The sequence below is a fragment of the Sander vitreus genome, chromosome 15, assembly GCF_031162955.1.
Source record: "Sander vitreus isolate 19-12246 chromosome 15, sanVit1, whole genome shotgun sequence".
Classification (NCBI taxonomy): Eukaryota; Metazoa; Chordata; class Actinopteri; order Perciformes; family Percidae; genus Sander; species Sander vitreus.
The window spans coordinates 13,842,498-13,986,262 of NC_135869.1; the positions used below are offsets into that span (position 1 = coordinate 13,842,498).

Genomic DNA, 143,765 nt, shown 5'->3' on the forward strand with positions numbered 1-143,765 from the left:
CCGGATGTCCCTCTTTTCAGCCGGATGTCCGTTCCGCTTTCTTTGTGTTGGCATTTTAAATTTGATTTATGAGGACTATGGTTAACTGCTCCTCAGATCTCTGCAGGGTAAATCCAGACAGCTAGCTAGACTATCTGTCCAATCTGAGTTTTCTGTTGCACGACTAAAACAACCTTTGAACGTACACATTCCACCAAAACAAGTTCCTTCCCGAGGCGATTTTGCAGCAGCACCGTCGCTCCGTCCAGCGCTTAGCGCCCTCCAAGACGATTGTGATTAGTTTAAAGAAATGCCAATAAACCAGAGCATGTTTTTCTCCCATCCCGGAATGCTGTGTGGACTAGCCAGACCCTCCTCCGTAGCGCTGTGGAGGATGGTCTGGCAATGCGAGACTAGATCTTTTGTAATGGATTGCATTCAATTATATAGAAGTATCTAATAAAGTGGCCAGGGATAGTATTTTATTTGTATGCATGTCTTTATACTGGGGTGTGTGTGGGTGAGGAAAAAGTAATAGAGAAGGCAACTGATTTGGCAGAGAAGATGGATCTTAACTTTACGGCAATAAACAAACACAGATGAATCCTGTAACACAGCTGAGGTATAAATACCTATTAGCAAAAACTATTAAAGCAAGAGTTCAACATTTTGGGAAATTAGTTTATTCACTTTTTTGCTGAGAGTTAAATGAGAAGATTGATACCACCCCAACATCTGTGCAGTAAAAATGTAGCAGCCAGTTACTGTAGCTTAGCATAAAGACTGGACCCCCATAAAACAGTTTGACATAATTGAGTTCTAGAGGTGATTCATTTGCCTTTGGACATTGTTTCTAGTCTTAAGGCTAAGCTAAGCTAATCGGCTGCTGGCTGTAGTTTCACCGTACAGAGCATTTTCCAAAATCGTCAAACTATTCCTTTAACCTGGATTAAAGCCCATCTTGCAGGTTAACCACCATATGTATATCAGTGTTAAAAATGTCTCTAAATAGTGTTAAAGGCCAGTTTGTTGTTTTCGGTATTAGTGGGTTTTTTAACGCAATTCGGTGATGACGTCACGTTGGGGAGACGTGCCTCAGCCTAGTACTAGAACTATGGTGACTGACTGGGATGAGGAAGAGGTGGAAGAGGTGTTTTTACTGTCAGTAAATATCACCGAGTGAAAGTCAAGGTTTTCTTTATATCTAATGACAGTGATCATGTCGTTAGTTCAGATAAGTACTGGTAAACTTATCTACATCTAGAAATAGAAGGCATCATGCTAGCTATGGGCTAACTTGCCAGTCCCACCTGTGAAATCCCCCAACGTTGTAAACACATTTTCGATTAGATATGTCACGTTTTGATGGTCGCCTACTAGCTCCAGTAACAACATATTTGCCTAGTGTTTATTTATTACTTTGACGGGGATGCTGTTGGGCATTTCAGAAGTTTAGACTGCTAACACTACGCCAACGTTTTGCTAACGTTAGCGCAACAGCGTTAGCCTCTGCTAGAAAAAGCCGAACAGCATCCCTGTCCAAGCTGTGTTTCACTTTCCCTCCAATATTAATATACACATAATAAAGACACATGGACTCGGTCGAGACCAAAAGCCATATTTTGCAACACCAGTGGCACAGACGGAGACCATAGACAGTGAACCGAGACGGGGCATTCGTCTGTCGTCTCCCCAACGTGACGTAATGCAATGCATTGTGGGGGAAAAGAGAATCATTTCTAACCGCTGTAAAATAGTACTACTTTTTAGTATTTTATTTCGTTTTGTGATATCCATTGTATTTGATGTTGTTGGGTAACAGTTTAAATGTTTATTACCAACAAGCAAATTGCACAAATTCGTTTGAAAATAAACCCTGCAAGATGGGCTTTAAGCTACATTAATACATTTATGACTAAAACATTACTTATTACTTATACTTACATATAGATTGGAATGGCTAAAAGTCAGACAGTGTGATTGAGGGCCTCCAGTTTTGAGCCTGATCCTGTACAGCAGGACTGACTCAAGTTTATTTAATTAGACCAAAATAAACTGTAAACAAAATGTACATGGACGCACATAATCTTCAATCAGCTGCAAGTCAGTCTTAAAGTCGCCACAGGCACATTTTGTAAGTTGATGTCTATATACAGCAAAACCACACTTTGGGAACACAAATGAGTAAGATGTCACAATCCTGAAAATACTGACTGGGTAGTGGAAGGAGAGGAAAGCCTTATCTATCATTTACCAAAATGAAAATGTTGGTCAAGTCTGTTTTTCATATTTGCTATTTAAATAACTTTCTGCAGACAAACTGAAGGTTTTTAAAGATCAAAAAGGGCAACAAGTCAACATTAAATCACTACAAGAAAAGTTGAGTTCTGAAGCCAAACAACTACCTTTGCCTAACAAATTTGAATATTTACCTCATTATCTCCTAGATTTTCACAAATTGATCTGCGCTACCAACTCATTAAAGTAGAAAACAGATGATGCTTTAAAATACTGCCTGGAAGTGTTGCAATTACTGCTCGGGTACATTTAAACAACAGACTAATAACGTCATTAAATTAAAAGTCATTAAACAAATAGAAAAGTCTAATTTTGCATCGTTAACATGCCAAGATGTGTTATTGTCATTATATGATTATACTTGTTGTCACTACATTACACTAAGAAATATAGATCTTTTCCCCTTCTTTCTCCTGCTGCAGCACAAAGTAAGTAGTCAGCAAAAAACTACTTTTGATTTAGGGTCCATTTTGTTATGTCTCACTACAAGTGCTCATATTATGCTCATTTTCAGGTTCATAATTTTATTTAGAGGTTGTACCAGAATAGGTTTACATGGTTTAATTTTCAAAAAAACACCATATTTTTGTTGTACTGCACATTGCTGCAGCTCCTCTTTTCACCCTGTGTGTTGAGCTCTCTGTTTTAGCTACAGAGTGAGACATCTCACTTCTGTTCCATCTTTGTTGGGAGTCGCACATGCGCAGTAACTAGGTAAGGACTACTAGCTAGTCAGTTGCGGAGTATGAGGGCGTGCCACGCTAGCAGCTAGGCAAGCATTATAACGCGTGTTACAAAGTGACGCACGTTTGTCACGGAAGTAAAGGCTGGACTACAATAGAGCTGTTTGGAGCAGTTTGTGAACAGTGTTTTCTGTTGGAGATGGTAAGTCCCTTTGGGGTGGACTTTGGGCTTTTTCACTTTGTAAACCTATAACATGCACAAAAAAGATATATAACACAATAAAAGAAAGGGAAAAGACCAAAAAGCATAATATGAGCACTTTAATACACAGCAAGTTGTTTTTATGACTCACAGGCTGGAGCACATTAGAACAGCAATACCTGATCTACCAGATCACTGTGGACCAACTACAGCTTTGCAAGCAGGGAAAATCTAGAGTGTAATGAAGTAAATATTGGCCTCCTAGACCCACACTGCAATCGCTTTGCTGTTCATTTCTAGCCGACTTTATTTTGTTTTGTTTTTTAAACATGACCATGATCGTTCCCTGACCTTAACCACTTGCGTATTATAGTAAATAATAAAAACGCAAAGTATTCAGTTTAACCCAAACCATGATGTTTCCCTCAGTCCATCAATATGCACAGATATCAAACTCTGCCCTGCACATAATTGTGGCACGTAAACAAGGACCTTTGACGGATGGAAGTAATATTAAAACTCCTGTATCATAAATGACCTTGTTATATGACCTAGCTAACTAGTGCGATTGATTACCACTGCAGCTGTGAGACGCTCATCATATAGACCACAAACCCCTGGAGTAAAAGAACAAACCATTCACGTAGATTTTTGACTTGCAACCTCAGTTCACATTAAGGATTCCCTTACCAAAGTACCAAACTGAAAAAAGGCCCAAACTCTTAAATAAGATGTGAAGACCAGCTCAATAGTGATCATTTTATCACAGAACTATCATCTATCTATCTATTTATATTGAAGCATGCCTCAATCAATTTAATCCTAAAATGTTGCATGTGTATCATCGCTCCTTTGTACACTAACACAAGGCACATTTGTGAGCTCAAGCCCTGGTGCATTTGCAACTTGCTGTGACAAGGACACTGCATGAAGCAAACCTAACATAAGGACCAGCTTGCTGGTTTGGAAAGAGAAACCTAGCATTTCCCCATCAATATGTGCTCAGCCCCCCTTTCATGCACGCAAGGTTGTGCCTCAGAATGTGTGGGGTGTGTATATCATGTTAATATTTTGTTTAGCAGATTTACTTTAACATCAGTACAACTCTGGCACTACTGTTTTCCCAGCAGGGTCAATTATTTCAGAAATTCCCTGAAAACATGCAGCTCCTCTGCCAAAAAACATTGCATCACCATCAGCCAATCACAGGGCGGCATTCATATGGCTTTGTGTGGCACAGACCTAGGGAAAAAGCAGGTGCGTAAGTACAAAACAATGCCTGAGATCCACACGACTGCATGCTGTCAATAACATAATCCTTAAAAGCTGGGGATCAGCTGTGGATTTAGTAATAGACAAACATTTCTTTCAAAAAAATTCATATTACTTGTGATCTGATCCTTGCTTAAATAGACTTCAACAAAGGAAGGATATATTGTGGTTCAATTGAGGTTGTGTCCTTGCATGTTAGATAAATATCAGACAGGCACACGATGACATGACCCAGTACAGTCCACCTGTCTATTGCTTTCAGTACTGTCCTCTAAAATGAAAAGATGGTAAACAGACCAACGGTTTATCAGCTGATTTAAAAACAAAATCTATTATCCCATCAGAAAAGCATTTATCTGCTTAGTTTCCTTAAAGCTGTCTTTGTGCAGCTTATACCGGTTTGGTACTAAGTATTATAATGTAAATATATCTATCCCTGTCAGAAATATGGCTGAACTCAAAGGTGTATCCTCCTTCATCCATACTCCTACATTATATCCATCCTACATTATATCCGCAGTATTGACTGTATCATCCGGTTGCCAACAAGTCTGTGCCAATGTCAAGACTAAATCCTCTACATTTTCTGTGATCAAGTTCAAACATATCACAAAAAAATATAACACGCTACCTTGGTCAAGAGGTCATCACATCACCTCATACTTTTCAGTCTTGGTCCAAATGTTACTGGATTGAGTTTATTTGCTGTAAATCACAGCATGTTACTGGAAAAATACATCCTATTCTTCATCACATATCATCTACACCCACAACATGTTTATGTATTCTACTTCCATAAAGTATGCATGCAGTATAACAGCATCTCAGTTCCTGCAGGCCCCTCCCAGACACGGTTCTGCATTCGCCTCACTAGAGAGGATCAGCAGATAGACAGACATGTGTGTTGACATAAACCTCAGCTGAACATACTAGGTATAGCATGGAGGCATAAAGCTACCAGGATCTGCCGTCTCTGCACAATGGTGACATCACGATAAGCATTAACTCTGCAGCAGGTTAATACTGGGCTTAATGCTTGACTCTGCTTAATCTGTTCTTTATGGTTTGGCCTAGCAGTGTGAACTGGTACAACTCTAATGGGATTATAGAGATGCTTCTTTGTGCCGTGATAGGCAGCGGTTTAACGGTGACTACCAAATGTAAAAGTTATACTTCTTTAATGGCCAACTTGGCAAAGCTAAGCGTGATCTGGCTAGCTCACTGGTAACATGAATGCACAGCCCAAACCTTAGCGTTGTTTGTGACAGTGGTCTTTAGCTGCAATAAGTTAAACAGTACCTTGAACTGCCACTAACAGCAGTGTCAATTCTTACTACTGAATAATAATAAAAATAATAATGCATTTAATTTATATAGCGCTTTTTTTAAACACTCAAAGACACTTTACAAAGTTTTTAAACTGCAGGTCTAGAAATCTTTTGTTCCAGCACACTATTAAAAACTGTTGTGCTTCTTTTGAAAATAAACTCATTGCTTTAACATTCAGCCAACTCAATTTCTGTTTTTAGGAGAAAAAAAAGACAGCCATGGCTCAGTATTCAGCCTAATCCATGTCAATCCCTCTAAGATAGACACTGACTACAGACAAAGCGCCAAGGACAAGCTTTACGGTGATAAAGTAAAACAATAAATCCAGTAGACACAGACCTCTGGCTAGTGCAAAAGGTCTCACTGCAGCTTGTGTCTGCCTTCACCTGAGCCTCAAAACGATTTCCTTTTGCGTTTAAAAGACACTGATATGAGTGTCTGACAAGAGAATTTAAATATCAACTTGGGAGAAATGAGAAATGAAACCTTCCAAAGGTTATCCAGGGGGAAAAAAGCAAACACACTTAAACTGACCAAACAAGTTGAGTGCATCAATATTCTACACCAAACGCATCTGAGAAGAAGCTGACAAACAAACAGGTTTAAAGAGCTGTTTACTATTCGACTGTTGAGCCCTTGCAATCATCCAAGTAATGGCCTCATTTCGACACTCAACACTGTTAAAAACAATGATGATAATGCCAGACTTCAGCGTTGCAACTTACCTGTCCATCTATGTGCCAACCCTTTTTTTGTCTTTTGTTCTTTCAAACTTCCTTTCATTCTTTCCCTGTCTTTGATATCCTCTATTTCTTGCCTCTGTCCCCTTCTCCCCACTAGCTACCAGACTGTCCCTGGGTGAGAGGCAAGCAAGGAATGAAGAGGAGTGGAGGAAGAAAGGAGGGAGAAATAGATGAGGGAGAATGAAGAGATAGAGAGGGAAATAAATGTTGATGAATGTATTCCCAAAGCTGTGCGGCACTGCCCTTTTCTCAGAAAAGTAAGCGTTCGCCCCTTTTCCCCTCTCTTTATTTCTTTGCATCTTGATAGTGAATACTTTCCCTCTGTTTCCTGTCAGAAACTCCGTTCAATCCCAGTAGTGTTCACTTTATTTTCCACAATTCGTTCTTACTTTCACACCCATGCCCCTTTTCTTTGTCTCTTCATTTACACTCCCTCTTCCTGAAACACAGGTGTCACACATGGACACAAATGCAAATATACAGCATACTGCATGCAGAAATATAATATGTGCACATACACATCTAGAAGCAAATATGCCTGCCTCTCACCAGGGATCAGATACCTTCAGTTCATTTTCAAGCAAAGCATTTTCAGGTATTTCACCAAAGGGATTGTAAAAGAGTGAAATATAAAGATTAAAAGACAGATTGTGTGTGTGAGAGAGAGAGAGAGAGAGAGAGAGAGAGAGAGAGAGAGAGCGAGAGAGAGAGAGCGAGACGAAGGGAATAGAGAGAGCATCACATGGAGTTGACCCAGCCGATCATCCATTTACAATACCATCCCCCATTCACTCAAGGCAAAGCTGCCTAGTCCACTCATTAAGCTATCATTACATACGCCAATTATTTTATTTTTTGTACTTGTCTTTGTTACTTCACTATCTTATTGTCATTTACACACATACACACACACACACCTTGAAGCACTTTACTTCTAAGAGGTCATCCATGTGGTTGACAGGGGCAGTTGCAACCGCCACTCCAACACACAAACACACACACACCCATACACACAGGCAAGCACAATCACACTTTGCGCTTAACTACACATCAAAAACCTCTCTCCCTAGTCACCACCCTCTCACTCACACACACACACACACACACACACACACACACACACACACACACACACACACACCACCTGCTTCACTGATGGTACTTCTGCTCTACACCAGCCCCCTCCCATTTCTTGATAATCCCACAAATGGTGCCTCCACCCTGTGTTCCCAGCACCTCATGCTTATATTCAACATCCCTGCAAGCCTCTCTCCATGAACCTCACTCCTAACCTACTACCCATTAACCGATGCTTCCCTACAACATCACTCTATTCAAGTGATGCTGCGCTCCCCGAGCCCTCAGCCCAACCCCCACCCCCTGTTTTCATAGTGTAACAGGAGGACAGCCAGCTGGTTGGGTAGCACAACACGCAGAATCAAAAAGATACCTGCTACACAAGTATGCAAGGAGATAGGGTTGACATGCCTTGGGATGGTGCATTGCCCATGCTGCGACACGGACTGCTGCAGCTGAAAGTGATCGCGTTTCCTGTTCCCCCTCCTCTTTTTTCCTCTCTCCTCCTCCCTCCTCCTGTCCCTCGCTTTCTGGTCTTCACAAAGCGCTGGGTCTCTCCTTCCTTGTGCCGGTCCCCGCGCTCCTATTCGCTCCTCTCCTTCTGCCGTCCTCCTTCCCTTTGTCTTGCTCTCGCTTTCTCTTCCCTCCGCTAGAACCTCCTTTGCGAGATGGCTGTGGTCCAGCAGCGGCGCTCCTGACAGCACTGCGCGTGTGTGACTGTGAGCATGTGTGTGTGTATGTATGTGTGTGAGGGAGAGGTTGAGTGGGAGAGCCTGAGTGTGTGTGAGTGAGTGAGTGAGTGAGTGAGTGAGTGAGAGAGACAGAGAGAGAGAGGGGCGTACTCTTCAGCAGTATGAGTCTTGGTGGGAGACTGTGCATGCCGGTGCAGGGATGCTCAGCATACAGCCAGCTAAGAATGAAGCACAAATTTTGCCCATGACAAATTCACACTCCCACACCCACTCTCTCTCACTTGCACGCTCCATGCCTTATTTCCTCTCCATTACACATTATACTCTCTCTCTTAAAGACGCAGGCGGCACACTGCTTTGCTACACGCCTAGGGCACATCTCATGATATGGTAATAAAGGGGAGTCCAGGGACATGGTCCTGTGTGGGGCTCAGCAGCTGAGCTAGCAGGGGGGGTGGGTGGAAAAATGCTTGAAGCATTTACTGTACCAGGAATGGGGGAGGATGGGAGAGGGTGGTGCTGGTGATGCGAGGAAGAGAGAGGTAGGGAGAGACAAGAGTGAACACTTGAAATATTCCCTAGTGACAACAGCAGCTAATGATGAAGCAGTGTTAGGCCCCAGGCGAGGTTGTAATAGATTGGCATGGCAATCGGAGCACAGTAGCAGGTGAGAATGACGAAAAGGACGTCACAGGAGGGCAACCTCAGCATCGCTGTGGCCTGTGGCTCTGCCCTGCTGAATGTTTGTTTGCAAGCATAAATTATTGCTATTGTGAATCCTGGCTTCTATAACCTCCACTCACCAACAATCACACTCCAGAAGTAGGGCAGAGCCCAGCGTTATGTCAGCTACTCAAGAATGCCCTTGAAACACAATGGGGAAAAATCCATACTGAAATCAATCATGTACAATACTGTATCTGATAGAGGACAAAAAAAAGACTAAAAATGAGGTACAAGTGGCTTAGTGAAGCATGGATGGAGTGAAATCAAGAGCAAAAAGTGAGGATCATGGAAACTGTCAGGTGTTGTGGATGAGAGAGATTCAGAGTATTGCTGTCAAACAGAGAGAGGCTTTTCTTTGCTGTAGTAGCTAATGGGTGCTGATGAATTAAGAAAGTAAGAGTAGGAGGGAGAGAGACTGAGAGAAAGTAAAATGCCAGGAGATGGAGAGATAAAAGAGGATGGAGGGCCTCTTCATGATCAGAGTGATGAATAATGTATGGTCAGACTGCACATGACTTATACAGCACACTGGCCTGTCCGTCATGTCCAGCTGGCTCACAGGCTCAAGGAGAGGATACATCAGCTTGTCAGCTGGCGCCTGTCCACTTGAGCTAAAAGCAAGCCGACAAAACCCTACAACAGCACAAATTTACACAATAAGTTAAAGTTAAGGTAAGGGAAGTTTAAATACTCTTTTCCAGATGTCAGTATCTACCAAAGGCAATACAAATAGAAACACCCTTTACTTACATGTCAAAAATGCCTCCTAGGTAATGTCATGTTTGGTAAAAACACATACATTCCTGCACAAAAACATGAACTCATACACCGCAACAACAATGGATGGCCAATCTTTAATAAAACAAATGCCCAGGGAAATAAAAAGGTAATTCTGATTTGTTTACTGTCAATTATTTTATTTTAATGCGTATTTGTATAGGGACAAGTATGCATGTTGTGTAATTAAGTACACACATGCCATGTACAAATAGCAATGTGTGTTTAGAGACATATTAGATGTAAATGTAATCCAGCAAAATCATGAGGACAAAAGGTAAATGAGTATTGTAAATGTGATATATTGGACATGTTCATGTGCTGAATTACATCATGAAAGACCGAAATTAAAGCCATGCTGTTCTGGGTGCTGAAAACGATTTTACCCAGCAGGGGTTGGTTACTATTTATAGCAAACGATCCCATATTGAGCTTGGAACATTTCTGAAATCAAATTAGTTTTAAAGTGGCAATAGGTAAGATTTCACTTCCCCTAAAAGCACAAAATGATGTGTCAGCAGGGGGCTTATAGGTTTGCCGATAAGTACCTAATTACATCACAGGTGTTATTATTTTAGCAGCTTATACCCTCAATGGCACCAAATCTCTGATCACTGAAACAACTGGTGCAGAATTGATTACTTACTGCAATTATATCTGCACCCCACTGAATATCTGTTCAGTAGGAGCGGTTGTCGGCAGCCCTCTTAGCTGCCATGCAAGCAAGATGCTGCTTGCTTTTATCATGGTACTCCAGCATTTGTTTTTCTGAATGACCTGAAGTGAAAATTATACCTTTTATCTGCCTTGAACTTGCGTCAAACTTCCGAAAACATTGTAGTTGTTTCATCGACATCCTCTATTGCCACACAAGAAAACTCCTTCTTCCTGGATGCTTGTAGTCTCGCATTGCAAGATCTCCACAGCGCTCCTGGATAAGAGCGTAAACATTCCTGGATAAGAGAATAAACGGTCAGGTTTTTTTTTTGCATTTCTTTAAACCGGTCAGAATCATCTTGGGTGGCACTAAGCTCTGGACGCAGCAAGAGTGGCTCTGCAAAATGGTCTCGGGAAGGAACTTGTTTAGGTGGAACATTTGCACCCCGCAAACTTTTAACACAATCAGTAACATGAGCTGATAAATTAGCTGGATACATGGTTAAACGTAATTTGCTCTTACCAGTGTATCACCGTCAATACACAATTCAATTCTTGATTGGCCAACGTCACATTCAAATCAAATTGTTCAACAAAAGATGTGGGCAAGGGGAGCGGGGCAAGAGAACGATAACATCATTTATGAGACCATGATATTATTATTGTTGAACCTTGCCTTATATACCATGCTGTGTGGCTATATTTCATGTTGTACACCTGTGTACAACTAGTGAACAAATAAACATAAAACTGCTGCAGTAGATCTAATATATTATCAACCCAAGGACATTGTTGTCATATTGAGATAATTGCTATGATGATCATTTGTGAAACAACATATTACTGTCTGATGGCAGTGGCATGGAGATTGTGTAGTGCTGATGGCCTGTTTAACCTGAAGGCTTCTATATTTTACTGAGCACAAAGCTGTATATTGCAGGTGTGCAACTTGCTGAGTAAGTAGCTTTGTGGAGGTGATGAGCATGCTCTGCCACTGTTTTCTAATATAAATACATCTGCTGTTTTATTGTTAGCTCTGGAACTAACCATATTGCAGTGTGAATTGTCAGGCTGCTAAATCTAAAAATGATGTGGCCATTTTTCAGATGTCATTTTACAAGTTTTAAATTCATGGTCTTGAAAGACATGGTCTGGTTTTCCCTAAGGAGGTAAAGGAACATAGTTTGTCCTGGTTGTCCTCCTTTTTTCTCTCCATCTCAGCTGTGAGAGCTCATCGACCCAGAAACACTTCGGCACATTCTGTAGCACAATAGATCTGCCCTCGCTTCAGTGGAAACTAGCCATCTAAGGTTATTAGAGGGGGGCTGGGAATGACTGTCAATAGTCATGTTTCCATCAACGTACATGTATTTTGATGCGCATTTTGAAGTATCGCATTAGAAATTGTTGATAGAAACGGCAAAATTCTGAAAAAATAAAATAAAAAATAAAATAGCTTTGCCGAATAAGTTGTGACGTAGCGAACACGTAACTCACATGACTATAGTCCTGGTATCCATTGGATGGGAGAAGGATCGGGAAATGTGTCCCATCCAGTGCGCCGTACACTTGTGGCACAAGGTGCGTAGTGGAGTCGCGGTGCGCTATTGCCTGTGCCTGTGTAAACTGATGAATTGGTTCAACAGCTTGAATCGTATGGCCCTGCACACCATGTATACACAGCGGCGTACAGTTGCCTTACTGACACCAAATGTCTCTGCCACAACCCTGTATTCTGCACAGGTGGCCAATTTGTACAATGCTACCTCTCTTCATTTAGCCAAAGAACTTAGCTTCTTATCTCTTTGATTTAGCAAGCTGGTTTGCAATCGACAACCACGCGTATCATCAACGTGTGACGAAACTACGCTTAGTCTGGTTTAGTCATAGTCTAGTTTATTCGCTCTAAACCAGTTGATGGAAACCCTTCTAATTCGCATTTTCTTTTTTATTTGCGACATTTTAAAAGTTTGCTTAAAATTCGCTTGACAGGTAGATGGAAACATGACTAATGACCTGGATGCAGTAAGACAAGACAACCTGGCAGGTGTTCTTTCTGTATATGAGAGAGAGCAAAGGTAACTATCACAACACATCAATCATATTTCAACCTTCCCTTCACAACAAGCAGCATCCCCAACAATCCATATGCACGCATATGCACTAATGCACACACATGCACTAATGCACACCGTATGCACGCACATCATGCACTAATGCACAAAGTTGCTTATGTCGCATTGTAACCTTCAGAGCACTACACAATGACACTGTACGTTCAGAGCTAGTAGTGCGGCATGTAGGATCCTCTAGGTACAGAGAGAACAGGTAAGAGCTAATGTATAAGTCGAAATGTCCACAAAGATGGATACCACTACTCTCCGTGTCCGCTAAACCTCCAATACACAATGAACCAAGACTGTTCCAATTATACTGTATGGCAAACATTTATCATCTAACCATTTTAAACTTTGCAGAAATCCTGCAGTTACTGCTGCTAAAGCACTTATGCCCCTTTGTCCAGTGGAGACAATAGAGAAAAATGTTTATTGGAGCCAATGAGCCATATTCAATCAGCCAGCTCACAAAGAGCGATAATAAACGTCTGCTATAAAACTGCATTAGATACAGAGCCTGACTTATTATGTGGAATCTACTACGATTGGGCAGCGCACCGACTCCTGTGTGGCCATTCCTCTGCTAGGCATGTTTTACCAAAAAGGTGGGGGGGATACACTGTGAGCACCTTTTACTTAAAGTGAGAAGTGGGCATCAGCTGCCCATTGAAATAGATGTGAATTCAGCACACCACCTGAGGCACAGCAGGACGCTAAGACACATCGGCTATGCAGAATCAGAATCAGCTTTATTGGCCAAGTATGTTTACACATACAAGGAATTGGACTCCGTTTTGTAGGACGGTTGAGAATCACAGGGTACCTCACGATACACAATACATGATACCTGGCTCACAATACCAATAATATCACAATACAGCAATTCTGTGTTAATCAATATATTGCTAGACAATACTATAAGAATACATGATGATATCGGTCTAATGAATACAAAATGCCTGTGAAAAGGTTAAGTGCAGCTTCTCTCTCTTTATTCACTGCAAGTCCAAACTGTTAGAAAACAGCACAATTCTGCAGCACAGGTTTTTCAGTCTTTAAATTAAAATTACAGAACTATAGAGCAACTATGGGTCCAGACTTTGGACTTTAAAGTGGCTAGGGCATCTGTTATTTTCCTCAAACGGCTGTCCACCATCCTATTGTAAACCTCTTCCTATTCGGCTAGTTAACTTATGTTGAAGTTTCCCTCATTCGTGTGTTGAGTCCCACCTTTTAGGAGCCATGAAGTAGCGACGCTGGGAGAGGGGAAATCTATTTTAGCACCAATGTATTGATTCTTGTATCGCATGAAGAAGGACGATATTAATTTCGATATTTTTATGTAAAACTACTAAACTTATGGGAAAACGCATCAAAATAGAGTCATAACAAATAAAACAAGTTTTCTTACAACACGGGTTATTTCCACTGACTGTCATATTGGACTGGTAAAACATGAATAAATAAATAATGACCATGCACAGAACAAGACATGTTTTACTGGTTGTACAGTATAAAAACAATAAATGAAGAGCATGTCTACAGAACAGGACATATTAGAAACAATAAAAATAAATATAAAAAAATATTGCATACTTGTCGCGACACTTTCAATATAATATTGCGTGATATCGCGATAACGATATTGAGTCGATATATCATGCACCCCTAATGGGTAGTGTGATATGTTACTTATACAGTGGGTGGTTTATGTACAGTACACATGTATACACACAGAGTACATATACAGCCTTTAACAATGATAGATAATATGTACATGTTATGGCACAATCTGTATGGTAAACTGGAATATGCAGTACATGGTTTGTCGACTTGTGTCTATCGTCTATCTAAGTGTTTATCGTATATGCACAGTTAAAAACAAGTTTCCCTGTACAATGAAATTCTTCCTTTGCTCTTCACTCTGAACAGCGTCCACAAGTCAACACAAGGTACAAAGAAACAAATAATTGAAAGAAAAAAACTATGTACAATATCAGATGTTTTAGTGTTACAGCGTTATTGCACAGGGATTGTTTTGTGACATATGAATGATTTAACTGTTCACGAGTGTGACGACATGTGGGAAGAAACTGTTTTGGCGTACAGTGAACTGTAGCACGAGAGAACATTTAACTACAGAAACCATAGATTGACTGTGTGTAAATCAATAAACATGTTTACATCCCTAAAGCCAATACACATTATTACCTTCTACTAGAGACCAAAGTTTGCAAATACGCAAGCCCACGAAAAAGGCAACAACCAAGAGGGAAATATACTGCAAAAGCACTAAAGCCCATAACCAGTGGTGAAATATAACTATACTATAAATGTAAATGTGTTCAAGTGTTGTACTTAAGCACAAACTTAAGGCACTTGAAAACTAGTCATAGCTGGTACAACCTGCATAAAATTGAGTTACTTGTAGTTTAACTACACTTAAGTATTTCCATTTTCTGCCTGTTATACTTTTACTCCCCTACATATTGTATTTGTTACAACAGTAAATTGCGGTTTTCAAGTTTATGAGGGTAAAAAATAGCTAATTTAATATATACAATAATATATCTTGTCAAGTGCCATTCTGCTACATAATAAGCACTTTTGTGCTTATTATTTCAGTTTGCTGATAATACTTGTGTAAGTTAGTAAACATTTTAATGCAGAGCTTTTACTTACTGGTGTTAAAATACTGCAGTGTTAGTTACTCTGACCGTTGATGTGCCAAACAACTAACAGTAGGCTCAGGCCTACTGAAAAATGAGCACATCAACTTCATGAAATTAATTCATAATTGATTCAAATGCAAATAAAAGGGGCCAGCATTATATTATTGTATTAGAGCAGAAATAAGATAATAGTTAGCGTCTTAACATTAGTCTCATAGCTAGCTAATGTAGCCAAGCGCCAAGACATACCTGACCATCCACGTTAGCAGAAATACTTACCATTGGACATGAGTACTCTGCCATTTGGCTTGAAGTGTATTTGATGTTGATAGCTAACATTAGGAAGAACTGAGTTGGGGAGTGAACAAATGTTGGCAGGTGAGCTGAACAGGGACGGCGGCGCAGCAGCATCTTAACTAGACCGCCTCATCTCACAGGGTGCGTTGGATATACGTTACAGCGTGTACCGATTGACAGGCGGTACTATTTCTTCTTTCCTCTATCAAATAAACAATCCACACTGCACTTAGAAGTAGGCTATATGTTAAGTAGTGTTACTGTACTGTACTTGTCTTATGAAGTAAAAGTAGCATTACCACAGTGTAGAAGTCCTGCATTCAAAATTTTAATAAAAGTAGCCTGTTTAGCATCAAAATATAGGTCCTACCAAAAGAGTAGCCTATATAGGCTATATATATATATATATATATATATATATATATATATATATATAGACAAGTTAATACTTTGAATCTGCAAAGTAGATACATGTAGTGAAGTAAAAAATACAATATTTACCTCCAAAATGTAATGGAGTGAAAGTAAAGGAGCTTAAAATGGAATTAGTCCACTAAAGTACAAGGAACTCAATATTGTATAAGTAGCCTACAATACTTAGTAAATAGTTGTTAAATAGTTACATTAGAGTAAATAGTTACATTCTACCACTGCTGATGGCGGTGGCTCTTTTAGGGTTCAGTGTCTTGCTCAAGGACAGATCGACATGTGAACAGAAGGAGGCGGAGATCGAATCATTCTTCAACTACGTTTGTACAAGACTACAGATTCAGCTGCATTGTGAAATCAAAGATTTATTGGCCTCAGCATTAGTCCACTACCAATCAACTGGACATATCCTGTGTTTCCATGGCGATGTGAAAGGCTAAAGATGTCTGCCTTTACAGAAAAGTGCAGTCATTGGTGAACTCTGTTTCCTTTGCTGTGTGTGGGTGGCTGGACAGGATTTAAAATACCAGCCTAGCCACAGGCGCACTGCTGAGCACCTTCTGTGACTCCTGTACGCCAAGAAATGCAAGTGACCATCAATGTTACACATGCATGCATGCGTTGAGCTTGTAGCTAGATAGTTGATGTAGTCGTGGATAGAAAAGATTTACCTGCACTGTCAGAAGACTCAATCACAGCAGGAAACAGCACCACATATTTATATTTATATCAACACTAAAACAACCTTTTACACCTTGTTTTTGTTGTTTCATGTTGCTCAATATTTACACCAGGCAAAGGGTAAAACTGATAAGAGATATCTTTTATGTGACTACTTCTTCTTCGTCTATTCCCTTCTACCCTTTACAGTTCATTACCAATATCCTTTGATTGATCTTCAAGGGTTGATCATTGATACATCTGGTCGATGACAAACCCCTGGGATGGAGGTCATCAGTGGTGGAAGAAGTTAAAGGAGCATTACAACAATGTAAAAGTATTCCACTACAAGTACAGCTATATAGATGACAATATTAGATTCTTAATACTATTGCATTGTTGCTTAAGCAGCATTTTACTGTTGTAACAGATCGAGGTGCAACATTAATTGATCAGTGCAACATTAATTGATAATATTTTTTCAAATGACATAGATAACAATACAGTGAGTGGACTATTAATAAATGACATCAGTGACCACTTACCAGTTTTTACAGTTTACAACAGTAACTATACATCTAAAAAGGACAATAAACCTCTATTCAGACGGGTATTTATTGATTTGAAAAAAGCATTTGATACAATTAATCATGAAATATGAATTAATAAATTGGAACGGCTTGGGATTAGGGGGATAGTGTTGAATTGGTTAAGCAGTTATTTTTATTTATTTATAGAGCACATTTAAAAACCACAACCGTTGACCAAAGTGTTGAACAATAAGAAAAACAAAAACACAGAAAGAACTTAAAATAAAAATATGTTTTAAGACGGGATTTGAAAACAGACAGTGTAGGAGCCAACCTAATATGTAGAGGAAACTGATTCCAGAATTTAGGGGCTACTACTGTAAAGGCACAGATTAATCTTCTTCCATTCTGCTAAACAATATCTATTATTTATTTGGATTTATCTCTAATCTCTCTTGCTTTTTTGTAAAATATTAGATAATTGGATCAGTTTGAATTAAACTATCTGAGAAGTTTAGAGGGGAAATCTCTCTTTGGTGGAACTGCTAACAACTCATCTGAAACATGGCAAGCTAGGGCCCCCGACCAGACACTGCTTATTTGTCAGTGGTAGCCTACCTTTAGTCAAAAAGAATTGGTAAGTTTTTACAAGCGTATCTACTGTTTATCTACGTTTTTTAATGTAAAATCTTAAACTGAAAAATAACTAATAACTAAAGCTACCAAATAAATGTATTCAATTAAAAAGTAATATTTCCCTCTTAAATGTAGAGTAGAAGTATAAAGTAGCATAACATAGAAATACTCAACCTCAAAACTGCACTTCAGTACAATACTTGAGTAATGTAGCCACTTGGAGGTCATGGAGAAGTAACAATGTTAGTGCAAAGAGAGGATGCTGAGAAGTCAACATCATGGTGGGGTGAGCGAAGAGTTAATGTGCTGTGAAGTCACACATTAAGGTGAGATTTAGTGGATCTGCAGAGAGTGCCTGCCAAAGGTGTAGTGTAGCACAGTGTGTGGGGGGGGGGGGGGGGAATTATTTCAGGTAATTTCAGGTAATTTCAGCATTGTCTGATAGTCAGAGCGTATGAGAGACTGAGGTGGATTTTGGAGGGAAAGATGTCATGTTGATGGCAAATGTGTTGAACCAGTGAAAGTGATTCAGATCCACAGTGCTGGAAAGATGATAATCACCTCAGCTTAACCTCAATTACAAAGCGGGATCTTTCACATAAAAATATTACCAGATCAGGCCATTGAGCATCTTGTAATTCCTATATAAAGTGGAACTGGCATCTGCTGCAAGGTGAGGGATGATGTGTCTACAAGGATGGGATTATAAACCCTCTGTTCAATGAAAGAGCCTTAGCAAAATAAAAGTATAACTACGTCCCCATCCATCTGCACCCCAGTGTGTGCGCTTCAAGCTAAAACGTCTTGTCTCCTGCTCTACTGTCTCCATTTCTACTCAGTTGCTCCCTATAAATACATAAGGTGCTGTTTCCAAGGTAACACCTCTATGGAGAATTGGATACCTGAAATCTAGATGGAGTGGAAAAGGAGGGTGAACAGTGATCTGCAGGCTTATTGATTGTCAGAAAAAAAACCTCATCTTTACTGCGTCACCGTCTGTCCAGCTGCGTGCTGCAGCGTGGCCCTTGGGACTATCAATCTTCATTAACCCAATATGTTATCCCACAAGTTATGCCTTAGACCTATGAGAGAGAGGCATGTCTAAAAATGACTCCCATTAGTGTCAGGAACCATGTTTGGTGTTTGAGCTGTTGCTGATTGGATCATTTGTAGTCTATATCAATCTTGTCATCTAACTCCTGGCCCAAAATGCTGGAATATTCCTAGTCTAGATTGTTTGTGTAAAGTGGCTGCAGTCCAGAGCAGAATATCTCTTTTATAGCGCACTTTGAAGTCATGGAGACTTACCAATACTGTAAGCAGATTTGAATGTGGAAATTCATGTATTAGTGGGGAAAATGATAAATAAATAAGCAGCACTAACATCCATATTGGTAATGATTCTATCAATAAAGAGTTGTTTTCTGGTGTGGAAATCAGCCTACCTGTTAAAGATGGTCATACAAGGCCAAGTCAAGGCAGATATGATAGTATACACATCCGGTGAATACCTTTTCCTCTTTTGATTGCTTTATTTTGAAAGTATATACCGATAATGTAGCGTCTCCTCCATGGTCTCCTCTCCTCTCTCAATTTACCATAGACTCGAACTACCTGTGTATTTAGAATCATGAGTGTTCACTGCCCTCAAGTGGTTACAGTCAGGAAATGCAACATTAGATTACATATGTCCATTTAAAAAGATGTATATTTCTGTAACTAATTGCTTGTGACCTTTTTATTCTTTGATTTTTTTTTAGAAATTGTGGCTTGAATGAAGAAGTGATTTGTTAAATGATCACACAGCTGTTGGGAACGTCAGTTTGATCCTAGATACAGATAAAGGTTATATATATATATATATATATATATATATATATATATATATATATATATATATGGTGTATTTGTTAGAGTGTGCGCCTAGGTGAAAGGTATGGTGTGAAAAAGATTCACTGATACTGCCCACTTGTATTCATCAGACTCTTTTAGAAATTGGAATTCACCTAATCAGATGTGTTGGCAGTGTAACACCCACGTTAACACCTACAAGTCTACTGGAAATAAGATGGTTGGAAACAGAACAGCTTTGTTCTTTTTCAAGCCACATATCCATTGTTTATTCACCGTGAAAGCAGAATAACTATGTTGGATCTTATACTGTAAGAAACTAACTCACAACTAGTTCATCAAAGGTCATCATTTTTGCTGATGGCACACTGAAAGGAAAATTATATTAAGAGTGAGAGGATGCGGTGGTAGATAATTACTTTTAAAGCTTTAGATGCTGCCAGATTATTTTCTTGTAACTTCTTCATGTAACTGTGGATATATTGAATTATTAATGTATCTCGACTGTCAGGGAAAAGAAATCAGACAAACAAAAACAGAGCTCTTGTTGGAAAAATGAGGATGGTGTGGCGGATTTATGTCTGTACATTTTACAGAGCAGGAAAACACGATCTGAAAGGCAACTCACATTGTTGACATTTGTCACATCTTTAATGATGTTGAAAACATAAAAAAAAGTGGATTTCGGACAAAATGGCTGATTTAATCTACACTCAACAATAAAACATGCTGACAGGTTTACAAAATAAAAAGGATTCATATTCTGAATTCTCACTCTTTTAGAGCTGTTATGTCTTGCACAGTGACTTAAATCTTCTCATAAATTTATAATGCATTTGTCCCTAATTAAATATTAAACTATCACTACCATGTTATTTATGTGAACTTTACTTTGGCTACTATAGAGGAATTTGAAAGGATTATCTGTGAGGTATTTAATTCTCATATGAATACCATGAAATGATCAAACTTATTCCAATGAAAATGCCAGTAAAGCAGATATACAATAGAGATATCTTTATTATAGTGCATTTATCAAATGTTACAAGCTTAAAAAAACATAAGGTTATCCAGACAAACATATGCACATACCTTGTCATTTTGTGAAACTTCCTTGAAAAGTGAATATTCACATCTGAACAAGGGTATGTGGATGATACAGTTAAAATAAATTTCCTGACAAAATATTATATACATTTGTATTTCTTGTTGCATACTAGATCACATCACTTATAGGGCTGGGTACCAAATTCAATACTTTTTAGGCACCGACCGAATTGCCTCTATAGTATCGAGTATCGAAAAATGCCTTGTCATTCAATACCCAATTTCAATACCTAAGGAGCAAATCTCATCAGCGTCAGTGAGCCAATAAGCATGCTTCTACCAAGATCTAAAAATGCTGCTGATTGGCTGTCTAACATTACATATGGTAGAGACGTGCAGAAGAAATACTGCATGTTCGCAAACTGACGTAGCTCACGTAGCTGAAAAATAAATAAAAAGATTTATGCCATAATGTGTAACGTTGTAAATTCCTTTTGTTTTATAAAAATAACGTTAAGGAACCAGTATCAAAGTCACGGTATTGGTATCAAATTTTTTTTAATGATACCCAGCCCTAATCACTTATCCTATGAACTCTACTGATGTTTAAGAAATACCCCAACGTAAGGACAAAAAAAACCCCCCAAAAGATTAGTCGATTAGCTATTAAAACCTCCAAAGAAAACTTAACTAAATGCCTAGTCCTAGAAAAACAGAAGGGAAAATTAATTTTCCTTTGGAAGTCAGTGTGATATTATGACCTTGGTGTGCACAGTTCAAGATTGGTTTCTAATTAATTGCAGTAGCCTTTGGCATCAGTGGTGTGTGGGAATTATTCTGTTACTTTCGTATTTGCACATTTGCATGTGTGCTGTTGGAGAACAATGGGAAGGGTTAGTCTATGGGTTCATTGCAAAGGCTGATGGATAAACTGCTGTCTTCACATAGGCCTGTGTTGCGCAAGTTGCTGAGGTTGTGCAAATGGCATTACAGGGAGACAATGTAATAACTCCAGGGGAAGTGCCCTGGCTACATGCGGGGAAAACACCATAAAGCCTGAAGCATCAAGGAAGCATTTACAGTGCTGATTCATAAGGGGACCAGAGCAAACACTTCCAATTCAACTGTACCGTTAATCAATGACAGGCTGACAATTCTGTGTCCTCTAGAAAACCACAGGTAGGAAAACTCATGCCCTGCAGGCGAACCAAAAACTGAACCAAACACAATGGGCACTTTCTGAATGAAAACAATTGGTCCCTAGAGCATTTGCACACCTGGCACGTCAGCTCATGCCAAAGTAAACCAGGTTGTCTGTGCATCAACAGAAACATTAAAAAAAGAAAACAGACACAAAGAACTATATACAATAGAAAATAAGACCACCAGTAAATAAAAAGAGAGAGTGGGAGAAAGTCCAAAATAAAAAGGCCTCACCGTTCCAGTAACTGGACGAGGCTGAAACCCAAACAGCACCGGAAGGATACACACATCCACCAACAATGTAGTAGCTACACACAACACACCTCCATATATGTAAACATACACTGTAACATTTATTGCCTTTTCTAGACCCAGTCCTGATGGATCTTTTAATGCTCTGTGTGTAAAAAAACAAGACCACATGTAAATATATATCAGATTATTGCCATAAGAGGGATAACATTTAGAGGTGGCACTGAATTCAATATAAAAACTGAAGAAATGATTCAACAACTTTTCTTCGGAAACAGCTGAATACATTCTGACCGTAACAGGACGTACAGCATACACACTTGGGGATTCAAACATTTCTGAAAGAGAGAAAATAAATAAGTATCCAGTGTTCACTGCAGCAGTCAAAATCAACTTAAATCCACCAAAACTCAAAATTTTCCAAAGAATGTGAACTGATCTGGGATGTGGGATATTTTACCGTATCAAACATGACACTGTGGTATACTGTGCGTCTTTGCAAGGTGATTAAACAGTTCAAAAAGGCCTTAATGTCACTAGCAGATTTAAAAACAAATGTACGCAGGACTCAACATCCTGTGTCCTTCTTTGCTTTGTGGAGACCAGTGGCTTTGGATGTGCTGACACTGGAGGAATGAGATGCTTGAGAGTTAACGGTGTTCAAGGCCCAACATGGCTGCTCCCACTCACATATCCAAAAAACACACACCTACAGTACACAGATGCAGGGTAGCACTGGCCAAAGGTCCAACGCTTCAGAGGAAAAAGAGAAAAGGAGAGAATGAGACCAGAAACCAGTACACTGCAGACAGAGAGGACAGACAGGAGGTGGAGTGATGGATCATTTTGCTTTCTTTAGCTGGTTAGAAAGCCAGTCGAGACCCTCGTAAAGACCATCTCCAGCAGTGGCGCATGTGGCCTGGATATACCAGTTACGATGGCGCAGGGAGTGAAGGCCCAGCTTGTCTGTGATCTCAGCTGCATTCATTGCATTGGGAAGGTCCTGAAAACACAACACTTTATTAACGACAAGAGAAAAAAGCAACCAACATTCCCTGCTAAGGTTTGCACAGATCACTTTCTTACCCCCTTGCTTTTTATCATGTATACAGACAGCTGCAGGTCCTCAGGAAGGCAGTTCCCTCAATTCAATTTCAATTCAGTTTTATTTATAGTATCAAATCATAACAAGAGTTATCTCGAGACACTTTACAGATAGAGTAGGACTAGACCACACTCTATAATTCGTCAAATTCTCTGACGACACCGCCCTGCTGTCTCTCCTTCATGGCCACAAATCTGATCATGGTGCTGCCCTACCTGCATTCGTCAAATGGTGCGACGAAAATTGTCTAGACCTATATGTGATGGAAACTAAATAACTGATAATTGACTTCAGAAAAGCCAGTGTCGAACCTGAAGCAGGCATCATACGTGATGGAGATGTACATATCGTTCTTGAATACAAATACCTGGTAACTGTGTTTGATTCACAGCTGAAATTGAATGAGAAGACAGACTTTAAGGCCCTGACACACCAACCCGACAGCCAACCGTCAGCAGAAAAGGCAGTTGGACTGATCAGTTGGCTCCCCGAGGTCCAAAAAGTGCCTCGGAACACACCGCAGCGACGCTGACTTGAGTGTACGTTCTGCGCGTGCGCGAGACGTAATACGTCTCTTAACAGCAGGCGCGCTAATCTGTATTGTCGCCCAAAAAAAGGAAAACCGGAAATGACGAACGCGTCACGTGGGTCTGGCTTCTCCAGCCGAACATAATAGCGGCTTGTTCAAAATACGATCTCGTATTTTACAAAAATAGTTCACTGAAACGTGTTTCTGAAAACATTTTAAGCGAGAAATAGGCCGTGCAGTTGCTGAATCTGTCTTCATTTCAGATCGACAAAGGTCAGTTTAAAAGATTTTTGTCAGATTTTGAGAGGTGTCCGTCACTCATCCCGTTCGTCATTTCCGGGTTAGCACTCCACCAATCAGATTGGTCATTGAGTCCGACTGCCCGCCCTCCGACACAGCAAGTCAAGTCGGCCAAAATGAAGGCCGACGGCCCCTACGACAGACGACGGCACGGAACACACCAAACAGACTCGAGTCACTGACCTTGCCAGACTGTGCGACGGCTGATTATCGAGTTGGTGTGTCAGGGCCTATTGTCATGAGGGGGCAGCAGATAATTCATCTGCTAGGGAAGCTAAACTCTTTCGGTGTCTGCAAGGAAATTTGATGTAACTTTTACAATACTTTTATCGAGAGTCTTTTAACTTTTTCATTTGTGTGCTGGTTTAATGGTTTGTCCGTTAAGGACAAGGTCTGTCTAACATTGTTATGGTCTGCTCCAAGATCACTGGAGTCCAGCAGAAAGACCTCAGCTCTCTGTGGAAGGTACAAGTGGGCCAGAAAGCTGACAAAATATTAACTCAACCTGACCATGTCCTTTTTAGTGAATTTTTTGTTATGCCATAAGGTTGGCGCTATTATGTTCCTGCAGGGAAAACTAATCGGTATGCAAATTCTTTCATTCCTTCAGCCATTAGGCTACTGAACACAAATCGTTGATCTATGCTGTTGTTGTCACTGGCATGTTGACGTTGATGTGGATGCTGATTGTTGTCGTTACTCTTGTACTTATTTATGACATGGATGGGATAGACATTGCATTAATATCCTTAGCAGAATACTGATCCAACATTCTGCATCTGTATCAGTGCTCTTATTCATCGTTTTAAAATTGTTAACAATGCAACAATACATTTTTTTAACAATAGTATTAAAATGTGCAAAAGCCTATAAAGACTGTGGACATATGAACATCTCCAGACTAATGTTATACACATTTATTTGGTCCTTTAATATTGTGTGTCTGCCGATACAGAGGCCAAACGGATACATATAATACTAAATGTTAATTAAATATGTATCTTACACCCTGTAGCCTACCGAATCTAAAACACTTTATTTTTCAGGAGCTACTAAAATATGTACAGTCCTTAATCAAAAATATTAAGTTTATAAGCTCAAATTATTGATATAATATGAAAGTGGGAGAGGACAACTGAAACTGACGAAGTGATAGAGAAACAATTGCTCTGTTGGAGTTGTTGTAACAACAAAAACACTCATGGTTATACAGTGGTGTTACAGTAGGCTGTTTTAAAGGAGAGCAGGGATGCAAGGTAACAGTACAGCCAGGTAAGGTGGACAAAACACGGTAGAGTAGCCAATACCAATTCATTAAAATATGCCCGAAATGGCCCCAATACAGATCCCTAGGATCAGTACGAGAAATCTTTAATATCTAAACAAATCTAATAAATTGGGGTTGCTCTTTCACTTTCTCCACCCAGATTTATCCTGCCTGTCTGGGGGTTGAACCTTCTGATCTCAAGGCCACTTCTCCAACCTTTAATTTACTACTGCGTCTGCTATCTTTGTTCCTTTGATCATACCATTATGTTAGTGGACCAATCCCCTGTTCACTGACCAATGATTAATGACCAATTGATATGTGCCAGGTTCTCCCACTAATGATTTTTTCTCAGAACAGTGACTTAAATTCACCTGTTTGTTGGCAAACACAAGCAGCACAGCATCCGCCAGCTCATCTTCAGCCAGCATTCGCATCAGCTCCTCCTTCCCCTCACCAGCTCGCTCCCTGTCATTACTATCCACTACAAAGATAAGGCCTGAAAATGGAAAAGAGGGGAGGTTTTTATAAAGAAAGTGGATAAAGATCTCCACATGTTATGGAGGATTCAACCAACAGTGGGCCGGCAACATGAGAAGTCTCTCACCTTGTGTGTTTTGGAAGTAATGCTTCCAGAGTGGCCTGATCTTGTCCTGACCGCCAACATCCCACACTGTAAAACTGATGTTCTTGTATTCTACCGTCTCAACATTAAAACCTGCGGATGAAGGGGAAAAACGAAGAGATAAATATGTTTGATATCTTGGCATTGGTAAGAAGACCATGCAGTGTGACAACTTGTAAAGATGCAGGAGAGGACTTACCGATAGTAGGGATTGTGGTAACAATTTCTCCCAGTTTGAGCTTGTACAGGATAGTGGTCTTTCCAGCAGCATCCAGTCCTACCATCAGGATCCTCATTTCTTTCTTGCCAAACAAGCCTTTAAACAGGCTAGCAAAAGCTCCCATCTTGGCTCACCTGCAGAAAGAGAAATATTATCGAGTGGCTAGGTCTCTAAAAATATAGATACCAAACTGTAAACCATGACAGAGATCATTCATCAAGTGTTAATGTTCCACCTTTAGAGGCTCATTTTGTTGTTGGCTGACTTGTGACTTTAAGATTGTTTCTGTCGGTTACAGATAGCAAATTGGCAATGTTGCTATAGACAACGCAAACATCACCTTCGAAGGCCTATTAAGTATAGATGTCCTAATCAAATTATTTTCTGATCAGAGTCCTCCAATATTGTATACTGGCCAATACCAAGTCCAATCTGATACTTATATTTACCTATATGCGATTAAATATATTTGACACATTAAAACGACAGCTGTAGCTACTAACTCTGACATGTCTTATTTTCTAGCCTGTTATCAAGTTACTCACAGAATTAATGTTATTTAGCAGCAGCTTCTATGGGCTGCCGCCACCGTGTTTGTCATTTTAACTGGCAAAAGTTTGATGGTGGTGATGGTTAAGTGATGAGGTAAACAAGACAGACCATTGCACTTTATATCTAAATAGTGGTAAGTTAGCTACTGTTGCAGTGTAAAGTGACTTCATTGAGCACATGCTCATCAAGCTACCCATTTGGCCAATTACATTTTTTGATCCTGTTTAAGTGACGCTGCAGTAAAATGACATCACAAAACTCCAGCATAGAGTACTAGTTCCATAAACATAACTGAAATACCCCAGCATTGCATACAAGCGCATGTAATTATTATAATACATGTCCAAATAGAGGTTATAGCCTACAATTCAATTTCTTTTTTTCTTTTGAACACTTATGAAGACCTTTTTAATACCACATAGAATGGCCTATAGGATATAACAACAATTTTCTAATGCTATAATGAATTAAAGCAACACAACCTAGACCTTGTAGCAAAAAATTGATAGATTAGCCAATTAAAAATGATTCACTAAGTTCATTAGATTTTTCTGTAAATCATGTTTCTGTTGTTGTTTATGAAGAATGTGCACTGTTTTTACTTGTTGGCAAGTTGGTGCTAATCTCTATTGCACTATTGAGCTGCATATTTAACACACAGCTGAGCAAAACAAGTTGAGGCACGTTAGTTGTCAACATTGTGTCCTAATGTAGCCTCAATTTTAGTATCATAACCATGTAGCCAGCTAGTCCTGAAACAACGAGTCTATTACTCGAAAAAAACGTATTGCCAGCTATGTAGCTAGATAATTTATAGTAATTTATCAAGACAAATGCCAAACATATGGGTTCAGCCTCAGTTTTATATCATTATTTAGGTTTGGGACTGTTGGCTGGACAAAACAATTTACACTTCATTGATTCAGTGATTAATCGATATAAAGAAAACCTGACAGATTAATTGATAATGAAAAATTTGCGTTGCAGAACCATGTAAGAAAATATTGCTTAATTATCTTCTTTTTTTTAAACGTTACATATAGCCTATATCAGAATTAATTTCTGTATTGGTGAATCCCAACAAACCTATTTTTTCATTCATTCATCTGGGGTTAGGATAGCATCCAGCTTCTCAAACAAATGACGTACTTTCGATTAACGTTAATAGCTAACGTTACTCCTTTGAGTAAACAGGAATGACATGTTCTTTTTTCTGTTTCTACACCTTTATTTCTTAAAAAAAAGACAACTTACATTTTCAAGAGAGTTCACAGCCAGCAAACACATTTAAATTAGTGAGTTGACCATAAAGCAGGCGTTAACCCAAGCTAGCCTAACGTTAACGTTAGCTATATTTGAGGAAGAATAACATTAGATTACCGTTTACAGCATAAGATACTCCGTCACGTACAAATAAGACAGTGACTGTACGTTAACAGGTTATTGCTCTCCACACTTATTTCAATGAAAATTAATATCTAACTGTTATGACAAACTAACGTTCAATGTTTAATTACAAATAATAGTTGTACCTTTACTGGTGCTTCAAAATCCTTCTTCCTGGTCTTGACCAAGGCTTTATAAATGAAGGCTGAGACACGTCTCTGAATCTGCTCTGAACCTCCGGTGCTGAAGAAATGAAGCCAATGCGGAAGTGCCAACAACTGCAGTTCATCGATTGGCCACTTGAGGCTGGCTCCAAAAGGGAGTCAATCCCCATAGACCCCCCATGTTGAAATCATTGACAGTCTATGGTTGAAATGCACGCCTTTCCAGCAGAATTAAACACTTTTACAGCCTGGTACAACAACAAAACGGGTATGGATTTATAGCTAAGTTCTCCCTTCATTATAACTGTGTGGCGCATCATATCATTTGGAGATGATACATATGTCATAAAAACACCCACAGGAGGAAGGAGGAGAGTGAGAAACGTTATTGGGTTATGGTCACTTTTAACACTATACATTACAAAGAGAAAAGAAGAAAAAAAAAATGTAAGGACAAATTTGTCACAGTGTCACTCTTAGTTTGGCCCCCTTTCACGGTTGTCAAAGGTTAAGGCCCCCTTTCTGAACCCTGTAGGATAGTAGCCTAGTGATTGTGTAAATTATTTCTAGGTAACTCCAAAACGCAAATTTGTTACAACCTTATCCTCTGAACTTCTTTACCTTGTACCAACCACTACGTACCTCACAAGTATTTCATTGGTGCTAATATTTACAAAATATTGAATCTAAAGCATCTTTCCTCATCTGGATTATGGGGATGGACAGCAAATACTCAGCAACTATTTTGATAATCAATTAATCATATAATAAACATGGCAAATACTCTGTCTCCAATTTCACAATTAAGTGGATTTGCTGCTTCTCTCTGTTTTATATGATATTATATGATAATATTTATGATTATATAGTTAGACAAAACAAGACATTTGAAGACATCACCTTTGGCTTTACGAAATTGTGATTTCAAGCAAATGATTAATTAATCAATAAAAAAAACAATCTGCTACCTCTCCTCAACTCCTACTTTTAAATTCATTCATGTTCACAGATTGAATTTCTATATTGAATCCACTAGGTGGGGCTCTATCCATGGTTGTTTTTTCTCTAAAGGACCAATGAAGTTTGAAAGTACATGGAGTGTGTAGTTTGACTGGAAGAACAGGCTATAGGTCCTTTAATAATATACTGCATGGTTGTGTCCTTTAATCTCAGGCTTCATGGATCATTTACATCTCATCCATATGGTTCTCTTGAATGCTGTGCTTTAATTTGTTTGCAAGATTGGTGGATTTTGCTGTCTAAAAGCAATGATTATAATGTAATAACTTATATGTCTAAAATGGGGAAATTCTCTTTTGCTTTATCCATGGTCAAGGACACTTCAGGGTGGATGTATGCTGCCCTTGTGGGTTAAACTTCAGGTCTGGTGGAGCTTCGGGCTCTGATCATGAAACCACTTTTAAATATGATGAATATCCTTTCTAAGACTACTGATCAACAGAACAGGCAATTTATGCAAAAAATGTAAACTGAGTGAAAAATGTTAGTTGATAACTTAATGAGTTGAGACCTACTGACCACAAATAAAAGCTCTGACATCAGAGAAAGGAGTTTTTAAATACCAAGTTTCCCTAAAATGTCCCGATTTAACTAGGATGGCATCCTAGTGATGGGTACCCAGAGTATTCCAGATTTCTATATCACAGCAGATAAACCCAGTCATTTTGCAGCTTCGGCCACCTGGGTGGCGTTGCAGTGGGAGGGAATATACAGTAACAATAATGAGAGAATCCAATAAGGTTGCAGCAAGATGATGTCCCCCCCTCCTCTCCAGCAAAGGGCCCTGCCTCCCAGCGGACCACTGGGCCTGTCGCACCGGATTGAAAGTCTGTGTACATGTGGGGCCGCTTAAAGAGGTGCGCCGACCAAACGGCACAGACTTTCTCCGTTGAAGAATCAGCGAGATGAAGAGCAGCGCCAACCCGGCACCATGCGCTCCAGGCTCCCACGGACCGCCTGCTTATTGCGACTCTTTGCACTCTGCATCCTCCTCTCGCACACTGCAGCTTATTTTGGGTCAGCCGATTTGCTTTTTACTTCTGTTCATCACATTTATTGGTTGCCTTTGTTGTTTTAACCCTTAGAGGAAATCAAACCGATAACCATTACAAACTTTAGCCAAATTACGCACGCGTAATTGTGCGCATACTATTGAGGTAAACTGTTGTGTTGTTCGAAACCGCTACGGTTTATTTTTTTTAAATTGTCATGCTAATTTGTTGCAATATACTATTTCCCTTACAAGTGGTAATTTAAGATGTATCTCAACCAAATTAATCTGAATTATTTGGCTATTCTTACGCGTTTTCCTGGATTTGTTAAATTACCGTTCCTTTTACCCGTGTATAGATTTTTATTGTTTACAGTGTTATAAATCAGAAAAAATAAAACCCCATATTTTTTAGTTTAATTTTACTGACGGAGTAAATTAACTTTTTTCAGGTGGCAAGACTGAGTAAACAGCGTAAAACAACAAATTCGTCACATGTTTCTATTAGGTCTAATAATAACGGCAGTGATGGAATAATTATTGGAAAATGTTTCACCGTAGCCTAATAGTAGCCATATATACCTACAGTTTATGTCAAAGTTAGATGCATTTATGCACTGCATTTATCAAAGACCAACTTACAAATGCAACTCATCGGACTTTGTTGTTTCACTCCTCTCCAAGGCTGACAGGTCGGGAACCCTTGGTGTTTTTACCAGGTCCGTTTTCCAATGAACCTCCGACAGGCAAGGCCCACCTGAAGCAGTGCGAGCAGATGACTCTGACCAGGCGGCAGAAGAGGCTGTGTCGCAGGGAGCCTGGTCTGGCCGAGACGCTGAGGGAGTCGGTGCGCCTCAGTCTCCTGGAGTGTCGGTATCAGTTCAGGAATGAGCGCTGGAACTGCAGTCTGGACGGCCGGGGAAGCCTTCTGAAAAGAGGTAAGAATACAATTTCAACACGCTTTACAGTTTTAGCACTTTGTTGATCCGTCATCTAAAGCGACTTGCTGGGCTCAAACCTGACACCACCCAGTTGTGCAGTCCCTTTTGTGTATTTTGTCTTTATTTATCTTAATCTTTATTTACATCAAGTGAGACAGGTGCATAGCTGCCATTTTTTTTAATCTACATCCACTTAGATGACACGCGGTATGTTTTTTTGTGTGTCTCTGAGCAAGATACCAAAATGGGGTGCTGAGCCACATCTGCCTGCATGGCCCTGACGCTGATGGCAACATCCATTTATCTTAAAACAAAATGATTATCTACAGAAAAAACTTGTAGTAAGTTGAGAACAAAAGTTTTGGGCCAAGACTGGAGACAGTAATCAAACATGATTGCGGTCTACCTTTAATAAAAAATACAGATTTATTTTTTAATCAATGGTGTGACTCATAATCCACATGTCAACACAGGGATGTGGTAAAATGTAAACATTTAAAGTAACATTTCCATATAGAATCGTGTTAATTATCACAAAAAAATAGTATAAAATGAATATCAGTTAATATATAATGTCTAACTCTTTAATAATAAAACACATACAAAATGTTTTTTAGACTATCAAATGTTGTTTGTATTGGTTGTTGCTGCCTTTTTTCCTTACTCGGCCCTGATTTTATAGAAAGTTTATATATATATCTTTTCTATTAACTTTTATCTAACATTTGGAGAGATTGCTAGTATACCATTTCTTTTCTTTTTTAGAGTTGTGACAAAGTGACTATGTGATTTAAAGTCATTCTTGTGTACTTCGAGCAACTGTAACACCAAAGCGTTTGTGACTCTAAATCCTTTTTCTTTTATTGTGTGTAACTTAAGATGTTCTGCACACTCCCTTGACTTGATACAACCCCTGAAAAAAGTTTTCAAAAAGTAGTGTATTTAAATACTTTTTCCATGACCTGATTCAACCATTGATTAGCTACACTTAAGATATGCCATACTAAATCACCATATCGGATATAGCTCAAGTCCTCTGCAGGTCTGCTGTGCACAGAAAATGCTTTATGCATATGGATATCAGTGTGTGGGAGAACATGAACAGGTCAGCATGGAGGTAATGAGGGAGTAGAAAGCCAAGAAATGTGGTGTGGTGGAGAGTGCTCAAGCCCCGTGGTTATTTTTATCTCGGGAAAGCGCCCATTCAGAGAGGAAAAGGGTGGCATGATTATCCACTTTCATCTGGGAAAATCCTTCCTAGTCAAAATAATAATTAATTGGATCAAAATATACCCTGGTGATGGCTCTGGGTGAAGCAAATAACAGTGTGTAACCAAAAGGAAAGAAGAGGAATTATTACCCATGCCATTTTGCAGAATAATGCTGAGGTTGTAGCAAACCATGACAACGTAGTGAGCTCTTTGTAAACATTTTGGCTTAAAGGCTTACTCAGTGGCACAAAAGGCATTTGGATGATTGTAAACTATGAATTAATCCCTTAAGCTATACACAGTTTGCAGTCAGAACATGTTTTTAATGACAAAAATAGCTCTTGCATTAAAAGCTTTGTAAATTCAGCTCTTTAAATCGGTCCTAGATATAGACAAACTGTCTTTTACATCTATCCCAGCATTCAAGGAGACTGCCTTCCTACTGGCAGTGTCCTCTGCGGCTCTAACCCATGCACTCGCCAAAGCGTGCAGCTCAGGCCGAATGGAGAGGTGCACATGTGACGACTCCCCCGGGATCCAGCATCGAGAAGCGTGGCAGTGGGGGGTCTGCGGGGACAACCTGAAATATAGCACCAAGTTTCTCAAGAAGTTCCTCGGCCAAAAGAAGGTCAACAAGGACCTGAGGGCTCAAGTTGACGCCCACAACATCAACGTTGGAATTCGGGTGAGTGTGAACAAATAAAGCCAAAGGAGTAGAAATATTGCATCCGATGTGCTTCAGCAAAACAGCCCCCTCTTCCCTTTATGATGCAGTTGCCTCCCGAGGCCAAGGCATCACAAACATCACCTATACCTGAGCCACACTTAGCTCAATTAGTTGGGCTGCAATTTTACACTACAATTTTACCTCTGGCACACTCCAGCACCATCAGACGATACAGAATTGTAAATCTCAACTGCATATTTTTCACAGTGCCAGCCAGACAAATGCCCCTTTATTTGCTGCCGTCGTTGGCCTTGGAGGATAATAAAGAGACAGAGGGTGAGGCAGTGCAGCAGGGAGTCAGGACGGCTGTGGGATCGTTGGAGCCAGGTGTTCTTAGACATGATAAAGCTTGCTGTGCGGGCCTACAGAAAATTAAAGGTCTCATGTCGGAGAGAACGATTATAACCGAGGCCTCTTTTTAATATACGAGCGAGCATTTTTTTCCACTTACTGGATCACTGGGCTCTTCATAAATCCACCTAATGTTCATAACCACCACTGTGTTGCTCTGAAATGGCAGGCCCCAGGGTCCTACTCCTTAAGCTCACACCTAGGGAGAGCCAGAAAGAAACAACAGGAAGAACTGAAAGCATCAGTCTTATCTCATCTTTACTGAGTTAAATGTTTTCCTCACTTTACACCAATGTGGCCGAGAAGAGACCACGAGTCGTGTTAACAGAAACATGAAGTGGTCGGCACCCCCCTCATCTTTCAGTAATGGTGCTCTGAAGCCCCTGAGGGGTTCATACCTGCAAAGGGAGGAACTGAGCAGCACTTTTAAACCCAGAAGTACCCTCTGGCTCCCTCTGTATGACCTGTCTCTGGCCCCCGCCAAGACAGCAGCTCTCAGGCTGAGTGATCGCGCTCTCATCACTGACCATCAAGCTCAGTGAACTATTAACCTAAATCAGGGGGCACCATGGCAAAACGCTGCTACATTTTTTTTGGCACTTCTTGCACAGAAATTCTTATCAATGTTTTCCATGAGCAGGCATGTACAAAGAACAGGGTGGAGAGATTCCACTGTCTGCACCGTTTGTCACTAATGCCTCGGGCTTGAGGAAAGAGACAGGAGAAAAGCAGACAGAGCTAGTTTCAACACATTGAGAAAAAAAATTGCAAGAGCTGTCCAAGTGAGAAATGTGAGGTAAATGAAATACGACATTCTGAACAGTCCCCCTCAATCCATTATGTCAAATTTTTGACTAAGGTGGGCTAAAGACGCACGAGCCCAGACCACCACTCCTAACCCTCTACCCACCCTGCAAGAAACTGTCTCACTCTGTCCAGATAGACCTCCCAGATAAGGGGCCAGGTAATGAATCAAACTGAAAGAACTGACATCTCTGCATTTTCTTCCCCTCCCTTGCTTTTTTTCCTCACATCTCAGGCAGTGAAGAGTGGGCTGAAAACAACCTGCAAGTGTCATGGTGTCTCCGGCTCTTGTGCCGTACGGACTTGCTGGAAGCAGCTGTCTCCTTTCCATGACACTGGACGGCTGCTGAAGTACAGGTATGACACCGCGGTGCGAGTGCTGAGTGTCACCAACGCAGCCACCGGGGAGACGGAGCTCGCTGGGCCCCGTCGCCACGGCCAGAGCCTTCGTACTACTGACCTGGTCTACCTGGAAGACTCCCCCAGCTTCTGCAGGCCCTCGCGCTACTCCCCGGGTACAGGCGGCCGGTCATGTGCCAAAGACACCAGTTGTCAGAGTATGTGCTGTGGACGTGGTTACAACACAGCCATGCGCCTCACCAGCCTGTCCTGCCACTGCCAGGTACGCTGGTGCTGCCACGTGGAGTGTCAGACATGTGTGAGAGAGGAGGAGGTGTACACCTGCAAAAACGCATAACAAATGATAAGATAGAAGAAATATGAGAGCGACAAAGAGTTCATCATTGACCTGAAATATTGACATGGCTGAACTATAAGCTCCTATAGACAATTCATTGAGGGATCTCACACCAGAGCATGTCTTTGCAGATCTCCAATCTGGCCTGCATGTGATTTGGGGAGGAATACACACAATTGTAACATTATAATATTACTGGTTATTTGCTAATCATCACTGATTTGATACGCAGCAGCTTACTGTAGGTGAGGATGTTTTCAAACTACTCTGCTTTTCTCTTGCTGGATGCACTGAATTCCCTTTCCTCTGGGACGTAGGGGAAATGAGCTCTTAAAACAGGTACTGGACTGGATGTCACCAGCAGTACGACTTCAAACCCCGTCTGCAGGGGATCTCTGACACTGACTTTGTTGTATTGTAATTACATTGGCCCCTTCCACTTGACTATTTATTGTATCAGTCATTGTATCTGTTGTACTGCTGCTTTATACTTTAACCTTCTTGTAATTGCCACTAAGGCTAAAATGGCCTTAAACGGAATCCACCTGTCTGTCTTTCTGTCTGCTGTGGAGAAATGTTAGGAGTTCATTTCTGATTAAAAAGCACTTAAGTTGCTCTTGCTACATATGATACAAAGTATGTAATTAATCATAGACGTTATAAAAATCTATAGGTCTAAATATATGTTTAAACAGAATCACTGGAAGCTTTGAGGGGTGCCACTGATATACATTGTAACAAGCATTAACAGGGTTATTGTGTAAAGAAACAAGCTGGGTTTCAGTTGCTCTTATGGAAATGTCTATGGAAATCTCTACATGTAATGTCTGCTCAACAGAACAAAGGGAACTACACGGGGTAATAGTGAGGGAAACACCAAACACTGTCTTTGAAAAACAAAAGAATGAAAAATGCTTAATTTCTGAACATACCACCCCTCCTCTTGTATTTCTTCTATTTATAGAAGCACACACAATGCTATACTTTAAAGTTTAAAATTGCCTGCCAGAACTATTTGGTCTTCAAAGTCTAATTTAGCCACATCTTTGTTCCAAATGCCTTTGAAGTGGGCTAATCGTGCTCCTCATTTTCCCAAATTGCTAATCAAGGAAAATCCCCATGTTTACTCACTTATCCTTACATCCAAGTCAAAAGTGCACGTTACACCCAAGGCTTTATTTTATTGGCCAGTTTATGTTTTGTTTGAGTGATTCTAAACTGTATATATATATATATATATATATATATATATATATATATATATATGATATGAATATAATTCATGTCAGGGCTCCAGGCATATGACAATGTGGAATCGTATTTTTCTACCTCACTTCATCTTTTGGCAAATATCAGTAAGATTTATGAGCTATGCAGAATTATGTCCTGTCCTTTGCATTAGTTTTTAAAGATCATATTTTAGATTGTTGTACAGTTCTTTTGAATTTGGTAATACATATCTCCAGATTTCAAATGTATTTTTTTAATCTTGTTGCATTACTTTCTTATTTAAAATAAATAAGATTATTAAATGGACATACATTTGTAAGAGCTGTGTGTTTGTTGTGTCTTGTTCAGTAGCCGCAGGCACATACCCTTAACCGTGCTCTCACACACACATGCACGCACACTCCACACGCAACAGCAATACACCTGCCTGAAACTCTGTGCCCTGCATCTATCGAGCAAAACCACTTCCTGCTGATACTGCCCTGCCCTCCTTTTCATCTAAAAGGACTGTGGTCTGGCTGCATCACCCTCAAGCGCCCAGTAAAAGGCGAGGGCTGAGTGGAGGACACGCATACAGGTGCTGTGCCTCTAGCCAGCACACCAACCAATGACCAATGACAATGACTCAGAAGAATGCTGTCTTACAGAGCGTTTGACCCTCGATTCACCATTAGAAAGTAACATTGTGCTGCCCCAGAATGACGATGAGAGCAGTTTATATGCTATTATCTGTGAATCATAACGTTCCACTCATTTGCAAAACATCAGTGAACCCACAGCATACAGAGGGCTATTGTATGAGGTATTTATGGTGTGTGTGCTCTGGTGCTTTTGATGTTGCTCTCTAATTACTATGATTACACATTATTATTCCTTATTAGATCATCAACCAGAGACGCCAAGTATTGCAGTGAATTATAGGACAATTTAAAAGTTACTAAGTTTAATGACCTTAAAAATCTCTATCATGGTTGTGCAATATATTATATTGTTGGAGCAAATTATCTCTCAGTGTCATGAGTATACTGCATGACAAAAATCAGCCCTTTTTTATTAACAATAAAATGTGATAAAACTATGAGATGAGCCAAATGTCCATTAATTCCAGCCATATGACAAATGTTAATAAGTAAGGCTAAAAGGTTTTCCTCATGTAAAAGAGAGAATAATCATCAATCTTTCTACTCTACTATCTCTTTTTAGATTCCTAAAATGTGATAATTGCTAAAAAACAAAACAAAGATATATTTTCTTCAGCACTAAAAATCTTATCGTTCCAGAATGAAAACCCTGTATCTCTAAATCTGGTGCGTTTTTAATTTTTCCGATAAACTGAAGGATTTTGTGTTCCTTTAAAGGTTGAGAAAATCCTTCCACTTCTAAAGTTATAAACACCATTTTAAACTCTACTGGATTGGCTGAAAAATACATTTGTCACAAAGCTCAAAACAAGCAGCTTTTTCTTAGCTCATGAACAGTTGACATTTTTGAAATATGTGGTGTTTTTGTCTATCTAATAACATTATATTACCAATATAAACCTTTACTTGTACCCTTTGCTTCAATATTAAGTTTCCCTCTAAGACAATAAAGAAAAAAAAACTTCAGTTCAGTGATACATAAATGCGTCAGCCGTCAGGTCAAACAAGTTCATACGCTGAGACTACTGACTCACTATATTAACTCGTCATATTTTAATATTATGGATCAATATTTAACTTTGTTCAACATGAAATGCTGTATTTAAAACAAGCCATGTTCTTCTCAGCAGAGCTGTGGGATAAGAGAGAGGAGTGTGTCGCAGAATGCAGGGTGGATCGGGGTTGAGATATTGAAGGACATAAAAGAAAAAGATGAGGATGGAGGGATGAGAAGGGGTAGTTTGTGGCCCCAGGAGGCCTATCCCCTGCTGCTGCTGCTGTTGTTTTATAATGAACTCCTAAAGCCTTCATTTCCCTCACTACCCTGAGTGGAAGGGGTGCAGCGATGGGGGCTGCTGAGTCCACAACCGGATTCGCACGCACAAGCCCTGAGGGTGGCTGCTTTGAGCGGGGTGGGGGGTTGGACGGAGCAGGGGTGCAATATGCAAGCTCCTATGTGTGTGTTTGAGACAGTCCTGACAGGAGACAGGTGAGGGCAGAAAGGTGTTTGCATATGTGTGTGTGCATACTTGCCATGTGCACACCTGTGGTCACTTTAGTAGGAGTGATATGTGAGTGTGTGTTTGTAGTCAGGTTTTCCAGTGCGGGCGGTCGGCCTGCTGGATGCTGGAGCTGCTGGAACTTCTCTCTGTAACCCTGAGACACTGAATGACATAGACAATGTAGAGTGACGCTGGTGGTAACACTATCTCTTGTGTCTGCATCGGCCTGGTTCAGGTAAAGGTTACTATGTCGGGCTGTGCTGCAGCAGTGTGCTCTGATGGATGAAGATGAATTGGCACACCTGAGCTGAGGCCTTTTTTGAGATACTGTATGTATTATATTTGCTTTGTTTGGCAACATTTTTTTTATCCAAAGCAACATACACAGCTTTCAGGTTTATACATTACTCATTTGTGTAAGAACAGTAGATGTTAACTGAAGCGTAAAAGGCTTGGTAGATACTTTGCTCAAGGACACAAAGCGCAGTCCCGTCCTGTAATCGGAACCTCTGAGCCTCAGGTCAAACATCTAAACCCTACAAGACTTCCGCCTCTGAAGAGAAGGTGCTTAGATAGCATCAGTGCTGGGACTAATCCCCACAAACACCCTGACATGGCACATAGATAAAATTAAATGATGAAGAGGATGAGGAGGGAAATGGATTTGGTGCACAAAAGAGGGAAAAGCGAGAGAGAGAGAGAGAGAGAGAGAGAGAGAGAGAGAGAGAGAGAGAGAGATTTGTGAATACACCATGGGGTAGGAATTTGGAATGTGAAATGACTAATGCAATTGCTCAACCCACAACAAGAACATGCACTGCCTAGAGCTATGACAAGGCTGAGTGCATACCTCTATGGGGGGGCCTAACGCAGAGGCTGTGGTGGACTGGGATGGTGCCTGAGTTCCTCACAATGGGTGATGAGATGCACGGGTGTAGAGAAGATGCACACATGTGTGATGGTCAATTGAGGAGGCAGCAGGGTTGAAATGATGGATTTTCACCTGAGGACAGAAGGAAAATAAGTTAATTATAGTATGAATAGTAATCAAATATAATATGCAAAATGTAAGCAGACAAAAAAAGTATTTATTTCCAGAAGTAGCCTGTAGTGTCTACCAGAGTCTAGCCTGGAGAACAGATGATGTGAAGGTGTCTGCGTGATATACAGAGCCTTCCTCCTCACCCTCTCTTCTAGAGCTGAAATAATTAGTCAATTAATTCAATAAATAAATTCCATTGGCATCTATTTTGATAACTGATTAAATGGTTGCTTCCAGTTTCTCAAAACATACATATACATTATATATATATATATATATATATATATATGTATATATATATATATATATATATATATATATGTGTATATATATATATATATATATATATGTGTATATATATATATATATATATATATATATATATATATATATGTATATATATATACACACACACAGTGGTGCTCATAAGTTTATGAACCCATGCTAAAGTTGACTAAAAAGAGGAATAAAAAAATAATCTTTTGGAAATTAATTAATGCCTTAATTAAAAAAAAAGTAGGAAAATTCCAACCTTTAAGGACACCAATTATCTTTGTGAATGAATAATGTATCGTAATTAATTCATGTTCTTCCTTAAAATACAGGGGGCATAAGTATACACACCCCATGTTAAATGCCCATAGAGGCAGGCAGATTTTTATTTTATAAAGGCCAGTTATTTCATGGATCCAGGATACTATGCATCCTGATAAAGTTCCCTTGGCCTTTGGAATTAAAATAGCCCCACATCATCACATAACCATACCTAGAGATTGGCATGGTTTTATTTCAGTTAGCCTAATAGCTGGTTTGATTTGCATTGAGAGATGATCTTATGGAAGGAACATTTATTTATTTACGATATATTATTCATTCACAAAGAAAATTGGTGTCCTTTTTTTAATTAAGGCATTAAGATCAATTTCCAAAAGAGAATTTTTTTATTCCTCTTTTTAGTCAACTTTTAGCCTGACAAGCCAGACCCACATCAAGATGTTGGGTCTTGAACTCACCATTGGCACGGCTCAATCCGAGGGGCGGGATAAACGGTTGTCTTTCAAATTCCTTCTGCACTCATAGCCAACCAGAGCAACGCTAGTTGATAGATTAAACCTTTTCCGTATCCGGTCGGCAAAACTCCAAACACATCTTCCTTTTTTAAGAATGACTTCAGTGCTTAACTCCAAGTTTTCCAGAGTCACGGCTAAAACAGATTCGAAAGACCGCTGTTCGCCAGCAGCAGCAGCCATCTTCTTTGTTTTCAAGTAGCAGGGATATGTTAATGCTTATGTAAAGCCTGTCCACCGACTCTATATACGATGTGATTGGCCTGACCAGAATTTGGTTTTTCCAGCTCGCAAACCAACGGAGAGTTGCTAGACTGACCCTGGCTGCAAATTACATCCTACTTACCTTGGTGACTCTAGCGCCATTATCAGGTCAAAATATTAATTTGTCCAATAATTTGGTTTATAACAACTACAGCTGAAGCAGCCAATTAGCAAATGTTAGCATGCTAACATCCTAAACTATGGTAAACATAGTAATCATTACACCTGATAAACATCAGCGTGTTAGCTTTGTTATTGTGAGCATGTTAGCATTTAGCATTTTAGTGCCTAAGTACAACCTCCTAGTGTGGCTGTAGGCTCTGAGTCTTGTTTACTATTTCTGACATTTTATAGACCAAATGATGAATCAGTTAATCAAAAAAACGTATCAACAGATTCATTGATAATTAAATGAATCGTCGCTACAGCTCTACTGTGTTGTCGGTTCAGCTCTACTCTGTTGTCTGTTCACCAGGAGACTAACCGGCGCTGTGGCCTTCTTATTGGTTTACTTGTCACACTGACAACCATCACTATAGCTGGCTTCTTTAAACAATATGGTATATTTGTATTTCACACAGCAAAATACCCTACAGATGTATACTGGAACCCCCCCTACCCCCCACCCCACACACACACACACACTGAGAAACTCCTGGGGGAGTCTGTTCCCATGAACCTGAAACACCTGCATCGCAAACAGCAGGGTTTTCATTGCAGCCGCTGTGATAGCACATGATAAGACCTCATGTACCTTCATAACTGACTCCCCATGCTCAATATATGGTACTCCTCTGCCTTTCTCTCAGCCACACACACACACACACACACACACACACACACACACACACACACACACACACACACACACACACACACACACACACACACACACACACACACACACACACTGACCTCCATTACAACTAAAACAAAACTTTCCCAGATCAACAATATGCAATGGAGAAAAACACAGATAAGGGAAGACTATGTGTTCTCTCAACCAGCAACACCTCTAGAAAATAAGTCTGGAATGCTGTCTGTGATTATTTGTAATATCTGCAGCTACACAATTATGCCATCTGTTGGCTTTATGTCCAGGAGTGCTCTTACTTATTAAATCCTCACTGTCATTAAAGGATTCAGATACACAATAATGTGCCATCAAAATCTATTAACTTTTGAGCTCTGTGAACCGCACTCTCTGGCTAACTGACTTGGTCATGATGAGAGTGTGGTTGTGAGTGGGTGCATGACTGTGGGCGGGAAGCTGTCAGGCAGGGGAAGCCCAGTGTAGTGCTCCATGCCATGTTGCTGTTTGTGTTCCCATCTTGGCTGAGCCGTCATCCGACCGCAGGGGTTGACGGCACCTCTCATCCTCAGAGGTCTGGGTGTCACAGGTGGTATGGCCACAGGGTTCTATGCGTGTGTGTGTGTGTGTGTGTGTGAGAGAGAGAGAGAGAGAGAGAGAGAGTGAGTGTGTCTGACAGCTGTATTATCAATCTATGCTATTTGAGGTCAGACAAAATAAAGCTGGAAGTTTAGCAGGAAACCATGAGGCTGATCACCTTCCATTATCGAGAAAGGCATCGCTTTGTCCACTCAATAAATTAAATTGCAATAAATAAATGTCAAATAAAATGTTTTAAATATTCTAACATGATTAATATCAGTAAATAGCTACTGTCTGTAACTCCAAATAACCTACAGCCATGGACAGATTATGAGACAACAACAGACCCCTGGACACAGACATGTAAAAGGTCCCCCACCCTTCTATATACACATGCAAGACACCAGAACTAAATGAGATACAGAACAACTACAGTAGACATTTTGCATCATTTTATGGTCATTTAGCATCTCTCTGTGATTGTGATTTCTTTATGGTTGTTTTGCTTCTTTGTAGTTGTTTTGCATTTTTTGTGGTTCTTTTGCATTTTGTATTCATTTGAAATCTCCTTGTGGTCGTTTTGCATTTTTTGGGGTTGTTTTGCATCTCTTCACAGCTGTTTTGTGTCTCTTTGGGATTGTTTTGCGTCTTTTTGTAGTCATTTGAGTTTTTTTCCATTTGTGGCTGTTTTGCATGTCTTCACAGCCGTTTTTGTCTCTTTCTAGTCATTTTACATCTCTTTGTGGTTGTATGACTTTGTGATGTCGCTTCATACAGAGGTTCTGATACTAACAAGCCAACTAACAGTACCTATCACCTTCTTACTCTGGTAGAATCAGCTTCCAGGGGAGGGGGCCTGTGCCACCCCTGGCCACCCCTCTGGCCCCGCATCTGCACCCCTTTCCCAGCAGAAACCCCTGAGACGCTGGGAGCTTATGAGTTTCTCCTGTCATTTCTGACAGGCCCTCATTTGCTTTCATTCAGCGTCTCATCACAGCTTCAAAGAAGAGTGGATCATCTCCCTCGGGGGGAGTGAGAAGATCCGTGTGCCTTCAAAAAATGACTGGTATCCAAAAATTGTTGACCCAAGGCAATTTTGCTCCTCATAATTGGCTTCTTCACTCTGTCTGTCTTGGGCAATCATTAAAGAGTTATGATGTATTATATTGCCTGGAAAACATCATTAAGTATGTTGTGTAAAAGTGATTCAATAACATATAATTTTCTCTTGATAAACAAAACAGTGTTATTGAGGGGGGTAGTCACGGAGTACACTGAGTGCTTTCTTCCCTACAAAATAACAACTCTGCTGTTGTCTAACCAGTACAGAGACACTGATCCAGTGCTAAATTTTGTTTGGTTCCAGCTGGAGACCCCAAAGGACCAAAGCCTTTCACCAGGAAATGGAATTCTTTGACGATCCAGTGAGGAGGTCGCACGCACGCACGCACGCACACACTTTTACTTAATATTCTGTGCTCACATGAATCTCATTCTAACACTTATATCCACCAAGGCTCTAAATTTGTTAAATGTGAATACATAAACATTTCTGAATCTGGAACCAGGTCTGCTTTAAAATACATATAAGATAGACAATTATGGGATACATGTGCACTTTATGTGTCTTTTTTTATTCAAATAAGAGCACCAATATTAGAATGTAACTCAAGTAAAGCACTTTGTGCAATTTAAAGCTAGCTAACTTTAGAAGAAACTTTCTTGAAGCATGTAAAAAAACTAAATTTGAGATGTACTGATAAAACACACAAACACAAACACACACACACACACACACACACACACACACACACACACACACACACACACACACACACACACACACGACCTAAGAAGCAACTTCCTTTGTGGAGGTAACAACTGGACAGAACCCTAACTTTGAATGTACATTAAACTATAAAAGCGACAAACAAGGTCTAACCACATATGATCTCTCGGTCAGTCGGAGTGGCGTGATCATGCTCCACACCTGGAGTCTGGATTTCATTTTGTGCCCGTGGTGCTCAGGTGTGGAGGAAAACCAGTAAGCTCATCTCATCCTTTCCTCAGGGCTGAAAGATAAAGGACAGACAGAGAACCCTGCGACCTTGAGAGAGAGAGAGAGAGAGAGAGAGAGAGAGAGAGAGAGAGAGAGAGAGAGAGAGAGAGAGATAAATGTGCCTCATGTTCTGTTTGGAAATGGTTTGAAGAGGGCCTTATTTCTCCCTTTCTCTACATCTTCTCTACTCTGAGCAACAGGTTAAAGCTGTGCACATCCAACCAATGCCCTGGGGATGTGTTATGACAACCGAAAACGGTGAACAGCGAGAGCAAGAAGTGGCATGAAATGATCTCAAGGTTTCTGACATGTGGGGGTGGGTGAAAAGGACCTCTGTTGAGAAGTGTCTAGCCTGAAGATACAACCATCAACTCAAGTACCATCAGGCAGCCACGGAAAACTGCCTGGGCCGACTTCTGATTGCTGCGTTGAATGAGGTAAACAAATACAGCTAGCACTGGCAAACAGTAGCTTGTAACAGCTCACTGCACTAATTAGGTTAAAGGATGCTCGGATTTGCTTTGCTTGCTCCTGGTCTCATCGATTCTCCCCTCCCAAATTAGTAGTAGACAGTAAGATGATGGAGGGTTGGAGCAACTTGATTGATATGTGGTTTTGTGAAGGTGCCAGGCAGCACCCCAGGATGATTTTCTTCATACTAAATCACCAATGAACTATTGTGAAATGTTCCCAGCTTGTTCTGGGAAATCCAAGCATGCCACTTTCACACAGTACTCAAAACTTCACAAACAAATCTGTCTCCGTCCTCAGGCATCCTCTCCACAGTGATCTGTGACTTACTGAAAGTTTGATATCATTAGTTTTGGTGTCTCTGACCGCAGGCAAGAAGGAAGCCTCTGGATGGGCAGGCAGGAATATTCTGACACCTATCCGTGGAGAAGGAGGATAGACTTATTAGACAGAATGAGTGTGAGCTGACAAAAGCTAGCCCCAGGACATGTTTCACAGAGTCTTTCCTGCCACATGTCTACATGTCAACAGATTATGCTATATGCGCTCAGAGTTTGTCTTGGGTTAGGGGAAATGATCTCTGCTACCACACCTGTCCGCTACTGCGTTTAAGAGAATATCAAATATAATGGAAAATATAGCCTGCAGCCTAGATTTCATTTTGGAGGGTTTAGCATCAATTGAATAACCAGAATGAAATGTTGACTTGTCCACAATAGGGTGTTGTGAGCCTGCATGACATTTAGTGCTAACATTTGTGTCCTGTTTCACCTTAGTGATGTATCACAGCATTAAGGATTCAAAACCAAAAAGGACAATTCATAAAGGTAAATACACGATGGGATTTGTATTAGCTTTCCTACCAGTGTGTCTGCTACTGAGTAGGCTCGCTTTTCCAGACCCTCCTCCAAAGCGCGCTGAAGGAGGAAGCTACTGAGCGGTGTCGACACTAGGTGGTGTTTCTCATAGACAGTAGGTGTTTCTTTAGCATATTGTACAAGCCAAAGATCGTAAATTAAAAACAAAAACAAAAACAAAAAAAACAACAAATAACACACACGTGAGATCAAAAGACAGTACTGAATATGTTATTAATGACGGGTAATAATCCTTATAACGTTCCTTACCTCACAAAAATGTCAGAGAAATAGCCGCTACCGGAGCAAAATATCTGTAATTTCATTTCCAGTGTCCAGAAATCGAGGCAGAGTGAGCACTCTTAATTCCCCCCCTCTCTCTTTCAGGTGACGCGACAGAACTTCCGCTTTCCCATTTCCGTACACAAACGCTCTGCTGATGACGTGTACACTCCACCACCGTTAGCTAGCTAGCTAGCTAGCTTAGCCACCTGTCAGAATAAAGGGGTTATAAATAAAGTAACGCTACAACGCAAGGGGAAACAGCGCTTCAACAAATCACGGAAGATGGAGACGCTTTACCATCAGACAAACAAGTAAGTATGTTTGTCTTCTGTGGAAACTGTGCAGACTCTCAGCTAGCAACAGCAGCAAACTAATATCACAATGGTCGGGTCGTTGGTCACTGAAATCTTTACACAGCTGTTCGTTGGCCTTCGTAAGTGTTCGTCTGGTTGTATTCTGGCATCATGTGTTGGTTCCCATCCACTAATGTTATGTTTTATTCTGGATAAGGCAAATCCAGGAGGTGCAGTCTCTTATGGGACATCTGGAGAAGACGGATCGTCAGTCAGTACACTGTAAGTATGATTTAAGCTATGTGACGGTGACAATCCGCCCTCCCACTGCTCTGTATGAGTGTTGTTATGGTACTAATTATCAGGGCTGATGCCACCACTTCTAGCCAATTTTCCTCTGAATTGTTTCTCAATTTATATTCAGTACAGACTCCTTATTATGGCTGCCTCTCTGATATAATGACAAGAGGGGAGGTGGTGTTTCTCTAGCTGATTGAGCAGGCACCAACCACAGAAAACAATCAGTTCTGGGCCAGGCTGGTGCCAGGACAGGAAGAAGCAGGGGTGGGTGCAGTGACAGAAGCTGGGAGGGCTTCTTCTAGATAATGGTGGGAGCCAGGCAGTAGACCCCCCCCTCCAAATTATGACATCAACATGTGTTTTAACCCAGAGGAGGATGTAGCTTGCTAAGCCTACATGCTTACTAATGAGAGAGGGTCATTTTACTTGACCTGTTACTTTCAAAACAAATCTATTACAATTACCAAGGGTACATTTTTACCTGGTCATTTGGTATGGATCCAAATAGAAAATGTCTTCCTTCCTGTAATTAATTATACCAAATTAATTGTAATTTTTTTTTGTACTGTCTTTCTTTCTCATTATTCAAGTGTTAGAGAATGAACTGCAGACTAGAATCGACCAGATCTTCAATCATTTAGAACGCCTCGAGATCCTGGCCAGCAAGGAACCACCAAACCGCCGCCAGAATGCCAAATTGTGAGTTTGGAGTGAGTCAATTGATGGTGACCCTAAAGCCCCAGAGTTGGCTGTGGTGAGCCATATGTATCGCATAAAGGCACAGGGCAGAAGATGAGACAAGCAGCCCTGTCCTGCCCTGTGGCGATGTGGCTCTATGAAAACAGTTACTCAGAAGCCCCGTCATCACCAGCATTCCTGCTGCATTGGGCAAAGACTCATTTCTGAGCTGGGTAAACAGGCCTCAGGGGACACAGTACACCCCATCCCACATCACTCCTCTGATCCTAGTCAAGCTCTAGTGGGGTGAAGCTAAGGATAGGGGGAGACTGTGAGAGACTGTTTATTCCAAGCGCATGAGATTTGAGGGGAAAGAAGTGTTCTCATTAGCCAGAACAACTACATTTAGAATTACGTATTAGATTTGGTTCAGTGATGCATTGTCATAAAATATTTCAAGGAGGTGAGTGAGAGAATATTTTGCGTTGTTATAAAGAGGTTTTGTCAACTTCATATTAAAGTTGAATCAACAGTTTGACTGTATTCTTTGCTTTCCGTTAGGCGAGTGGACCAGCTTAAGTATGACGTCCAACACCTTCGAACCGCCCTGCAAAATTTCCAGTACCGAAGCTACGCCAGGGAGGCCCAGGAGAGAGAGAGGGAGGAACTAATGAGCCGTACCTTCACGACCAACGTAAGTCTAATATACCGTGTGGGAAGTGAAATGTAAACTGAAAGCAAATACTGTTGCCACCCAGCTTAGGTTGGGCCTAGTGAAGATGGCAATCACTTTATTGGGCATGAATCCAGCATTCAGAGGTCCAAGTCTTCTGATAAAAAGAGGGGTGGTAAAATCGTGATAGTGCTCCGTGAACTTTGACTCTTTTTCTGGTTGAATAATGTGGAATTAAAAAAATAAATAATTGTTTGTTCTTGTTCAAAAGGACGCAGATACCTCCATCCCCATAGATGAGACCCTACAGTTAAACTCCAACTTGCACAACGCACACAGAGGCATGGATGACCTCCTGGGCAGCGGCAGTAGCATTCTCAATGGTCTGAGAGATCAAAGATCTGCGCTAAAGGTGTGTGCATATGATTTAAGATCTAGAAATAAAAATAAAAAAATCTATCTGTAGCAGAGCAGAGGATCTTCAGTTTTTAATAGAGAAAGCAACCAGTATAGAAGGGTAACGGTAAAAAAAACATGTTCCCTGACCCAGTTTCTGGCGTTCACATTGATCACAATAGTCGTATTGTTAGTGTGCATATGCTCAGCTAGAGGGTGAGTCCTTGTTTCCAGGGAGGAGATGGTCTTCCTGGTTTTGCTTCAGGCTTCCTCTTATCAGGGTGTGTCTGTTGATCAGCACTCATAGCCCGGTTGTCTAGCCATGAGAAACTTCTGACGGAGTGGCGCGTCAGGGAGGGTGTTGGCAATCAACTACTCCCAAAATCAGACAAATTAGTCTAGATAATTACAGTGTGTTCATGTCATGCCTGAATTTTCCCAACCATTTGGTGTATTTATGGCTGTTATAGCCTAGCACATGTGATCATATCTGTTTACATGGCATTGTTTCGGCTCTGCACAGGGGACCCATAAGAAGATGCTGGATGTGGCCAACATGCTGGGGCTGTCGAACACAGTGATGAGACTGATAGAAAGGCGAGCAACCCAAGATAAGTTCATCATGATTGGAGGCATGCTGTTGACCTGCATCTTCATGTTCCTGGTAATCAGATACCTGGGCTGACCACCATCCATCCACAACGGCCGTTGTGATCAGTCGTGGACCTTTCTGCAGCACGTTATCCCTCATGATGTGAAAAGTGGCAGAATTGAATTTTTAACATCCGATTTGAATATATTTTTAATAAATTGTGCCAATATAGTTTTTTTTTCCCCCACCATTTAAATTATTTTGAGCACCTGCAAAATGTTAAGGTTGAAGACCTTAATTACATTCAGTATTTTATTCCACTTGAAGCTACAATAGAGCATTGAACTGTATCATAGGTCTGCTGCTTTCCTCAGATGACTACCACAAATCCATAACCTAGTCTTTTTATCAAAACCACTTTATCACTCTTATGACTACCCAAATGGCTTTTTCAAAAATACTTAAACCGATCTTCATACTCGACTTGCTCTTGCCTCCAGTGAAAAGCTATTTGTTTTGTTCCTGAATCTGTCAGTGTTATTCTGCCTTGTTGGTTCTTAAATAGAAATGTACAATGTTTCATTACAACTCAAGAATACACCCTGAAGAATATTTTATTTTGTTTATCACGTACATAACAGCAACATGAATCTGTTCTGAAAGACAATGGAAGCAGCAATTCATTTATCGTTAAATTTATTTTCAATATAAGCTTGGGCCTAGTCTCACTATGTGAGTGATTGAGTTCTATTAATATAATAAAACAGGTTTCATTTCCTTTGTATATCTATCAAATGACTGCTGTTAACAGGAGCAAAGTAGAGTTGAAACTGGGGTGTTAACTCAGCTATGTTTTTTTTTTTTCACTGCTTTCACAGGTCTATTCAAGGCAACTAGGGCACCATCTAGTGTTGGCTGACTGTTCCCAATGAAGTGATGCTGGGGTTTTCATATTTGTGACGGTTGAATGGTTATGTTTACGTGTGAATTTCATTAACCCTATAGATTATCGAAAAACACATGAACTCAAGATTTTATTTGCTAAAACAGTAAGTTTTTAAAAAATACAGAGTTGCTACTGTGAAACAGATCAGTCATTTACCATCCCAGCCCATCTTAACCCAGCTAATTTAGAAACAAACTTAATAAAACGCATACATGTGACCATCTTCCATCCATCTTCTCAATCTGCTTTTTCCAATACCAAACCTCTAGAATGTTAATAGGTTAATCTACAGCAGTTTTATTTACAAAATTACACAAAAGCAGAACACATCCCTTCTTTTGAAGAGCATTTTTGGAAAATAACTTAAAAACAGAAAAATACATTTATTGCAGTATACTACAATCTTATTGTTACATGATGCAAACGCACCATCTTGATGTACAGACTTTCAGTGCAATTTATTCAGGTGCAGCCTCACCACAGGGAACATGAGCTTTGCCTCAGAGCATCAGGGTTGTTAAAACACCTACATCACATTTCCCCTCGCTTATGTGACGATGTCATACCGATTTGGACACCATAGCTGTAATTTCATATGGTCATCATTGATGAGATTCTTCACATTACACACTGATATATGTACAAGTTACTGCAATACAAATTATTTGAGAGCAAGGATCCAATAGAGAGCAAGTAGTCATATAAGAACATAAACAATATCAGTAAATATGAAGTAGTCTGTCTCTGAAGGTTACTTTACAGAGTTGAAGCCGTTTGCCTACCACATACTCCTCCTAACATGATTCAGCTTATAGCTTCAGTCATTACGCCTCTTTGGCTGCCAACATCAGCAAAAACAGAATAATTTTATGTGAAAAAAAATAATTAATCCAGTGGTTTCTCTGATTTATGATTAAAAAACAAATGTGTGGTGTTAATATACCTCAAACTGGAATATAAACCAATGTCTTGAGAAAGTCTCTTTAAATCTACATCCTGTTTTATAAAATTCAGGGCTAAACATGAAAAAATAACTTGCATGAGCCAGAAGAAAATATTAATGTTAATGTTAATTTTATACCCAACACAGGCAGCACCACTTTGTGGCTACACCTTCTGCACTGCATTGGCCAGTAAAAGGAAGTAGTAGTTTGACAGTTTCCTGTCTCACTGCCTGCATGTTGCTGCAAAGACTTCATCTTAAAACCCTGAACCAAGTCGGTTAAGTCTTTTTTCAGTGGTTGGGTGCTGTTACTATACTCCTTCAAGAGCCATGGTTAGGTGGGTGCTGGAGGTCCTGCCCTGAGAAGATTGGGTGTAGCAGTGGGTGGAGTTGGAGAGCTGCCGCTGCAGCAGCCTGTGAGGGCCGGGGTGTGAAAAGTGTGGGGTAGAGGGCGTGTGGTACATGGTGGAGAGCTAAGGGGGTGTGGTGAAGTGCAGAAGCTGGGATAATATGTATAGGCTGACCAGAGAGGAAGGCTGTATGGTGGGCAGGAATCAGCCCAGCATGTCCTAGTGAGTGTCCCAGAGAATGGCCAAGGGAGTGGCCCAAATGAGACAGGGAGATGGGGGTAAAGTGGTGCTGGGGAATGTGGTGTACCTGGGCCAACTGGGCATGTGCATGGTGTGGGTGGTGGGCATGTGCTGGGTGAATGCCCATGGCTGCAGCAGTGGCAGCATGGTGCTGCAGGATGGCGTGTTGCACTGTGGTGATTGATGTGCCGGAGGCCATGGAAGCCATAGACACAGTGGGCTGCTGGATGTGGATCTGTTGCAGGGTTGGGGGAGGGGGAGCTGGGGCCAAGTTGGCAGCTGCCGCAGCAGCTGCTGCAGCTGCCGCAGCAGCAGACGGAAATGTCTTGACCTGCTTGGCCAAAAGCTGCTGCTGGATGTGCTGCTGTGCAGCCTGTTGCAGCTTGCTGTACTTCTCCATCTCCTCTGGTGTGAATGTAATGGGCTGACTCTCTAAAGGAGCCAGTCCATCCTCCTCTGCCTCCATGCCATCTTCCTCCAGGTTGGGTGGTGGGTAAGCAGGGTAGGCATGCATTGGAGGCTGCTGCATGTCTGGCATGAGGGACTCCATCATGGCATTCTGAGAAGGGTCCTGTCCTGATTCACCTTGGTACTGGGGCATCATCATGGAAGGCTCCTGTTCAAACAATGGCCGGGGTTCTTGGTGCACCTGGGATTCTGTAGTGGGATGCTGCGTCTCCTCTTGCATCACCGTGATCTGTGGGGCCTCCTCGACCTTCTGGACAGGTGGAGCTGGAGGTGGTGGCGGCGGGGGGAACTCCCTTATAGGCTCTACCAGGATAACCTCTGCCTCAGAGCACTTCCCTGCGCCTGATTTCTCACCCTCATTGGGTCTGGTTAGGGGAATCATTGGTTTCTTCCCTGCTTGCAGCTTACCAAAAAGCGGCAGCATGGTTTTGTTTCCAAGGGTCGGGGGTAGTTTGGGACCAAAGTATCCCTGTGGTGGGTCCTTAATCTTATTCCCAGATTTTGTTCCTGTGGCAGAATCATCAGAGCTTTTTTTAGACTGAACCTTCTCCAGCAGCTGGCGTGCAGTAAGGGTGTTTTTCTGTTCCCCTGCATCTCGGGACCCCCCTGGCCTCAGAGACTGGGAGCTGGATGAATGGGTGTTGCGGTTAAGGCCTCGAGATGAAGATGAACGTGGAGACTGGGAGCGGTAGATGCAAGAGCGGTTGAAGTCTCTGCGCTGTGCGTCACTGTCAGCTCGAGCCCTGGGGCCTCGTCGCCGAGGAGAGACTTTAGTGGAACTGGAGGAGCGGCTGGCAGAGCTGTGGCTACGGCTGTAGCTGCGCCTCCACGATCTTGCACTGGTGCTGCGGCTCCAGCTACTAGAGCTTCTTGAGCTGCTCCGATGGTGCCGCCGGTGCCTCTTCCTGCGGCTGTAGCTGCGTGAACGCGAGCGGGAGTCTTCTGAGGAGGAAGAGGTGTACTGATGTCTCCTGGATTGTCTTCGTCCTCGGCTTCCCCTACGCTCATACTCGGAGTCTGACGAACGTTTGGAGCGCCTCCGTCTGTGACCCTCTTTGCTGTAGTCGCTGTAGCTGTCTGAGTAGCTGCGGCTACGGTGACTATAGGCGCTGCTGCCTGCTGAGGAGCGCTCAGAACTGCTGGAGTATGAGTGACTACGAGAGGTTTGGCCACGATGGCGCCGACGACTGCTGCCCCGTCTTTCCCCCCGTTTTGAAGAACGGCTGCAGGACCGCCTTGATTCTGCACTATGGTGGCGGCGTTGTTCCCGAGGACTTGACCTGTGATGACGTGAGCGCTGAGTATTAGAGCCCCCTTCTTCTTCACTCTCGCTGCTGGGCGGTCTACCAGGACCAGGACTCTTTTGGGCTGAAGTGGAGCAGGAGGCACTTTGAGGTGCACTGGAGTCAGTCTTTTGTCGCTTGGTGCCACTGTGCTCCTCTGAGGAGTTGACCTTGTCAGTGCCTTTTCCGGCTCCTCCTTCCTCTGCTCCAGACTTGCAAGGTCCTTCCTTAGTAGCACGTTTCCTCTTTCCCGGTTCAACTCCTGTATTTCCCGTAGCTCCTGCCGCTCCAGTTGTCAGCTGAACAGAGGAGGCAACGGCTTTATCTTCTGACTTAGGTTTGGCTTTTTCCTTTTCATCACCTGCTGCCTCATCTTGGTCTGCAGCCTTGTTTTTGCTCTTCTTCCGTTTGTGTTTTTTCTTCTTTTTGGGTTTGTCTTGCGTTACCTCAGTCTCGCCCGCTGCATCTTCTTCTGCTCCCTTGTCTTTTCCTTTGCGTTTTGAGTGCTTTGCAGACTTCTTATGCTTCTTCTTTTTCTTTTTTTTCTTGGCACTGCCAGTTGCAGGCTTTTGCTCATCACCTTCTGGTTGGCCAAGATCTCCCTTACTTATTGGCTTGTCTTTGTCAGTGCTGGTCCCGGGTTTAGCAGTTATATCTACTTCAGCGGTTGATGCAGCCATCTCTTGCCCCTTGCCATCAGACTCTTGACAAGGCTTAGGGGACTTTGCTGCTTTCCCACCACGCACACCTTTGTTGCGGGACAGCTTGAAGTCAAAGTAGAGGGGATTACAGCTATAAGACAAGGAAGGCTGAGCTTTTGTAAATTCGAGGAGCTCAGAGGGCCACTGCAGGGTAGTGCTCTCATCTTTGCTCAGAACTGGAAAGAAGGGACCTGTGGGGATTTTAGGACCCAAGTTGGAATCCACAGTGTCCTGTGTTGTTGTGCTTTCTGCATTTTGTGTAGGGGAGGCAGGAACCAAGGCAGCTGTATCTGCTGCGAATGAAGACACATCCTCCGTCTTCATTTTAGGCGATAGAGGAGTTGGCTCTGGGTCAGGGGATAAAGTGACATTATCTTGTCCTTTTTCAGTCTTGCACTCTGTAACGTCGGGCTCTGTCTGTTCAGAATTATCTTCAACCTTCTCTTCCTGCCCCTCTTCCTCGTCTTCTTCTTTGCCCAGACACTGATCAGTGGCCTTCATAAACAGCAAAAACTGAAAGTGAGGCTTTACCCTGCAGTGCGCTGGAGGTATATAGTGGTAGTACTGAGGCTCCTGTCCAGCATATCCTTCCTCTTTTTTCATCATCATCTTCAGTTTGTTGAGAGTAGAGGCTAGAGAGGCTCCGTCGTCAGGCTGCTGCACCTCTTCTGTTGTTGCCACACTAGTGTTTTCTCCTCCTTCACCTCCTCCTTCACCTCCCTTAGAGCTGTCTGTGCTGCTGCCAGACGTCTCCTCTTGCCCTCCAGCCTTCTCTCCCTCCAGGGTCTCTTCTTCCTCCATAGCCTCCTCTCCATGATCAGCAAACACTGCCGCTGCTGTCTCCAGCTTTACTGGGGCTTTCTTGGCAAAAGAGAAGGACACACTGACTTTGGATGCGCCACTAGGGGTCGGGGAAGAGGAGCTGTTCTTCCCCAGAGAGAAGCTGACGGTTGGACCTGGCTTCGGGGAGGCTTCCCCAGTTTTATCTGCCGGAGATCCTTCCATGACACAGTCTGTCAAGGCAGTGTTTTCAGGTGTCATGTCGCCATCATCTGACTTCTCTCCATCCACAGCCACTGTGGTAGTTTTGAACATGGGCCCACTTCCTGGAGTACTGAAACACAAAAGCATGATAAAGAGTTGTGGGTTAACTGTGCCCACTGAAGAAATACCAGACCCAATTGCAGTGACAGGATAGTCACATGCGTGTTGTTTGTTTAATCATCACAATGGGCCAGACAAGGTCTCAGTATTGTTCAGTATCAGGATTCAATTTTATAAACTAAAAAAATTGTAATTCAAGGAATTATTATAGTAGAGTATTTGACATGTGTCTTCATTTTGAGAAAAATGTCCTCCAGACAAGTCTGAAGTTTAAATTCTATATTTTGGCCTAGTATTGTTAAAATAAAATAATGAATTACATTTATATATTTTTTTAATCAGTGGTGTGTTTGGCATTAACAAGGTGCTAACTACAGATATATTTTGAAATCCAGTCAGCAGAGGGCACTCCAGGAATAAATTCTTACCGGTCCTGTTGTTTCCTCTGCTCAGCCAGCTCATGCAATCGGCGCAGCATCTTTTCTTGCTTCTTTCCACCTTTCCGGGAACGGGATGACACATTACGAGCAAACTCTCTCTGCTTCAGCTCTTTAAGCCTCTGCATTACACAAAGACATTGACAAGACAGGGAGAAACAAAGCACATCAGGATCTATTCTCCTAGAGAAAAAAGACAAGACACTTTTTGACAGAAAAAAAGATCTCCATTAGAAGAAGAAGTACCTGCTTGTGAGCGTGGTCATAAGAGTTAATGTGGTTGTCAAATTCCTGGTGTTTGGTGTACTGTTTGTCACATAGCTCACAATAGAAATTGGCTCTCAGGTCTTCCAGAGCCTTTGCAATAGCTTTCTCCTTTTCCACCTGGTCCTATTGTTGATGGGAAATACAGGAAGGAATGAGTGAATGTCTTTTTAGTGCAGTATCTAGAGTGCTTGGTCTCCTTTTTTTGTTCCACTTTTAGATGTACTACAGCAGTCCCACTTACATATGTTATAGAACCAACACTAATTATCAGAATAACACAAGACTGAAGGGCCCTTACCTTGTATTTTTGCCGCAGTTCTTCTGTGTCCTCCTTCTCCACTTCGAGCACTCTTCTCTTCTCTGTGGCGTCCTCTGCATAGTCCAGCTAAAAGTTCAGACACAGCAGTTACAGCACTCGCAAAATACTCCTGAATCAACGGGAGCAGTCCAAAATTCATCTTATATGCCGTTCATACATTTTCATTACACGTTGTGGACAAGCGGTTATGCTGTTGGCACATATGGGCTACAGAGGCTATGATTGATCTGTGTTGCTTGCGTTTTCTCCTACACGTTTCTGATGATGACAGATTGTTAAGGTCCAACTGAAATCCAAATGAGTCATCCCTTTTTTCCAGGTGGATCTTTAACAGACATTGTGACAAACCATTTAGCTTGGACTGTGACAGAATCATGGTCATGCTATGTCACTGTGTGCTGTGGCATTGAGACTTCAGTGTTAAGGCACCTAACCCATCATGAATCTTTCTCCACTGACCGCTTTACATTTGACACCTATTTACTGTATTTATTTAGGCGAGTGCTCTTCTGGCATCCACCAATGCTGCGGAGCTTTACATGCCTCCAGCTAAAATTTGACACTGTGCTTGGTACTCTGCGGCTCATGTATGGGTTTTTCTGCCATGGAAAAGGATTTGAAGAACGCAATGATTCTTCCAGAGACTGTTTGGAAGTCAGCACTGAGCTCTTAATGACCACTGGTTGGATTACCACGTTCTTCATTTCATACACCTCTCAGCAATGGTTGCAGTAATATAAGGTTAAAGATTACAGTGGTGAGAGCTCAACCAAGAAGTGGTCTTGTCCAATATCAAAACAAGTTCAGAGCAGATATGCCATTGAGGATTCTATCATTTCCTCATTAAAAACAACATATAAACAAATGATGGGGATAAAATAAACAGCATCTTACCTCCATCTCCATCCGTCCCATCCCCATGACATCATATTTGAGGATGATGGGCACAGGGTCGGTGCGTCCTGAGGGAAAAGAGACAGAGAGAGGACTAGGTGAGTTTTTGAGATAAAGATGGAGGGCCAGCTCGGAGACAGCCTGCTTTTAGAGCATAGGGTGCTGGGGTTAGAGAATTTTGCCTTAAAGTGCAAAGAGACCAGAAAGCTACAGTGAACCAAACATCAGCCATTCTCACAGCTTACTGCAGCCACCAAGTATATAGTATTTATCTAACTTTCCTTACGTTTGACCTAGCTGCTGGTTTGCATTTTAAATGAGTCAAATTAGCTGCAATCATTGTTTTGAATGAAGTCAGGGCAACAGGGTTGTTCAGCAATATGTCTTACTAGAAAGATAAAGCTCACTAGAAACAAGACTGTCAGCCTTAAGCCAATCTATTTCCATATCTTTCCAGTGTAGTTGTGCAACCCACCACCCCTCCTCCACCCGCTCATTGCTGCAGTCCTGTTAAACCAGATTGCCAAGTTTATCAAGGACGCTACAGCTTGAGGGACTGTTTGGCGTTGGTGTGTGTGTGTGTGTGTGTGTGTGTGTGTGTGTGTGTGTGTGTGTGTGTGTGTGTGTATGTGAGAAGGGAGTTGCAACAGGTCTGCGCAGCTGCTGCCGATGCTTACTGTGCGCCACTGCGACATCCTCCATGAGGAGAACAAAGCCTCCCAATATTATCTAAGGCCTATTACATCATCTCTTTCTGAACTGTTTGCAGGCAGGTTGACCCTTGCAAGCCCCTTCTACTGTACTAAAGTCCAAATGTGTTCCCCTGTCACAGGCCCCCTTTCTCATCATGAAGATTATTTCTTTCCTCTGTCTACTTAAGCTACGTTATGAAAGCTGTGAAAAGAGCTAGATCGGAAGGAAATTAACTGTAGACAAATAAACAAACCAAAGACAACCAAAAAACAGAATGAAACATTAAAGATATAAAATATATAAAAATCAAAACTACTTTGGAGATTGACACAGAATTGCTTAATCCACTTATAATCAGCCAAACAAAGCAGAGAGAAAGACAGAGTAAAATTAAAAAAGGACACAAGCACTGAACTACAGCAGAGTGACGTCACAGGCCAGGTATCGCCATGGTGACAGTGCAAGGGATGGGGATACTTACCTGGTAAAACATGGGTATGGGTAGGGGAAGAAGGAAGGGGAGGACAGACAGACAGATAGACAGGGGAATCTCAAAACAAAAGGCATAAAAAGAATTTGGACTAGTTCTGCTGCTCCTGTTGCCAGCCAGATACAATAATCAATCTTACTGATAGTGATTATCAATTCAGTTTGGTTTCAGTTTTTTTCCTCCCACATATTCAAGTTAGTTTTTTGCATTAATCGATTTACTATGTATACCATTGGGCATATGGAATATCTACAAGCATTGGGCTTGCAAATGTACAATAAAAGTTGAATTGCTGTGACGCCTGCGCCAAGTAAGGCCAGTTAAAATGAAGGGTTTTCTCTATTACATAGAAAAACCAGAAGGCCAATACCATACGTTTCCCACTGGCTTGCCAAACGTTTGAGCCAAAAAGAGCCCAAAGACAAGATGTATAATGTACTAAATACTACTGCATTGAACTATGAATTTATTACTTTAAATGGAGCCATTTCCTGGCACATTCTTACTTTCCTGGAGAGAGGTAGGAAGGTAGGAACATTATTTAATGTTAATATCTGTGCTTTCCTTGAATAATTTAGTCATCACAGCCCAATGACATATTCATTCTGAAATCATAGATGCATGAGCATTGTAACATATAATGGCCTGCCTGGATTCTCAGTCCCACTGCAGTGTCTGGGTGGGTGTTTAGCTGAAAACATTACTCTGATTGCATAATTGTGGAAGCCTTATTCCAGTGAGGACGTGAGAGGAGAGGACTGATTATGTGATATCTAGATCACAAGACTATCTACTGATAGAAGTGTGTTCACAGTCCAAAAAAGTGGTTGGTCTGTTCGTCAGCCACTGCAGTGGTCTGTCTGAATGGAGTCACAAGCCAGGCCTAGAATTAAAGATTAATGAACAATTACAGACATCCCAAACTATCACCAATCTTTAAACACAGTGACAATACTTCCACGTTACCCATTCAAGTGGAAAATAAAGGGACTAGACAAAAACAATGTGCATCTAAATCACAGGGTGTGAATCACAAGGTTTAAAAAAAAAACTGAAAACAAACGAAATGACAATGTTCTAAGAGTAATACATATGCATGATAATATACAAGCAGCAGAATGAGGACTAATAGAGAGAATTGAAAGCCTATGTAGCATTGGTGCTCTGATGAGAGGAAAACAAAACAAATGGGAGAAATTAAAACAAAATAAATAAAACAATTCGATTGGGGGATAAAATAACATTTACCACTAAGTTTACCATCAGCACAACATGGGCAGGATCAAATCGCTGTAAAAAAGAAACACCAATTGGTTAAGCAGGAAGATTGAGGCACACAGAGAAGGGATTGTGGGGTTAGGAGTGTGGTTGTGTGGTTTAGGGGGGGGTTTATTACCAGAGGGGCTTCAGTGTGTGTCCACCCCCCCAAAATCATCCCTTCACTCAGGGCTAGGTGCTTACAGGGATTTCCTCTCACCACTCTCCCAAGTCCCCAGGCCCCTAGCCTGGTGTCATCTTGCAATCTCAACCAGAATATGTCCCAAAGGTACCAAACTACAACCCCTTATAAAGTAAGTCCTGTATCCCTGCATCAGTAAAAACTTTATTTTTTTACCTTCACTGAAAATAAATTAGAAAGCCCATCAGAAGTAGTTTTGAAGGAGCTGTAATAGGTGAGGGAATAATTCAAAAATAGCTGAGTCTGACAGCATATTAACTCTGACAGGTAAAGGAAAGTTGTGAAGCAAAAGTAACATCTACTTTTGAAGTGTCTGATACAGGGAAATGTTTGTGCCTTACAAAAAAAACATGGTCAAATATCTGGTCTGAGATGATAGATGCCTCTAGGGACGACCACCATTTTCCCCCTTTGAGCTTTTTGCCTCGCAGACGCTTGTCAGCCCAGTTAGCAAATCTCCCTGAGATTTTTTCATTTCCTCGCTAGCCATCAGCGAGCAAGCTTGTTTTTGTATGTGCTTAACCCCAGAACGAGTGAACACATGACACACATAAAAAATACCTGAGGAAAGAGCCGGCAAGGCTTTGAGCAGTGCTTAGAGTGAAGTCTGCATTGCTATGTCGCAGCAGTTTTACCATAGTAGACTTAAAAAATTTGAACTGTGCACCTGTCGGGAGTGTAACATTTCACTTCTTTACTTGAAAGTAGTAGTTCAGTGTGTTACCTCCAACACTGCTTAAAGCCCCAGGTGAGTGTGACAGTTTGAGGCAAGCAGGAGTGCACCTCTGGGACAATCATGCTGTGCAGGAGGGGCGAAGAAACAGGGGGAGGACGGGTGCGTGTAACCATGGGGACAGAGACATTCGAGGTGTAGAGGCATTCGAGGTGTAGAAGGGTGGTGAGACATTCCCTGTAAGTTGACTCTATGGCCCGGTCAGTAACAGACACATACACATCTCAGTCCCACATAATGACCACACACACAAGTTTCACAGGTTTGGAGGTAGAAACAGGCAAACAAGCAGAGGGGGGGGAAACTCGCTACTCTGCAAGCCATTCAAAGTCTGAGCCGTAATTACAGCCAATCAGATACCCGACAGCAGCAACAGAAACTCAAAGAAGAAAAAAAAAAAAATCTAACATCGTAGAGATGATGATTCTAAGGGGTGTGATGGAATCATGGCTTTCTAAATCTACCTTGATTTAAAATGGACTTTTGTTCTTTGTTCAAATAGAAGCGCTTTACTCTTTGTGCAGATTGAAATAAAAGGTTTAGTGATTATGAAGCAAAGAGGAGGAAGCTGACAGAGGCCATTAGCCTACGGTACACTGTAAAAGGGGTGTTACATTGAGGTCAACCTCAGAGTGGGAGAAAGAAAACACACCCACACACACACATACTGACATACAGAGGGAATCCAACAAACCTTACCTAAAAAGGGGCAAAAAGGACAAAAGAAGAATAAGAACAAAGTCAATACAGTGAAAAACTTAAAAAGGGGACACAATGCTTTCACGTCAAATTCCATAAACCTTCTCTGGAGAGGAAGATTATGATTATCCAGCAAAACTTCAATGTGATGCAAGGGTGCAATTGTGTTGTGAGCCTACTCCTAAGTGCATTAAGCAAATCTGAACAGAGATAGTGGGCTCCAACAGTGGGCCATTCATTCCTTAACAACTGCACACACTTTGCCGCAGTCTCATCTGCCCACAAAGCAGGATGCTTACATAACCACACATCAGTGGTGCCAGCAGCAGAAACAAGAGCAGAGTTGACCCCTGCAACTTGTTCTCTCCTCCAAACAAAGTACACATCCTTATCACATCAAACGGACTGCTTTTCAGCTGTTCAAGGCCAGATGGAAATAAACAATGATGCACACCAAACACTGAGCGTTTATACTATTTCTTTTTAAATGTAGGCTACTTGCTACAGGCAGAGAGGGCAAAAGAATGAAATCAATGCGCATAATTGTGCCGATCTGAATTAAAGTTGGGGCAATTTTCCATTTGCTAGGCTGAGGAAATACAACTACAGTGCAGATAAAATGGCTCATACAATTATCAAGTGCGGACTTGAATTCAAATAATTGTAAACTAGTGTCTTTCTGCAACTCGCGATGCGCATAAGCCTCTGCCTGATGTCGCTGCGCCGTTTTGATGCGGTTCTACAGGGAGAAGCCTCCCTCTGCTGGCACGCTGGAGACAGGTTTTTTTTTTTTCCCCACGCATGCTATCTGTGCCAGTTTGATCCACTTTGGATAGATTTTACCGTAATCCCAATAAGAACCTTGCAGGCTGTTGAGAAAGTCAAGCCTCTGTAACCGTGCAGAGCTGTCATCATATATGGCATCTTGATGTGCTCCTGTGGCATTAACATTAATGAGAGGGGCTGTAGCTGGTGCCGACTCATCCTCGCTGGCATATCCTTGGCTTCATTTACGTTAGACTGGACACTGCTTGGTGTTGTTAAGTAATTCACAATATTTCCGTTTTGCCAGGGCTTGGGCTTTGACTTTCACGCTTGCTTGTCGCCATTTGTTGTAAATCTACAGTATGCTTCTGCATTCAATCAAGAGCGAGAACCTGTAGTTTTTCCTTCGCATATGCTATAGTCATTTCTAAATTAAATAAAACGAAAGACATGAAAATCACTGTAGCCTATTTAAACACAATTCAAATTGTGTTATTTCCACCGGTCATTCTGACCGGAGACAATTAGAATTTTCAGTCCTCATTTATTTTCGGTCAATGACTTTTTCTTTATTTTTAAAAATATATATATATATATATATATATATATATATATATATATATATTATATATATATATTATAATATATATATATATATATTATATATATATATATATATATTATATATATATATATATATATATATATATATATATATATATATATATATATATTATATATACACACACATTTTTTAGGGCTGTCAAAATAACGTGTTAATTTCGATTAAGTAATCTGAGAAAAAATAACGCAGATTAATCCATTCCATATTGACGTTTGACCCGGAGCTGTTCTAGCCACCATTCGACTTTAAAATGAAGGAGGGAGAAGAGAATGTTCTGCCTGGATCAATAATTGGAACATTTACTTGTAAAAATCTTCTTCCTGCCAACCCTGGCTACCGAAATCTGGTGCCACTGATATGTCTGCGCTTCTCTCTGAAGACGATACAGGTAACACAAACACCGCTGCACGTGACGCTAGTTAACACTACACTCGACAGCAGCTAACGTTAGCCTACCGCTAGCTAGTAGCTGGATTAAACACGGTTAAAATGCTGACAGCTAACGCTAAACGGTGTAAAGTTTGACTGTTTTACTGTAGAGGATTCAACACCGGTATGTAACAATCTGCAGCTGCCGTCGGAGAAACAGCACAGACGGTGCGTTCAATGAAACTGGTAAACTACAGCCTCGTGGTGCATTTGAAGTTATTGTAAATTTCCTTTACCATCTGGTGGTTGTTTTTGTCGTTCAACAGCAATTTACTAGTGAAATAAGTTTCTGTTATTCATTATTATTAAATCATTTAATTTTGACCATATGGCCTTAGCAATAAACAAGCCGTTCTTTAATGTCACCGACTGTTTAGTATCCTTTTTTTTTTTTTTTTACTTCCTTAAAAAGTATCGGTTCAGGCACCGTTAATTATGCATGCGATTAATTTTGATTAATTAATCACAGGAGTATGTAATTAATTAGATTAAATTTTTTAATCGATTGACAGCCCTAATTTTATTTATTTGATTCTAAATGGTTCTATTATTTCTTCTTCTTACTCCTCCTCTTTTGATCAGCAAACAAAATCAAGCATCACAGCCATCATCTGGTAAACCACTGTTTTGACAACACCTGCCCCGAATAAGCACGTATACACTACACACACACACATATACACAACTGAAAATCTCATAACCTGAACCATAAACACAAGGAAGACATGGACTTTTCAATAATCTAACTATGCTGCCTACAAATCGAATTAAGCAGCACAAGCCAACGCAGATAACTTCTGTCTTTTGATTTACATAGTGAATTTAAGAAACTTACTTACTCATTTTCCTAGCTCTGCATGGGCCCCTATATGTCTATGTCTAAGACTGTAACTTGTCTTTAGTTTGGGCGTGTGCTGCAGACATGTTTCTCATTCAAATTCTGATATTGAGCATCTTACTGCTGGGTTTACAGGGAGAGCAATGCACTCAAGCAAATGTTGCAATTGAGCAACAAAGAGAAATGAAGTGAATGAAAATGACTGCATGAGAGTTATAGAAATTTAAGATTTGAGTAGGGATGCACCGAAATGAAAGTTCTTGACCGAAGCCGAATAAAATGAAAAACTTGGCCGAAGCTTAATAACCGAAAGCAGTTTTTCCATTTATTTTGCCAATTTCTCATCATTGCATGAATTAGTCAAAATGTACTTTTTAATGTTGTCTTGCTTTTCAAAGAAAAAAAATCAATTACAAAACTACAATTTCAAAATATGTATTAAACATGTTAACATTCCAGCAGACACTATACTGATTGACGTCAGTGAGTGTGTGGACAAGGTGTATGGTGCGTGGATTGAGAGTAGAGCAGGATACGAGTGCTTCAATGTAAGGGAAAGGTGTAAGTTAACAATTAAACAACAAGCTTCTCAACACACGGTGGCTGGTGGCAACTGTTGTTAATACTGCCGCTTCTCGACCCCGGTCTGGACGATGACATGCAGTGTCTCTCGCTGTCAATCCTTGTGCATGGAGCAGACGAGTATCTAGGATCGGAATCATTAAATATTGTGCTTCCACACTGCCAACGTGTTTGCTGCATTTATAAAGCGTGCGCGCCTCTCACTCTACGCTGGTTAATATTTGATCGCGTCATTAAAAACGTAATTGTTTGGTCAAATTTATTCAGCCTTTTCACTTATTCGGCCGAGCACGAAAGTAAACTTTTTTTTTTGCCATTTTTGGCCAAATAATTTTGGTGGACAGACATTCGGTGCATCCCTAGATCTGAGGTTAAAATGGTATGGACTGAGGATAGAAAAAGAACACAATGGAGGAGGTAGACAAAACTAAATGTAAACGTATGTGGAAAAACAAGCTCCATTCTTAGCTAACTGCAAGGACTCATTGGAAAAGAGAGAGCGTAAAGATACTGATGAAAGAGGATGAAGAGACAGGACAATGCTCAGTGGAAACATGCCAGGGCTCTGCACCACTGCCTCTGAGCCAATGAGACTATGAGCATAGTGGGGGTTGAGCTAATGAGGTGCTGACGTTAGCCAAGACCCACACACTCAGCTCTGTTCAGCCTGCTCCCACTTACAGCAAGTCAATATCAACTGGGCCATACAATTACAGATGTCTCCAGAAAGTAAACCTCTTTAATGCATCTTTCTGGTTGAAAGCTTTCTACTTCTGACAGAGTTACATCATTGTGCTTACAGAGCATTTTACAGGTACCACTTTCAAAGCAATCTAAAGATACGACATCCATGATTTTAAATAAAAGAGAAACGTCTAGTGTACATATGTTGATAAAAGTAAATGTTATACAGACTAAAGAGATTGGACAGACATCGCAAGTCTAGTAAAACCTTAAAACACAATCAAGACTCAAATTCAGACTGTCTAGGGTACCTTTGTTCTGGATTAGGTCCAATGTCTTTGCCACAGGGGCCTGTTCTGTAATTGCAAATACAGCTGGCCCAGACAAGGCCCAAAAAAGGTCTTGTACATTGCCTGTTAATTCAAGTGCTTTGCATTCCTGCAAAGACAGCCATGTTGGATAGAGTTCTGGCTAACACGTTTGCTGGTTTGCATTTCCAAAGTCAACCATGTGCTCTTCATTATGACTTTTGCGACACTGCCCCAAAACGACTCATGTCTTAGAAGAGAAGCAACTTTTAGCTCCTGTAACCAAGATATAAACCTGGCAAAGAAATGACTGGCAAAGTTTTACCAGGGGTTCAAAGTAAGATCTGGAAAAGTGCATCAGCAATCCATAAGTATATATACTGTAAACACTTTTTCTAAAGCTGGCTAAAATGGCTGCATTGCTGTAAACTAAATGCATAATTGAAAGAAACACTACAATCTCCCAACCCCCAGGATCCCTGACCTCAGTCTTAATCCTTTACAAGGCCCCGGAAACATTCTCCTCCCTCTTCAAGTTCGAGGAAACAGCAGCAAGAGAGCAACAGGAACAAATGGAATGACGTTTGTTTACATAAAAAAAATAATTTTACCCAGCAATAGACACAAAGGGATAGATTAGAGAAAGGAGAAAAGAAAATGTACTGATACAAAAAAAAAAAACCTGGTGAGGGGAAAGAAAATGACAGAGGGTGATGGCTCAGTACCACCAGCATACATTTAACATAGGTGTACAGAAGAGTGAGTCCTTACCCTGCATGGTTTTGCCAAGACCTTGCCCCAACTTCCAGCCATGTTTCTGAAGCAGCCGGTGCCCGATGTTATCCTAGCAGAGAACAGAGGAGAAAAAAACCAAAAATATTCCAATAATAAGAGAAGCTTTTTCCCGTTGGGTACTGGTCAGAAACAAACAAAAACAAAATAAAACACTCAGATCACGCTATCATCATCAGCACAACCACCACCACCATTATTATCGTCATCCACATCACCTACAGCGTGTACTATCAGTGTCTTCCAGCGCAAGGAGTGGTAAGGGGGGGTTGGGGGATAGAGAGTGTGAGACTGAGAGGAAGGGTAGGTTTTCCACTATGATGAATACATCAGGCTATGTGTAGCCTGTAAACTACAGGATACCCTCTACAGTAGGAGTGCAGTTTCTAAGGCAAAGAAATTGGGCATGAGCATTTTTTTGGGATGATAAAGATAACACATCAAGTCACATCCACTAACTGAGAAGTTAAGAGGAGTGGGAGGAAGGAGGGGGCAATATATGTATCACACACGCATACATATATGAACCACCACAGAGCAAGATCTTAGTACACAAAAAAGTGACACAGAACAGGTATGGAAATCTTGCATTAACAAAACGAAGACCAGAAAGTCCAAGCTTGCTGTGATTTCGTAACCATGACAAGGGGAGCACCATGAAACATATGCAGCTGTCACAAAAAAAATATAGCAAGAGGAAGAGACAGAAGTGGAGCTAGGGGGCCTTGGATTACCATTACAAGGCCCAGGGTGGACAGAATATGCACAGGGATATGTGGGTGTGCAGGTGAAGAGAGGGAGACATTGTGTGCATGTAGCCCCATTAGATATACTAGAAATAGCTATTGTGCATGTTTTTGAACACCTTCAGCATCTCTAGTCGGTCATCATGTGAACAATTTTAAACCATTATTAGATACAAATGGATGCCTCTAATTTGATCATCCATAGATATCATTACAATTCATATATTATATAAAAACATACTTGGCAGCTTTACCAAACTGCAAAGTAGTTTTTAGCTAGCATAAGATAAAATAACTGCAGTGAGGTAATCCACTTTAAAGTATTAATTTTCTGCTTTTCTTTTAATAGTAATAGTTACTATGGCAATATATACAAACACGGCACATGTGGACAAGATCAGGCAAACTGATTACGAATCAAAGAGGCAAGAGAGGAGTGCGAGAACATACACAACAGGAATTCATAGCACACTCTGGGGCCAAATGTGCATGTCTGAGACCGTTATATCACTAGTATGGGTCAGCAAGAAAACAAAAACATTAAGTGAAATGCAAGACTCTCCCACCACTACACACTACAGTACATCCTCAAGCACAAATAAACAGGAACAATGAGATTTCTGAGTGTTTTTCTGTTGTGATTATAACTATTCCAAGCTTGTCTAACATTCACCAGAGTGCTGCATTCTACCAAAACAACATACAAACCAAACAAAAAGGATATTTATAATCACAAAGAGATTGACATCAACTTTCACAATCAGAAAGTGAAGGGGTTGGAACAAAACAGCATGCAGCTTTTTGTTAAAGAGTTTTAACAAAAAGGATCGTCGGTGTTAGTAGCGCACTGTGAATGGTACACATACAAAGGGGTGGGGCAGTGGGGTGGAGGGCGGGTTAACAAAACTCCAACTGTGTTAGTCTTGGGTGGATCAGGCACAGAGAGGAAGGTTGATGGCTCAACAGGGCTCAATTAGTTCTCTTTGACAAAAGAGGAGGTTCGGGGGGCAGAACAGAGCAGGCTGAGCCATGGTGTAGGTGAGTTTCTGAGGTGGTGGAAGTGAGCTGGGCTTGAATAGATTAGTGCATGTGAAGGGGAGTGGTAGTCAAACACACAGCACACACTGCATCTCCGCCCACAAGGTCACATTTGGGATACATTTGGCATAATCTTTTTGTCAACCACTGTTGGTATTTCAGAGCAAACTGTTGCCTTCCTTTGCCCTATTTTTCTGGAAAATTAAAGTATGTCAGTTGTAAAAATTCTACCACCATGAAGACTAGGATAAATATATCTAAAACATCTGGCTGATGTTTGCCTCCCAACTGACTGGCTAAACTACTTCACTTCCCGTTTCTGTTGAGATAAAAGGAATCTGTGCTAGGCCTCTCATGGTTGCAAGAAGATGGCCTGCCTGTATCAACTCATAACTGGGACATTAAATACTACATTAACATCCTATCACTGTGTATAAGATGTCCCTGCCTGGAAGTTCCTGGACATGTCACAGAATAAGAGGCTGTATGGCTGATTGTGTGTGGTGCCTCCTGCCAGGTGGACAACATGTCCCCAGACTTCATTGTGTAGGAAAACACTGCAGAATTTGCTGCAGTGAATGCCTCCCCTCCCACCGTCATTGGATATACTTCTGTCCCTTACTGCAGTATTATGGTGCAACACTCTACACAAACATTTATATTGACTTGGAGGACTGGCTCATCTGTAAGGCTCGGAGCAAGGAGGAAATTAATATGCACCCTAAACTAGGCGCCTGAGAAATACTCTTGCTCAGCCTCTACACAATTTCTGTTGGCTGATTTGTTTATTTTTCCATCACAAAAGTCAGCAAAGTCTGACCAAGGGGCTGTATAATGAAATGATCTGAAAGCTTAAAGAACATAAGCCCTACATGTTTCCTCTTACAAAGCTTACGATTTTTATCTTAGTGAGATTAAAGAAATATTAAAAAGAAGGGCAGGTTGGATGAGGCACCAGTTGCAACTGCTGACACTAATAAAGAGATTATTTCAAAATGGGCTCAGCAAAGGTTAAAGGGCTGAGATGAGGCGCAGACTGCGTGTTGAACAACAGATGAGTGCACCAAAAGAATAGACAGACAGACGGATGAAAGCAACGACGGCGAGTCCAACAGCAGTGCAAGTGGAGTGAAGGCATTTCCATACGAACCTGGCTTTAAAATACTGGGCTGTCAAAAAAACAGTCACACGTGACACAACGTAAGAAACCAGCCAAACGCTTTCAACTGCAATTCTTCTAACTTCTCTAAGGTCTTAAAAATGCAAATCTCTCTCTGCTTTTAAACAAACATAATACTTTATACAAACAGAAAAGGTAGGCATGTCAATAAATCCAACAACTGACTGTTAATACAGGAGAGAAAAATAGAAAAATGTTATCCAAACAAAAGAGATCTACAATAGGGGGTGTTTTTAAAACTGTGCACTGTGCCGTCATTGGCACAGTGCATGGCAAAAGATATGGGTAAGGGAAGTGATATGCAGGGGACCCCACCTAGAGACCTCAGAGTATTTAGGAATCTTATTGCTTCAGTCTATGCAGCCATTTATGTGTGTACAGCATTGTCGTGTTTGTGTGTCCCTGTCTGGGTAAAATAAATTGCTCCTGTTCAGATTACCTAGGAGGACGTAACATGAAAAAGGCATATCAATCCACAGAAGTGACTAAACTTAAATAAACCCAAACCACATATTTTATGTAATTTTATTTGGTTGAACACTCTCAAAAACAGAGATTTTACACTTTCTGAAAAGAAAACCGACAGGCTTCTTAGGGATCTGTCTTGCAAAAAGTGGGCTGCTGCAGTAACTCATCATACTCTGCCGTGTCCCTGAGGTCTTTCGGCAAGTGTTGGTGGAGGACAGGGCCTGCTGTCTGTGGCTTCTCATAAACTCTTGCAGCTCCCATGTGTAAGATGCTCTGTACATTCCTGGTCAGTCTTAGCTATTGCAGGTGTGACTAAATAGAAAAAACTGTCTCAGTTATCAAGAGCCAAACACTTAAAAGGAACACGGCGACTTATTGGGACTTTAGCTTATTCACCGTAACCCCCAGAGTAAGACGAGTCGATACATACCCTTCTCGTGTCCGTGCGTGTTGTAACGCTGTCTGACAGTTCCACCGGTAGCTTAGCCTAGCACAGAACCTGCAGGTAACTGGTTCCAACTAGCCTACTGCGCCGAATAAGTGACAAAATAACACCAACATGTTCCTATTTACACGTTGTGATGATGTTCTGAGAATATAGATCCCAGTTTGTTTACGGTTAGAAGATGGCTGTGTCTCATGTTACGTTGTTTTTTGTACATGTTGTGACTCTACAAATCACAACATGAAAATAGGAACATGTTGGCGTTATTTTGTCACTTATTCGGAGCAGTAGGCTAGTTGGAACCAGTTACCTGCAGGTTTTGTGCTAGGCTAAGCTACCGTCAGTTACAACACGCACGGACACGAGAAGGGTATGCATCGACTTGTCTTACTCTGGGGGTTACGGTGAATAAGCTAAAGTCACAATAAGTCGCTGTGTTCCTTTAAGGCTCCTACTTCCCAGTAAATGGTGGTGTGGATGTGTCAGATTGAACGTGAGGGGATTAAAGATTTCCTTAGCTAAGTGATGGGGGGTAAATGACAGAAGCAGAGTCCAATTAATATAAATGTTTAAATATTATTTAAAAATACATACTTACCTCATAATTCTGAAGGCCCAATTCATCAACTGGAAGTTTATCATAGTGCAGTTAAGTTAAAAACACTGAAGGCCAAAGTTAAAAGGGGTCTCCAACATCTTTAAACAGACACTGTAACACCCATTGAGTTTGAAGTAAAGTGGTTTTTTTTTATTGTTTTTCTCCACTCTTACTCCATTGCTGACTTTAAAAAGAACATTTGGAGGGCCTCAGCAATTACTATGAACCCATCACCCCTGCTGCTCACTGGATTAAGACTGGTGCAAAATAGAGAGCTTTCAGTGTTGTAAAAGAATGTGGGTCAGGATATTAAAAAGGAGTGTTTTTGACCCTTTCCTGTGTTCCTCTTCCCACCTAAGGTGATAGAAGTCAACAGTTATAAACAGCTGTGTCAAATCATGTCTGGCTATAATGCAAAAGGCTACACACTCAGTAACAGCTGATACACTAATACCCAACAATAATACCTAAAATGTCCCCTATCTATGGCACTTAATTTGACCAAGGACCCCAGTAAGAGATAATTAGTAATGACTACAACTTGATTAAAAGAAATACAAACGTTTTACTAAAACAAATCTTCCTGTGGCCTGTATATATGAGTTTCTTTGATTTCTGGTATGTATGTGTGGTTTCTGTGGCTCTGAGGCTGCCCGCTGCATATCGCTCTTGGACAAGGTCAGGAAGGGGAGGGGGGTAGGTTGGAGGGAGTGGAAGGGGCAGAGGACGTGGAAGGGATGAGTCTGGGAGGAAAATTGTAGTAGTGATTAGGACAGAGTGTTGAGATAAAATAGTACTGAATGCTACCAAGTTAACACATGCAATGCAAAAACAATGTTAGAGAGAAAGATCAAAGGGGAAAGACAGAAAGAGTAAAAAGATCCCAATAAAGTACCACAGACCTCTAGCTGCCTATAGATCACACACAACAAATGGCAGGGGAGGGGCTCCGAGAAGCTAGGCCGAAGCATTCACCAACAGATCTCAGATGTAACACTTGTGGCCAACTGCCAGAAGTTTGCACTACGAAGGCCTATGTAGTGTACCTAACAACATGGTCACATACTGTGTGTCAGTCATACATACTGTATGTGTTTTAACATTTAATGTAACATTTTAGTTATCCCTCTAAGTGCACTGTAAATCATACCTGGATGTCTTTTTTTTTTTTTTAGGCTAAGTAGGTGTAGATACATTTCTCCTCGTCCGCTGTGAGGCATTTGGCTAGTATGTTGTAGGATGTACATGTTGCCTTTGAAACAGGAAATGCGTCACTATGAAAACGCACCTGATGTCACCAAATCATCTAAAATATTCTTTAGGATTAACGTTTTGCTTGGTGGCAAACTTTCATGTTTACTTGCCTGTGGATAAAAAGTCTGCCACCTTCTTCTTTGGGCATGCACTTTCCAAAGAGAATATGCAAGGTGTCTATTACTATTGGTGACAAAGTGACAGCAACTCAGATTTTTCCACTGATGTGTGAAGAGCTGTGTGATGCTGCAGCGCGGCCCTCAGCGCCCCTCCTCAAATAATAGCGCAGGAGCAAAAGAGCAACTCAAGCCAGGTGAGCAGGCCACCCCTCTCCCTCTCTTTTCTCACCCTCCACATACAGTGGGATGTTTGTGTGCCTGTAATACTCAACCAGGATATACAATTTTTATATTCTTGGTTCTCTAGATTCTAGCTATGGAAAACATGTTCAGGCTACAAATATGATCATAGTGTGAGAAGGAACAATAATAACAAGCAGGACATATCACCATGACGACTGGATTTTGCTGCTGCTTAAAAACTCAACAGGATTGGTAATGTTCATTTTTTAGCCTACAGCTCTTTTCACCAATATAAAAATGGTTTTATATATATATATATATATATATATATACACACACATACATACATATAGTAGTGCGCTGAATGTTTTTTATGTCCTTAATAAAATAAAGTGTTTTTTAGCAAGCTATTATTTCAGTTATATCGTTTTATTTTCAAGTTTTATTCATAATTTAAATATCTAATTTACTTATGCTACAAAACAGCCATGCCAATTACTTAAAAAGAGCTCTCATTGAGGAAAAACATGCGTTTTAATTTGATAGGCTTTTAATTATTTATCGATTATTGATCATTAACATGGCTGACAACTGACTAAGGAAACTGTCAAAAATGTGCATGCATAATACATCAATGTTCAATGCATTCATTTTAGGTTGTAAAAACAACTACACTATTCTTTTGATCTATACCTGGTTGCTTATCCTATCCGAATGGCTTATAAAGCACATCCATAATGTTGAGAGGTGACCCGACACTGTAGGTAAGAGGAGTTTGGGCCTGCTCACCACAGTGCTTCAGAGACAGGGGGATGGAGAGAGTGGGAAAGACAGAAACAAGAGAGCTGCCTGCACTATTATCTTTGTGCCTCTTCAGCAAAAAATGCAGTCCCAGTTGCACAAGCACCATGCCAGCACAGAATGACAGAGGGTACTGTACACCGAATCACTGTGTAATAGGGAGGGAGCGAGAGAGAAATAGAGGTAGAGAGAAAACAGATGTAGATTGTGACAGTAGTGAAACAGAGAGAGAGAAAAAGACAGTCAGAGAAGCGTTACAAGGACCCTAAAGATAGGAGTAAGAAAGCAGAGCGTGCAAATACAAACCGGGTCATTGCTGCTTAGCTAATAGGGGCCAATTCGCTGCAGGAGAGAAATGTCGAACACCCCAAGTTGTGTACAATAAGATAACTGTCCTATAGACACAAACACTAACACAAACTCTAAAACTACATAGACACACTCATTCAAAACAAATGTAGCCATTCACACCATCTTATGTGCACTTTGTTTGCTAATTGGAGTGGAATAAGCACTGGCCACTTTTTATAAACTGCAAAATAATCAGATATATAAATGTAAACTCTACCTAATTGGGCTGTTTTTAAATCCAAAATCGGTCCTGCACCATGTGCATATTCTTGTTTAACAGGGTTTCATTTATGGTCACACCCCGCTGAATATTTTAAATCAGTGAATCCATAAATCAGAGTGGTTAAATAGGTAAATCACCAAAACAAATAAAACTACAGGTCTCTGTACAGCAACCTTCCTCAAAGCAACTATATCCAGAACAGAATCTTGTCGTTAGAAAATACCTTCTGAATGAGTTTAAAATGAACAGCTAGAATATTTAGAAAACAGCCTTTAATGACAGTGCTTTATCCACTCCATGCTTTCAGAGTCATCTCATTGTGCTAAGATGACTAACAATGACTAATGGGAGACTGATACAAAATTCAAATGTTTATCTGTAAGCTTTACATAAAACAAGATCTAGCATATACATAATCATTTTAACTGTCACACAGAAAATGGAGTAGGCAGAGGACATGGGAAATGGCAGGGACTAAAAGGGTATTAATGGACATGAGACAAGTGATTCTACAGGTTAGGTGGCAAGTGTGTTCAAGAAAACACTGGATGCATCTACATGGACATAATGAATGGAGTAAAAAGGTGTGGTTCTTATTCCTCCCTGGAACAATCATCCACTCTCACAGCTGGTCCAATGGTGCGGGATGATGTATGATGCCTTACCGATTCGATGGGCTTGTCCAGGGACGCCTGTTCCAGCTCCAACTGGCCCTCTTCATACTGGTCAAAGTGATTCCCACCCTAAGTGACACATTTAAAAGCTTAATTTAGACATATATAATTTAGTCCTGCTTGACTAGTAGAGGAGCTATAAGAATTAGTCGATTGACAGAAAAATAATTAGCATCAGTTACATCATTTTTCAAACAAAAAGCAGAGTTCCAGACAGTCCTGAGGATTAGCTGCTTTTCTCTGCCTAGTGTAAAAGTAAACAGAATATCATTTGGTGTTTTGAGTATGAGTTGGGCAAAACAAGCAATTTGAAGACCTCTGGAAAATTGTAATCACCATTTTCTGACATTTTAAAGAACAAAAGATTAATAGAAAAAAAAAGAAAAAAAATCAACAGATTAATATATAATAAAAAAAAAAAAGAATCATTTGTCACAGCCCTAATTGGTAACAATCACAGAAAGAGTTTCTGAGAAAGAATCCATCACCAAACAAGTTTATACTTTAACACAAGACACTGACTGAGTTTATTTTCATCTCTGTGTATTCAAAACATTGAGACAGCACTGTGAAAGGAGGCTTGTCTACTGTCTATCATTTACGCTGAATGACTGTCAATCACCCAAAACCCCACACCACAAGACATCATACTCATCCAGAGCAATGCTGGGTTGAATAAACTTTGTGAGAACGGTCGACAAGTGATGGAAAATATTTTGTCGGCCAACACATCCATTAAGTAGATGTGCATTTTATCATGAAATATCATTAACCAAAATGATCGCAACATATGCTTTCATGATAGTATTTACACTTCAATGAAAGCAAAACACACTTTAAACACTGTTTACTGTATATAAAGAAATATTTATGAAGAATATAGAGTATATTAAAATAAATATGAAGAGAATTCAACATAAAAGGGCAGCATAAGCAAGCTCCATGCACCAGAGGAAAGAAGTACACACAGCAGGTTTGCTACAACTGGAAATGTGACCGTTAGTTTCATAACCCATCCCATTTTCCAGTTATTATAATTTAAAAGAGCCTTCAATATGACGTTTGTATTATAACTTATATTTTAGTAAGCAAACGCTTTAGTTTATTCAAAGCTATGACTGAAATTGTACTTGACAGAATTGATTTCTTTCTTTTTCTGGAAAATGTATTCCAGGAGTGACAGCAGTGATGGGCTTGCTACCCCAACCAAAAGGTGTGTGTTTATAGAGCAGTTTCTGCTCGGAGACAGATGGCTCCCCTCTTTAGCAGCAGAGGAGAGACGAAGGTCATGTTTGTGTGTCTGTTTTCTACTGACCTTCACACAAGCAGAAAACTGAAAGATTCCAAAAATAGTCCATGGCTGGTATATCATTTACTAGATGCTTGCAGCCACTAGCAAACTGATGTGTGGACATCAAAATCTTATGTAACTACACAAAACAATATACTACAGATAAAGAGATGGAACATGCACAAACAGCAGGATATTCATCATCATATCATTAGGTCTTCTTGCTTCATTGCAAAATTAGTTTCTACAGTCTGCAGCAAACATTACTGTAAAAAGACAATGCTAACATGGGCTAGGTCATTCAAGAGGCTTACCCCCACAGTCTCTAGGGGAATCTGGGTTTGCAGAGATAAGCAACTACTCAAATCAGCCCACAATAATGAGGTGATTTGATGCCACACTGGCAGTCATTAATTCAGATGAGACAGGACCCCTCATCAGCATGAGTGATGCTGGGGATTATGAGAAAGGGAGGTGCAGAGGAAGAGCAAAGGATTTATTTATGAACAAATGGATGGCTCCCTCATCCGCCATCTCTCCTCCTCAGACCACTTAATGTGCTATCAGCACAGCCCCCACCCACCACAATGACTTCTTATTTTTACTGCTGCTTCCTCATCGCACTGACTCTGGGACACAAACACCACAGCAATGCTGCATAGAAATGATCTTTGCTCTGTCCTCACATTACAAGAGTAATTTCCCATTTGCTCAACAGTGAAATGGACGCTCCACATCACCTCACATTAGGAAATGAAGGACCTACTGTCGATCAGCTCTGTGGATGCTCCAATTGCCTAGTGTGTTTCTGCAGCTCAAGATTAACTGCATGCTAAAGCTCCAACAACAACGTAAATCAATAAAGCGGACAGAGCTGTTGGACTGGTTATGAGATATATATATATAGATATTTATTCATTTATTTATTTATTTATTAGGTAGACCATCTGTGGGTGTTTCCCGCGCCATGTTGCTTGGCAGCAGGCTGTAGTCCATGGAGTCAGAGAGAAACTTTCTGAGCATATGAATGCCTTCACATTAGATCTCCCACACAGAGCTCCACTGTGCTGAGCCAGAGCTGCCATCAACAGACTTATTCAGACCACACAGCAATTCACTTCTCAATGACAAAAAAAAAGCAAAATACTGAGTTCCCACTGAACAGCAACACAGTCGGTTTAGAGCAAAAAACACTAGTAATATCACAAGCAATTATACTTGCTTTAACTTGTAATGGGCTTCATGGCATTTCTGGTGATTTACAATTTTGCCATGCTACAGCAAATAGCTAGTTTCTAAAACAAACAGCTACTGTGATTGTAGCAAAATTTACAATTATTCTCTACAATACCAAAAGCCAGAGCATAATTTACTCTCCATGTGAAAAAACACTTAATAGTGGTATAAGTGACAGAACAAAATGCTGTCAGAAAAATGTAATGACAAGGGTCTGGGTTGGTGTTAATTATTCATCTATACCTTTCCTCTGACCCTGAACATCGCTGTTGATACAGCAACTCTCTTCTTCATTCACAAATCACTAGGAAAAAGCACACAAGGTCACACAGATGAAAATGTTCTTAAAATGGGCATCAATTTTGGTCACCAAATAGGTTTACTATCTAGTATAGTCTGGATCAACGACAGTTAATCTTCTGGATAATCGCCAGAACATCTGTTGCCGCCGGATCTTCCGCTGGATGTCCCTTGGCTTGCAAAACTCTGTTGGTTTCGGGAAACATCAACAAACTTCGAGCTAAAAAGCTATTCACTGAAAATGGCAAGTTTTGAAGAAAATTTGGATCGTGCAACAAGGCAGGCCTGCTTGGTTCATTCAGGGAATGACTGTAAAGATTTACAAAGAATTTGTTTACGGCATTTACTATCTAACTGGGACGTTTGGGGTCCGATTGGTGGGGATTGCTATGGACAAAATACACATGGCAATACATTGGTAAGAGCTAATTACATTGAACCATGTATCCAGCTAATTTAAATAGCTCAGAACAGTTAACTTCATTAAATATTGTATGCAAACATTTTCTTTTGCGGGGTGCAAATGTTCCACCAAATCAAGTTCCTTCCAGAGACCAATTTGCAGATACACCGCCGCTGCGACCGGAGCTTAGCGCCGCCCAAGACAATTCTGATTGGTTTAAAGAAATGCAAACAACATTTTTTTCTCCTATCCAGGAGTGTTTGTGTGGAGGGGCCAGACCTTACTCTGCAGCGCTGTGGAGATGGGTCTGGCACATGAGACTAACTATGTAGTAATTATCTCAACATTCATGGTAATGTCTTTGTTTATATAAGACAATGACACCAAAACTTCTAATTGTACAATGTGATGTGTGTAAAGATGGTTCCTGAAAGAAATGTTTTGAAACTGTTAGACAAATTACCTGTGCATGACTAGAAACAGCCCCCAGGTAATTTCAAAACTCTTGACTTAAGTCTGAGGCTGGTTTTATTTGATAAAACAACTCTAAATGACTGCAAAACAATGTACTGATATTAAGAAGGGAGGGATTTTGATACATTATCTTGCTTCTGAGAAAGCATGTGCAGCAGCATGACACCTGCATTTATGATTATTTAAGATGTTTCACTTGTACAATTAGTTGGTAGATAAGCCAATAACAATTATGTCAAATAAATAAAAACTTGTCAGGTGGCTTAAAAATATTTATGGACACAAAGTAGGACTGATGCTGGGTAAAGCAGGGATAACATAACGTCAACGGAGGAATTTGTGAGGAAATAAATGTGATGAATGGCAGGATGTTTACGAAGAGAAAAAACAAGATAAACTACAAATATGGACTAAGCTTATTTTGTCTATCAGTAATGTTGTGTTTGGCTTTTACTGGGTGTGGTCTTAGATTACAGATGGGCAAGTGAAAGACAAACGCTCATATGTGGGTTGTGAAATTCACCAACTTAGCTCTGGCACTACTGTTGTAAATATACAACCTGGAATAATTTTTAAAAAAAAGTATGCGATCACTGTGCAAAAGGGATGGATTTAGTCCAACAATTAATTGACAACTCCACACAGCTGAAGCTAAATAAGAATCCCTTGTTACCATCTCAGTGTGTACAGCCTACTGTTTCCAGTGAAGAATACAATTAACTCGCATTATAGAAACAAACAAAATCGAGCTGAGCTAAAATAGGTCTGACAATGTTACAACAAAAACAGCAATTCAATCGTGTTAACTAACTTACTCTCATCAGATAGCTTATTAGTGGCAAGGACATGGTGTTAATCTAAAATCAATCGATAATGAACGTTATTTCTCACACTTAGCTAGTAGCCAAGTAGCGAGATATTTGAAGTAATTGCAGGTAATGTCATTAAATTACTAGCTAGACCAATATACCGCTGGGTGTAACTGTGTTAATTTTAACGTGCTAACTATCTGCGGTGGTTGTGTTCTGGTTGTCAAAATGATACAGCCATTTCTTGCTAGTAGTGCTCCATTTCTTGCTAGTAGTGCTCAATGTGCGTACAAGTTAGCTACGTGCTAGCTAGCTATCCATCGTTAGCATATGTCGATAAATAACTAGACCATCCAAGGTCACTAACAAGCTAGATGGACATCGATATATATATATTGCCGTTGCGTGGTAAAGAGGGTTGCGTAGTATGCATAATGGCACAGCTCATAACCCATGATATGAGCCAAATATAGCACGCAGCCAGCCAAACACTGAGACGTAAGGGAAGTTAAATTCAAAAGAGCCGCAGTGCACTAGCCACTAGCGTTAGCTTAGCTAGCTTGCAGTGCTAGCAAGCGACATATACACCGAAGTGCACGATGAAGTTTATAATGATTCAAAGCAGCCCGAGACGTTTTAGTCCCTATTTATGTGCTAAAACATCCAGACATTGTAAAATACATGTACACCGTCCATCGTCTAACATGCATTACCTTGAAATCACGTTCTTCGTTGAACCTAGAAAATCTGTCGGCCATTTTCTGAACAGAGCAGCAGCTTCTCTATCGCTCCGTCTGTGTCCAACAAATGCGCGCTGTGCTGCTGATGATGTGCACGTCGCAAACGATTTAGTCTCTGTGAATTGACCTTTCACTAACAATTTCCACCAAGATGTTATCATTTAACATATGGGAATTACTGGAAGCTATATTAATACTGTAATGCCTGTAGTTAATTTGTGTGCCCAGAGTGTCAGTTGTTTTTTTGTTAATTTGATTAATTGCCGATTTGTTTGGAAAATTGCACTAGTAAAGTACAATAGCAACTAATGCAGGTCCTGCAGTATTATGCAATTTGTTTTAATTTCATGGCCCTGTCTTGTAGAAGATTAAAAATCTAGTTTTAAGACCTTAAAGACAAACTGGACCGTAGTAGCCATATTCTTATAACCTAGCATTTTATTTATTTATTATATTATTAATAGTAAACATCAATGTTGTTTTTGATATATTGTACTCACTGGTTGGTCTCTGTTCATATTATGTGTAGTCTTCTGTGTGCAGCGCACTATACTTAACAGATTACATACACAATGCATATGGAAAATGAGGGGTGGGGTGTTAGTGCCCTTAACAAATTAAACCGGCCATGCATGTAAGCATCATAATAATAATTATGATAACTATTTCTGTATGATAAGAATAGCCTCAGAGCATTTCTAGTGTAAATTGGTACATGACATCCCTGAGGACATGTTTGCTTTGTTTAGCCTAATTGTGCTTTCCTGAGGAATTAGGCCGGGTGACAGGTGGTCTGAAATTTTCTATTTATTTTTCACACAAGTGCTGATTGACAGCTGTTTGTTGTTGATCAGGCGATCCTGTCCTAACATTTCTCTAGGCCAAACTAGTTCAAATATGCCTATTTAAAACAGGAGTGGATTTTACTGGTTGAACTGGGGAACCATAGTATTAGCTGTGATGACTACAAAAGGGTGAATCCCCCTTGTGCTTGCTTTGTTTAAACAACACACTTTAATTGTTTCCTTTGAGAATCTCTTGGTCTTTGTTCACAGAGTGTCAGGACAGGAAGATATCCAGGGATTTTACTTGGTATTGAAAAGGGGAGATTACCAGATCATCTAAGCAAAGGCACAAAACCATGGTTTTTGTAATACATAGTCGTACATAGGTTGTTCATGTTGTGTTTTTTATTTTTTTTATTTGCAAACCTGCACTAAACAGTGATAATTGGTTACACCACTAAAACCGGCCATAGTATACATTCATCAAAAGTTTTACTAGTGTAAATGGATATGGCTGTTACATTTTATTGCCCTACACCTTAAAATGTTGGTCACATTTGACTTCAGAAGTACAGGATATGAACATCAGTGCTAAGCTTAACAATGAATTGCTTGTGGAAAGTATTAGACAGTAATACTTACTATAGCCTAATAAATTAAATGTTATTACAGTATAATTACCTTAGATTGCACATCAGGCAACCTATACTTTATATTTTAAACACACTTATTGTGAGAAATAATTTCATCACTGGCAAAATGCAACTTTAATGCAACAATTTCAGAGATGTACAGTTTGGTACCACTAGATGTCACTAGTTGGCTAGTTCACAGGTTGCCATGGTGAAACAGTGTAAACATCCCCACAAACACATTACCGGTACTCTGACTTCATTCAGAGATATTTGTTGATCATTTTTTCAGTCACAGTTGAAACACTCTGGTGGTAAATTTACTGTGAAAGGGTGTAACTGTCCATGTTAGGGATAAAGCCTTATGCTGCTAACATATGGAATTGATTTACTAAAGATAAAATAGACATGCATGTAATATTTGATACTACATGTATAAGAATGATTTAGCTTTATTTAGTAGGTTCATGTGAAGGAAATCAAGGTTTCCTCAAGGTGTAATGAAATGAAGCAGACTTATGCTACAAAACAAATGTACATTTTTGCACATTTGTTTAAATGTTTATCTAATTTCTTCAGGCCTTTAAAAATCACTCTAATAAAAACTAAAAAGTGCTCTTTGGTTGACCTGGTTACAACCTGTAGAAAACTACACACTGCAATCAGGGTTCACAAGTAGACATTGTTTTAAGGGTTAATAAGCTAAGCAAGTTTGGTCTTAATAATGTTTTCCACCCTTACAAGAATAGAATTTCTACAAGAATACTGAACTTTTGGATTTGCTACAAAATCGTTGGTCTATAAAGGGCAGGTGTAACAAACAATCATCAAAACAATCATCTATACCATCTATCAACCTTCATAAATCTGTATTAGTGTCCAACTAACCAAAGCCTGTAGTCATCAGTGGGCAAACAGTGAAGTTAGCTAAATAATAATGCAATGAATGGCACTTGTACATGTCAAGGGTTGCCTGATCAAACATCACATTATATCAACACTCTACTCTCCTCGATATATGACAACATTGTTATCGGTCTCATGAATCTTAATCTCGTAGAGCAGGTTGGATGGGAGCACCTTCACCATGTTGTCCCAGATGTAAACAGCCACGTTCTCAGTTGTGCTGACAACATTGGCAAAGTATGGGACGTCCTCATCCAGGTTTTTATGGTCCAGTGGAATCATGATGACTTCCTCAATGCACCTCTTCAAGTCTGTCAAGTTCATGACCATGCCAGTCAGCGAATCAATCTTTCCACGCACTGTTACCTCCACTTTGTAGTTGTGTCCATGACCATTGGGGTTGTTGCATTTTCCATAAACTCGTTTATTCTCCTCATCACTCAAGTGAATGCTGTGGAGTCGGTGACAGGCGCTGAAGCTCTGGGCCCGCGTGATGTATCCAAAACGCTCAGCTGCGCTGTTGCTCACATATATTCCAGCCATAGTCAGAAGCCGCCTATTGAGAGAGGGACAGATAATACTATGCTGGGAGCCAGAAAAGAGCGGAATTAAATGGTCAGGCAACCTATAATGTTAGATATCATAGACTGTATAAATACAGTCGGATACGGGCTTTTGTCTCGTGCTTTTGGAGCCAGAGTCTGCGCAGTAGTGGAGCTGCGCGTTATCCAAATCCCGCCCATAAACCCGTCCGACCAATTGCGAGTCAATAACAGATGTCAATCATGACGTTTCACCAAATTTTATTTTATTGATTTATTTATTTAACCTTTATTTAACCAGCTAGGCCGTTGAGAACAGGTTCTCATTTGCAACGGTGACCTGGCCAAGAAAAGCATAGGCGTGCAAGACAACATATAGTTTCACATTCAATACAGTACAAGAATACAGAATACAATAGGCCTACGCTACATAAAGTGCAGATTAAGTGGGCATTACAAATGCCGGTAGGCCTACGTAGTGAGGTGTATAGTAAGTCGATGGATATGCAATACATGAACAGAGAGTCAATACACTGCTGAGATGGTGTAAAGAGTCGATGGTGTAAAGAGTCAATAAACAGTTAGTCTAGTGGTCTAGTTAGTGAAGTAGATCAGTTATAACACTATATATATATATATATATATATATATATATATATATATATATATATATATATATATATATACAGTCTAGATAAATGCTAAAGTGTAATGAAGAGTAAATAGTGCAAGTTGCGGTCTATTAATAGACAGTCTAAATGCTGAGATGTAGTAAAGAGTCAATGTACAGTTAGTGCAAAGTGTGGTCTAGGTAGCGATGAAGATCAGTAATATCACAGTATACAAGAATAGATTATAAATGCTGAAATGTAGTGAAGAGTTAATCAGTTAGTGCAGATTGTGGTCTAGATAGCGAATTAGATCAGTAGATGTGCAAAAAGTGTGTGACAACAAAGGTGAAATAACGGTTGAGCATAGGGCAGGTGAATAGTGCAAATTAGCGTAAACAGATATGATAGCAATGCAGGTGAAGATGTTCGTTTGTGCAACTATGCAATGGGGCATGACAGAGACAATGGGGTAAGGGTGTGCAAAAAATAGCGTCAAATAACTAATTAAAACCAAACATATCAGAAAATCGAAAACTTGAACATAGCCTACATCAGCGTGATGAGAATTAGGCCTACCTTAAATGACAGAAAACATAAAATGGTTGACTTGTGGGCAACTTTACTCCTTTCGTCATATTGTAGTGGAACATTAACGTTAATTAAACAGTAACGCCTACATAAACAGTGAACGTGTTTACAGAACTGTGAATAAATGGACCACCGAGTCCAAAGTTATACAGCGAACTGGACATTGGCAAATTTTCAACCCAGAAAACGTGTTAGAAACTAAGTTCAGCCGTTCGACCTCAGTGGCTTATTTAGATAGGCCTGATACAACTATATTATATTGACCATTAACCTGTGTCACGACGGTGGTTAACAACTAGGTCAATCAACCCAGGGTTTCCCAATCCAGCGGCGCGCGCGCGCGTTCACATAGAAGAGGCGGTGTTCACCCCTCTCTCTCTCCTCTCCCTCCTTCTCTTTTTTCTCTCTCTCTCTCTCTCCCTCTCCCTCCCTCTCTCTCCCTCGCCCTCTCTCTCTCCCTCTCTCTCTCTCCCTCTCTCTCTCTCCGCGTACCGATCTTCTAAGAACGGTGACGCCGTTATCAATCGAGTATTGATTGGTCAGTAGGCGGTGCTTTTACACCAGCTGCTCTCGGTGCCCAAAAGTGTTCAAACTAAGTTAATCAGAAAACGGTACATCACTGAAAACACCAGTGAAACATTCATTCATGCTTTTCTCCTCCATATCCGCCCTCACTGGGGTCTCAGTCACTGAGCTTGTAGATAATTTCAACTGTAAAATTACAAATGTTATTGATGCTATTGCTCCCACCAAGGTCAAAGCTGTCTCTGGTAAGAAAAGATCTCCATGGAGAAATGTTATACTGGTGAGAACAGAAAAAAGAGAGTGTCGAAAAGCTGAACGCAGGTGGCGAAAAACTAATCTCCAGGTCCATTATAACACCTATAAAGAGAGACTTCGCATTTATAATTTGGAACTAAGGAATGCATGACAGTCCTTCTTCTCTGACATTATCGCCAGAAACAATAATAATTCACGTGTTTTGTTTGCTACTCTCGATAGGTTAACAAACCCTCCAGTACCAGTAGCATCTGAACTGTTGTCTACCAAGGCTTGCAATGACTTTGCCTCCTTCTTCAAAGATAAAATTCAGAAAATTAGACAGTCAGTGCCTCTGTATCAAGTAGGCTACAGGATATGTGCTGTCACAGTGTTCACGCAAAACAAATTCCAATATGACACAATTTCATACAATCAACCGTAAAAACCTGGAGGACATTAGGCCTATACAACATCTGAAAACCTCCTCCTGTTTTGATATTCTACCAACGGGTATTTTCCAAAATGTTTCGAATTGTTTGGCTTCTGATCTTCTACAGATTGTAAACACGTCTCTTCTCTCAAGTATCTTCCCACAGGCCCTGAAAACTGCAGTCATCAAGCCACTCCTAAAAAAGAACAATCTAGACACGTCACTAATGACCAACTAGGCCAATATCAAACCTTCCATTTTTAAGTAAAATCATTGAAAAAGCGTTTTTTCAACAACTCAACCTTTTCTTGTCACTAAACAACAGTTTTGATGCCTTCCAGTCGGGTTTTCGACCACACCACAGCACTGAGACGGTTCTTGTTAAAGTCTTTAATGACATCCACTTAAACACAGACTGTGGCAAAACTACAGTCTTAGTATTACTTGATCCCAGTGCTGCATTTGATATGGTCGACCATGACATATTACTAGACCGATTGGAAAACTGGGTTGGCCTTTCTGGCTCAGTACTAAAGTGGTTTGAATCCTATTTAAAGAATAGGGACTACTTTGTGTCTATAGGTAATTATACATCTGAGCATACAAATATGATGTGTGGAGTTCCCCAAGGCTCAGTTCTGGGGCCTCTTCTGTTTAACATCTACATGGTTCCACTGGCTCAGATTTTGGAAAACAACAAAATAAGTTCCCATAGTTATGCGGATGACACACAAATTTACATAACCTTATCGCCAGGGGACTATAGTCCAATACAACAACTGAATATGTGCATTGAACAAATTAACGACTGGATGTGCCAGAACTTTCTTAAATTAAATGAAGAAAAAACTGAGGTGGTTGTTTTTGGAGCAAAAGAGGAACGATTAAAAGTCAGCACTCAGCTTCAAACTACAATGTTAAAAACAACAGACAAAGCCAGAAATCTTGGTGTAGTCATGGACTCAGACCTGAATTTTAACAGCCACATTAAGACAATTACAAAGTCAGCCTATTACCACCTTAAACATATATCAAGGGTTAAAGGACTTATGTCTCAGCAGGATTTGGAAAAACTTGTCCATGCTTTTATCTTCAGTAGACTTGACTACTGTAACGGTGTCTTTACAGGTCTCCCTAAAAAAATCAATCAGACAGCTGCAGCTGATTCAGAACGCTGCTGCTCGAGTCCTCACTAAGACCAAGAAAGTGGATCACATCACTCCAGTTCTGAAGTCTTTACACTGGCTTCCAGTGCCTCAAAGAATTGATTTCAAAATACTTTTGCTGGTTTATAAATCACTAAACGGTTTAGGGCCAAAATACATTTCTGATCTGCTACTACACTATGAACCACCCAGACCTCTCAGGTCGTCTGGGACAGGTCTGCTTGTTGTCCCCAGAGTCAGAACTAAACAGGGGGAAGCAGCGTTTAGTTTTTATGCTCCACATATCTGGAACAAACTCCCAGAAAACTGTAGGTCCGCCGCAACTCTCAGTTCTTTTAAATCAAGGCTGAAGACCTATCTTTTTGATGTTGCCTTTCTTTGAATAACTGTTCATTTCTTATACTGAAGTTGCATTGACACTGTATGACAATCTATATAAGCATATAAAGAGAAATTCCTATTTTATCTGCTTTTATATATTTAATTGTTTTAACTGCTCTTCAATGTTTAATTTCTTATAGCCTACTGCAATGTAACTTTTATTCTCGTATTTTATCTGTTTTTAATTTTTTTTAATCTGTTTTCATGTAAAGCACTTTGAATTGCCCTGTTGCTGAAATGTGCTATACAAATAAAGCTGCCTTGCCTTGCCTAATCTCCAATTTAACCTGCTCCCGACCAGGTTAGGTGTTCAGCGTAAATTACCACGGCGATTTAACCCGGTAACAAGTGATCCACCGTCGTGGTACATAAAACCCTGGGTTGAGCCTGAAGTTACCTCGTTAACGCCAAATCTTGCTTCGTAGTAGGCTACAGGCCAGGTGTGCAAGTATGAATACTATACCTACTGTGTGAGGATGCATGTGTGTGTTTACTTGTGGCTGGCTGAGTGAGATGTATTTGACCTTTCTGCATTAGCCTACTCTGCAAATATTAGCTATGAAAGCTGCAGTGATGATAGTGTAAACCAGGCCTGTTGGCTGGTATTTGAAATATGTGCGGTGGGCTAATCAGAGTTTTATGGTGCTGTTGATATCGGCAATCTTAGTGCATAAAAAACATGAATCAATCTCTCTCTCCCTCCCTTTCGTTCGCTCGCTAGACCGCGGCGGGTGCGTATCTGCGTGTGTGTGTGTGTGTGTGTGTGTGTGTGTGTGTGTCAAGGGGAATTCTAAATTTCAGAACACCCTCACTGAAAAGTCGAGTAACCCAATAGCACCAATTGCAAAAGAAAATCTCTGGCGCCGCCACTTTATAGGCCTATTGGGTTTTTTGCAACCAGCCACCGGAGGGCGATCGAGCTTTACTTTTGGAGAGTTGTCATGTCGTCCATCTTTATTTCAGTCAGAGACGGTTTCATAGCAAGCATCCATGATAGCAAGGGGGTAAGCTTCGCTTCAGAGCTCGAATCTCCTATGGCGCCATTTTGATGCTACAAAGCGACACCCGAAGTTAGCATTCCATTGACTGCCATTCATTTTGACGTCACTTTGACAGTGAATAACTTTACATCTGAAGCGTTTAAAGACTTTATTTGTCCATTGTTTATTTCTAAAGAAACACGACAATGTATAAAAGGCTCCATTACCTTGTACATCACGTTATGGCTCCGTAGTATACGTTTTTGTAAAAAATAGGCTAACGATTGTGTCATAACCACGCGACTTACTGTCGCATAGTAGAGGAATTACCGTATAGTACAGGAGAAGCTCGCAGGCAGTTTGGATTTATATTAGCTGTTTAAGTTTAATTACTAATGTTAACTAGCATTTTAGTTAGCAATAATTAGCCTGTGTCCATGTTATCTCCTTACATATACATACGCTCTCCGTCTCTGCAAGATTGGGAATGATTGAGATTTCTCTTGGCACAGCTACCAGAAGACTTACAACTTTCAGACACGTTGCTCACGTCACATTTACGTCGTTTCTCTCAGTTGGAGGCTGCGCAGTAACGCTCAGCGCTCACCGGAAAAGTGCTTCTAAAGGCCTTCACTGGTCTCCGTCCAGAGCAACGGGATCTGTTGGTCCATTTTATATATGTCTATGTTTCATAGACAGTCTATGTTTCATAGACTGTATAGGCCTTGTAGAAGCACTTTTCCGGTGACTCAATGTCACTCAACTCAAAGTCAGTGTCAATGTAATTTTTTAGTCTTTGCAAATAATGTTTTGCTGGATAGCACCGATGGAGAATTTTAAAGGGAATCTTGAAGGGAAGGTCCAAACTTTTTTCCACCAGACATTTGAAACAAATCTTCCCTGTAATGGATAACATATGGGATGGTTACAATGTCCTTTTGAAAGAGGGATCTGATCCTTCTCTGTTTCGGATTGAAGGCCTCGATAAAAGACATATTTTCCCTATTATGGTGTCATGCAATGACAACAGACAAGGAGAAATAAGTGGTTCAGTGTTACCTCTAAATAACATAATCACACCTTTTGGAATGGCATCCATAACAATAACAAACTCTTTTGGGGTAACAGGGATGTTATATATACTAATAAGACAGGAATTCAGAGTAATTCATAGAAGACCATCTGCATTGAATAACTGTTTGACAAATAGAATATTATTGTTAAACCAACTCTGGAAAATAAGGATTTGTTTTTGAATAATATGTCCCTGTTATTCCAAATGAGATACCAATGAGGAGAGAAATGTTCGTAAATATGTTTGTAAATAAGAGACCAAAGTCCCAAGAACCCTTTTTTCTCGTGTTCCGACTGGACCAATTTGGGGATTATTAAATTCCTCTGACTGCAGTTCCTGTAACTCTTTCAGCTCCTACTTCAGGGCAGGGTCTTTCCCTTTTCTGCATCTTTTTAATATTGTATTAACTTCACTGTTTAGCATGCATTCTACTTTTGTAAACAGATCTTAAGTTTATCTTTGCATTCTAAAGTTTGCTGTGTTGTGTTTTACTTTGATATAAATAAAATATTTAATAGAAAAGTGGGTTACTACAGTTATTTGTACATGCACACATGAAGGTAGGCCTACCTGCTTGATTAAAAAGAGCAGCAGCAATTTAAATGGCTGTGGTATCATAACAAAATATTGTGGTGGTTAGATGGCTGTGTTATAATAACAAAAGGTCTTTTGTGTTCACACAACCATTTAATCACACCTGTTGACATTCTTGTGAAATGTTTGTGTTATCATCACGAAAGGTCTACACTGGCATTCAGACAATTTACCCCTCCTACCAGTTCCTATGACCACTTGGCCAGTGTGAATGCAAATGGGAAAACCGGTTTTAGGGGAGAGTAGTTAGTAGAACTGCTTAGAAGTGCACTGTTCCTATAACTACTTGGTCAAAGAGGCTCAAGCTAACAGCAATTAGTATAGGGTAGATGCTAGATCGGAACTGCTAGACGTGTCGACGTCAAAGGACGTGCCTCGTGCCCCGCCTTATTCTTCAAATTAAAAGCATAAAGTTTTGTCACTTACCAAAAATGCAAACATTTTACTAGAGCACTAATATATCATCAGAACAATCAATGAATAATCGCAATAGCCAAAATAGATTTGTATCATGGTATTGTGGATACCATTATTGTTACATTACGAACATAGCTATAGTTACTCTGAAATGAAAACCGGAAATGATTGTTTTAGCTCAACACTGATCGCCATCGGCCGACGCCTACTAATTGGAAGATCGGTAAGTGAAACATCTACCTTACATTTATCGTTAAATAAATAGTTTACCAGTTTTATGACCTCAGTCTTCCCTGCTCTCTTTTAAGCCAACGATGTCTTATTTGAAAAGTTCCGACCTCTTAACGAATGGCGAAAACGGACAAAGTTTGATGTGAAATGGCGGTGTATGTGGCTAGCAGGAAGTTATTAGTTAGTACACTGAGAGCGAGACGTAGGGTATATTTCTATGATTATATTTTGTTTGTGACAATAGCTAAACACAACAAAGGTCGGCACAGTTAAATGTAGGCTGCTGTTACAAGCTTGGCAGTAACGTTAACGTACATGTCACCAAACTTGTTCAAAACGCATGTTGAAACCGCCAGATGTTTATGATTAAAACAACTGTCCAGCTTGTACTTTTTCCAGTGCCACTATACTGTTGTTGGACGCTTGTGTTTGTTATGTTATGAAAAGCTTATGGCCTATTAGCTTTAAGGGATAACAATCTAACTTTACTAACTTACTTTACCTCGAAGTCCCCATAAGAGTAGTTTTATGCTTATTTCATGTTTGGCAATATTGATAAATGCCATTCAATTATCAGCTCTTTTCTGATTGATTGATATATTAAACATTAAGCCATTATTAGCTCGGATTTAATTGTTTTACATTTGTCACCACTGACATGTATGTTGAGTCCAAGTCCTGCAACATTTCCACCCTGCATTTATAGTTTAGCAGCCCTGGGCTGTCCTTTCTACTTTGCCATGAATAAAAATAAAGTGCAGAAAGAACATTGTAAGACAGCTCATTTACTACAAAGTAGGGGGCCACTCTTGTGCACTTCTACATTAAAGCAGTTTACTACATAGCTGTTATTAACATGTAATACAATAACATAGTATATCATATATATTTAAAGCCATATATCAAGTTATACACGCTGGAATTAAACTATACCACAGTGTATACCACGGCTTCCTGAAACTTAATGTTATGTGGATTTTAAGTCTGCTTGTTCAGTTTATGTGTTTTGGATCTTTCCTCAGTATCAGAAAATGCCATTTGGAATAATATCCTGGAATTCACAATAGTCAAACTGTATGTGATTCATGCTTTTGATGAATTTTCAAATTTGTATGTTGACAATTTAGGATTATTTTCAGTATCGATTCATCTGCAGATTAATCAATTAACCCTTTTTTTTAATAAACTGTCAGAAAATAGTGAAAATGTGCATTATAATTGCATTATAAGTTCAAGTTGATGTCTTTTGTCTGACTTAACAGTTCAAAACCCCAAAATATTCAGTTCACACTGATATAAAACAAAGAAAACATGAACACAACTGTGATATGTTTGCAAATAACAGCCTACATCTTTGTATCTATATTGTCAAGGGAAATGATCATTTTCAAATACCCACAATTGATGTACAGAACATGATCCTGGAATGAAAATTTGCAGAAAACGTTAGGAACGGAGGACAAAGTATTAACAGAAAGTTTTTTTCATTATAGTTAATAGAGAAGTAACAGGAAAAAGGGACGTTGTTAGAAGAGACACAGAGAGGTGTGGAGAACTTTAAGTCATGGCATGCAGATGGTTTCTTAGGAGCTCTGGACACATGTAGTCTAGGACTAGGACATTTTCTTGAGAATCAGCCGGCGTTTCCCTGAAGAATTCTTGGCTGTGTGTTTCCTGTGGCCAACTTCAGGTTGAGTCCCTTTTCCCTGTCCTTACTAAAGGCTTTGGAATTTCATTAATCTGTGTGGGTGTACAGCAAAAGTCGGCTCAATATAGCCACTAGCTGTCTGTGGAGTTTAGCTCAGGATTTCTCTGCAACTCTAGATAACAATTAACACTTCATATTTGAGATGTATGGTTATTGTGTACTTACTGTACTGTTTAGGTACATCTGTACAATCTAGGGGTGGAACGGTACACTGAAGTCACGGTTCGGTTCATACCTCGGTTCAGACATCACGGTTTGGTACAATGGAGGGAAAAGCATAACAAAAATGCAGAGGGCAATTTTTTTTATTGTGCATGTCTCAGGCTGTACCACCTAGTGTCATCCAGTCTCTCCCCTGAGCTAGCTGCAACAGCCTGAAGCGTATAAAGTAAGATGTAAACAGTAAATAATAAGTAGGCTACCCCACATCATCTCCAGACTCCATCTGGAACTTGTAAACAAAATAAGACAATCAGCTGGTAGTGTGATATGGGAGACAAGTGCTTCTCTTATATGTGAATGCACAGAGCAGGGGTGTTAAAAGAGCCGCTTCGGTTACACAGAGCAGTTGGCGAATTGTGGCGTTAGCTTCACACGCTGACAGCGGAGCTAGCAGCAAACCGCGAAGCAAATGGACCTGGAAGCCATTTGTGGTCGAGGCAAGAAGGGATACAGCTACAGTACATCCGTGTTTGGTTGTATATGGAAGGGACTAGTTTGCTTCGTGTGGACTCACTGGACCGACTCGACATGTAGGCGGAGCTTGGGAGCTTCAGAGCTAAGGCGGGGCTACAGATTAGGTGTCCCTAAGAAACGTGTATGTAACAGTAGTTCCACATTACATTAATTTGCACGCAAGTTTTATTTATTTTTATACCGTGTATTCTCCGTGTAAATTCATGTACCGAACCGAGACGCCTGTACCGTTTTGGTTCAATACGAATACATGTACCGTTCCACCCCTAGTACAATCTCATGTAATCCAATGCAACAGCCCATAATAACTCCTATCTCTGTGTGTGTGAAGTTTAGAATTCAGTTCCTGTTGACACTGGAGAAATGACAAACATTCATTCCAGTTTCTCAATTGTGAGGATTGCTACTTTTCTCTGTTTTACGTCATTTTAAATGGAATAACTTTGAATTCCTAAAAACAAGCTAGCAATTTGTAGACATTACTTTCGGCTTGAGGAAATTGTAAATGGGCATTTTATTGACTATTTTCTGATATTTTATAGACCAAACTAGAACTGCAACTAATGATTTTTGTCATTATTGATTGATCTACCTATTATTTTCCAAATTCATTGTTTGGTTTTGACATTAGAATGCCAGCAAATAGCAAAAAATGCTCATAACAATTTCCCACAGCCCAGGGTGACGTCTTGAAAATGTCTTTTTTTGTCAGACCAACAAGATATTCGGTTTACTAATATAGAGGACTAAGAGATTCAGATTAACTTTCGATCTAGAACGCTGCATCCCTAACTGCATTTCTCAGTTTTATATGCCTTATCTTTTGATGAAGTTTGAGACTTGAGACCTTTTTATATCCTGTGCTCAGCAGCCATGTTGAGTCTTGCTGCTCATACTCACTATCCAGGTCTGGTTCTGTTGATTTAAATTGAGTCACTGCTGTTACAAATATGCAACATGGGTTTTTTTTAGACTTTGTTTCCCCGGTAGCTATGAAAGTAGCCAAAACTAACCCCTAACTGCCTAATCCTAATTCTGTAATTGTTACAATCATTTACCCTATTTTATCTTCTTTAAGTTATTGTTGCCATGACACCAATGTGTTTCCTTTACACTAAGGAGGCAATGAGCAACTTGTATTTAGCTTTGTGTTCTTGGTTAATGGCGGAGCCTCTTCAGTGGTATTCTGAATTTCCTGTGTTCTGTGGCGGTTTTTATATGAGTAAGTTGTTTTGCTGCTGAAAAAAAAAAAAAAGCAAGTGAGATTATGTCAGATAGATGATAGACGAAGACGCCTGGTATTTCATGTGACAGCTCACACGCTTGCTCCGAATTCTATCAAATTCTCATGGTGGCAAATATTTTCCACAAGAGCCTCATAATATCACATATCAGAATGTTGCTGTGTAAAGAAAACTCTGTTGTTTGAAGTTTATATTGTGGAGAGTATGTGGGGGTGTGACATGACATGTGACAGATTATATAAATTAGCTGACTACAGGGCACATGGTCATTAGGATTAGGGGTGGGAATCATCAGAAGCCTCACGATACGATATCATCACGATACTTATGTCACGATACGATATTACTGCGATTTTAAACATATTGCAATATTCTGCGATACATTGCAATTTATTACCTTTTTTTCAACCTCAGATTTTTCCCAATTTCAATTTATGTCCCCCAAAGGAAAACTTTGTCAACATCTGTTTTACCTAAAAAGATACATTTCTCTTTGTTTATCTCACTTCAATTTTATTGCTGCAAAATGAGATTGTCAAGCAGTCAAACTGACCAACATATATATAATAATAGATCGATACTTGGCGTCTGTGTATCAATACAGTATTGCCATGGAAAATATTGCGATACTATGCTGTGTCGATTTCCCCCCCACCCCTAATTAGGATGTCAGAGCACATGAAAGGTCACACAACTCTTTGCATTTTATTTAGTATTGAATGTTTGTGCAGAAGGTCAGAAACTCTAACAACATGTTCAGACTGACGTTTTAGCCCTAATTATAAAACACTGTATTTGTCCACATTCTGCTTTTAAATCCCATCCATTATTCATTCTTCTTAGAGTATATCTTGGCAGACGTAGGCTACAGAGAGCTAATGTTCTGCTTTTTAACTGTCCAAAGTTCACAGTTGATCATCAAAGGAATAACCAAACATGTTATCCCTTAATCTAGTCAGAGGGAAGAGCAAGTAAGCCAGCCCTGTTGGAGGGAGCTGAGGGAGGGGGGAATATGGAGAAGTGGAGATGCATTTCCCATAAGTCATTGTCAGCCAGCTCCTCCCCTGGTTGGCTGAGAGCCAGCATCAAGTAGAGCGGCAGGGACTGAGCAGAGACGTTACTGAGAATCATGAAGGACAAGGCAGACAAACACACCTTTTACTAATGTGGATGACGGATTATTCATAGCTTCCCTTTTTCCCAGGAGAGATAGCAGCTCAGATTGGCATCTGTTGGTACGTCTACACGCCCCTCTGCCTCACACATACACAGAGTTGTTTTTGTGGTTGTGTTTATTGCAGTGGCTTTTTCTCTATTTCCTTTCCACGTAAATTCATTGGGGTGTGGTGTTACGCCTAGCTTTCAGAGCACCGGCAGCGTCTTAAGAAGGAAGTGACAGTTGAATTGCTTTGTTCTAGATAATCTTGCAGTGCATGAAGTCGGCACACAAGGTAATGACACTACTCATAAGCTTTCATTGAAATTTGACTACAGTTTAATGTCAGTTTGTCTTTACTATTACTTGTAGTAGTACTGTGTTAGTATTGTCAAGAGCAAGAATGTGCAGAACTTACTGGGGAAATGTTTTGGCAGCCATGCGATTGTTTTAGTCTAAATACCAGGATTTATCAAGGTCAGCCTCAATCAAGAATACCTGTACATGCAGAAAGAGTCAAAAGCTGAGTGACAAGGAGAAGCTGCAGTTAAGTGTAATTGACACACTGATACAACATGATGACTGTAGTCCCAGTTTGGGCCTGTAAAACTGCATTTAATACATATAACCAGTGCTGAGATGAAAGGAGTGTGTCTAAGTGTGCTGATTTTACAGTCATACATGTTTTGATGATTATAACTTCCAAGCCATCTGCAGTCAGTTGTGCTAATCTTTATTGGAAATTCAGCCTGGCCTAATGTGCTGTAGTTTAGTTCCTCAGAGTGAAACAAAGTACTTGCATTTAACGACACAGTTGCAACTGTCAAAACAAGGCCAGGGTTGAGTTTCCTGTCTCATCTGCCCACCGCAAACTTTCAAAGTTTCAGTTCAAGTGATCATCATGATCCTCCTGAACCTACTTGACACAGTCAAATATGTAAAACTCTATAACAAGCTATATAGCAGCAGATTAATATGTACTCACCCACAGTACAAAGCCGGTCATTGTTTCATTGGGGTGTGTGCATATTTCTGTTGACAAGAGTAAACATCTTAAGTTGAGTCAAGTATATGAGGTCTTCCGCTTTGCTTGATTACAATGGGTGATCCTGGAAATAACATTTTCTTTTTTTTTTTTTCTGGTGGTGGTTTTATCTCCTTAAAACTAAACAACTAAATTAAGAATCAAACAAAAAAATATAAAAGTCAGCAGAACTTTTAATTTGGAAAAAAAGAGACATATTTGGATGTCTATATTTTCCTCTTTTTAGGCACCATCACTCTCACATTAGCAGTAGCAGATAGTAAAAAGTCCTGCATTACGTTATGGGGAAGCAGTTTTCGGAAGCACAAACTTTACAGCATCTTTTAAAGGTCAGTCATTGGCCAACCATGTGATTTACTGTATAGACACGATGCATTAACATTGTGTTGGCTTACATGTAACTAAATGTTCAACTGAATTAGTTTTAATGTGATAATCAATTGAAAGTGCAGTCCGTAAGGGAGACAAATTTATTGCCATTGCATTTCCACTGTAAAATACTGTTTAAAGTATTCTAAACTACAGCTGCAGTGACTAGTCGATTAATCGATTAGTTGACTGACAGAATATTTATTGGCAACAATTTTGATAATCAAATCATTTTCAAACAAAAATGCCAAACGTTTGCGTGTTCCAGTATCTCAAATGTAAAGATCTGATGGTTTCCTTTGTGATATAAGATAGTCCACTGAGTATCTTTGGGTTTTGGACTGTTGGCCCGACAAAACATGATATTTGAAGATGCCCACGTGGGCTGTGGGAAAAGGGCATTTTTATAGTCAAAAGGATTAATCGATGAAAATAATCAGCAGATGATTTGCAGCCCTATTATTATTATTATTATTATTATTATTATTATTATTATAAACTCTTACAAATTAAACACAGCCAGCATGTGTTCAGCAAACTCCATTATTCTGCAAACTTGTTTGATCAGTTGTTTTTACTCCGAAACACAATGGCATTCAGGGTTTACAAAAAATGACGACAAGATTTCCAAAAAGAGCTGAATAGAGTTTCTGACGTATATGATAAGTTATAATTGCAAACTTTTTGACATTAATGTTGCCATTTGTACGATTATCAGTTGCTTATGATGTTCTCTCTCTCTCGCTCTCTCTCTCTCTCTCCAGATCCAGCAGATGAAATGGCGGTGAGGCAAAGGATTTTTAACTCAACAGCACCCTTCTCTGGGTCATCCCAAGCTGAGCTAAAGGGGTCGTACTCACCCTGCTCAGCTGCAGACCAGGAGGCAGAGGAGGAGGAAGAGGAGGGGAAGAGCAGCAAAATGGACTTCGGTTTCAACCCTTTGATTAACCGTGTCCTGACATATGGGACTGCAGAGCAAGTGGGAGAAATGCCACGGAAGACCTCAACCTTCATTGCCCAAGCTGAATGTAATTATGTCTTTATGATTAAAAGAAATACAAATCGAAAAACTGTGCTTGGACAGAGAGTGTAACATTAACACTGCTCTCTTCAGGTGAAACCCAGGACTCCCAAGAGTTGTGTACATCCTGCTTTGACCGCTTTGTTCCCTCCCCAAACTGCTTCATCAGCAGGTACGACATTACCTTGACAACATTGCCTCTGCATTTCACACTTCATGCTTGTTGAAAGACGCCATACTGAATTATTTAATGCCATGTCTGGAATTTACATCGTTGCCATACTTCTGCTTCAGTATTTCCTCAGAGCACAACAATGTGGCGTGCCCAACCACAGCCTCAATCCAGGAGCCGGGCAGCTCATCGGCACAGCTCACTCCAAGAAAGAAGATCAGGAAGAGACAGAAGCGCAAGTGCAAGAAAAAACTGGAGAAGGAGAAGCAGCGACACAGGCATCGAATGCCCTCTGGAGTGCCTGAACAGGAGAGTGGAAGTTCTCTGGTTCGGATCCTGGTAAGAAGCCTTCACATCTCATTGAGTGTTACATATGAAAAAGCTATTGAAACTGCCATTGAGAAGTAGGTTGGTACATTGTATACTCCTTGTATTCGTAAAAGAAAAAAAGTAGAAAAGAAAAAAAACAAAGGAGAAACAAGTGTTTTCCTTGTGAATCATCTTCAATGATAATTTGCCACATTCTTTAGCAGTCGGAGGCTCGTCCTCTAGACATTCCCATGCAAACATTTGCCTTCCTGTGTTGTGGAAGTGAATCACCGAATTCAGACAAAGCTGCCTCTCATGGCCTTGAACATTCAGCCCCTGAGCAAACTCACCTGAGAATGTAAACACCATGGATTCTGATCAGCCATGCTTTTTGCTTGTGTCCTGAAGGAGTCATCGTCTCTTGGAGGGAGAAGCCACATCAGTACTTCTTGCTGTAGCAGCATTGAAAGCTCAGAAGAGCAGGACAGAGGGCCTTCTCTCTACATACGACAGATCTACAACACAGGCTCAAGCTGCTCTCCTCTAAACTGGGACACCGTCTCCAGTCTCCATTCCTATGGGCAGGACAGCGACTCAGACTCCCTCAGCAATCTGGGAGACTGTTCACTGGCTCTTGCTGGCCTCAGGGGCAGCGTCAGTCAGGGGGATCGGTGCTACGCATTGCCCTTTTTCAAAGATGTGGAGAGGGATGTAAGAGAAGAGGAAGATGACCTCTCAGCAGCTGACTCTGTCAGCACTGAGGGAATAATCTTTTACAATGAAGTACGTTCTGTTTTAAGTCTACTTTCTGTCTCGGTTTAAAATTATGTTCAACCACAATAACTTATTCTCTCTTATTCTATCAGAAAATCCAGCCTGTGGACTACAAATACAAGGAAGGGAGGGAGTATGTCCTCTCACAGTTTATCAAGGAGGGCTCCTATGGTGAAGTACACAGTGCTCAAGATGTCAACACAGGCTTCAAATTTGCTGTCAAAAAGGTAACGCAGAGCAAATTGCCCTCTTAGTTTTTTCCCCCCACTGCCTAGTTTTGAAGTGTGCTCACTCTTTTGTTCCATCCTCTTCTCACAGATAGCCCTGAAGAGGTCCATCAGTGAGGAGGTGGGTGCGTGGAGTGCCCTCAGATCTCCTCGTGTGGTGAAACTCTTTGGAGTGGTCAGAGAGGGGCCTAACGTTGTCCTCTTCATGGACCACAAATCTGGTAAACAAACCTCACTTCTGCCTTTTACACGCATCACATTCTGCCAGTGCTCACTGCTGATGTTGAGATTGAGGGTTAGGGTGGAAATTGTTGGGTGATATGTGATGAATTAAGCGCAAACACATGAGAATAATGAAGATTACAGAAAAAAATGGATGTGATTAGTGTTGAGATGTGGAAGTGGGTGGTTCTGGGACGCTGGAAATGACTGTTGAGCTTCCTTAAAGTGTTATGGTCCAAATTACACCAAACAACTGTGATGGGAGATGCCTGCTCGATAATCGCAATGACATACCTCACACTTTTCCTTTGTCAACAAATACCAGGCCATAATAGAAGGAATAGTTGAATCAGACACTGTAAATGGCTAAATATTAACAAGACATAGTCTTTATCCTGGTCTGACCTCATCTGTTATTCCAGGCTCTGTGGGCCAGCTGATAACAGAGCGCGGCCGGCTGCCAGAGGACCTAAGTCTCCACTACCACTCGCAAATCTTAACAGCACTGGAGTACTTGGGGAAGAAAAAAGTGGTGCATCTGGACATTAAAGGTACGTTATACAACGGGATATTTTGACAATTTCTTTTTCAGTTAAACTAATGTTCAAGTCACGTGGCCAGTTAGCTCAGTTGCTCCGCACATATCCAGAGGTTTATTCCTCGACGCAGAAGGTCCAGGGTTGGAGTCTGACCTGTGACGGTTTTCCTGCATGTCTTTCCCCCCCCTCTCTCTCTCCCCTTTCATATCTCAGCTTTCCTATCCAATAAAGGCAGAAATGCCCAAAAATGTAAAAAAATAAATAAAATAAAACTAATGTTCAAGTCTAATCTGAGTTACACTGAAAAGTGAAAACACGAATGGTTAAGATGTCATAAAGAAAACTGATTTGAACTCTTGAGTGTGTATCCTTCAGCCACATAGTTACTGATGCTTGACATATCTAAGTCATAACAAAAAATCCTCCCACAGTTTTCTAAAGACAAACATTAAACATTAAAAGACATAATGTAGTACTGTTATTTCATTTAGTCCTGAACCCACTGGGTTTAACCTCAGATTAACCATCATCATTAGTTTATTCTAATCGTTTTAAGAACTAAGCTATCTAAAGTATTTGAGTAATTTTCAGTATATGAAATTTTCTGAAATGCAACAAAAGCAAGAAGCAAATTTTGGTACTTTTTCCCCCAAAAAACACATGGGTGAAAACTAAATGTTTATCTCTTTACTGTTTACAAGTTAATAATGGATTGTAATAATCTTGTGTCCTCCTTGATTTTGCCACTTCTTGATCTTGTAAATGTTTTTTTTTATACAGTCTACTCTAGAGCGACAAATTATCTAAAATGTAAATGTAAAGACTTAAAAAGCTCAGATATTGGCATCAGCCCATAAACACTTTTAAGATGAGTTTTAACAGCCGTAATTGTACGGATCAAATTAGCACAATAGTAATAACAGTAAAACTAAATGTGTCAGCTTGACTTTTACTTGTTGTGGTACCTAGTGGAAAACAAAAACATACAGAGAGAATAAGTCAGATTTAGTTCTCAACTGAGGATTTTGTGTCTTTGTGTGCAGCTGTTGTGTGGAACACAAGTGTCACGTATACAGTAGATCCTCAGCACCTGTGTTGTGAAACCAGACTACCACAGAGAAGACGGGCTGGGAATTTCCCACAGTGTGACTCACCGCTGCTCTTCAGAGGCGGCGCGTATGCACAGAATCAGGAGAGCAAGAAGGAAAGGGAGAACGAAACAGAGAGGGGGGATGGGACGAGGAGCAGGAAGTAGTTAGCGAGAGAAGAGAGAGAGAACTAAGTACAGAGTCAGAAAAAAGACAGAAGATGAAAATAAAGTATAAAAAAAGAGGAAAGAGAAAAAAAGAGAACTAAGTTAGAGGAAACAAAACATAGACTTAAACAGGAAGACAAACGGGATTGTGCTGTTGCAGCTCAGGCGCCACCTGGTGTCTGTAATGCGTCAGGGTGACGCCAAATCTCTTTATCTGCTACCTGTTTGCTACTAGACTCCACGTTCATTCCTTATTAAAGTGTTTTCTACAGCAGCTGTCCCTTGGTGACGTTATTTTTCCATCTTATTGTGCTCCTTTGTCTGTCGACTGTTTTGCGTCTGTGCAGCTGCCCTGTTTCTAATTATGTCATCAACAACTACACAAGTCATGGAAAGCAGTGCTAATGCAGTGGATTATTGACTCTGCTTGCTTCCCACAGCTGACAATGTGTTGCTGTCGGAGGACGGTAGAGACACCTTCCTGTGTGACTTCGGACACGCAGAGAGGCTCAACAATCAGGGACAGAGCCTCAGTGGGTCCAAAGGTAAATACTGTGCGACTATAGCGATTCCGTTAAGAAGATGGGTCATTTATCCACTTCGGTGTATTAAGTCATTGTTTTCCCAATGTAATTCAATGCAGATCTGAAGGGCACAGAGACCCACATGGCCCCTGAGATTGTAAAAGGGGAACCCCGCGGAGCCAAAGCAGATGTGTGGAGCAGCTGCTGTATGTTACTGCACATGCTCAATGCGTGTCAACCTTGGACAAGATACTACACCTGTAGACTTTACCTGAAGGTATACTTCACAGACACCACACCCCGCTGTTTCATCGCCGATGCGCAGTCCACTCTTCACAATATTCACACCAGACTTTGTGATGGTTACAGATTGCTAACGAGCCTCCGCCTCTGAGGGAGATCCCGCCTGACTGTAGCCCTCTCACAGCTGACGTTATCAAGGCGGGACTTCAGAAGGATCCAGCCAAGAGAGCATCAGCATCGGATCTCAAAGTAAAAACTGCCAGAGCTCTGAAAGAAGGTAACTAAACCTGTACGGTGTTCATATCAATGCAAGCGGTGCAGCCATACACACAGCCATACATACACAGGTAAATAAATTAAGCAAATAACAAATGACGGGGGAATTGGTTATTGTGCGTTTCCATAATAATGGCGGTATAACAAAAAAAGCTATGTATTGTAGCCCCACTTTCCTTTTGTAGAGACCTGATAAATAATGTTGCATTAGGATTTTTACTAAAAACGAGATCTGTGCTTTACCGTCTTGTCTTAGACTCATGTTCAATATCTTTTAAGAGCAATAATAACTGTAAATAAAAATATTGATTTCTTTTTAATCCGAAAAATGTTTTTGTCAATTGTTAAGAGAAACTGTAGTAAGAAAATCAACCTGAGACTATAATTATATATATATATATATATATATATATATATATATATATATATTTATTTCAAAAAGAAATGACCCCCTCGATGCATCATCCTCAGACCTATGTATTGTGTTTGTGTGATTGCAGTGGGAGGACTCACCAGCCCAGTGAAGGGACCCTACACAGAGCCACTATATATCACAAACAAACCTCCTGACTCCCTGCAACTTAGCAACAGCAGCTTTAACTATGAGAATGATGATGACCATCAAGAGTCTGTGAAAGTGATCACAACGGGGAGGACGGAGAAACTGGATGATGATGATGATGGCGATGAAGATAAGAAGGCTGGTTGTAATGAGTCAAAGCGAGACTCACTTTTCTGTCCACAAACGCTGATCTCTGAGCCGAACCACAAGAGGGGCAACAAGATCACCACTGTGCCTGAACTTGAGCTACGTAAACTGGAGCGAGGTGAGGTTTCTCTCAGTGTTCTGCTTACTTTCTTTCGTGTCTTAAATGTTTGACCCTACTCATTGTTTTCCTTCTCGTTTGCAGATTTCTACCTGAGCAGTCTGTCCCAGCTCCACTCCGCTGAGATGCAGGAGCAGCTCTTGTCTTGTCTTAGCAGTGACCCTTATTCCACATGGGAACCACTGGACAAAAAGGTAACCCAAAATTCACAATAGAGTACATTCAGGTCATGACCGTTTGGATTGATAACTTAAACCCTTATTTACTTATCATTTATCTCAGACATCCAGAAAAGGGGCATTTGAAACAAGTTCTGGGAAGTGTTTATTGTTGTAAACTTTAAAAAATCATCGCAGAACAAGAATTTTGCTTCTAAAAATGGATCAATTTGACCTGGTCAAATACTCAAGAAATTGCAAAATTGGATCCATTTAAACAAAGAGCTTTATTTATTTGTCATCCATTTTGACTAAAGTATTAACAGACCCACTGTTTGGCTTGTGTTCCTCTTTTTTAACCCATTATTATAGGACTCGGGCCGCTGGTCCCTGAGCCCAGGAGATGACTTTAGCTCTGGTGTCTTCTCCTACAACAGTCAGCCAGACGTGCAGGTTTCCAGTATGGATTTTCTGAGTCACACACAGCTACCACCACCCTGTTGCTTTGAAGGTGAGATAAAACATTAAGGTGTCTCTTAAACTATTTAATGTAGTACCAAACTGTAACGTGTATCTCTCTGCTCTGTGATTGGCTCAGGGGTGGATGTCTGCATCAGAGACTTCAACAAGAGAAGCATTCGCATCAGAGAGACACGCCGGGTGAAGGTGGGCCACATCGCCACTGGAATCAGTGATCAGGTGAGGGCTACCAGCTTCCCACACTCAAGTTTAGAGACAGCTAATAATGTTCTGTTTCAGTGTTTGTAAAAAGCAAGATTACATCTGTTTAATGTGTATGTGTGTCTCTCCTTTTTAGATCTCTGAGAGGGTTTTCACCCTGGAAACCCAGCAGGGCCAGCAGGTTGCTCACGATGAGGAGGTGCAGGATTCCGGTCTTAAGCTGAACTGTGTTCCTGCCCCAGACTTCAGCTCTGCCTGGAGGTGGAGGATCAGAGACGGAGTGCTGGAGACGAGATAGAGCCACACAGCTCTCTGCGTCCATCTTAACTGTCCTACAGTACTTGCAAATATTTGCCTTTCATTTGTCACAATGTTTAGGACCATGCTTTCATGAGAAACAAATAAAAAATAAATCTACCAGAATTGCCTTTTTAACAAACATGTCTTATGATTTAAATGCCATAATGGGAGGGGCTGTTGGGTAGATTTTTGTCTTTCAAGTGCTAATTACTCAGTCAAAGTACTGAGCTTTTTTGACCACTGTGACATTTACATGTTGCACCCTTTCTTATTGCATGTTTAAATAGAGACATTAAACAGCATATGAAACTATGCAGTGTATGATACATTATTGATCTTACTTATTCACCTCATTCACAATCCAGTCTGTAATACCATATTGGTTCATTAGTTCACAAACCCACACAGTGACTACGGACATTTCTGTTGTATTTTAATTACTTTATGTAGGATTTAGTCTGTCTCCCAGTAACATTATATTTAGTTAAACTTAATTGTTATTTCTAGGTTATAGATGCTATTAAACACTAATTCAGTCTGCTGGACCTTTGTCCAGAATAAGACATCTTATGGTCAGATTGTCATGTTTAATACAGAAAACCATAGTCCCCAGAGAACCATTTGTAATGATTTGATGACCCTCTGACCTTCCCTCTATTTCCACCGTGAGATTCATAATCCCCTTGAACGAAAGTTGTCTTACTTGAAGTTACTTTGAAAGGACTGCAATGCCTGGATTTTCATAACCGTTGCAGAGGATTTTCATGAAACCTTGAGGTTGAATCTCAGTGGTTTTGGTGACCCCCCCCCTGACCTTTCCTCTAGCACTGTCATCGGGCCAGATTTTCCACTTGTGCACAAGCAATATCCAAATCTAACAGATAACCATAACATTTACTAAGTAGATTTATGCTCCTCATATTATGAATTCTGTCCACAAGAGTCTCAAAAAGCATCCTACATGCTAAAGTAACTTTGTTAACTGCCAGACTGACACAATTTGCTGAGCACAAAATTACCAAATGTCTATATCCTATCATATCCGTCAGTACCTCCCTCACGCTACATTTCATATTTATTGCTCAAATACAAATACAAAACTAAGAATCTACAGCTATGCTAGTGGCTCTGTGGAGCTGCAGCAGTTTACAGAGTTGTTTTAGAGCTTTTAACTGCCTTTATGAAAAATTGAGAATGACACACAAAGGTATGCCAGTCAGATTCGAAACCAGGCCGCTGCCAAGGACTTAGCCTACATTGGGGTGCACGCTCTACCAGTTGAGCTCCAGGTCACTCTGGGCACAGCAGTTCTTTAAGCTAAATTCTAACATTAGCATACCGAGCTGGTATTTGATAATCACATTCATTTATTATATAAATAATCCTCATTCCTACCCATATTATACATAGCCATAGCCACAGTCAAGAGTTTAAAGGTTTATTTTCCATATTACAAACAGACAAAGACCACAGCAAAATGATTTTCAGGGGGACTGGAAACTAATTTCAGCTTTACAAATGAGATAGAAAAAGGTGAAAAATTTGAGGATATCAAAGTGATTTCATAGTAAAAAAACACCAAGGCACTGACAAACAATAAGAATGTATAAAAAGTAATTTGCTGTGTAGATAAGATTTTGTAGTTTGAATATCTCAAGTAAACGTACAGTACTTTGAATATGTGTGAAGTGAGGTAAGCACCTGTGAGCAATCCAGGGCTTTCTGTGTCTGCAGTATAACATATCTTCCATACACTATGGGAAATGACAGTTTGTGAGATGTGGCTCCATTCACATTCACAACACAGACAATAATAGGCAGGATTTTTTCAGATGGGAGCCACATTAAGGTTGGTAAGTCGGAATGCCCAAAAGGAGCATTTGATTAAATGTTACATTTAGATGAATGCGACTGCATAATTCGCAACAACTTTGTACACAGGTCCCTGTTGTGGCACTTGTGTTATCCACTGAAATAAGGTTGAGCTGTGCATTCAAGGGGAGAAATTATTGGGTAATTTCTCTTCGTCTATATCATCTTCCCAGTAAATCTAATAATTGTTTGTAAAAAATATTTCTTTAACTCAATGGGATGTGACCACCCTTCAACACGTTCATTGCCAGCAGATAATTTACAGCAGTTAACACTCATAAATACATATGAAGATGGATTCTCTAGCATACAAACACCATGGTGAGATGGATAGAGAGAGTGGGAAGATCAGAAAAGCAAAGTGAAACTAAAAATAAAATGAAAATAATGGAAAACGGAAACAAACAAAAATGTTTAGTCAATCTATCGTTAGGACAAAAAACAAAATGTTTTTTTATACGTTATTGTCTGTACCGAGTAAAAAATAAATTACTTAAAATGCATTCCCTGTTCAAGTCTGACAAACTCTCCACCACCCCCCGCACACTTTGGGCTCACTTCCTCAGTGGCATAGGAATTATGGGAGCGATAGTGCGTTTAGTCTAACTCCCAATCCTTGAATGAAAGGGAGGCAGAAACAGAGTGGCTCTTCGTGTCCAAATACAAGCTCATTCCTGTTCAACTTGTTCACTCTGCCATAACTTCTTTCTGTTCTCTTTCATGTTCTAGTCCCAATTTCCCACAGGCATACTTCTTCATCTCTTCACCCCTCACATCTTGCGAATGACTAGAACAGTGGTCAGAACACCGGCCAAGAAAACTCCCACCGTCTGCCATGTGGGTGTGCCAAAATGGGATCGAATACCCTCCTAAAAGTCATGAACAGACAAATATTAGCATGTGTCATACAAGCAATCAGGAGCAGAAGCTCAATTACTAATGAATGAGTTTGAACTGCATTTGTTAGCTAGCTTCTTACCCAGCCACCTTGCTCCCTGATCCAGTTGATCACATTTTCTTGGAGGTATTCCATGGTCCAGTTGATTATTGTTCTGATGATATCAGGAACTTTAGTCACAAGAGCCTGAGAAGGTGTGAAAGGGAGATGTTTCAGACTTGAGCAGGTATTTGTTATTCAATCATAATTCCATAATACAGATGTGTCTAACTTAGTTTTGTTTTTATAATGAGGTGAGATACAACAGAGCTGCTAAACTCACTTTGATGACGAGTCGACAGGCGAAGTAGAACAGTGCAACCACCCTGCCCCAGTTGAATTTTCCATCTGAAAAGATCTCAATGGCAACTTTCATAAACATGTCTTTTGTGGGACTGAGTGAAGAGTTGTTTATCATCCTGGGGGAAAATAACATTTAGCGATTACATACAGACTAATTATACAGTTATTACTAGTAAAACCTTGTAATTCATAAATTCCTTAGGCCTGAAATTTGATGGAACTGATACGCAGACAGGTAGCTCACCTTTGGAGCTCTACATTTCCATCCAGCTCATCTCCAATCTGCTGCAGGCACTGGGCAAGCTTCTTGTGGTTTGGGTCGCACAGCTCTCCTCCACCCAGCTGTGCCCTGGTCACTTCAGTATTGCCGTCTCCATGCCGCTGAACCCGCTCGTAGATGAAACTACACAGGGAGACAGTGGTGAAACGGTGAAAAATGTCATCTGTGTTTTAAAAGCCCAATATGCAGTCCTCAAATGTCTTGTTTTGTCCACAACTTAAAGATATTTAGTTTACTGTCATAGAGTAGTAAAGAAACAAACAACAACAAATTTTGTACTTCTAACATAAAAAATGACACAAATCGATGAATCAATTATCAAAATATTTGGCAATTAATTTAATAGTTGACAACTAATCGATTAATCTTTGCAGCTTTACTTGTCCAGATCAATGAGGAGCCCAACTGTATAGTATATACTCACTCTTTTAACAAAACGGCTCCTACTTCCAGTATCTGGTCTTTAGTAATGCCTGAAAGACAAAGGTCAGTGTTAAATCATCCAAATGCTGATACCGTTTTACAACCAGCTATCTCATATTAGAAACTAATGAGTGAATAATTGAAGTATGTGTGCTAGTATAACTGTATGTTTACCGTCACTTCAATCTGAATCTGATGCCCCACTTAGAAGTGAGTTTACTTAGATTAGCCACACTTGAAATAACGGATAAGAAAACATTATTGACCATTTGACCACCTGTGCTTTACTCTTTATATCAGTTGTGTTCGTCTATAAAAGAACCTTGCGAAAGTCATTTGCAGTATACAAAGGCAGTACATAATGTCCACAGTCTGTTAACGTTAGTTGTTAACTTACTGTGACGTTAGGCTAAGTCAATTTACCGAAGTTAGTCAATGTTGTGGCTAACTTTAGCTACATAAAACCGGACGACTGACGTTAACGTTACCGAGCCTGAGAAACCGAGGAGACTTTGAAATTGTCGGTCTAAAAGGACGTAACGTTAGTCTCCTGATATCTGTTTCGGTTTTGTTCAATTATTTGCTAACTCACTCTTGTACAGCCACCTGCTAACCAAGCTAACGTTAACGTTACCTAAAGGCAGAGAAAATGCAAGCTAACATACCATACGGCTAACGTTAAGGTTAGCTATCTAGCTAACCTCAGTTCAGCTAATGTTACCGATAGCAAGCAAACAAGCTACAGCCACAGAACAAGAGTTAATTGTTAAAGTGTGGTATTATCTGTGTCTACCACACTGTTGGCGACAATGACACAGTCAATTTCTTTTGCTGATGCTAGCTAGTACCTTGATCACCTCCTCCCGGGTGTGATGCCATCTTGTTGTTTTCTGCAGGTTGTCTGACAGCGCTTCCGTACAAGCAGAGAACATAGACGGGCTCTGGTGTCATGTGCTCATATTCTTCTTTGTTTAGGTTTATTGTCAGTTGACAAACAACGATTTGGTGCATTACCGCCGCCAACTGGTAACCGCTTGGCCTACAATCTTAAAAAATATAATTAAACTCATAGGCCTATTATTTGCAATCATATGTATTTGTCTAAGATACTTAAATAGGCTTGTACTCGATAACACTCATTTCTTGAGCTATTTTGTAGAATATCTAACACACTAGCCTACTTTTATCTTTATGAAGTTTTGAATCAAATCCCTTCTTTCTTCCTCATATTTCTGACGCTTCCTATCCTTGTTCTTTTTTTTCTACTAATGTTACTGTTGCATCAGGAAGTATCCAAGGAGGTATTCAATTCTAATAGCATTCCTCCCATTTCCATCTGTAATGCATGCTGTTGGAGTTCTTTTAAAAGCACCTACTGTATAATCTCAAACCCTGATATTGAATAGTACCTAACTTTTTGAGAGATGTGCTTGCTGCTGATCCATACATTATACAACCATAATATAATATTAATCTAATTAATCTACTGTATATGGCCTTCAAAGCAGTTCTTTCTGTCCCCCCACTCCCTTACACTTAATTACATTAGTGCATTTATTATTATTATTATTAGTAGTATTATTATTAAGTAACAAAAAATAGCGGGTGCAACACAGATGTCTTCTTACTTGATGGTTTTATTACTTAAGATGCAAAACAGTGACTAACGTTTCGATGTAGAGTTACATCTTCATCACATCGAAACGTTAGACACTGTTTTGCACCTGAAGTAATAAAACCATCAAGTAAGAAGACATCTGTGTTGCACCGGCTATTTTTTGTTACTTTATACCGTTTTTGTCCTGCCTTGGTTGCACCGGATTGTTGTGGTCTGCAGAAGCGCAGAGAACTTTCTCTTTTTTATCTAGTATTATTATTATTTATTAAACATTGCTAACAGCCCGACAGATCATGGACATTCTTATCATACAATTAAAGATTCCATATGTAAAATAAAATAGCCTACATCAATCAAAGTAAATTAAATAGAAACTTATTTATCTCATTATAAATAAACAATGAGATCAATAAGTCAATTTAACTTACTCAGAGAATCTTTAAAATATAAAAGTGTGCGTGTGTATCTTTTGGGTCCGGAGCCTCGCCTTTTAGTAAACGTCATTTCCTGTGTCTTGTGGTCTTCAGTTCGTCGCGCGCATCTTCAGGCCTCTTTACGACTCGGCAGGCAAAGATGGCGGATGCACAAGTACGTTCAGGAAAACGTCGTGGTGAATTTAAAACGTTATTTTTACACTTTTAATAAACACATTTAGCAAGACATGTTAAGTATGTGCCTTTGTATATTGTTCATACACGGCCATAGGCCATTTTAAACCACATTTAGGCTTATTTATGACATTTGTTGTTGCCGTTCTGCAAACCCTCGTGTAACGTTGACCTAGCCGGGATGCTAACTCGCTTAGCTTAGCGTGTTACCACTTAATTTGTAATAGTACCTTGCTTTTTAAATAACGTTACCGCTACGGTAACGATTCCCATCAAACTTTCCAGCTATAATGTAACATGTAATTTCAGCTAAGGGCGATTTTGGTCTTTCATAAGAGGAGGAAGTCGCTGATTAGCTAGCTGAAAGCTAACGTTAACTTAGCAAGGCCGGGAGGTGTTCTCGGAACGTGTCTTTCCAGTGTAGAAAGTGTAGCTAGATGGTGCAGTTAATTTACACGCTCTTAACTTCTTGATCTTCTTGTTCCAGACCGAGAGGGCCTATCAGAAACAGCCCACCATCTTCCAGAACAAGAAGCGTGTTCTGGTCGCTGATGGTGGCAAGGAGGTCAAGGAAAAGCTCCCCCGCTACCACAAGAGTGTGGGACTGGGCTTCAAAACCCCTAGAGAAGTAACTTGAATTGTCTAGAAAATTAGTCAAACTAATGTAGGAAACCAAAGCTTTTATTCTCTTGGTTAGCTGCAAATGATGTTTTTCTCACGATGGTCTTCCAAGCCTTGAGGGTTCTGACGATAATGCCTTTTGGCAATGCTGATGCAGTCACCATAGTTTAAATATGACTTAACTTATGACTTTTTTTTTAATAGCTAACGTTACGGAATATGTAACAATATATTGTTTTCACCAGGCTATTGACGGCACTTACATTGACAAGAAATGCCCCTTTACTGGAAATGTCTCCATTCGTGGCCGTATCCTCTCTGGTAAGTTTAACACTATTCTTACTAGCTTATTGCCACTGGTTTGGGACGCTGCAACAGAACGTGGTCATTTAAACGGCACACTCTTAATACAGTATTCTTATAAAATGGCATACCAAGTAACCTATCTATAATCAAAAGTATACAAAACTACACTGAGGATACTTACATTATCTTACACTTAATACAGAAATATAAAGTGCAAAACGGTAGCACACTTAATGTTACTTTTTGGCTACTTTTGACATTAAGTGTGCAGTTAAATTTCAATTCTTGAATGTGAGTGAAAAATGGCTTAATTCCAGCACTACATGGGTAACAATGTCCACCCGGGCACTGAGTATTGGTGCATCAGGGAAATTGTTCACCTTGTATTTAACAAAGAAAAAACTGACTGCAAATAACATATCCTTGTACAGGTGATTGGTGACGAAATCAAAGCCAGAACCAGTGTCTATACAGGGTAACTTACTACAAACTTCATATTGATATACCTTTTTCGTGTCACACCTGCAAATGATGTTTTTCTCACGATGGTCTTCCAAGCCCTCTGGGTTCTGACGACACTGCCTAATGGCAACACTGATGTAGTGGAGTGACAATCCAATAAAAAGAATTATTAGGGTTCACTGCAATGTCCATAGAAAAACCTGCTGTGATTTTAATATTCCCATATGATGCTGTTCAACACTGCTGTGATATTACAATTCTTTTGTGTCTGGTCTACAGGTGTGGTGACCAAAATGAAGATGCAGAGGACCATCGTTATCAGACGTGACTACCTGCATTACATTCGCAAGTACAACCGCTTTGAGAAGAGGCACAAGAACATCTCTGTCCATCTGTCACCTTGCTTCAGGTACTCTCATGCTTTTAATTTAGGATTCCTACAGTTGTTGCAAACGTGGAACAGTCAATGTTTTTGCAAACTGATAGTTCACAAGAAATGTATATGCTTAAGGTCTGGAAAATGGTGCAGTAATTTGTACGCCCCAGCCAAATTTAATGTCTGGGTTTATTTCAGTTATGTTTAAAGCTACATAACCTACGCTTACCCTATAACGTAATTGTTCTGTCTGCCTAAATGAGATTATCCAGCCATAAAGTAGATAATAACTTGCTGCAAATGATGTTTTTCTCACGATGGTCTTCCAAGCTCAAGAAGCTGTGACGACACTGCCTTTGGCAAACACTGATGCAGCTTGGCTGTACACCTGCTCAAACATGGCTTAATCTTTATCAGCTGTGTAGGACAGAGGTACCCCAACCTCCTGTTAATCTTTCTTGATTTTTTGTTTCTGCAGAGACGTCACAGTTGGAGACATTGTCACCGTCGGAGAGTGCCGACCGCTCAGCAAGACCGTGCGATTCAACGTCCTCAAAGTGACAAAGGCTGCTGGAGCCAAGAAGCAGTTCCAGAAGTTTTAGGTGTGACTGAACAGGAAGGCTGCTGTTTGCTAACTTGTTTTACTGTCAAATAAAGAACCTTGTTTAAATGGGATTTTTTTTGTTCTTTTTAAGTGTATTCAGTCTTTTGCTTGTGCATAAACAGATGTGGTGGTACACTGCATATTACCAGTTTTGTGGCAATGGGTTATGGATGACCTCATTGAGAAAATCTTAGTGATTTAAATCTAGAGATTTAAATAAATCAAAGACTTGCTGAAAAAGGGCAGCAATTTAATATCTGGTGTAAATGCTTGGAGAAACTTAGAATCAAGCTTATTGGCAAACTAGCTTTTCACATGCACGGAATTTGTCCTGTTATTGGGTGCATAACAATCGACGTACAACTGGCAAATTTAGCAGAAAAAAGATTGCAGACAGGCTTATCATTGCCCGTCCCAGCATTGTCATGTCCATCTTTAAACCACATCTGAAGGTAGAAATGCTCATGACATACGCATCATTTTGGTCATGGATTGAGATGTGGCAGTTATGAATTGGTTTAATCTTGAGCTGCTGTCAGTGTCTAACAAATGCATCACCCTACTACTACTAACAATTTTACAAAAGCCGTCCAAATCTGGTATTACCAAAACATACTGTGAAACCCTGAATTTTCAAGTATATACAAACTCTTTCACCATTTATTCCGCCCTGATACACTGAGTAGTCAGGTTAAAATGAAACCGTGGGTGGATATGTATACACACTTCTTTATATACAAACATCTATACATAGTATCAAAATGTTTATGGCTTTGTTGTACGGCCATATGTATATTTGTGTGTATGTAGAGCCACAAAAAGCCAGAGTCAAATTAATTGTCTTCACACTTACTTGGACATTAAAGCTGATTTAGTTTCTTCACCTAATATAATTTGCTGAATTGGGAGCAAAACTAACAGATGTATGTGTGATATAACGGGCAAGAGTTAGTACTCATACAATATTGAGAGTGTATGTCGTCGAATTGGTAGAGGTTGCCGGGTGTACCCACAGCGCCTCCTGGTGTTTCACAACTTGTTTTCCCAAATGTAATATGTCCAGAAGATGGCGACATATAACTGTTTGATGTGGAATTATATCCAACACGTGAGGCATCAGGGGAGCCACTTCGTCCAACCTTTTGAACTTGAAGTAAAAGCTCATCTGGCAAATGTCTACAGTGATATAGATGGACGTCAGACATATTTTTACTATTATTTGTGATAACGTCTACATTACATGTAATCCTGTGTAGTAGCCTATAATTATCTCATCATATGACTTAATTTATTGACAGCTGGGTTTTGAAGAGTTTCTCATTTACATACTATAAATCAATAGGACTAACTAAGGATTATGTATCCGACCATATAATTAACTTTACAATCAGGAACGTGATTGGATGATTAAATGTCCAGCATATGTTACATTAACCTGTACATTTGGATAATTAGGAGGAAAATTGTTATCCTAACATCCCTTTTCTAGTCTGGTTTTTCTTTAATACATAACATCAGTAATAACATCTCTGTGTGAGTGAAATAAAGATGCACAAGTAGGCTAGATTTTGGTATGCCTAATATGTAGCCTAGTTCTAAAGAAGAGCACAATGCAGGATTTTACTGTATTACAACCATGAACATGTTGGAAACCTATTCATCAGCTGAGTTATCTAGATTTTTAACATAACCCTCATGTTTAATTTAATATCAGAAGCAGAAACATTGAAGCAATTTAAATGTCCTCCATCCTTGATTATAGTCTGCTAGACATGGTGGTCTACATCGATAGATGGACTTTATTATCCCAAACTGGGAAATTACTGAAACTATTTAGGTGAACAGGAGGAGGGATTAATATCAGAGAAACAACAGGATCAATCTCTGTCATGTAGCTATGATGCTGAGGCCACAAGAAGACATGACCTCCTTCCTTTGTACAGTTACAGCCGTGATGATGCTCAACAGTGTCTGATATCTAAATAAACACATGCAAATATGTAAGGCCTGTCTGCATCATTTGAGTCATCATTCATGTGTCCTTATTTCAGCCTGAGAAGATGGCAGCTTTTCTGTATGGGAATCAGTGACCCCCCCCACCCTCTCCATCCATCCTCCACCCAGCCTGGCCTTCTGTCTGGTGAGTGCCATGGCAGAGGCGTCACCATTACCATAATGACGCTGTACATGTTTTTTTTTCCCAATGCTCCAGTGAATGTGGACCATATGGTGATGACGTGAAGAGGAGAAAGTGGTTAATGTGAGCTCAGCCGTGTAAGCAGTCCCATCATTTAATGATTAGCAGGGTAAGCAGCTGCCATCTGAAAGTTTGCTTTGAAATAACCAAACATTTTCCTCAATTACAGTTTTCACTTTTGTTTTTGTTGTACTAACACAGCTCTCCACCCATTGTACAACATTTACCTAAACAGCAGCGTCTCAGCTTCTAACCCCAAATTGTCCTCTCTTGTACTGGGGCTTTCCCAGCTCCCTCTCTCCATAGGCACAGACACTACGGGAGGGTGGGAGGACCTCAGGATGTTCTCTGAATAACAGGCCCTCTCATGAGCAGACACCCCAGGGAGCAAGACAGCCCAACAGGCCACGCAGCCCACATGAGTGCATACATGCTCCCACATAGTGTTTGTTTGAGGGCAGAGGTCTGATCCCTCAAAAAGTCCAAGCAACCATAATAAACCCAAGATGACAGTGTTCAACTTTGGTGAATGTGTGCTAGTGTGTTAGTATAAAGTGGTGGTTATCTGCTGATCTCTATGTGTGTTTCTTTTTACTTTTTAAAATCAAGATAAGACCATTTGCACAAATTGAGCTGAAGAAATCAGATTGTGGTCTTTATAAAGTTGAAAATGGGATATAATAGGCAATAAATGATGGTACGGAAGAGATGTAGGAGTTTGATTGTCAGTGTTTTTCAGAGGGAGCGGAAACACCGGTGTTACCAGGCAATACAACTTGGCTCTAGTAAATCTTAACTGTTGTGACACAGTGGCGTTGCCATACACTATCTTGCAAGCCACAGGATTTCTTTATGATACCACTCAGTTGAACACATGACAGTATATAAATATAACTATTTTTAACAGTTTACTGCTAACAAAGCTAGCCATTATGCTAGCTGCCTGAGGCTAATGTGTTGCTAATGAAATATTGTTATTTTTGAACTGTCGGGCTAACCATTGTGTATTTTCCTCTCTTTACTTTAACTTCTTTGGACTCTATATAGGCTGTGTCCTAGATTTATAACCAGGTTGTCTTGGAGCTAATTTGACAGCTAGGTTATATCATTCATTTTCACAGTACCTTCGGTCAAACTGTTCTTTGTGGAATCTCACCATTAATTAATGAATTAATGTAATCACTATCATTGGAGTTGTCATTCAGTACTATTATCATAGTCTTATCAAACTCCTAAGACCAACTGTCTTAACATTTAGTTAAACTGTGTTTAACTCACTGTACAGAAGTGCTCCCACAATTGTAGTTAGGGCAGGCTCTATGAAATCTGTTGTTTCATAGTGACATTGTTATCCAATTATTTTAATTATTCTATTTATGACCCTTTGATTTTCTTCCACCTCTGAATCCAGCAATCCCATGCCAGAATGATTTTCGGTTTAATTGCATGTTATAGATTATAATTTAGATTATTCAAACAGCACACTTCCTCCCTCACATCTTAAAAGACAAGCCCATGCAGTTCTCCAGGTGGTGATGTGAGTTTCAGTGATGGAGAAGCCAGTCTCTCCCCTTCTCATGGCTCTGCTTAATAACCCAATTTTCCATATGGAGGCATCGCCAAAAGGGGAAGGTGAACAGTGTAGATTGAGATTTAGTGCTCCATCCGTCAAAGGTCAACGACCCACCCAGGCCAACAAGGTCAGAGATGGCCCTCTGTCTATACAATATAATTTATATTCTGTAAAGAGGGAATAAAAAATGGCTAAAACATGTGTTTTCTGTTAGCACTCGTGCATTTATCAAAAGTCTGGATGGACGTCTCTTCTGTCTGTGGCAGTAGACTAACTGTCTCACTTCACATTCCTCCAGTTTGCCAACATGCTTACCCAGTGTCATGGAGCGTACTTTCAGTCATGCTTACTTGTATATCTAATGGCAGGGATGTTAGCTCAGAGGGTCATTCCAATGAGGGTAATGGCCACTATCAAAACAGGGGCCTTCTGGTGGCCCAGCAGGAGGGGAGTCGTATAATCCCATGCTGGACCCTTGTTCTGGGTTGTTTGGAGGCAGCGGCTTCCAAACTGTTTTTCAGCAAAACAGCAGCAGTAGACATGACGGGCTGAACAGATGGAAGCCATGTTATGTGTAGAAGAGCCTGAGCTGTAACAGATAAAGCCCTTCATCCTCTGGTCTGTTCTGTCGGCACTGAACAACAGGCCTCATCTTTAGGCTGCGCTAGATACAGAAGTAGGTTTTTGCACAAACGTGTATTTTAAGGATTATGTAAAAGTGTGTGGAAATACTCTTACAAGATTTACAAAAGTAAAAGTACAGTATTATCATCAAAATACACTTAAAGAATGAAAGAGGCTATTTTGAATTACTGTATATACTGCTGAGTAGCTTCATCTATAATAATACACATTCATTATTGTTTTAATTATATTTTGTATTAATAATCAGAATCTTCAAAGTGACACTAAAGCCGTAAAGCCTGCTGATGTTGAACGATTCTTTGCACAATCCATTCAATGTCACTGAATATGACATGAATGTGTTTCATGAGACTGAGGTGCACTCTTAATCTGTTATTTCTTATTTTCTGACTGCAATATAATATGCAACCATCAAACTGATCACTATCCAACAGCTTCTACTGGGGTGCACAGCAGGAACAGTGTGGGGTCCATTTAGGGTCAGTGCAGGGTCACATACACATCTGGACATGTCATCAGCCCTCAAGATCTGCACAAAGACAGCCAATGTTCTTGCGCCAAAGACAGACTGGTGTCTGAAAATATCATATAAAAAAACATGTGCCATTCCATTCTGTCACAAACAAATGGTCATATGTATAGGCTACAAACTACTCACACATAATGTGGTTTGGTATGGCCTATACTGTCGGGGTTTGGTGTCAGAATGTTTTAAAGTCATTGAAAGTAGATATGGTGGATAATGAGTATGTCAAGATCTATTCTTTTCAGGTGAAAGGTTGGGGTCACAGTTATCAGTGTCTGATATCTGCAACAGCACCATGAGCTTCTTAACTGATTTTAAGTGATTTAACAGATGTGGCTCCTCCTCTTCACTTTCACACACCTTTTGAGCCGTGTGCCTGATAATGTGTCTGTTTATGAAAACATTGGTTATTTACACTAATTTCACATGTGAATGAAAACAATATGAAGGTTAAAGTTCAGAACCTGCTGTTTGATTCCTGCAGATATTTGTAAGACTATCGATTACAAAATCTTGATTGATCGTCGCTCACCTGGCCTTGCTGGTAAGCCGAGAGCCTTGCAACACATCCTAGATTTGCACGACACCTCCTAATTCAATATTCTCATGTTCAGCTGTGTTCATGCCTGTATATCAGACGGACTGCATGTCTGGCATGTGTGAGTGCAGCGCACATCTCCAATTTTACACCATGCTGTCAGATCAAAGTGGGGGCTGGCGCTGGCAGAGTGTTGCGTGCAGCAGCGGTCATGTGTAAACCATCCAGCATGGCTGTCATCAGAGCATCCCTGGGGTGTGCTCCCGCTGGCTAATGACCTCACACTGGAGCCCAGAAGCCTACAATCCAGAAAACAGGCAGGATCTGGACTGCATATCTAACAAGTGCCATTTTCAGTACTGCGTGGATGATGCTGGGTAACTTTGGTCTGCAGATGGAATACATTTATATACACAGACATGCTCTGTTATAGCTGTAAAAAAAAACAGAACTTCACATTTTAAATACACACAAATAGCAGAAGTTTCAGTCTTTTGTTTGCAAGGCATTCTTGAGCTTGTGTTTGAGACTGTAACAAAGGAACTGTAAAGTGTTGCACTTCTCTCTATAAAAGGTAACAGGAGAAACTCAAAGCAACGCCCCACAGCAACAGTTTGTGCTGCTATTGAGTAGTTCCTCTCCAGAAGGAGGAATTCACCCTGGCAGATGGCAGGGCAGAGCCCCCGAGGCCCCCAGGCAATGCTACACCCTGGGACCCGGATACCTAATCGTGCCTGTTGAGGCTCTCACCTGCTGCTCCGCTGCTCACAATGTTATCTCATCTCCTTGACCTATTGTGGCTCCTATCGGTGATAATGGCAGTTGAGAGACCCACGCAGTGCTGGAGCAGGGGCTTGCTCTCCCTGGAGAGAGGCAGGACCATGGGAAACCTGAGAGAAATTGATCTCTCCATCTTGCCTCCTCTGGTGGATCTCATTTCTTATCATGACCTGCAGACAGCATATTGTGTTGTTTTTGTTAAAGGCACAGATTGATTTGATTTAAAGGACAGCTATTCTTAGAGCTGCTTGTGGGGCTATTATGTTTTATAAATTAGGCGTGGTTAGTCCTTTTCACCTTTATACATTGCAGTGAATGTAAAGAGGAAGAGCTTTGAGCGCAAAGGACTTTGTTTATTAGCTACTGTACTTACATTTTTCTCAGACAGCAGAACAAATCAATGTAATGTAAACTCTGTCATAAATATTTACCATCAAAAATGACATTTATTGTGTAATTTGATGTTCTCTGGTTATTACTCTAAAGTGTTATTTCCACCCTTTCACCCTGTCTCACCACATGAGTTCATAAACTGTCAGATCATAAATTTGCGTCCTTGGTTAACCAAAGTTGGTTGCATTTTGAAAACCCAGTTCTTGCAAACCTAACCAAACCACAGTGTTGAAGTGGATAATCTGGTTGCTGTTATTGTTGTCGTCTTTTTTTCTTGCTCTCCACTGCTTTAATTTCCACTTAGTCATTATTCCTGAGAAAACACCACCCAGTTCCTGTGTGACCTCGGTTCTCACCATCTCAGTCAAATATTGTCACAGCGGTCCAGACCTCACTGAGCCCTGCTGGCTTTATTCCGAATATGAGACAAATTAATTGTAAAGACGAACATTTTCTTGTTATGACGGTCAGAGATAGTAATCAACAACAATTAGGGGGGCCTATACTTAACTTGTATAACTTTATTCCCCTACAGCAATTTGGTTTTGTACCTTTATAAAGTTGGGGAACTTACAATAGACAGATTAAAAAGGATGATAAAAATTGAAGCAGCAGAGGCCAATATATTCTGACTTTTTGTACCCTAACATAGGTCAAGCTCCAAAAACACTGGATCCTACATTTCCCATAATGCATTTAATATATAGCATTTTTGATTAGATCCTCCTTGCCCTCTAAATGCCCACTTCTGTCAAACTCAATAATCGTTGGAACGCCCTCCTCAGAGCCACAGAAGACATTATACAACTGCTAAGAAGTATTTTTTGTGTGACCAGTTAACTGAACTTCATGTGTAAAAGCAGTGGAGTTCCACTCCAAAGAATGAAATTAAACTTTTAGGTGATGGTGGCAAGCTCAGGCTTTTTGTGGATTCGGTTGCTGTCTCGCTACTTGTGTGCCGATAAAACACGTGGAGGCTGCTACGTATTATACTTGTAGCTTCACAACCCTGACAATCTAGTTAAATGAGGATGTATTTCAAACCCTGTTGTTGTGTGCTGCAAACATAAAGGGAAGGAAGTAAAGTGAGTTTCACAATAATTTGTTTCTATATGAAGAGAAAAAAAGAGTATCTTCCTGCCTCTGTAAATTGCAGCTGAAGAGAGAACAAAAGAGATCAAATGGAAAGAGCACACCCAATCATTGTCTGCGCGACTTAAACTGTGTTCCCTTTGTAGTCGTACAATCAATATGTAACTATGAGAAAGGAAATTGAGTTATTTACATCTTAGACAATGCAAAGACAAATAGTGTCTTTGGTTCTCATAAAATCTCTTACAGATTTGACCTTGTTACTTTTCTGTTAACTTTTTCACTTTTGGTTTCAATGTATGAATTTTATGATAGAAGATGATAGATGAAGATATTTTCTGCCTTTTCAGCTTGGCAGAACAACACACTAAATGAAATGTACATATGCTATGTGTAATGTTAAACATCTTTCTACAATCACGAGCTACATACATATACACATATATTTTTTGGACAAAGCTCAACCAAATTCAGAAATCAAAGACTGATGAATCCTGCAACGTTTCCACTGACAGAGGAAAGGGAACTCTGTCTTTGTGACAGGCATTAAAGAAACAAAGTTGGATTTTCAGCCTCATAAGAAGCTCACAATTCACTGAAAATAAAAGATTTCCTCTTGATGACATCACAGTTTTGAAGTCAGTTATCTAAATTGTTGATGTTGCAGAAAGTTTGATGGAGACATTATACAGAGATTTGAAGAAGAACTTGAGAAGACCATCTAAATGGTGTCTTTGTGAACTATGGAAAAGGAGAGAAATGGAGATCACAACCTCCATGTCCTCAGTGGAAGCTATGGCTATGGCTGACATGCCTTTTCTGCAGGCAAAACACATTTTGCAGGACCCCCTCCCTGAGAAACAGAGGGGGTAGGGAGAAGCCAAAGAAGTGACACTGCTGATAAACCTGTGCCATTGTGTGCCTGGCTGCCAGAACATCTCTGTTTCACTGCAGTGTGTAAAACATGATGGAGATAACAGCAAATCCCAAACATTCTTAAAAAGACAAAAACAAATCCCCCCCCCCAACTAAAGCAAACAGCATATGTCCTTATCTTAAGATAGATTACATCTGTAAAGACCACAACAACTGGAGGAGAGAAAGAATTCAGATATTTTGTAATGTTATGCCTTAGGGACAAAATTGCATTTGTAACCTTTATGAAATTATACTTTGTTAAAAAAGAGAGAAGGCTGATTGTGTTTACAAATTTAATAGAGCCTAATGCACGCTAGTTATGGAAAATCCTTAAGGCCTATTAACTGCATCATAGACTGGCAACTGGCAAATTTGAGCAAGATTAGCTTTAGCTAGCCCCCTAACTAAACTAACGTCAGTTCCATTAATTTAACCCTGGTAGTTAAAAATACTTACGGCATAAGTCCTCTTTAAATTCCTTCCAAACACCATATTGTTGTTCAGTAGTTCATTCTGTACCCCATGATATAGGGAATAGGTACCTGTTAGTTAAAAAATAGCTACAGCATAACATTTTCCCACAGTGTTGCCCCTTACTTTCAGTGTTTGTTGCAGTAATGACAATAAATTACCTCGACACCGGTATATGAAGTAACTGAAGCAACAGAGGAGGCTTCCCTTCCATCAAACCCATCTCTGTGGTTTGTTCAAGAACCACATCCTGCGCTCCATCAATAACAACAGAACCAATTTGTTTGCTTTTCACTCATCATGCGGAAGAAAGTGACTTATTTAATGACACACACATGGAAAGAAATAGAAAATCAAAGCCGCTCTGCATCCTAGCGAGGTGGCCCCAACATAAACAGAGATCTGTGGAACGGGAATAAACTTCCTCTGCTTGCACTGGTGCACACACTTCCTGAGGGGATTGAACGATGCATCAGATTGAACCCTGTTCTTTATGAAGGCTGGAAGTGTTTGACTCTGCTGGTAAGTGGGCCAACCAGGCAAATTCAAGCCACATGCTGATCCATGTCCTCATGAATGTTTTATCTGCGGCTCTAGGGACGGCAATGTCGGTCTGTTGGTCCGCTACTTTGGTCTAGACTGAAATATTTCAATAATTATCAGATGGATTGGCATGACATTTGCTACAGATATTCAAGGTTCCCAGAGGATACATTCTAGTGATTTATGATCCCTTGACACTTCCTGTAGCGCCACCAGCAGGTTCAAAATGTTCTCTTATTCAGTGAAATATTTCAACATCTACTCGTAGGATTAGCACAACATTTTGTACAGACGTTCATGGTTCCCAGATGATATATTATATTGACTTTATTGAACCCCTGACTGGCGCCACAATGAGGTTGACATGTTTGTTTTTTATTCAAATATCTCGACAAATGTTGGAGGGATTGACGTAAAATTTGGTACCCACATTCATGGTCCCAAGAGACTGAATTTTTCAATAACTGTGATCCCCTGACCTTTCATCCAGCATTGTTATTGGGTCTGCACTTCATTTGGTCAACCCTGTGACCAAATACCTGCACAATGAATGACATTGCCATCTTCTACAGGCATCTTTGAATCTGTTCCACAGTGCTGTTTGCTCAAATTAAAGCAGCCAATGAAACTCAGCCACGGCTCGGTTTCCCACAATGTTTAGTGTTAAGATGGTTTTCCTCTTTTATACATGATCTCAGCGCTAAGATGTTTGCTGAGAAACATGTCTGTTACTTTACTGTTATGGAGAAAGTGGATTATCTTGCTGTTTCTACTAATTCAGTGTGTTCTACAGCTTATTTTTGATTTCCTGCTCCATCACTGTAGATTAATATAGCCAGTGGCAGCAACCCAACTCCAACAAACCCTTGAATATGAGGGTCCCTAACCTCAGCACCCTGAGAAACACTTTAGCCCGTCTGAGAAGGCATAGCACTGCATAAATGGGGAAACGGTTAGATATGTGTGAATTTTAGCGGCCTAGGGAGGAGTCCCACCCAGGGAGACTGGAGAGGAAACCATGCAGATGGAGGTCAGAGTTTGGCTGCTCACATTCTACTCACTATTTGTCCTGTTATTCCAATCTCCGCCAACACACAGACAGGATTGAGGATACTTTCCAGGGAATAATCTCAAAAAGGTTTTTTTCAAGCTCTGCACTGCGGGAGATTTCTTTTACAATCAACACAACCAACTCATGAAGATGATGGCATGAAATTACATAAAGCTGTAAAATGTGGTTATTGGGATAAACTTGCACTAAAGTCTTATGAAAGTTACATAAAGCAGTACAATTAGAGTTTTTGTTCTAAACTGCCATTAGTCATCTACAAAGGAGCCTTGATGCAACATAACAGCATGAATTGGCAAGAGTAACGTCCTCTAGGCTTTAAAGACCCTCCAAATGATGTTCAGTGTTTACATATTTCCAGACTGCTGCTGAATTTAGCTTGCAGAGGCTAAAGCCGGTCGTATTTTTCATAGCTTAAATGGGCAAAGACCATCCTAAGATGTCAAATGTACTTGGGACTCAGAACAAGAGTAGTAGAGTAGTATATGTAACAATGGACAGGTCACTAACTAACTGATATTTGCTATTTACTAAATACCAATGCCGCCTATGTTATTATATCACTAAAGTATTTTAATATTACCGGAAAAAATATCCAGCACGGTATTTTACGGCGTGCAGACTACAAAGACAAAATCACAATGAGGAGTCTTCCTGGAGATGTGACTGTGTTCACGTTGTCTCAATTTGTAGATGTCATGGTGAGCCAGGTCAGGCTAACTTTGGCCAACACCAATGATGCAGCAGCATTGACCTGGGAAATCAGGATCTTTTCCGTCAATACTGCAGAGACAAAGAGATGTCAGAGGACGATGACCCTTTCCTGCTAATCAGAGGGAGGAAAGGACTCCTCCCGTCACCTCTGCTCAGACAGGGATGAGGTTTCCATGTTTATGTTGGCTCATGACAGTATGACTGGACCTGTATCCTTTTTGGCAGAAGACAGGGATACAGAAACATATCTTTCGGATTTGTATAGAAAAGAGGCACTCCAGATAAGTCAAGATTATTTATCATCCCCTACATTTTGAGTAAATTTCCTTTCTGTCAGTGATTTATTTATTAATAGTTGTCAGTGTACAATGAGTGTTGTAAGAATTTAGTTTCCCTTCACATTGTTTTGCCCACATTCTTGTATAAATAATAATAATCCATAAACAAAACTCTTGTAAGCCACAAGTTACACTTACACAAGCAATCAAATCCCAAATCTACCTGTTTCCATTTACTCCCTTGTGGCGTGGCATGTTAGTTTGTCAGTCCGTCACTTTGTTCTAGACTGTCTCAACAACTATCGAATGGATTGATGTGACATTTTGTACAGACATTCATGGTCCCAAGAGGTTAAAAAGCCGGCCGCCAAAGAAAGGGACAAATCATGATAATCGTGGATAATGGGGCATATTTTCAGACAGTCTCTTCTGAAAGGCATTAATAGTGTGGCGGTCGGCTGCAAACATGAAAAGTGACAGAAATGGTTGTGTAAAGACTGAAAATAAAGAGAAGTTCAAACCTGGCCAGTATTTTCATGACACAAAAAGCAACAATCATGCTCATATTCTTTTGAATCCCTTGATGGATTTACTGATATTATGTGAAACTCTTTGTGTCCTCTTTCCTTTAGCTTCTTCAACAATAGGTCTATAGAGAGATGACCAGAGACTCTGAGGAGTTCTTTTCAAACATTATGGCCAACCATTGGCTGAAGATGCATATCTAAGTATGATTTGACCTGTGCTTTCTTCATGCTGGCTGAAGGTTTTGTCCAGAGCCCTGACCCACTTGCTTTTATTTACTTCAATCATCTTGGTCGTGGGCTGTGACCCCGGTAATGTTATACAAATGTCAAGCATCACAGGACTGACAAGCATTTGGCCTGCAAGCATTTGCGCAGAGAGGGTCCTTTGTAGAAATACAGAGACCCCTGGCAAAATGAAAAAAATAAAGAAAATAAAACACCAACAGTTGAGCAAAGTTTTCTTCCTGCAAACATATTAAAAGTTCTTCTGCGGAACATTTTGTAATCTCTGTTGCAAGCTATATTTATTACTCGAGTTAGCTCTTCATTTGAGCAATGGTCAAGAAGAACAAAGTTCTTTGTGTTGCAGTGTTTATTAATTATAACACTGTGGGAGTTTCAAAATGTAGCACATGCCCTTTATGACCATTCATACTGTAAGCTTTGATGTTGAAGGTCAATGTTGAGAAGTTGTAATTGTGTAAAGCTCTGGGGGTACATTGTCTTTGACAAGCTTGGCAGTGACGTGTTATTGTAAGATGTTGCCACTAAGATGTGATACAATACTGTCCAGTAAGGATTTCAGCTACAGTATATTGAATAAAAATCACTCCCTCCTAACATTTTGTTGCAATAAGGTGGTTGGCAGCTCACCAGAATCAGCCAACTGAAGCGAATGGTTTATTGCCCATTTAGTGCACACTGAGATAACCTGATATAGCCAGGGTTTGATCAAAGACATCAGCAGAAAGTCGCATTCCTCTGCAGCCGTCACCTCAAAGGAAATGACTCACGGTCCAGCTACAGTAAACAGTGAGGACAACAAGCTGTGCTTTTTATCTTCTCTTATTTCTGCTGCACCCTGCGGCTTTGAAGCTTCACAGCTGAAACCATCCCCAGACATTAAAGTTTCTTATTATAGTCACTGTTTATTGGTCAGGATTTAGCATTGTGTTTGTGTGGTCTGCAGAAGAGTAGACCAGAAAAAAACAATCTAAGGCAAGGAATGATGAGAATGATGCCCAAATGTTGCTCCTAAAAATGGTGCACATACATTTCCTCAAGTACTGCACTTAATTTAGCTGTAAATATGTAAAGAAGAACGAATACAAAAAAAAGTATGTGCCTGCACTTTACTGATGGAAGTATTCAGAGCATTTATACAAATACAACAATGTAAAAATAGCCTACTCCATTACAAGTAAAAAATAAAGTAAGTAAAAGTACTCGTTTTGCAAAAATCTGGCTCTTGACTGATGTCTTATTACAAGATATAATAGATTGTTAATATGGATTCATCAATGTGTAAAAAGCATTTTACTGTTGTAGCTGCTCAAGGTGGAACTAGTTTTTACTACTTTGTATACAGTTAGCTAGTTAGCTAGTTTAGATTTTTAATCTAAGGGTCAGGTCCTCCAAAGAGAAAAGAAGAAAAAACAAAATCCTGCTACACAAATCCACAGACTTTTCTCTAATCTTTTTTGTGAGAAATATTTGATCATTTGACCTCTTTGGGCCTGAAGCTGCTGTCTCTTTGGTAGAAATGCTGACAACACACAGACATCTGAAACATGAAAAGGAGCCCTAACCAGACACTATTTTATTAATGGTTCATAAGCCAAATGGTTGGGAACCACTTATTTAATCTTTATCATGTGTTTAGATGTTGTGAAGAAGAGGTATAAAGTAGCATAAAATGGTCAGTCTTCAAAATTGTGATTAGTACAGTACACTGTTATCCCGAATTAGTTGACTTTATTAGAAATTTGCGTAGAAACCCCATTAACCATAAGGTACTGTAAGGTTTTACACAAGGTGAACTTAACAGGTCAAGTTGTATTAACACAGAGCGGTAAGTTGATACAGAAGATAAATCAAGTTTACATTAGTAGGCATTACTACCGTGGTCACGGAAGGCTTTTATCATGTGGATGCGCCGTAAGTTTTGTGGTCATAGCTTCCTCATGGGGGAGACAGAAACTATTCACTATAGCTTTAAACATGCAGAGAAACCTATTATATAAAACATAAAACTACTTATCACTACTAAATAAATAATTTGTCTACATAAATATAGTCTTTTCTTATGTCTGATTTTAAGAATAACGTATTATAACATATATTCCAGAAAAGAAAACGCCACAATATACATAGTACCTTTTCAATGTGTACTGCTTGGATAGTTTCACTCAAAAGATAGAGTTAGTAACTTCCAATCTGTTTCCAAGTAGTTCATCACTTTCTCACTACCGAGATGCCAGCAGTCCCCACCGGGGCTCAGTCATGGTACAACAGTAAATGTTGATAAGCTGTTACTCTTAATCATCCATGAGATAAACATGAACACTAAATCAACCATACAAAACTAAAACCCAGATAACATCAATGCACACCCAAAACATTACCAGAACATTATTAAAACACACTTTAACTAGGACAGAAACCGTTCAGAACATTCATTTTTTCCCATGAGCCTTTGCATCGCTTTAGTGCAGAACAGTTTAAATGACCCCACCCATCCCATACAGAAACTTAACATCATTAGTTATCTCTGCTTACTAATATGATCTGTGCACTGTATACTTAAGCTGATTATTACAAACAACTAATGTGATTTAGTTATGAATATGGTTTTTAACAAAACATGAAAGAATAAGTAGTGACCATTAAAAAGTTTAATTACAACTAAATCTGGGTTTACAGTGTACTTGAACTTAAATGTATTCCACTAGTGGTGCACTTTAAAGGCACAATTGATTTTGATATATAATTTTAAATGTATGTTAATTCGTAAAACTGTATTACTGCTTGTTTCTCTGCCTGTTTACCTTGGAACCATTTCATCATCAAGTCAAATCTGAACTGGACTCTGATTCTAAACCAGATTCTAGAGTTTGTGTGTTATCAGAAGCAGAATAAAGACTTTTTTTGTCAGTGATCCCAAAGCTTAAAGTCCTTTTTTATGTCCTCAAGAACAGACGGCTTAGTGATGCAGCAAGCTACCATGGAAACCAGAGTTGTCTGTTGTGTTGGTTGTGTCAGAGATCCGCCCTTTTGCCCTGACCCCTTCCTCTCGGTGGCGGCACACTTTCCCCGGGGGATTTCACATACAACATCTGCCCTGTCCCCCCCTCTTCTCCCTTCCTTGACCTACCCACTACAAAAGCCAGTGAACTGCTGGACTGGCTTTTCTCAATAAAGGCCATCCACACACACCTGCAGAGAGGGTTAGAGGTCATGATCCAAGCAGGGACACTCTATCATGACATGGCATGACATTCCTATACAACGTAACAAAGGAGAACATGTTCATTCTATCACTTACTGAAAAAGAAGCGTAGAAAAAGCTATAGCTGAAAAATATCTAAATAAAGCTTTTTTTGTAGAAAGGTATTTTATTGGGACATCTGCTGAGAACATGGCTGACCTAGATTTTCTTAAACATTACATAAGCTTCTCAAAACCTTTTCCCTTTTCATTTTCCCAGGCTGTAGCGTCTGACTGCTCCGTCAATGTGGAGACAGAAGAAGAGGGAGTTCCCTTTGGTGTCTATTGGTGCTCACTGCGCTGCCTGCTGCCTCGCCAGGCCCTAAAGGAATCACCCGGCCTTCATCAATCTGTCTCCACATTCCACAATAGCTGACAAAGGGACTCCACTCTCTCCATGGCAGATGGCTTCGCCTCGGGCTGTCCACGCCAAGCTCCCATTGTTTAGGCTCCAGGGTTTGATGCAGGGACCTTTGCTCCTCCTCCTTCAGTGTCACAGAAGGATACTGGGGTGCAAAAGTTGAATCAAACCGCTCTGTGTTTGGGTGAAATCAACAAAACATTTGATATTTCACGTTTGTTTTGGTATAAGCTGCACTGCATGTTGCTAAATTTCTAAGGACGTTAAACTTGAAATTAAATAAATACATGAAGCATTTGTGCTCCAACAAAAAACTGTGATCTCCCTGGATTATCCAGATTCCCAGAGGAATACAGGAAGTTAGCGTGGCCCCAGCAGGCAAACAGCAACAGACTCATACAGTTTGCTATCATGCTGTAAGCCATGTTTTCTTTTGTTGTCTGCAACCAAGAAACATTGAGTAAAAATAAAGCAATTTTGAGGAAACTAAAATTATACATTTGAAATAAAGGTGGGCGATGTCAGAAAATGTTGGTCATTCGATAACGAGGAAACCCACGGCCAGAATCACCAATATCGATACAGATTTTGATTGGATATTAGGCATTTCCTCTGTGGGTTTTTGTGGGATCTTAAGATTGGTTTAGTTAAAGGTCTTGTAACAATTGTACGGCCTTTTCTTTGCAGCTCTTCCCTTCCTGAAAGTGGAGGGAAGTGAAGTCTTCTTTATGATGTGGGATTCCTCTTTGTACATGCTCACTAAAAGCATGCAGGAGCTTTGACTGACTCCATTCAGCAATTAACATAAAGCTGCCTCTCCATTAGAGAGCATGCAGCCTCAGCTCTCTGGGCTTTTTGTGAGGGAGCTGGCTATGTTTAACACATCTGTTGTCTCCCATGTCTGAGCAACCCACAGACAGGTCTGTGCACAATAATCCTTTTATTCATCTCTGAAAAGACCTATAGGGGCTCCTGATAGATGGCCTTCATTCCAATCCGGATAATAGGAAGAATGGGGAACCACCACTCCAACACACCCCTTGCTCCAAGCTCCTGAACGTCCTTTTAAAAGGCTCCTCTTAAACAGTCTGATACTGAGTCTAATCATGTTGAAAGGAGAAATTGTGTTTAGCAAAAAAAAAAAAAAGTGCCGCTTTTAGAGCTGGTGCTATTTCCTTTAACATCTCAACAAATTCACAGAAAATGGTTTTATGAAAGGGAACCTTCATGTGCAAAAAGAAAACCTGTCAAAATCAGCTTCCCATCCAAATTTAGGCTAATTTTAAGAGAATTTTCCTGAATACCGGTAAAAGAAAATACAAATGAACGTATTCTTCCATCCACTACTGTCATGCGAATATTAGGAGTTGAGCACATCAAGCGAAACATGTAAGGTTTATTCATTTAGTTTGTTTCCATTACAGATTGTTGCATTTTTCTTTCAATATCAATACACCAACTTTTTGGTCTCAGCCAAATGTAAAAAAAAATTTCCATTTTGTTTTTTGTATGCACAAAAATGCACATAATAAGGTGGATGGAAACATACTTACAGATATATTCCATCTTGTGAAGTGCTCATTGCATGAAGGGAATATGCTCTCAAAAAAATACAAAATGCAAGTTTCCATCAAAAGAAATCCAAGTCACACTGTAGGGTTTGTGCAAAATTGTGCAAAACCAACATACTGTAAGTCTTCATCAGGATGAGGACCTAAGTCGGTCGCAATGCAATGATCATTTTGAGATACGTATTCCATGTAAAATAAACTTTAATTTTGCACAAAGCCTACAGTGTACCTTCGATTGTTTTTCGAAAGAGACTTGCATTTTAGATTCTTTTGAGACCATATTCCACCCATGTAATGAGCCCTTCACAAGATTGAAGCACAGTACACCTGAATTATACAAAGAGCACCTGTATGTGCTCACCACAATGACCCAGCAGTGCTTCTTCTCCATTATAGATATAGTTAGTTTCCACTTAATCAAAATGGCCATGGGTTTATATAAATTGTCAAAATATTTCCCCATTCTTTAGTTTATTAATCCTATCAGCAAAACACAAAGTTGTATGCACTCAACTGTGGATGTGAATGTCTATAATAGCTTTTGTTTAAAACATAAACTTTTGGCCATATTTTTCTGGCACATTCCTAAAAACATAGAGGCCTGGGTAGTGTAACTGAGGATTAACAACATGAGGTCAGATTCTATGGGAGTGGAGGGTTAGGAGGGTCAGAGGATGTTTACCACAGCGCTTCAGCATCAGTGATCAGGACAGCAATGGGATGGAAAGACAATAGACAAAACAATGTCCTATTTAAAGATGGGTCACTGCTATTTATAAACCAGTGAAGAGGCCAGAGGAGGTGGGATGGAACATGAAGACAATATTTCACTCTTTCTTTATTGTTGTGCATTCACAGCTACACCCAGTCTCCAAAATATATTTCACAAATTACATTTTCAGGTGATTTCATGACATTTATCAGGCCTGCATGCTGCCTTGTGTTTCAGGCTTTCTCTCACTAATGGCTACTCTAATGTGGTTATCAGAGTAAATCCAGGGATCCGGCGCTGTCATCAATTTATCATACTAAGCTCTTATTTTGACATCTCTAAGGGGTCCAATAGAGCTTGTTACACCGTTAAAAACAGAGACAAATTTAACCTGTCAAAACAGTTACAGAGGACATTAATCTGCAGCCCAGGCAGCTGATATCTTTAATTCTTTGATACCGGTTTTGTTGGAGATGGTTTTCTTAACGTTGCAGTAAAACATGCAGTGTCTCTTATCTCGAAGGATGATGCTGACACATGGGGCTTGTTAATTTTCTGGTGTTGTGCAGTCCTGAATGTGTCCTGTGTGGTATTCCTCTAGTCAGAGATATTCTCGTCATTGTCTATCTACTTGTGAGATCTGCTTTTTAAATCAAAATAGACACTTGTGGCTGGACACAATGGGCAGCATTGTTTCTCTGTGAAAGGAGAGCATGTGCTTTGCTAATGCCGTACTTGCAGCAGCCAACCTCCGGGACAACTTCGACATTCAGCCTTTGATTAAGGAGCACAGTTATGCATGGATGACTTCCTCCAAGGTGCCCGGAGGTTGTGGGAAAGGGCCAGTGAGTAAGTGTGGCCTCAATCAAGGGGCCGGTCCTGCCTCACTGAATGGACTACACACACTTTAATGATACTGGGCCGAGTCCTGCTGAGCCGGGGGGGGGGGACTCACTGTAGATTGCATGACTATATAAGACTGGCGGAACAAACGTAACTGTGTGTTTAAATAGACAACCTTAATGCCAAGCCCACTCAACACAACACATTCACACACACACCGTTGGGTGCATGCGCATGTATGTTTATCGTAACTTTAAGGCATCCCAAGCAAATTAATGTCACGTCGAAGAGTTTAATTTATGCCTAATTCAGGCAAAAAAACTAGGGTTGTGTCCATGTAAGGTGAATAAGTGTGGACATGTTGAATATTTCAATCCAACACCTTGTCTTTGCAGAACATTTTCATTGTTTTTCCAATGCCAAAACACTTTTCTTCAAAATCTAAAGTAGAAACCTTTGTGTATTGTTTCTCGCCAGCAGTTCACCGTAAAATATTGTTGAGGCTCTGCTCTCAGTGTCACACTGCAATGAGAGATTAGTGTTTCTTATTGAAGGGAATTTTGAAAAGCTCAAGTTCTGCCTTTCATCAACTGTATTTCAGTGACTTTGACCACTGAAATACATTTGATGAAAGGCCGAAATGGAAAAAAAATAAAACAAACAAAAGGGAAACTCAAAAATGGAAGCTGGGTGTGGAGACTGGCAGTCGGGGTTAAGAATGGCGGTTGGGATGTAGATCAGTTTGAGGCTCGGCGAGGCAAGCAGGCAGTTGAAGCATGGAAGTGCTGAAGGCAAAAACACAGATCAAAAAGGTAGGTAAGTAGCATGCAGAAACAGAGAGCAAAAAGCGAGCCAAACGTTACCACTGAGGTACAATGACGAACTGGGGAAGGGTGGAGTGGGAGACTGGGTTAAATACTGCAACAGGAGTAGATGGCAATCAGTGCTGAGGGTTTCCAGGTGGTTGAGTGAACAGGCAGGTGAATGGAATCAGAATAGCCACACCCAGCCTCACACCGAATACAGACAGGGGGAGACAAACAAGAGGAGCAGGGAAAATACAGCAAATCCTAACAGTATATGTGTAGCCTATAAAGCTGGGTGACATTAGCCTGGGGTTACATATGAAGTGTCAAAAACACTGGATGTGTTAATCATGTTTTAAGACATGTAAAAGTACAGAGAAACCTTTCTGTCTCAGCAGATGAATTTGAAAACAGCCTTCTAGTGTCAAGTGAAGTAAGTAAAACACATTTTGAGTGGAGGCTGACTTTAAAAAACTGCTTCAATTAAGTTTGGAGCAAAAATAAATGAATAAGGCCAAAAGAACAAAAAGAATATCACATGAATCTCAGCTTGGCATTCTGCCTACAGACAATAGAGTACAAATTCCTGATAGCAGTGACATCATCGTAAAGATCCACACTAAGGCCTGTTGGCCCGAAACAGACTAGCACAAGTTTAACAGTGCAGGGTCTGGTCCTGCAGCAGGGACAGGGGGCTGATCCAGGGTCAGGGCTGTTTGTGCCCATCCTGATCTCAGCACACATGCGGTGGTGTGAGGGCTCGGCCACCTCCTATTAAACAGTGTGATTTAGTGTGGCGCCCGTATGGAAGCCCTCAGAAGGAGATTAATATAAAAGCGCAGGCAGGGAGGAGCACCTGCCATCCGTCTACCCAAAGACTGCAGAGCATGATATCTAACACTATCTGTGTTTGAAGTCTTCCAGGAGTGCAAATGCCATTAAATAGCGTTATACATTCTTGGCTCATGCTTGTAAGGCACTACATTGATGTTCTATCTGAAAATAAATCAAGTCTGATGTATAGATGTTCACAATCAGGGAGAACCTCACAGACTTCATGTGATTTCCCCTGATGTCTGTAACACAATCTCTACTATCCCAGACATTTAATACACCCAAAACTGCTCCTGTCATCGATGTCTCCCATGGGAAATCAAAAAGGCTTGTAAGCAGTGCTAATGCTACAGTTTCCCACGGATACTACAAGAGCTAAACATGGCTGATACTACGAGAGGTCACTTACGAATCATGTTTCTGACACTAGTGTGCAGAAATACTTAAAATTCACTCACTTTAGAAGCCCCATTGTGCACAGGCTGGGTGATTTTTTTTCTCCAATGAGTACATAATTTACATTTAAAGTTTGGAATTTTGTCAGGAAAGAAATGCCAACATGCTAAATCCCTATTCTTTTTATGAGCTCCTGACAATAGAACAAGGACTTTGCTAATCCACTTAATATGAGAGGATCAGCCCAGTTGGACCCACCACAAGAGATAAACCGCTGCTCTGTGGGATGGAAGCTGCTCTTGTTCCCTGGCTGGAGCAGGGCCAAGCTGGTGCCAGGAATTAATCCCAGTCACAAAAAGAAGCGATTCCCTCAGCAAACCAGGTTGGAGGGTCTGGGAAGAAGGTGTGTGTTTGTGGAGACAGGTGGTATGTTCAATATATGCCATGTGGCAAAACCCCTGCTTGGCCCATTTACACATTATCCTTTAATACTGAGTCCTGCTGTTGTCATTTAACACCAGTTCCCTAAAAATAATAGCAATTAACGGATCATGAAAATAAATAACAGCTGTTAAAGCTGGAAAATGATGAGAAGTTACAGAACATTAGCACAAAATATAGGTACTGAGAAAAGGAAAAATATCTTCAACAATTAGCCAGCATTTACTGTATTGTCTCTCACTGTTTTCACATAGCAGTAAAGTCATATAACTGTCCTACAGTCACATCTGCTTTTCATTGTCATGGCTCCTTAATTTGTCTCGCCTCCTATGTTGTATCACCCTGCAGAGCTCACCCTCGGTAAACAATAAGCCATGACTGAACTTTGCCGGTCTGCATTACAAAAACATGAACTAAAATCCACACAAGTCTTAAAAACAACAAGTAAAAGGTTAAAATCTTGTAGACTGTGAGGGACGTTAATTACTCTTACTGGTTGCTAATAGACCTCTGGCTGCAGAGCAAACATTAAAATCCTAAATAAATACAAATTGAATGGATTGCCGAGAAGATTGACGGGGGTGTCACGGTATCAGAAGTGAATATTGTGAGGCTCAGGGGCACCGAGCATCTCAGAAATATTCAGGCCTTTCCTGAAGGGGAATGTTTGCAGACAGTGGTTTCCTTTCAGCCCGCTGGGAGAGACCACAAAGCCCTGAGGCCCGGGGAAGTGAGGAGGTCACAAAGGGTTGGTTGTTTCTGAACACAGTACCAGGACACTCTGAAGTGTGAGACACAAGGGAATCCCCCAGGTTTTTTTTTACCTGTGGTCCCATGGCCACCAGTAGTATAAATGAAGGACTCACAAAAGTCTCACTGCAGCAATGCTCCCTTTTTCTGTCCTTTTAAATGCCAAATTAGTATCAATTGCTTTAGAGATGATCAATACGTTGTATTTTACAAGAATTGGTATTTTTCACGGTTTTAGCATTTAGTAGAGCTGGGCAATAAATCAATGTCATGAATTAATTCAAATTTATGGTATAGGACGATGTTTAAAAAATGAAACTCAATTTTTTTACTTTAGCTTGGGTAATTAGCTCCCGTATGTCGCAGTAACATATTGTTACTGTGTGCAACACCCGCACGCCTGCTCTCTGAGTCTCTATTTACTGCCGACACCGTCGAGGCCCAGATGTCCTGGGGGGAGCTGGAGTTAGCAGGTGGCTGGCTAGTTAATAGCTTGCTAACTCCCCTATGCATATTGCCCAGCCATACTATATAAGTGTATCTATGCTGTTACGTAGTGAATTTCCCCAGTAAAATCTATTCTTCTCTTATTTTCCATAACTCTGAAACTCAATATCTAAATTATGTACATTTTTCTTCTGTATAAAGATAGGGGGCATCCGGATTTGAACCGGGGACCTCTTGATCTGCAGTCAAATGCTCTACCACTGAGCTATACCCCCTGATGTTATTGTTATTGAACAAAGAAGTGATGTATCTGTTATATACTGTTTAAACTAAAACCACTCAGCTCTCCTTCTGGACAATACAGAAGAGAAATTACACAATGTGTGTACACCCACATCACACCCCTAGAGTGTAACCTCAGCAGAGGAGAGGCTTACCCCCTTGGGCTCTATTTGCTGCAGACACCGTCGAAGCCAAAGAATTTCTAATAAGGGAAGAAGTTCCACTCTCTCGTTACTTCCGGCTTCTGAACTGGTTGCAGTTCCACCAGCGTTCCATATAGGGGGCGCTCACAGGCCAGTGCAGAATGAATGGGACTCTATTGAGCTATACCCCTCAAAATCCACTTTTCTCAGGATATAATTTTTGTCTAGTAATTTGAATGTTGCATTCGAAAGGAGAGGCTAAGAAAATACACACTGCTGGGTGTTAGATTTAAAAAGCCTTTTAAAATGTCAATGACGTCATACACACATACGGCCAAAGATACTGCTTTACGGCAAGCTCTGAGTCGCTTCCTTTGTTCTCTCGAAGCATCGACAACACAGCTGACAGGTTAGGCTCTCCCTGTTAATACACGTGCTAGAAAGAGGTTTGCTAATGTTTTAAAGACCATGCCGAAATATTCACTCTGACATTCTGGTTCTGCTTTGGATGCCGTCAAGCGGGATCTCCGATCGTAATCAGTCCTTCACTGACCAATCAGCATTCATTAGCAGAATGCTAGCGTGTTATGGGCAACGACTCAACCTGTAAGAAATCGAAAGGACACAAGTACTCGTTCATTCAACTTTTGACCTATAATCCATGTTGAACTTGCAAAAACTACAATCAAATCTGAGATTTCTCAACGACAATCAGGCGAAAGAGACAAATTTAGCAGTCCAGCTCCATAGAGTCCCATACATTTAGCACTGGACCGCGATCACCCCCAGTGGAACTCTGGTGGAACTGCAAACAAATTCAGTACAATGGGGCTGAATAGGGAGTGGAACAGCTTTCCGTAGACGGGCTTTGGTCGAGCCCAGAGGGGAGCTGGAGTTAGCTGGCTAGTTAATAGCTTGCTAATTCCGCTATGCATATTGCCCAGCCATACTATATACGTGTATCTATGCTGTTATGTAGTGAATTTCCCCACAGAGCTCAGTAAAGTCTCTTCTTATCTTCTATAACTCAATATCTAAATTCAGTAAATTGTTCTTCTGTATAGAGATAGGGGGCATCCGGATTTGAACCTGGGACCTCTTGATCTGCAGTCAAATGCTCTACCACTGAGCTACACCCCCTTCTGACAACTTAACAATAATAGAAGTTGGATAACGACTAATACCTGTTTAATGTTGTTATTGAACAAAGAAGTGATGCTTTATTTTGTATCTGTTATATACTGTTAAAACTAAACTAAAACCACTCAGATCTCCTTCTGGACTAAACAGAAGAGAAATTACACAATGTGTGTACACCCACATCACACCCCCAGAGTGTAACCTCAGCAGTTTCCCACCAGAGCCTCTCTCGTCCTGCAGCTCCACTCTACTCCATCCCGTGACTGTCTGCTCTGTCATTTTCACAGTATCAGATCCAACAGCCCTATTCTTCCACCATAACAAACACACACACACACACACACACACACACACACACACACACACACACACACACACACACACACACACACACACACACACACACACACACACACACACACACACAGACAGATCATATCTCTGCACCTCTTCATGTTCCACAACATAAAGCCCTCCCTGTAACACTGGTGAAAAAAAGATACAACAAGTAGAAAACCATGCCATGTGTCATAATTTGGGCCGTCCCACTAAATGCATTTCTGTTTGGAGACTAGACTAGAGTCTCCCCAATTTAACATGTCGATCACTATATGTTCCCAGAAAACAAGAGCCAACACAAAGAGAGAGTGCTGGGAAGCATTAGGCTGACAGAGTGGAAGTAGGGCAGGAGCAGGGGGTGACAAGCAGGTCTGAACAGTTATGCAAATAGCTTGTGTCTGCCTGGTTATGGAGAGGAGAGTGAAAAGGGAACATTATTATTTAAAATAGGACATCAACCACCAGCCATGAGTTTCCTGTTTTCATTGGATTTGTAGAGTCGTGCCTTTCTACTGGCCTCCCCTCAGAGTGCTCAGCTTGTTTATTTAGCCAAGAAAGTTAGAGTAAACTTAATTGCTACTGATACATCCTCCAAAATATCTAAAGTCATGTAACTGTGACAATTAACTCTTTACATGTAATGTCCCTTGACTGCAGAGAAAAACAAACCAGATTATGCACACCATGTCTGCAATGGCTCACACATTTTGACATATTTAAATAAGAAAGGGCCTGATGAGGGAACACCACAGCAAACAATTGAAAGTACCTCAATGACTCTTTTCATTGTCTGCTGGACCTCCCATTGTACATCCCAGCAAGGTAGCTATACAGGCCACAAACAAAAGGAGACTGTGTATTGGTTGAGAAAATGACCATTTACTCCAACACAAGGAAGCTTTTCACAGGCTTTTTCTAGGACATACAACCACCAACCTCACTCTTCTTAAAATTTACATTATGATATGGAAATAACTGAAAGTTGTCAGCAGCTTTTAGAGGTCCCTTGAGTTTATTGAGTTCTTAGTGGGACCACAAACCTGAAGGGTCTCCTGTGAATATTGTGTTTCCAGTAACAATAAGTGTTTTGTTTTTTACAGTGTATATAAATTTGTGCTGTTGTAAAACATTGAAGACTGGTATATGACAAAAATGTATCTGCTTTCATAAGGCTGATATTTCTGAGGGACTTACAGGCAATCACAAATAAAAGATGGTTTATAGGTATTATTGTCTTAATATTGAATAGAAGAAATTATGTTCAACATGTCCAGGCTTGCCTGCATGTAACCTGACACTTCTCAGCTGCTGGTTGATCATTTACAGTTTAACAAAATCAAGTTGCAAGAATTTGCCACATATAAAACAGCAGAATGACATACGTATATATATATATATATATATACTTAACTATACTTAACTACTAACAAACAACAGTATAGTTAAAACTATGTCCACCATGAACACAACAGTAAATGTTGCTTACACATAGATGCATAAGTAATACAATCCAATTATAAAATATATAACAGTATAACACTCACAGGGGCCATTTAAAAGAAAAATCACAAACACTTTTATTTTGATGTTTTAATTATATATTGCTGATAATATCCACATAATTTAAATTAAGTGACATTTTCGACTTTTACTTGAGAATTGAGTAGCTGTTTTTATTTACTTAGGTAAAGAATCTGAATAATTCCTCCACCACTGCATGATAACATACAATAGTGTGCCAGTATTGATTTTTAAGAGAGAAAGAAGAACATGTATGCAGCCTTTTGCATAATCATTATTTATCTCATGCAATATAGGAGTTTATCTGGACTAAAGATCTGGTCTTATTTAACCAGTTCATTTTGTTTACCTGAAGGAGGTCCATTCAGACTTATGGGAACTCTCTCTGCAGATCAATAATAAATGGGTGGTGTTTATTTGTCTCTCCAGCAGCTGAAGCATTCTCAGCCTTTTGGTCCTTGGAGAGTTTCCTCTAATGTTGCATGAGGAGGGAAATTGAAACCGAGTTCTGAGGAGGACGCTCGGTCCCCTGGCTCTCACTTCTGGTGTGACCTGTAATCCAATCAGAGCTGGTGCTTCCATGCTGGGAAAATAAACAGAACCGAAGACTGATCCCACCGCCCGGTTCTTATCCACTGATCCTCAGAGCGTAGTCAGTGTAATCACATTCAGTTTGGTCTTAATCATAGGTCTTGCTCACATAGACAGAGGAATTCAATATTAACCTTCATTGTGTGTTATTTTCATTTTTCATTCATGAAAAGAAACAACCATGATTTATCTTAACATGTATCATAGACACAGCAAGAATCCAGGCCTGGATTGTCAGACAGAGTTTTCTTCAGAGTCTCTGGAGAGTAAAACATTCATGTGATCCTATGAAGGAAGGATATATGGATATAAATGTTAATATCAAGGAGCAGATGTTTTTTTAAGAATATAATCCAAGAAATCTGAGTCTATTGTGCAGGGGATCTGAGACTCAATCAGCTGACTTTACACAGCAGCATCTTAGATTAAAATGTGAAAGACTGAAATTGATACATATTTGAATCAACAAAAGCTTGAAAAGGCAGAAACATACAGGAGGCCATCCTGAGGAATGTTACAATAAAAGCAATAAATGGAAACATCATGAGTTGAAAAGCAAGATGTGGCTTTGAGCTAATGTCTTCCATGTTGGATCTATATGCAGAGTATCAAGTTATAGCTGACATCTTACAGAGCTGAGCATGCACATGTGTTTCCAGTTTTTGTGGCGTGTATCAGTGAATAACAAAAGATACTTTAGTGCTATAATGATGCTTTCTGGACAGTTTGTAGGATGTTGTGACACCCTGGTCACAGTGCATGCTGGGATTTTTGTCCTGCTATGTGTGTGTCATCATCTTTGTAAAAGCAGGAACTATAAATAGCAGCCCTTTAATTTTACCATCTGAGGCTTCAGCTCAGATCCCCCACCATGCTGATATGATCAGGGGGGACATCAAACACATTGGGATGTTTATTTGTGGGTTTGTGGGCACTATGGTGAGGAAGTGGGCTTGTCTGAAGAAGCTGGATATAATATCACTGGTATCCAGCAGTAATGTTAGATAGAGGGGTCTAAGCTGAGGTGATTTCAAAAGGGACAAGAAGGCGTTTTTTCTGTTGGTGTCTGTGGAAGAAGCAAAAGGCTGAAATAAACCGAACCAAAGGGGAGGTTGGCGCTAATACAACTGAAGAACTTTACTCTTTCTCTTGTCATTTTAACAACTGACATTGTTTTTACAAGTCCAAAGGACCAAAAAGAGTTTCCGAGGAGGGACGAATGCCTTGCAAGCCCAGCAGAAAGAGGCAGTTGATTGAAGAAGAATGAAGGCCACAGAGACAACCCCCTTGGCCTGGTTTTTTTTATACTTGCTATTAGACGCCTTTCTATGCACACTTTTAAAAGGTGAACAAAAGACCCTGTCAGGAGCAACAAAGCAGAGAGGTAACTTATGCCCTGTGTGTCCCAGAATTAAAAACAATGAAACACCTGCTGTGAAAAGTATATATATTTTAAGAATTTCTCTTACTAGTGCAACCAAAGACAGCTGGAGAAGAGTTAAGAAGCAGAATCTATTTAACTGTATTACAGACATGAACGGTGTGACTCTCTTATACCTTAAAGGACAACATTGACTTTTTTTTATCCCAAAGGTACCCAAAATTGCGATTGAGACCAAAATCATCTGTGTTTTCAGCTGTCTTTGCATCCAACTTAAAAAGGTTTATCATCAAACTTTGGGCTTCAAGGATTTTGGCTTTAATTTAGCACCAAACTTAAACCCAGGTTTAACCAGACTTTTGTTTGATACTAAACCATCTAAGGCTACATCCACACTACTACGTTTTCATTTTAAACAGTGTTTTAGAACGAAAACTATCTTGATCCTCACACGCTTTTTTAGTACCAAACGCATATCACAGACCATTCACGTAGCCTACACTGGGCATGCACGGCTGATAACGCTGTGTCGCAAATCAAATAACAGCTTGCCTCTTGCACATGACGGCAGTAGTAGCATTAGAAAATTCAGAATTTGACTGTACAATAGCTGCAAACATAGAAAACAAGGTCCGAGATGGCTGTAATTAGTAATCCATGTTGAATTACCAACTGATAGTCGAGGCGGATGCAATTTCTGCCGGTTTAGACTCAAACGCAATCCCAGAATTTTCAAACTAAAACGGGGCCAGCAGCGTCTCCAAATATCTCCGTTAGGGGCTCGGAAACACCAGAGTAGTTTGGATGCCAGGTGTAAACGAAGCAAAAGTTATGTGTTGAGTGTGAATGCCTAAATCTGGTGGTGGCTGGGCGTCAGATTTTTTTTTAGGCTGCATATTGGTCTAAATGGATTTGCATGTCTTTTGGTCAGCCTCCCAGCACCAGAAGGCACTCAGTTGTGAGAGCCAGAATTTGAATAACAAGTGTTCAGCAATGGCCAACTGTTTAGAGTCCTCACAAGGTCAGGGAAGAACAATTAAGCCCGTTTCTCTGTTGAACACCCGGCTCACACTTGGCTGAATTCAAATAGCTCCACCTTGAAAAAAAGAAATCAGTCTAAAGTCTGATTGCAGATTCAGATACGGAAGATACACCTTTTTGTGTGAATAATGTAGTTAGAAACACACCTTTCTCGTAACCACCTGCAGGTTCATATTCTTTGGGTCAATATTTTACTCATATTATCTTTAAAAACCAAACTGAACTGTGCAAGTCACACACACACACACACACACACACACACACACGCGCGCGCGCACACACACACACACACACACACACACACACACACACACACACACCACGCCCCATTGTTGCGTCACTAGTTGGCATGCTGTATTCAAGGACCTCCCACGAGGCGTGGCCAACATGGAAGCTTATATATTTAACCTCGATACAAATGAGTTATTTGCGATTAAGCTATGCACCCTGACGGACCTGTCGTTCATCCTTTTACATTTTATTGAGAAAAAATACCATATGGACTTTGCATTGGAGATTCGTTGCGCCGCTTCATAGTTTTTAGTCATCAAAGTTTAATCATGTTGAAAAATAATGGAAAGAAGACAGCCATCTCTATAGCCAGCACAGCGTTTCTCTGCCTGCTGCTGCTCCTGGTTGCTGTGCAGCATCACCGGGTCCAGGTGGATGAGGTGGCGAACGGAGAGAATACCGGGACGCGCTCTCTTCTCCAAGATGCCGCGCAGGAACAGGAGCAGGACGCACAGGCTAAGAAAGGATTCTCGGCGTACTTCACCAAACTGACCCGGGGACGGAGGGAGGTGGAGAAGCCCGCACGCTCCTCCGCGTACGCCGCTGACCCGCCTCCAGCTGAGGACATCAGCGCGGATGACATCTTCATCGCTGTGAAGACCACCAAGAAGTTCCATCAGTCCAGACTGAACCTGCTCCTGGACACGTGGATCTCAAGAAACATGCAACAGGTAAAGGAAAAGTGCAAAATGAATTATTGATATCATCCATGTTTTATTCATTTGGCGTGCATAATCAGCTCTTAATTAATGCTGTGCATGCACAAGCTAGAAATTTAGATTTTTAGAAAAGTGATGTGCCTGTTTGTGGTCTGATATCATTGTTGCTGAGCCTGTGCTGCAGAGCTGAACAATAGGCCTGTGTACACATGCAGGTGATGCGTGTTGCTTACAGTGCTGTATTGTTCCCCGTGTCACCAGATGACACACTGAAAAAGCCACACAACCCCTGTTACCATGCTGAATTTCTCCAGCTCTGTCACTTCTCCTCTGAGTGATGTCCCTGAGAACGGAGGGAACAGTTTCAGGACTCCCTCGTCTCCCTCTTTCAGCCCCCCTCTCTCCCCACTCTCTATTATCCCTCCTCTTTTTGGATGTCCCTGTGAATGCCCCCGGTGCAATGGATGCTTCACAGCCCCGACTCCAGTGCTGTCCCCCTTCCAGCACTAACAAAGCGTCTTTCTGAAGGGAAAGAAAAGCTTTCCCAGCCCCTTGTCTCCCCTCTCTCCGTGGGAGCTGAGTCTGGGTCAAGCTTACTGGAGGGATGGGGAAAACGGGGGCTTCGTTAAGGGGATCCCTGGGACAAAGGGGTGCATCTATAGGCAAGTTTATGCTGGGAAGCAGCACACTGAGTATGAAAATGTGGCCTTGAGAACCAAGCTCCTTCAGCGGGTGCACAAAGACACGCACAGCTATAGTGTTGTGGTTTACGGTTGCTATTCAAAGTGATTTTATCTTGCACCTAGAGCTATCACACACAGGTTCTTTTTTTTTTTTTTTTAAACCATGTCTCTCTTTATCTCAAGCACCAGTCAAGTTTGTGGAGAGGTTGCTTCTCTCATGTTTGATGTCTGTAAAATTGTAATAACTGTCTGTCACAATCACTTAGCCCAGACAGAATCACCTGCACAGCTCAAGTTAATGTCCAAACCATACTCCACAACATCTGCTTGGATGTGAGTTAATTGTGCTAATTGGTGATAATCACTGTACTGGATGATTAACCCATCCGACAGAGTTAAAAGCAGCTTATAGGCAGGCAGCTGGTGGGTGGCTGCATGGACAAAAAGGACAGACTGAGCCCCACAATGCAAGAGGGAGTTCCTGGAGGAAGGGTGCCAGATGGTCAGGAGAGACAGAACAAAGGACGACCTTAATGCCAGCCATATGATGCTCTGAGTTCCCACCATGTACATATGGCCATCCCCAATATTCAGGTTTGATTCTCATGCTCAGCTGATGGGCATCTGTGGGGTTTGGATCGCTTTTGTAGCAGTACACACACATGGGACAAAAGTATTATTTCTGCAAATGCCAGTTTATAAGACTTTTATAAGACTTTTTATTTCTGACTGTGTTGTTACTTTTCTGCTCAAACTTAGATCTTTCTACTCATATGCATGAATAGAGTTGCTATCTGCAGCTGTTTACATGAGAACAGGGAGGGAAGATTATCTCTGTGATAGCTCTGTTGACACAATAGTGCCTGTGGCCTTCTTAACCTTTGAGCCCATTCCGAGCATAAATAGCATTTTTCTGTTAATCCAACCAGTTAGTTTGTCTTTATGTAAAAAGTTACTTTGTGGATATTAAATGCCAGATCCCAAAAAATTACTTGTAAATTGGTGCTTTTGAAACAGAAAGCCTCTTTCATCAAAAACCAACGGTTCCCCTTCCTGTTTTCTATTAATTACCCTTGAACAATGTAGCTTTATACTGAGAGCAGGGTCAGGAAACAAAAGAATAAAATGTTTCACAATATTTCCTCATCAGCAGGGAATTGTTTTGTAAAACTGGCCCATAGTCGCTGCTTTCATTAGAACTTTTTTTGCAGCTGGCACTGACATCTCTTGAGAGTATGATAATTAGCCAGCACTTAAACAATGAGCGCTTTTAGCATTTAGAAAAAAATACTTATGAAATGGCTTCACTATGAAGTGCAAGTGGTCGGAAAGTGGGTGTCATTGAAGAGGACACCCGGGTGTTAAAAATGTGCCTGATGGTAT

At 40.4% G+C, this 143,765-nt stretch overlaps 9 protein-coding genes, 1 long non-coding RNA gene and 5 other non-coding genes across 25 annotated transcripts in view; 8 read left to right on the forward strand and 7 right to left on the reverse strand.

Moving 5' to 3' along the window:
- Positions 1-20,629: 20,629 nt before the first annotated feature.
- arf2a (ARF GTPase 2a) lies at positions 20,630-28,368 on the reverse strand. Its single transcript, XM_078270017.1, has 5 exons — positions 28,260-28,368; positions 26,155-26,309; positions 25,938-26,048; positions 25,705-25,829; positions 20,630-23,132 (listed from the first exon to the last, which is right to left on the reverse strand). The coding sequence occupies exons 2-5, from the start codon at positions 26,297-26,299 to the stop codon at positions 22,971-22,973; spliced, it is 543 nt and encodes a 180-aa protein (XP_078126143.1). The 5' UTR covers positions 26,300-26,309; positions 28,260-28,368; the 3' UTR covers positions 20,630-22,970.
- Positions 28,369-30,080: 1,712 nt separating this feature from the next.
- wnt9b (wingless-type MMTV integration site family, member 9B) lies at positions 30,081-36,557 on the forward strand. Its single transcript, XM_078270015.1, has 4 exons — positions 30,081-30,314; positions 30,973-31,226; positions 32,860-33,125; positions 34,558-36,557. The coding sequence occupies exons 1-4, from the start codon at positions 30,229-30,231 to the stop codon at positions 35,017-35,019; spliced, it is 1,068 nt and encodes a 355-aa protein (XP_078126141.1). The 5' UTR covers positions 30,081-30,228; the 3' UTR covers positions 35,020-36,557.
- LOC144530438 (uncharacterized) lies at positions 31,131-45,967 on the reverse strand. Its single transcript, XR_013503109.1, has 7 exons — positions 45,816-45,967; positions 45,552-45,670; positions 45,019-45,104; positions 39,243-39,395; positions 38,435-39,000; positions 34,783-35,003; positions 31,131-31,216 (listed from the first exon to the last, which is right to left on the reverse strand). It is a non-coding gene; the product is annotated as an uncharacterized LOC144530438 (long non-coding RNA).
- Positions 45,968-45,971: 4 nt separating this feature from the next.
- Positions 45,972-49,546, forward strand: gosr2 (golgi SNAP receptor complex member 2). Its single transcript, XM_078270016.1, has 6 exons — positions 45,972-46,141; positions 46,341-46,405; positions 47,014-47,122; positions 47,663-47,795; positions 48,046-48,186; positions 48,694-49,546. The coding sequence occupies exons 1-6, from the start codon at positions 46,113-46,115 to the stop codon at positions 48,853-48,855; spliced, it is 639 nt and encodes a 212-aa protein (XP_078126142.1). The 5' UTR covers positions 45,972-46,112; the 3' UTR covers positions 48,856-49,546.
- Positions 49,547-49,783: 237 nt separating this feature from the next.
- gpatch8 (G patch domain containing 8) lies at positions 49,784-79,227 on the reverse strand. 7 transcript variants are annotated; one of them, XM_078270014.1, is made up of 12 exons: positions 79,118-79,182; positions 76,662-76,722; positions 73,883-73,960; positions 72,950-72,985; positions 68,746-68,764; positions 65,791-65,863; positions 59,158-59,187; positions 56,715-56,782; positions 55,800-55,886; positions 55,481-55,624; positions 55,226-55,356; positions 49,784-54,807 (listed from the first exon to the last, which is right to left on the reverse strand). In XM_078270014.1, exons 8-12 carry the CDS (start codon positions 56,739-56,741, stop codon positions 50,973-50,975), a joined length of 4,224 nt encoding a protein of 1,407 aa, XP_078126140.1. In that variant the 5' UTR covers positions 56,742-56,782; positions 59,158-59,187; positions 65,791-65,863; positions 68,746-68,764; positions 72,950-72,985; positions 73,883-73,960; positions 76,662-76,722; positions 79,118-79,182; the 3' UTR covers positions 49,784-50,972. The 7 variants fall into 7 exon arrangements, with proteins under 7 accessions (XP_078126140.1, XP_078126138.1, XP_078126136.1 ...); XM_078270012.1 differs by having other exon boundaries at positions 59,146-59,187; XM_078270010.1 differs by lacking the exon at positions 59,158-59,187.
- Positions 79,228-80,997: 1,770 nt separating this feature from the next.
- On the reverse strand, positions 80,998-82,180 carry pts (6-pyruvoyltetrahydropterin synthase). The gene has a single exon (XM_078270214.1). It carries the CDS (start codon positions 82,008-82,010, stop codon positions 81,564-81,566), a length of 447 nt encoding a protein of 148 aa, XP_078126340.1. The 5' UTR covers positions 82,011-82,180; the 3' UTR covers positions 80,998-81,563.
- Positions 82,181-89,022: 6,842 nt separating this feature from the next.
- On the forward strand, positions 89,023-103,302 carry map3k14a (mitogen-activated protein kinase kinase kinase 14a). Of its 4 annotated transcripts, none has more exons than XM_078269391.1 (16): positions 89,023-89,236; positions 96,227-96,490; positions 96,577-96,655; positions 96,778-96,994; positions 97,373-97,747; positions 97,831-97,965; positions 98,057-98,186; positions 98,610-98,738; positions 100,422-100,526; positions 100,625-100,782; positions 100,875-101,025; positions 101,525-101,851; positions 101,936-102,045; positions 102,382-102,520; positions 102,608-102,708; positions 102,827-103,302. In XM_078269391.1, the coding sequence occupies exons 2-16, from the start codon at positions 96,241-96,243 to the stop codon at positions 102,986-102,988; spliced, it is 2,568 nt and encodes an 855-aa protein (XP_078125517.1). In that variant the 5' UTR covers positions 89,023-89,236; positions 96,227-96,240; the 3' UTR covers positions 102,989-103,302. The 4 variants fall into 4 exon arrangements, with proteins under 4 accessions (XP_078125517.1, XP_078125518.1, XP_078125516.1 ...); XM_078269392.1 differs by lacking the exon at positions 89,023-89,236 and adding an exon at positions 93,986-94,127; XM_078269390.1 differs by lacking the exon at positions 89,023-89,236 and adding an exon at positions 94,252-94,343.
- A 1,112-nt stretch (positions 103,303-104,414) lies between these two features.
- On the reverse strand, positions 104,415-107,771 carry LOC144530336 (apoptosis regulator BAX-like). The gene is made up of 6 exons (XM_078269855.1): positions 107,654-107,771; positions 106,807-106,855; positions 106,347-106,505; positions 106,083-106,218; positions 105,842-105,946; positions 104,415-105,731 (listed from the first exon to the last, which is right to left on the reverse strand). Exons 1-6 carry the CDS (start codon positions 107,754-107,756, stop codon positions 105,633-105,635), a joined length of 651 nt encoding a protein of 216 aa, XP_078125981.1. The 5' UTR covers positions 107,757-107,771; the 3' UTR covers positions 104,415-105,632.
- A 1,161-nt stretch (positions 107,772-108,932) lies between these two features.
- rps11 (ribosomal protein S11) lies at positions 108,933-111,471 on the forward strand. 2 transcript variants are annotated; one of them, XM_078269875.1, is made up of 5 exons: positions 108,933-109,011; positions 109,519-109,659; positions 109,898-109,973; positions 110,700-110,829; positions 111,275-111,471. In XM_078269875.1, exons 1-5 carry the CDS (start codon positions 108,997-108,999, stop codon positions 111,396-111,398), a joined length of 486 nt encoding a protein of 161 aa, XP_078126001.1. In that variant the 5' UTR covers positions 108,933-108,996; the 3' UTR covers positions 111,399-111,471. The 2 variants fall into 2 exon arrangements, with proteins under 2 accessions (XP_078126001.1, XP_078126000.1); XM_078269874.1 differs by having other exon boundaries at positions 108,979-109,033.
- LOC144530864 (small nucleolar RNA SNORD35) lies at positions 109,730-109,813 on the forward strand. Its single transcript, XR_013503168.1, has one exon. It is a non-coding gene; the product is annotated as a small nucleolar RNA SNORD35 (small nucleolar RNA).
- Positions 110,482-110,565, forward strand: LOC144530865 (small nucleolar RNA SNORD35). The gene has a single exon (XR_013503169.1). It is a non-coding gene; the product is annotated as a small nucleolar RNA SNORD35 (small nucleolar RNA).
- On the forward strand, positions 111,092-111,175 carry LOC144530866 (small nucleolar RNA SNORD35). Its single transcript, XR_013503170.1, has one exon. It is a non-coding gene; the product is annotated as a small nucleolar RNA SNORD35 (small nucleolar RNA).
- A 23,043-nt stretch (positions 111,472-134,514) lies between the features above and the next one.
- On the reverse strand, positions 134,515-134,586 carry trnac-gca (transfer RNA cysteine (anticodon GCA)). The gene has a single exon. It is a non-coding gene; the product is annotated as a tRNA-Cys (tRNA).
- A 1,218-nt stretch (positions 134,587-135,804) lies between these two features.
- On the reverse strand, positions 135,805-135,876 carry trnac-gca (transfer RNA cysteine (anticodon GCA)). The gene has a single exon. It is a non-coding gene; the product is annotated as a tRNA-Cys (tRNA).
- Positions 135,877-141,183: 5,307 nt separating this feature from the next.
- The window catches only part of lfng (LFNG O-fucosylpeptide 3-beta-N-acetylglucosaminyltransferase), a 7,363-nt gene continuing 4,781 nt past the window's right edge, over positions 141,184-143,765 (forward strand). The window contains exon 1 of the mRNA XM_078269999.1: positions 141,184-141,711. Within this exon, the coding sequence (XP_078126125.1) occupies positions 141,310-141,711 (402 nt within the window). The 5' untranslated portion in view covers positions 141,184-141,309. The remainder of the gene's footprint in view (positions 141,712-143,765) is intronic.

Coding starts and splice junctions, on each gene's coding strand:
- arf2a (XM_078270017.1), bottom strand. CDS start 26,299: ATGGGAGCTTTTGCTAGCCTGTTTAAAGGCTTGTTTGGCAAGAAAGAA. Junction 26,049..26,154: donor TACCACAATCCCTACTATCG/GTAAGTCCTCTC, acceptor CTTCATCCGCAG/GTTTTAATGTTGAGACGGTA. Junction 23,133..25,704: donor TTGTGTTTGCCAACAAACAG/GTGAATTTAAGT, acceptor TTGTGTTTTCAG/GACCTTCCCAATGCAATGAA.
- wnt9b (XM_078270015.1), top strand. CDS start 30,229: ATGCGCTCCAGGCTCCCACGGACCGCCTGCTTATTGCGACTCTTTGCA. Junction 30,315..30,972: donor CACACTGCAGCTTATTTTGG/GTCAGCCGATTT, acceptor CTCCTCTCCAAG/GCTGACAGGTCGGGAACCCT. Junction 33,126..34,557: donor ACATCAACGTTGGAATTCGG/GTGAGTGTGAAC, acceptor CTCACATCTCAG/GCAGTGAAGAGTGGGCTGAA.
- gosr2 (XM_078270016.1), top strand. CDS start 46,113: ATGGAGACGCTTTACCATCAGACAAACAA. Junction 47,796..48,045: donor GCCGTACCTTCACGACCAAC/GTAAGTCTAATA, acceptor CTTGTTCAAAAG/GACGCAGATACCTCCATCCC. Junction 48,187..48,693: donor ATCAAAGATCTGCGCTAAAG/GTGTGTGCATAT, acceptor GGCTCTGCACAG/GGGACCCATAAGAAGATGCT.
- gpatch8 (XM_078270006.1), bottom strand. CDS start 76,712: ATGAAGAAGAGAGTTGCTGTATCAACAGCGATGTTCAGGGTCAGAGGA. Junction 65,864..73,882: donor TGGACAAGCCCATCGAATCG/GTAAGGCATCAT, acceptor GTTCTCTGCTAG/GATAACATCGGGCACCGGCT. Junction 54,808..55,225: donor CAGAGGAAACAACAGGACCG/GTAAGAATTTAT, acceptor TTTGTGTTTCAG/TACTCCAGGAAGTGGGCCCA.
- pts (XM_078270214.1), bottom strand. CDS start 82,010: ATGGCTGGAATATATGTGAGCAACAGCGCAGCTGAGCGTTTTGGATAC.
- map3k14a (XM_078269391.1), top strand. CDS start 96,241: ATGGCGGTGAGGCAAAGGATTTTTAACTCAACAGCACCCTTCTCTGGG. Junction 100,527..100,624: donor GAGCCTCAGTGGGTCCAAAG/GTAAATACTGTG, acceptor AATTCAATGCAG/ATCTGAAGGGCACAGAGACC. Junction 101,026..101,524: donor TGCCAGAGCTCTGAAAGAAG/GTAACTAAACCT, acceptor GTGTGATTGCAG/TGGGAGGACTCACCAGCCCA.
- LOC144530336 (XM_078269855.1), bottom strand. CDS start 107,756: ATGACACCAGAGCCCGTCTATGTTCTCTGCTTGTACGGAAGCGCTGTC. Junction 106,219..106,346: donor GGAAATGTAGAGCTCCAAAG/GTGAGCTACCTG, acceptor ATTTTCCCCCAG/GATGATAAACAACTCTTCAC. Junction 105,732..105,841: donor TCAGGGAGCAAGGTGGCTGG/GTAAGAAGCTAG, acceptor CATGACTTTTAG/GAGGGTATTCGATCCCATTT.
- rps11 (XM_078269874.1), top strand. CDS start 109,004: ATGCACAAGTACGTTCAGGAAAACGTCGTG. Junction 109,660..109,897: donor GCTTCAAAACCCCTAGAGAA/GTAACTTGAATT, acceptor TGTTTTCACCAG/GCTATTGACGGCACTTACAT. Junction 110,830..111,274: donor CATCTGTCACCTTGCTTCAG/GTACTCTCATGC, acceptor TTGTTTCTGCAG/AGACGTCACAGTTGGAGACA.